We start from the raw sequence: 144,179 nt of genomic DNA on the forward strand, positions 1-144,179 counted from the left end.
AATCTAAGCTCCCATTCCACCTTTCTGGTACAAAGTTTCACATTAGAGGTTACTGGAGCCAGAATTTGGTCCTGAGATAAAACCAGAAAGCAGGAGAATTCTTGGAACCCAGAGCTAGAAGACAGCTCTCTGATCTCTAGTTTGTCCCAGTTCCCCATGTGTTCCTTGTGGCCTAACCAAAGTCCACATGTTCTTAGCTTTTCTGTCATGCCTGCACTTAGGGCATCTCTGCCTGTACCCAGTGCCTCAGTGGTCTCACCTCCCAAACACATGGCCCGGCTACCCTGTGGGAGAGCCTGTTTGCGTGCAGGTGTAACAGGGAGTCAAGGTTGGGACTTGTTACCCTGTGGGAGAGCCTGTTTGTGTGCGGGTGTAACAGGGAGTCAAGGTTGGCACTTGTTAACGGTGGGGAATATAATCAGTGTCTCTTGGTAAGGTGTGGTGTTAATCCCCAGATTAGCGCTGAGGAACTGTCAGGTTTACCCAGATTGCTCTGCAACATCAGTGCAAATGGCACTGTAGTGACTGTCTACAAGACGACCATAGCTACATTGATCTTACTAAGAGGTACTTTAGGGAGACAAGTTCCACAGCACCTGAGAAGCTACGGTCACAGCATGGCGAGGAGTCTGAGTCTGAGCTATCCGGCATTAAAGCAGGGAAACCCAGTGCTGAGTAGGATGGTGTAAGTACAAGCCCAACATGCTGCAACAAACCTGAAGAACCTGAACCCAGCACTCAAACTTGGCCTCCCCCAGTTCCATAGTCCTACTTGCTTTCTGGATCCTTTTCATAAGAATCATAATGTGTAGTTATATTACATTAGTGTTACCTAATCTAATTATAGTTGTCAGTTCTAAACATGAAAATAGCAGGAATAGACATCAGAAATTCAGACATGACTTTCTCTACCCACAAAATAAATGTGGAGATTTCATAAAGAATTAAACTTGAGTTTCTCAAGGATGTTGGATTTTGATTATTATCGAACATTGCTATGTAAAAGACTTACTCAGAAATTAGAATCCACACCCTGGGTTACTTGGCAATAGTAATAGTAGCAAAAGGAGCTAAATACGAATAGCAGCAATGATACCTTACGTCTGTAGCAAAGCAACTAGGCCCCAGCCAGTTTGAGCATCCTCACAGCTCAGGGTAGCAGAGCTGCCGGAGGGAGTCCTGACCCCTTCTGTGATATGCCCATGGCCATACAATCATTAAGGGGCAGAAATTGTACCATAACCCAAGCCATTGTCTAAAAGCCTTTAATCCTTTCTGTTCTCTGTTTAAATGCATTTTTACTCTATTAAATTATATTGTTTTTATTTCCTCATTAACTCAAGGACATTTTAGTAGGACATCTGGAGCTAATATTCTTTCCACAAACTCTTCAAAGTCTGTTTGTTTGAAGGGTTCTTGTCAGCCGTCAACGCTTCGGACTGCCTCTCAGGAAGGCGAAGGGAAGACAGCACAGACTTGGAAGTGACATTTTTTTTAGTCAACGGGGAAGAGAAGTTAGTTTTATTTGTGTGGAATGAACGGCTTACAGTCAGGTTAGACCAATGGAGCGGCCTTTGTCTGTAGTTAAGCAGCAGTTGGTTCCAGAGTCCAGGAAGGAGAAGAAGCCAGTCACTGAGATGTCGAGTTTAAGTCATAGCCCTCATCGGGCACCAACAGAATGGAGCAGATTTAGGAAGTCCGGGTTCTAGCATATTTGCAGGGCCAGGCGGAGAGCTGGAGTCTGAGCATACCAGGGTGGCCGAGGGGATACCGGTCTTCTGATGGGAGGGAAAAGGGGCAATACATGAATCCGAAAGTAGGGCTACAAATAGTCTCTGCTCATAGAGGGTGGGATGACAAGGTGGGGAGCACAGCGGGAAAATGACCCAAGCCAAGGTCTCTGTCTTGAGCCCCTTGTGCTCTCTCAGGGAAGACATGACACCGTTACTGCGTGTTGTGGCCAGGGCTCCATTCTAAGCAATCTAGCTCCTGAGGCCCCAGGCACCGAATGGCCCAAGGCGCTACTGGTAAAGGCATTCACAGAAGCGCCAACAGAGTGCTACCTCGGGGCAGAAGGAGGGAGAGAGGCCAGCAGCTGTCATCCTGCATGGAGGGAATAAGGAAGGCTTGGGTGTTGGGGAAAATTTTGATGGATGGAGAATAGAACGTGAATGTTAGAAAAACCTCCCCTAAAATGGCTCAGGCACAATGGAGACATCTTGGCTTACATGTCCGAAACATCTAGGGGAGAGTTTCTGCTCGGAGCGCAGCTAGACCGGGCTGTCTGGCAGCCCAGTTGGGGAGGAGAAGAAGACATTCCCCCTGCCCTTCTCTGCACTTCTTTGCATCAGTCTACAAATGGTTCACCAACCCCAAATCATCCCAGAATCCCATCCCCCAGGGAGAAACAGGGTTAGACCCATTTAATGGGAAACCGAAGGACTGAACGACAAATTCCGGAGGAACTCCAGTATCAAGGCAAACAAGTAATCATGACTTGCGGTAATATTTGCAGGCAAAACAATAGAGCCAATTGCTTGAGAATTGAGTTTGATGAGTTGAAGTTAAGCTTTGAGAATTTAGATTTGTTAAATAAAAATAAAACTGTACATAGCAGGATTCTACAGTTTCTATTTGCTTATTTCGTACATACTGGTTACCGGATAAAATCACATTAGTCTGCCTTAAAGATTTCTGATGGCCCTAATTGTTTCTCTCCAGTTGCATAGTAGCTTTGTCTCGTTACAGAGAGGAACCCCAGTCTACTGGAATTTTCTCATTCTACAACAGGGAGCCACTTAAATGCACAAGGACTCTCCCAAGTGCCAGAGACACAGTCCTTGACCCCCAACAGGGGCAAACCAAGGAGAACAGAATGACTGGTTGCTATGGAACCACAGTTAAGAGTGACTTCTGAGGCTGAATTCAGAATTTCAGAACATGACTCCCTTCTTACTGTAATAAGAGTATGCCATCTGGCACTGTATGATGAATTCCTTTAAATAATGACCAACTTCTGAGCAAATGGTTTTCTCCCTCATCTAACTGTTAGAACTGGAATTTATTTGTCATCCTGGCTGTTTCAGGATCTCGGCCCCTGCTGTGTTCACAGAGGGTGACAGGGAGGGTGATGGCTCAGGGTGCTGGTTCTGGGCTCGTGAGACCTGGATCTGGTTCCCAGGTCCACCACTCACCAGCTGTATAAACATCACACGTATCTTACCTCTCTTAACTCCGTTGACCCAAATATAAAATGGAAATTCAAACAGTACACAGACTATAGGGTATTGTATAAGAATTATTAAACAATGTAGAGGGGATAAGAATATGCCACCCAAAATATGCCACTTTGGCATAAGAACTATTTTGAGCAGAAGGCAATTGAGAAACAACAGATGCAGAACAAAGTTCTCTACCTTTGCCTTATTTGTCTAAAAGCGGGGCGTACATTTCCCTTTGTGAAGGTGCCCCCCACCCCCACCCCCACCCCATGCTTCCATACTGGGAAGGGCAGAATGGCTCTATCACTAGAGACAACTCTAGGCTCTCACTCACCCACAGAAGGCACTGAGAGAAGTCTGCACTAGACACCTTACCGAAACAGATAACTCTTACCTCCTGTGAGCTTCGCCCAAGGATTTATCTTCCCACAATTTACTGTCCCTCAAATCTTTTTTTTGTCTTTTCATGTCTCTACATTTATCACCCTTTGTTAAAATGGTATATTAGCCTCCAGGAATGACCTCATCTTTGGAGGTTTTACTTTATTTCTATGAGATCTCCAATATTCATTTGAAACAAGCCTCCCAGTAATCTGTCTTTTATCAGTCTATTTTTCAGGGTCTCAGCTACTAAACCTAAGAGGGTAGAGGAAAAAGTTTTTCCCCCAACAAATATCACATACTCAGAAAGTTTTGCTTATGTCATAGCATGGCACGGACTGAATAAATATGGTCCATTCCTACATGCCCAAGAAATATAAAACACTGGAAGTTTTCAAACATTATTCTTGATTCATTTTTTGGCTAATGCTACTTTTTCCTACCGGTGGCCGGTAAGGTAGTTCAGCAGCCAGGAAGCAAATTGTTACTATCTTTTTTATGACATTATTCATATTTAACATTGACTGGAAGCTTAGCATGTGCTGACCCCCGTGTAAGCTAGGCACTGCCATTGCCCCAAGATGCGAAATTACCTCCTTAACAACGGTTGCATGGTCTGCATGGCTACTCATGATGTTATAGCACCTCCCTGGCAATGGAGTTAAAGACAGAGAATAGAAGAGGAGAGAGGAAATGAGGAAAAAAGATCCGTAGAAATGGTCTTTTGCTGAACAATGCCTTGCTTTTGGCTGTTACTAAAATATTTGCTGAATAAATAGTTGACATGAAATAAAGTTAAATGAGCAGCCCCAAAGGCCATTCCTCCTCCTGGCCACAGCTCTTTAGCCACTTCAATATTGTCAGGAAGGGCCCACTGTTCAATCCACCCAGAACCTTGTGAATATCAATTTCCCATTCATTTCCCGTTAAGGAATCTTCTATCAGATAATGACGTGAAATGTGTATCACGTGATGTTGTACATTTTTCTCTCTTCCCACTGTATAGCCCAGATGATAGACCACCTGGCTGAGTAGATTAAATCCTCTTCTGCTTCACTCTTAGTGCAGTTCTGTGGCTTTGTTCTTTGTGCGAGTTGATCAAATATGTCCTTTGTTCTGTGAGCCAGACTGGATGGAGTTTGCGAAGCGGCAGTGAAATCTCTTGGAACAAAACATGACCACTTTTGCAAACATTCTGCCCTCGGGCACACTTACAAGCAAGTAAATTCCATGTTGTTCCTTTCAAATTCTCATTTCCTGGTCCAAATGCTCAGGTTCATTCAGATTAAGGACTTCCATTAGCAGGTAAGTGAAGTCTCCGCTGTCTGACACTGTAATTAAGACAGACAAGGCTGTGACCCTGAACTACACTTTTACATAGATCAGAATTTTGTCTGATTGTCGGAGGAACCTCTATAAATGCTAACAGGGAACCCCAAAGTGTTCCCTAGTTCTCTGGAGAGCAATTTCAAACAAGACAGGCTTTGCTTATGGCTTAGGTCAGAGCCCCCTTAGACCACAATTTGGCAAATCACATCCTATTAGGAAATATTGCAGTTTGAGAGAGCTGAGGTAGAGAGGCCACCACAAAAGGTAGTGCAGTCAATCCTGAATGTCCCTAGAGTGGGGGAAGGATGGTTATGTGGGAAGTATCACCTTAAAAATGGGTAACTATGTGCCTGCCCTGGGCCCTCTCTAGCCTTCCTTTGGGAAAATTCCTTACCCAGTGAGGAGGCTGTAAAAGCAAGGAGCTGTGTCTGCACTGAGGTCAACTGCTTACCCCCAGACCGTCTCTGCCAGTTAATGCCTGTAGCAAATGTTACAGGTCCTGGTTGGGCCTCTTCATCCTGTCTGTTTTCCCAAAGATAGCCATTTTCGTATGCACATACCTGAGCCTGAGAAAGGGCCAAGGAATGGCTATTGAGCAGGCAGGGACTGGGACAGACTGTGGCCCCGGTGACTGAGGTGTCCTTGTGGATGCCCACATAACCCCTGATGTGAAGGTTAGAGCCATCTGTGGGGAGAATAGAGGGGGTAAGACATGGGCTTGGGGTCTCCACTTGTACTTTTGCCCCAGGCTCTGCATGCGGCAGGAACAGACCTACAGGGGGAAAGGAGAGTGAATTAGTTAGATCACCTCAAATGTGCGGGTTGCGTAAATTAATTTTGTTAATACAGCATAACCTACTAGCTCCCTGGTGGTCAGGCTCATACAAACCCACCTTTTGAGCAAGTGGCGCACAAACAGACGGCCAGTTCATTTGCAGTGAGAACCAAGCTGCTGGGCCAAGCGAATGTTTGTGCGAGTTGATCAAATATTTGTTCCCCGAAGGGAATTCTCTATGGAAAGCCAGATTATAGTCAGATGTGTTCTTGGCAAATGAGGAGTCAGAGGAAGGGGAGCGAAGAGCAAGGCCCATGCTTCAGGTTGACATCCTCTGATACTCATCTCCAGGGTTGAGGGTGCACCTGTTAAGTAGACCTAGTGCTCACAAAGGCAGCTTATTAGTCGCTTCTCAGGACACCACTAAACACTCACTGACAATGTTTCAGTCTTTGGGTATTCTGTAGACCACCCCCATTTGGCTCGTTAATTATAATTCTAGCTCCATGTATATTAATTTCAATGATTAGTCAAATATTTTTCCTTTTATATAAGATTTAATGCACTCTAAGCTTTGTTCTTCCTCATTGGAATTCATGTCTTTTAAAGTAAAAAATCTCAGTTGATGCTGTATTGGACTAGATACCAGTAACAAGCATGAAAGAAAGCCTGGGAGTCTCCATTGGCCATGAGAAGACCAACGACCTTATAAATATTTTGAGAGTTATTCCCATCCCCAGTAGGGGCAAGGAACAGGGAAACTTGAACAGAGAAATTTCAGTTCTGCTCAAAATTACTTACCAGCATTGTTTTTCATGTTCTTGGTTTATGATCTGCAGTAATTTGCACTGGTTATAGTAAATGTTTTTCTGTATCCTGGGCTGGAAAGCAAAAGTGCAGCAGGCGTAGTCTTCAAGCATTCAAACATGCATCATCCCTCCCCCGCTAATTATCCCACCCATTATTACCTTTTCTATGTCTCTAGCCACAAAGAAACAGAAGGAGCATTCTGGACTAGCTCTCATTCTCATAGACAAGAAGCAAAGTCTGGCAAGTAACATTCATCATGCGACTTCTCCTCACACATCCCCATCTCAAAGTTTAAAAATGTGTCCTGATGTATGTATTTAATATCTTAAAAGAATCAGAGAGAATTAAATAAAAACACCAAAAAAAATCGGTGTGTGTGTGAGCACATGCATGCACATGTCTTGATTCTCTTTGCGCTTGGAACTTCTGGGGCTGTGTGTGAGTGCCTGCACATCTGCGTGTGGGCATGTGGGCTTTGCTTCCCTTTGAGCTTGGTACTTACGGGCATGTGTGACAGAGGCTCGTTGGTAACTGCAGGCAGATGCTTGTCTTTTTTCAACTAGTGACAAGAAAAGGAGGAGGAGGAGGACACAATCAAAAGGGACATGATGGTTAGACATAGGGTGAATGGTTCCAAGTTTTGTGAGTCAAATAATGTTTCTGAATGAAATCCACATTTAGGCTGTCTAAGTGTGCGCAGCATATTTATAAAGAGAACCAAAACCCCACTGTGACTCCTGACGTCGTGTCGATAGCCACATGTGGTAAAATTTTATAGCACACAACATCTAAAGTTCTCAGACAACTCCTTCTAGACAATTGCATGCTGCAGATGGCCTCTTGCCTTTATTTATATTGTTCTCTCTTCTTGCTGTCACAAAGTCCTACTTATGACTCTTAGGCCATTGTGGGCCCCAGAGTTTACTGCTTCATGGGCAGTAAACTGCATAAACTGCATGAACTCCCTGCATCATTCCCTGGGCAAAAGCCAGAGGGAATCAATCTAGATAAACAAGCTGCCAGAAGAGGTGCTGGTTATGGAGACATCTTTTGACCACAGGATCCAGCAAATTCTGATCATCAGCCTAACAAGTAAGGAGAACAGGTGGCCGATGGAAAATGTCCCAACAGCTGCAGGAAACAGAGCCCAGAGAACAGTAACAAGCATTTACAGAAAACATAATCATACCCCTAGGCTCATCAATAAATGACATTTGCATTCAGAATAGCGAAAACACGGAAGATGAATTGTTACAAAATTTTTATATAAGTGTATTACAGGACAGGATAGATGGCAAGAGAGCTAAAATCCTACATACTTTAATGTCTAATGTTGGTAGATGATAATGATTTAGAAATAGAGACCCAGAATAGAAATAGAGATCAAGAATAAAGAACTAAAAAAGCAGAAACTAGTTGCCTTTGGAGAGTGGAATGTGTGCGCAGGAGAGAACTGTAGCTTCAGTGATAAGCTTACCAGCCCCATTCAACTTCTGAAATCACAGGCCTGTATTGCACTGATAAAGTAACATTTTTAGACATTGGACTTCCTCCAGCTCCATAACGCCATGCACTGGGAGGTCAGTATTCTAACTTCTCATTCCCTGTGCAAAGGCAAAGGCTCACAGCATCTCCCGTCTTGCACACCCCACAACTTGGAGCCCTTTATCCTGTGCAGTCCAAACACTCTGAAACTGGGACACTGAATTCCCCTGGGCTAGCGTGACTACAAAGTTCTGTTTTCAGAATATGTGGGCTTTCTGCACCACAGACTTCACATACAGGAGATGTTATTAAGTATCGTCAAAGGAAGAATTATTGGATAACAATGAAGTAATTTGCAGTAAGAAACCAATGCTTACAAGAAGCTTGGTTTTTTAAGGGAATAGACCCTTTAATTGTAACCAATGGCTGTAAATTTGCATTCTAAATGGAGATGAAAACAAAGCAGTGAAATGTTAAGCAACTCTTGGTTTGTAAAGATGGGTAATAGCCCCTTGGGAGTTCATACAATTCCTCTTTTGAATTCATTTGCACTTCTTGGCTGTTTATTTGCACATATCTGGCTTCACAGACATTCTAAAAGATTTTCATTTCTCTCTGTGCTTACCCCTCACTTCCACGCACCAGATGCCTTACCTGAAACTTGAACACTAGGGAGAGGCTGCTGCAAACAAAAGTACCAAAGCTCAGAGCCAAGGAGTTCCCTGGAGACAAAGGCTTTTAAATCCAGTTGGAACAGGGAACTAACTGCAGAATGTGGCAGAAGGGTCAGATACACCCTGGTGCCCCACCCCCGGCCCAGAGTAACCAGATTCCTTATCATCCTTGTGAGGGAGATGCCAAGAGCACTAACTCCAGCCAGGTAAACTATGCCAAGTCTAACAATCTCTGGGTGGGTTGGAAACGTATGCCCGCAGAGGGCACTACCAAGGCCTGAGCTCTAAGAGTGCCCTGACCTGCGTGCCAGACACTGTCTCAGCCAGTTCCGTAGCACCTGTGGCCCCCCTAGAGGCTCTTTGCCTTTCAGTCCAGGCTCCCAGGTTCCTCCAGTCTAATGGGGAGACAATGGGGAAAGAAGATACCTTTTCATGGTTACTACAGTCAGTGTTACCCATGACACTTTGAAACATCAAAGAACTATTACAGACCCAGAGTGGCAGGGAGTGGGGTGAACATGCACTCACATCAACACAATGGAAATCAGAGGGTCTGTGTTCAGTCATCAGCTCTGCTATGTCTGCACACAACACTCACTAACGGTTTGTTAATGAGTGTTTACATCACTTACGCTTTGCGGGGCCTCTACGGCTCTGTATTAAAAATAAGGAGGTCGGTGTGATTGGTAAAATGTTGCTCACTAATATTTATTGAGCACTTACTACATACTGGACACCGTTGTGAATTAACAAAATCTTTTAGTTGTCACAAAACCCATATTATCTCCTTTTAACATACAAGGAAATCAAAACACAGAGGTGAGGTAACAGGCCCCAAGTTACCCATTTGGTAAGAGGCAGAACCAGGATTCAAAACTCCCAAGGCCATATGTTTACCCAGTTTGCTCTGTCAACTTCTAGCTTGTGCTATTATTTTTTCTCACTTTGCTAATTGTTATTACCCATAAAAAATATATTCAACCTCTTAGTTCAATTCTCTGTATACTGCCTGTCTTACTTCTCATAGATTGGTTCTCCATGTGTCCATCAATACTTGAGCCCCCAAGCACCATTGCAAAGCCTGTATTTATAATTCAAATATGAGAGGCCAGGAATTTTACACCTTCCTGAAAATAAAGTATGAAGCGGGGATGAATAACAAGTAAGTTGGACAGCAGAATCGCCCACCAAATCATGCTACGAGCAACTTAAAGGAGCAGCTCTGACCAGGCACACACTCAGCGGTGTGCTGCTTCGTTGGCTCCCAAATCCAAAGCCCTGACAAGCAGTTTCCCTGAGCGACGTCACGGGCCAAAGGCTGGTGCAGAGCAGCCCCAGTCACACGGGAGGAGATGCACAGGACTTGGATTCTGATGACTGAGTGTGGCCCTCCCGCTGCACAGCCCCAGGCAAGTCTGTTTACTGTGTTGAGCCTGTCTCCACTTCTGTAAAGTGGGGAAGTGTCAAGCACCTCACGGGCTTGTCTTCAGGACTGAATGGGATAACAGAGGGAAGAAAATGCTTGGCAAACCCTAAAGACTTGGCACTCAAAGCGGGTTCCCAGGCAGCAGCATGAACATCACTCAGAAGTTACTGGAAAGGCAAGTTCTCAGGCCCCGCCCCAGACCTACTGAGTTAGAACCTGTGCTTCACCAGGACCCGCAGGTTGGCAGTACACACACACTTCGGTTGGAGAAGCCCTGTCCCAACGCACTGAACAAATGCAGCCGGTTGTGATGTGGGGCTCTGCTTTCTTTTCTCACACTGCCAGTGGCATAGAACGTGGCCAGACTGAAAACTCTGGGCCTTCACAAAGCCTTCCACGTCCTCCTTCCCCGGGTCCTGGTGGCTCACCAGGTGTGGCCGAGCAGGTTGTTCCTGGAGAGTACTCCTCTCTGTTCAGGAAAGGACCACCCGAGACAGGCACTGCCTTCTAAAATCCTTGGCCACTTCTGTGGTAGGAGAATCAATAAAATGCAAACCCACATACACAAAACTGTCTCAGCCTTGGGAAAGATTAGTAAGTGTGAGACGGAAAATACCCACGGAGGTGGAATTGAAGTAGATTTTAACCTCTCCTGCTCGGTGTCCCTGAGAGCAACAGTCGAACAAAGCAACTCAGAGTGGGAGGGCTCCTCGTTAGAAATGCGTCTCTTATGAGATCCCCACCGTATGTGAGACACATGGTAGGTGCCTCACAAATTCCAGTTGAATCCTCTATCAGCTTCCTAACTGTTAAAGGTTTTTTAATACAACTATGAAGCTGGTAGAATACCAGGGATTGGATAGATAGCATGGAAGGGCCACTTCACATTTGACAACGGACAGGGTACAGGACACGCTACCCCAAAACACGGTATCTTGAAAATTTTAAGCTGAAGGAATTTGAGAAAACAGCGAAAGAAGACCTCTTCCCCTGCACTAGCCTTTCTCCCCTGAAACAGGTAACAGAACTCCCCTGTGGAATGTGCCCCACCTGTTCTCGGAGGAAAGGAGTGTCCTCATGTCTGAAGGGGCAACACTGAGGAGAAACCGAACAAGTAGGCCCGGCTGACTCTCCCCAGGTTGCTGCGCTGCCCTTGTCACTTCGACCCGTCCTTCTTCACCACAGCTGCCCATTCTTCATCAAACCGAGCATGAAGGTACTCAGGGTTCACTGTTTGGGGGGGTTTTCACTTCCTTATGAAGGCTCCCCTGTCATATAACATTTATGCTCAATAAATGCCTATGCTTTTCTCCTGTGAATCTGTCCGTTTCATTTTCAGAACCAGCCAGAGGAAACCCTCTTCCTCTCTTCCATCAGCTTCACCCCATTTTACGTGCATAGACACACATATACCACAGCTCCTTCTTCTCATTTTTTCCCATCTTCCACTCCCCTGGTCAATAACTAATAATCTGTCAAAATGTCAATGAAAATGGAATCATTTCCCAAAGTCTGTTTACAAAAAAAAATTCTTTGCATCTCAAAAGTACTTTAAATAGCTGTCTTCCATTTGGTTTATGTAAGAAACAGTCTTTTCCAGAAAATCTATGACTAACGCTTGAATGAAAAACTAAGACACATTGAAGAAGTATTAGAGCACAGACTTAATAGTTGTGCATTGTTCTAAAACTTTCAAGGTCAGAGATCTGTGCTGTGAGAAGTGGGTCAGGGAGAGAAAAATCTACCAGTTGGGGAATGTCTCAGTTGGAGAACATCCCAAATGGATTTATGTGTTCCTCAGGAGTAGTGCTAGTCTCAGTTATTAGCTTGTCTGTTTTCGCTCTTGTCACAAAGAAAAAGGATGCCATGATTTGGAAAGGCCAAACGTACCCTCTCCTTGGGAAGTGAGCCTCCAAGCACCAACTACCTGGTACAAGGCATAGACAGCTGCCTGGGAGGACTTGGTCATCCAGAGCCTCCGAGTCCCAGGAACATGGGGGCTGAAGTATAGCTGTGTGCGCTGGGGTGCAAAAAAGTTCAATATGACTTGATTTTACTCTTCCTCCAAGGCAGAGTTATATAAAGCACTCTGACGGCAGTGGAAAGTCTTCAGAAGGTGCCCACACATTTATACATTTTGTTCTAATACCTCCATTCTCCCTGGATTCAAGCATGCCTTGTCATGCAGTGAGTCCTCAGGATTTTTAAATGAGACAAAGGGACTCATTCTACAGGAAGTCAGTAGATGCTCAAGGACAAAAAGCAGCCTCCTGGGAGATGTTTCTAAGAAAGTCAAGTCCAACATTCAGATCATCCCCTGATGCGAGGGGCATGGGCTCAAACAAGGCCAACGCCCTGGTGGAGGAGGCTGCCTGCCCAGGCTCCGTGGAGGACAAGCGCTGGCATCATCAGACCCAGCACCTCCTCTGGCAGTGGGGCAGATGGAGCCGTCAACGCGGCTTGGCAGAGGCTGCCAACATGCAGATGCTGAGGGCCGGCAACAGCAGTGTCTTCAACAGCTCTTTGGGGCATCTTCCGCAGGTGTGGGTGGGTGGCCACTAAATTCGGCTGCGGTAGTGACCAGAGATAACTCCCTAAGGAGCCACTAAGGAGAAACAAAGAATGGCAACTGTCACATCTCAACTCAGGGCGACTGCTGTGCACAGAGAACACACCCTCAGGAATGCCGAGAGGTAGTGAGGTAGAATCTGAGAGGGGCAGGATGGGTGCGGGGGCAGTGTTGCACAGCTCGGTACATCGGAGACAAAGGAATGTAGTTTTGCCATTGTACTCATGAACGCTTTCGTCCCTCCCACTCCCCACCCCTGAGGCTTGTGTGATACGGGAAGGAAAGGATAGAACAGAAAAGTCTAAATTTGTGGAAGCATGGCTTATATATAAATCTGAGATTCAGCCATCCATGATGAAGGCCCAGTGGGGCACTTTATTTTTTTAATCATTTAAAAAAATTTTAATATTCACCTAAGGACATGCTTATTGATTTTAGAAAGAAGGGAAGTGAGGGAGAGAGAGAGGAAGAGAAACATTGATTGGTTGCCTCTTATACATGCCCTGACTGGGCACCTGGCCCACAGCCTAGGCATGTGCCCTGACCACGAATCAAACCTGTGATCCTTTGGTTCACAGGCCAGTGTTACCACCAATTGAACCACACCAGCTGAGCAGATGGGGCCTTATAACAAGATATCACTATTTGGTTGGCAGCATTTACTACTTAAACTTATATCTAGCTAGCTAGCTAACTAGCTATGTTTATATGTATTTGATATATTTGACATATATTTGATCGGATTTGATTGGATTTTTCATTCTTTTCCCCTCCAGGAACCATGGCACTGCTCACCTCTGGAATAAAGTTATATGTCAATCATACCCTAATTTAAATAAATAAATAATTTTAAAATAAAAATAGAATGGATATTACAAAAAGTAATCGTACTGTAGTACTAACATTTGAGAGAAGAAAAATCAAACATTCAGCCACCCACGCTACCGCCCAAACCTCCACAGCTACTGAGGGGCCACATCCATGCCCGGAGCATGGGGCCCACTAGTCATTCCCCAGCTGCGTTTTCCTTTGAACTTTTCCCAGCAGGATTCTCACTCTTGTTCGTGTCTTCATTAATGCAAGGCAGCACTTTGCTCAAGATCCATAGCTACATGAAATGGTCATGATAATCATTTCTATCTCTCAAAAATACAGGGATCAAGTGAGATAAAAAGGCTCTACTGAAAATGCTTATCACTTCCTCCCTCCCACATTCCCTCCTTAAAGAATCTGCCCACCACTGCCCACCATCTGCATGGGGCAGCCCTACAAACCACACAGCCCTCTCGCCGGGCAGCAGCTGGGTAAGTCGCAGGTGGACAGTGGAGCCAGGCTGCACCAGTCAGATTCTCCTTCGTAGGAATTTGAAAATTAAGAGACTGGGTCATGTTGTCCTGGGGAACCAAGCTGGAAGTTGACGGAGACTTGGGGTCCTAGACTGCATTTTGGGGTAGCCGTGATGCGTGCAAGCAAATGAGGGAACAGACAAGCTGGCCTACAGGAGGAAGAATGAAGCAACCTTGCAGAGAAGAGCAGGTGAGTCACCCAGAAAGGATGTGAGTTGGTGGGCAAAGCCTCCGGTAACTGTCCCGTACCCGTGAATCTCAGCTCCAGTATAGTTCCCACTTGTGGTGTGTAATTCTTCTATATTCTAATATAATAAACCCACCATTCTTTAGTTACTTTAAGTTTTTGTTCCTTGTTGAAAAAAATAGAAGAGAAATCATTGTAAGAATATAAAATGGAAAGCACCATACAAATACAAAATTAGGTTTGTCTTTGTCACTTAGGATGGAGCTGCCTCTAGGGAAGGAGGACCAGGTAAACAGCTCCAGGTGCCACCTTCCGAACCCTGACTAGTGACCAACATTTTCATAAAGAAGGTGTCAGGATCTGGAGTCAGCCAGCTGAGTATCCCGTGTGGAATATGCTCGGAGGTGCTTGTTGAGGGCTGGTATGCATCAGAATTCTTTTGGCTATAAGCCAAATCCAAATTCACTGTAGCTAAAACAAAGTTCAGATGTACTAGCCAACTTAACTGTTAAGTCCATGGATGAGGGCGAGACATATCTGGCTTGGAGAATTGTCCTCTTTCATATCTCTGCTTCCCCTGTGTCAGCTTCGTTCTCAGGCAGGCAGTTGATCCAGCACAATGGTGAGACAGCAGCCGCAGACTTACTCCTACCAGCTTAATCATTCCCCCAGAGAGCGCTTCATTGCTTATAGTTCCAGTCATACACCCAGGGATGGTTCTGATTGGCCTGATGGGATCAGATGTTCCCCTAAACCAATCGCTGTTCTTTGCCCAGGCCAGGGTCACCAGTGAGAGCATATCAGCCTTCCCTGACTCTTAGAGATGGAGAGCTGGGGCAAGATCATTTGCCAAAAGAAAATCAGGTGGTGCTGTTACCAAAAGAATGGGGTAGGCATGTTGGGAGGACTTTTAAGAAGTACTCGTAGCTCTTCCCACCATGAACATGAGAGACTGAAAAATCAGAAGTCAATTTTCCTTAGAAAGGAAAACCTCTTTATTTTAACATGGACAGAGGGACCAAAAAACCTGTGTGTAGGTGCTCCCTACAGCCAGGCCTCTCCCACTGCACAAATACTGCTCGAGCCCCTACTACAGAGAGACAGGTACCTGTTGATGAGTCAGCCACTGCCCTGGCGCTCAGCCTCCCCACCCACAAGCTCATTGCCAGTCTCCTGAGTCATCCCATGCCCCACCCAACGGGATTTGCTTTTCCCACAGTCTCCACGAATCTCTTGGAACAAATGGCCGGCTCTTGGAGCTGCGGGTAAGAAGTGACTTTCCGAAAGAGGAGTGCCTGTCCTGTGAGCAGAGCTGGCAGAGGGGCTGTCTCAGGGCCATGGGGGTGTGGGGATGTGGTGATCATTCACTTTGCATTTCCTGGAGCACTCAGAATTAGATTCTTTCTTGAAAAATGGATTCATATTGCACTTCTACCTTTTTTCCCCACTTACTTATTTAAATATACACACACACAAAGACAAAAAACGCTTATCAACATTGAAGATCCAAATAGCTCAGGTATCTCTGTCTGCTTGACACCTCCCCCTTCCCTCTCTTCCATTGTTTCTCTTTTACCAGGGAGACAGGATTTAGCACTCCTTCCTCCCTGCACTTCCACAGTACAATGTCAAAGCCACAGCTACAGTGCTTTTCACAGGGAGTGGTGGCTGTGTGTCTGCTGGCTAGCCCTCAAAAAGGTCAGGAATGACGCCGGGCTCCCCTGTGAATATTACAGACTCTGGCATATCAATAGACCTCCACCAATGTCTAAGTAAAAGAGAGAGTGAGTGAGTGGAAAACGAACAAACTGTTACAAAGCTTGGGCTGAATATCATCCATATTGGAGGGTTTTCTTAGAGGTACAGGGATCCTCCATGAAGGAACTAAGAGCTTTTTTTCTTAGCATAATATTGGGTAGCTGCTTCTCTACTGCAGATGAGTCCAGAGACTGCTCCTGAGAGCCTAGAATATCCACACTAAAAAACAAACAACAACAACAAAACAAAAAACAATGTTCAGCCCTGGCTGGGTGGCTCAGTTGGTTGAAGCACCATCCTGTGCACCAAAAGGCTGCAGTTTCCATCCCTGGTCAGGGTGCATATGGGAGCCAACATACGTTTCTCTCCGTCTCTTCCTCTTCCACTGTCTCCAAAATCAATAAACATATCCTTGGTGATCATTAAAAATAATAATAATTAACAAACTTAAAATTTAAAAAGAACCTTTTCCAGTAATTGTATAGGATGACAAGCTTGAGGTCTTAAATTCACTTCAGGAGAAAACTACAAACAGCCTAATTACTCTCATAATGCATTCACTGTTTGGATAAATGATGAAACATTCATTAAGTTCTTTATAATTAATCTGCAATTAAGTTAGGTACTTATGCAGCTGTGCTGTATACAGTCTGGCTGTAGGAATGTCAACAATGAAAACAGCTGTCGCTGACTCTCGGGGGCTGGAACCCTCTGCCAGACAACAGGCCATTCATTTTCCGGTTTCCCCTGGGAGTCACTTAGAGGTGCTCTAAATGGGCTTAGAGAAGAGAATAATAATAGCAACATTCCAAATAAAACAACGACAATAAAAAAAACTCACAGTGAAAGAGTGAGAAGAGTTCAAATCTGTTTCAGTAGGTCATCTTGCCATGGTCCCTGGTCAATAAAATGTTCCTATTTACCCACCTTCCATTTAATAAATATTGATCAAGCATCTACTGTGTGCTAGGCAACATGTCTTCCAGGTGAAGATGGTGGGTGGAAATGTAAGCAACTTACCCTGAGCATAATGGGCTTAAACTCGTTAAAAGAAATGAGAAGTACCTACTTATTTATTTGTTCAAAATAATGTCTTCCTGAAGACCATCCTCAAAGATCCTCATATTCATGTAGCGCCATCTACTTTAGAGTTTTCACGTAAATGTCTCTCATAGGCAGGACTGTTGTGGATCTAATTTTGCAACCAGGAAAGGGAAGGGAAGAGTCGCAGATGACACCAATGGCAAGTTAGTGAGCCAGGCCCAAGACCAAGTTTCCTGGCTTCAAGTCTGGTTCTTTTTCCAGTGACTTGCATTTAAACAAGAGGTCAGACTGGTGCAACTAAAAACGGCTTGGGAACTCGACTCTGGCAAAGACATGTTATCAAGTGTTTCTCTAAAATATGACCTCATTTTATATTTGTGCAGGGCTATAAAGAAATGCTAGTATCGAGACTGTGATTTTTGGCACCCTTCCCTTCCTCCAATTATATGTCTTAAGAACTAACCAAGCTTTCCCATTCACAGAAGACAGCCAAGAAAAGATGGAGTTGTATGTAGGCCGAACTCTGTTGGTAAATTGAAGGTCTCCAAAGCTGTGCTTCTACAAGCTTTAAACAACTGCTCATCAAAAAAATGCACTAGATTTGGCCCTGGCTGGTGTAGCTCAGTGGATTGAGTATGGCTGCAAACCAAAGGGTCACCAGTTCAATTCCCAGTCAGGGCACATGCCTGGGTTGCGGGCCAGGTCCCCAGTGGGGTGCATGTGAGAGGAAACCACACATTAATATTTCTCTCTTTCTCCTTCGCTTTCCCTCTCTTTAAAAATAAATAAATAAAATCTTTTAAAAATGCACTAGATTTGAATTCTTGGATGCTTCTTAAAAGCTCGATTGGCTCTTTAGCAATAGACACAAAAAACAATGACACACGTCCTTGAAGAATAAAAGCCAAAACACTTTTAGCTTTGCCAAGTGAAGATTTTGCTGAAGAGTTCCTCAGAATGCGGTTGATATTCAGCATTCTTAAGTGAACTCTTAAGCTCTGGGGCAATATAAACACATGTAACTTAGTGGTGGTGACTGGAAATCCTATTTATCTTGGTCCCTCTCTCCATTCTGTTTTACAACTAAATGGCCTCTCTAATAAATTGTATTGGTTTGAAAGTCCTGGTAACTGTAAGTATCACTTACCAGAGCTGTTAACATGTCAGTGCCTTTTGGGTGGGTCAGTATCTGAGGTGATGATCTCTATTACAACCTGTAAAGAAATGAAAAAAAAATCTGAAGGGTGAAGGATGTAATGCTAGGGGCTGAATTGTCCTTCCCTCAAACTTGCATGTGGAAGCTGAAGTCCCACTGTATTTGGAAATGGGGCCTTTGGGAGGTAATCAGGTTTAGGTGGGGCCACTAGAGAGGGGACCCTCTGATGTGATTAGTGCTCTTATGAGAAGAGACTTGGAAGAACTTGATTCCACGCCCCCCGCCCTCTCTCTCCACCTGCCCTCGCTGCCAGAAGGATAGAGGGAGAAGGCTGTTGTGTGAAACTCAAGGACATAGCCCTCACCAGACACTGAGCCTGTGGACGCCTTGATCTTGGACTTCCAGTCTCCAGAACTGTGAGAAATAAATCTCTATTGGATAAGTCATCAAGCCTTAAATTTTGTGATGGCAGCCGGCATGAAATGAGATACGTAATATACTGGAAAGGGATGAAATTTAGCACCAGAAACCCCGGCTCACCTCTTTTCCTTGCTTAACCTCCCCTCACTCCCAATACCACAAGGTCATTGTGAGAATCCAGGGAGAGGAGGTTTATAAAAGTATTTTGCAAACAGCCAAAAGAATTGCTATTTAGCTTTTTCCTTGAAGATCTTTAGTTTCATGACTCAAATAATGTGGCATTGGGAATCTGCCACTAAAGTGAAGTCCAAAAATTATCTAGAAAAAAAATGGCAAAGAAGTAGGTTAAGAGTACTACAAAATGATTTTGTTTGAAAATGCTGTAGGGTTTAACACACACACACACACACACACACACTAATTGTTTTAAGTGAATTTGTTTTAAAAAATCTGACAGTTTTCACAATTTTGTTTGAATTCTTGTTAGAACCCATGAAAAACTGTTATAATTCTATTTATTTGTATTATGTGGTTATTTTATAGCCTTTATTTATTTCTATTGTATATTCTATAATATTTTAATGATATTTGGGAGCTAATAAAATTGATATACAGAATCTGACAAGTAATTAAGAAAGTAGAGCACTAAAATACTTTGGCCTGAAGTGAAAAATACCTGTTTCTCAGGATTCAACTCATCCTGTATCATTACAAATAGCCCCTGGTGGCAGTATGCAATCCTTTAGCCCAGCTCTTACGAACACTTTTTTCTGATTTTTTAAAATAGTGTTTTATTTTGGAGCAGATTTAGATTTATAAAAAAATTCTACACAGAGTTTCAATAACCCCCACACCTAGTTTCCCATTATCAACATCTTACATTAGTACAGTAGATCCGTCACAATAAATAAGCCAATATTGGTAGCTTACCACTGACTAATGTCTATATTTTATTCACATTTCTTTAGTTTTTACAGATTTTTCTTTCTCAGTTCCAGGATCTCACATCACATTTAGTCATCATGTTTCTGTAAGCTCCTCTTGGCTGTGACTGTTACTCAGACTTTCCTTGCTTTTGATTACCTGACTGTTGTGAGGAGTACTGACCTGCTGTTTGGTAGAATGTCCCTCAGTTGGCATTTGTCCGAATGTTTTCTCATGATTAGACTGGGTTTATGGGATGTTGGGAAGAAGACTTGCCGCAGTCCGGACGCAGCTTATCTAAGGGTCCCTCAGGTGAGAGTAGGCATCGGCGCTGGGTAACAGGCAACTACACAGCTCAAAGGCAGGTGAAGCACTGTTCTGTTTATTGCAAGTATAAGCTGATTTTTATATTTTCATTTCTGGTAGTGATTAACATTTACAGATACATAGCATGATCAGTTAAGCAGAAAAAATCAATACAAAGGTAACCAGGAAAAGTATGAAAGTTCCCATAGTTTCAGTTATGTTAAACAAAAGTTATTTTGACCAGGAAAATCATTAACCAGATAATTTGAAATAGTTCTATGTATACAGTTTGAATGTCTTATTGTTTATTAAAATTCTCAGAAATTGTCATGGGCAACAGGTATGCTTAGACCGAGCAGAGGTTAGGAAATTCATTATAAGCCTTTGTAATGTCTAACTTAGCTATCTATCTTTCTGTCTAAAATGTTTTTTGTATACTGTGGACTCTAACTCCTTGGTAGTTGTTTCTAACTGCTTAGTTTGTAATAGCTAACCAGCTTCTTCTGTTTTTATGCCTGTCTAATTCTAATTGATATATATTCCTATTCAAGGTAAAGGAGGGGCTGTTACTCTAACAACTCTTTGACAATCAGGGGCTATTTTTTAAAGGGGTTTTTGCTATTCTATGAGACAGTTCTGTGGGAATACATATTTTTCCCTGAACTGTTCTTTCTTGGGTGGCTTTCACAGGAACAAATAAGTAAAGTACGATGCCTTAATTCAGCCAGGGTGATATTGCTTAGGACTTGAGCCAACTGTTGTTTTTTCTCTGAGAGTGGTCATTAATTCTAGGAGATTCCAAATTATCAGAAGTGTAAAGGTTAGAATACTAAGAAACAGTAAGAATAAAAGCAACACCATATATCCACTAATGCCACGTCCATCCTGCTGGAAAACGCTTCTGTGAAGCTGTCATCTCCAAGTCATGACTGTGTCAACCGACACGGTTAGAAAACGCTTCTGTGAAGCCTTTGTCCCCAAGCTGTGACTGTGTCAGCCAACCTGGTTAGCACTGGACATGGCAAAGACTCATCTAGACATTTTAATTACTTGAATTTGGGGATATTCTAGTGGAGAGTTAGATACTTCTCTGACACAGGGAAAAACATTTTGGCCTGAAGCAGCATGGTCCACAGTGGACAGCTCGCCATTTGGAAAGTGCTACAAACACAAGAAAATCTTCTAGCAGAGTCTGTTCTTCTCCTCAGAGGCTTAACTAATCCCAGGGTGCCATGGACTGCCACACGTGTCCACTGTCTTCAATCCTTTCTTTCTGAAGACTTTCAACACAACCTTCTGTACTAAGTTTTCTGTGGGGAAAAGACTTCCAGCTTTTTAATGGAATTTAATAGGAAAACAGTATACATTTTACAGAACTCCCTTTATAAGCAACATTACCAAACTACATTAGGTTTCTGAAACCTTCAAACTATCCTGAACATAAGTACATGAGTAAGTACATGGGATTACATGCTGACGAGAACTCCCGTAACTCTGCTGCTGACAAGGATTCCTCTACTGGGAGAAGAGTCGGGTTAATGGAGTCTCTCGACACCAGGCACCTGGGATGTTGTTAAAAAGTGAGTGGCAGCTACAGCATCTAGAGTTCGGTCATTCTGGACAGGTTGGTCCTGCAACTCAGGAGCACCGAGTTTGGATTTCAGTCTAAGAAACTGCAGGAATCCTGAAATACTCCTCCTAAAAATTAAGTACCTTATTTTTTCCCACAAATACTACACTAGTTAGTAAAAGGGAAAACAATTTTCCAAAGACAGAAAAAATATATATATGTTGTATAATACTGTACACATCATATGTTCCGTCTGTATGTTGTTTTTTTTTACGGTTGACAAAAATGCTTTAATGTCTGTGAGTGTTTAGTTATTTAATTCCTTTACAATTCCACTGTAATCTTTATAATTATTCTGTTCTGTGCAGGTATAACAATAATAGCTCACATTTACTTGGAGCCTGTGTTTTACATATTTTATCCTATTTATTCTTACTGCCATAGAGAATAAATGTCCTCTTCTATACAGGAGGAAATTGAGGCTTAGAGAAGTTGAATAACTTGCCTAAGAATGCACAGACAAAGTCAGAATTTGAATTCAAGGCACAAACTTTTTGGCTTCAAAGTCTCAGCTCCTACTAGGGTAAACTACCTTTATGTCAATAATCTATTTCAAAACACCATCTGTGAGAGTAGGGATCACATCTTTTCTTTTCTTAATGGTTGGAGCCTCACAATTACTTTCCATCTACATGGCACTATTGAATAATATTTGAAAGTAAGGGAGAGGATGATATATTATTACTACTGATTACTATTGTCAAGGTAAAAAAAATCAAGTTGTCTCATCCCAATTGACTTGAAGGCCAACAATAAGATAAGGAAGGCTAACCACCCCATCCCTCCAGGGCCACTCTGGGAAGTATCACAGTTGGTCTGGATGCAGGGGAAAAGGGAGGAACTAAGGACAAGAGCTGTTATTGTGGTTTCCACAGGGAGGAATGGGGGAGCAGGAGAAACAGTCTTAGGAAAGGCTAGTTCGAATAATTACAAAAGGCTCTGGTGTATAGCGGCTGTGCTTGGTTGCCTGGTACATGGCCCTGGGGTGATTAGGGAAGGTGGACTGTGATAGCCTGATAAAGAGGTAGTTAGTGTGTGGGCTCTGGATTGGTTGGCTTATATTTGAAAGGCACTGGTGGTCAAGTTGTTTACCACTGTCTCTAGGAATTGGCTGACCCTGGGGCATGTAGGCCCTCCAGGGTCAGCAAGGCCCTTAAGATGTCAAAGCATCAGAATGCAGAAAATAAAAGACATAGTGAACACACTCCAGCTAGAGGATTTTTGTCCATTCTAGCTTGGGAAAGGCAAACAAATCTATCCATAAGCCAGGTAGACATATCCAAAGTTCATTCAGCTCTGAAGAACTGGGAAGGGCCTAAATGTCCCCTGTCACAGAATCCCCCGTGTGCACAGAAAAAAAAAGGAAAAGAAAAAAGTCAATGAGCCCTGGAAAATCAGATGCAACTGTCCTCTCCTAGATTGCTTGGGGAGCCTATAAAGACTTGTCACAAGCTATAGCTCCCCTCTTTGCAAGAGTGCAAATCCCAGTGCATAAAAAGTTTAGTGTCCATCAAACACTACAAAGTAGAATTGCAACTATTTTTCTTAAATCTATTTCATTAGCAAGGTTCCTTGTGTAGTGTGGCCTGTGTGGTGCACACACACACAAACACACACATAGCACTAGTTTGCCTCAATGTGAGCACAGCACCAGACACTACCCACCCCTCCCGCCAGCACACGCTGCATCGCAGGTTCTCAGGTCTATGTTTAGTGGACCTACGGGCCTTTTCGTTTTCTCCAAAGCTCTGAAATCTGTGAAGACAGAGTAAAGTTGGACCTGCCTATTTGGACCTCACAGCTTCCTTAACACCACAAGCAGTATTTTCAAACCCAAGAATGCTGATGCCTCCAGAAAACATCTTCTTCATGGTCATGGCCAAGTCGACCCCACATTATCCCAAGTTTCAGCAAACACTTTATTCTCCCCATCGATGTCTCAAACATGTTGGAGGCCAGAGGCTGATGAGTCCTTTAGCCAGAAATATGGGTGTTTTACAAACAGAAGAAAGAAGTTGGTTATACAAATATAAGGTTCTGTTAGCCATTTTTCCGAGTATTTTTCCTTGGCAAAGTCCCCAACCAGACTTGAACAAATTAGGCACAGTGTGAATAGAAGTAAAAGAGGTAATCTGTAAAAAAAATTCCGGCAAAATAAGGGTCCTTTGAACAGTCACATAAATCCTGTCAGAACAGGAGAAAAAAGAGAATTATTAATGTAAGAATTGACTGTAGTAAAAGTGTATTTATTTATTTCCTTTTCTCACCAAAAAGAAAAGTTAAAAAAAATGAAGCTTCCTGGTGCGGCTGTGCAGAAACGGTATGTGCTATCGAAGAACGGGGCTACAGGAAGGCTCCAAATGTGCTGATCTCCCTCAATAATGAATGAAAGAGAGATCCATTTCACAACCACGTTTCACACCGCACTGCAAACCTGCAGGCTGAGAAAGCATTCCTTTGACTACCATAGGACAGGTATTTGTGACATCGGCTTTTGATAAGGATGGCTAGAATAGTCTGCAGCTTCTGAAAGATGCACAGAAGATGCTGAGCAAAGCCCAGGGGCCAGGGTCAGCCATCAGGGGACACCCTGGCATGTGGCTTGTGGCATCTCTCTCTTCATAGGGGGACAGAGGCTGCACCACAATTCTACACACACTTCTCCTGAAACAGGGGTGTAACGGTGAGGAGCCAGAAAACATTACCTGCATCGTCTCCTGGGAGACTTCTCTGTAGTTCTGCGCTCCTTCAGCTTCCCTTTTCCTATGGAAACATATACTTCCAAGGGTGAATCTGCACTGGAGACTATCAATGGCTCTGTTGTGCTTCAAAAAGACAAAGGAAAGAAAGGGCAAATGGAAAAGTAGCTGCCACCTCCTGCCAGGCTACACTTCAATAAGAGGGAACATAATATCTTGGAAATCCATTCAAGGTTCCCAATACGCATTTTATTACATGAAGCTCACTGAGGCCAGTGTGCTAGCTCACATCTCATTATCACAGGAAGAAACTCGATCTCAGCTGACTCCTGCTGTGGATGGAATGTTCGTGCTCCCCCAAATTCACAGATTGAAATCCTAACCTCCGGTGGGACAGGGTGGAGCCTTCCCTAGTGAAACTCGTGCCCTTGGGAAAGGGACCCCAGAGCACTCTCACCCCTCTGCCAGGTGGAGACACAACGAGACGACCATTTATGAGACAGGAAGCAGCCCCTCACTGGACACCAAATCTGCTGATGCCTTGATGTGGGCCTGCCCAACCTCCAGAGCAGCGAAAAATAGTTCGTTGTTTAAGCCACCCAGTCCATGCTACTTTTGTCATCGCAGCCAAATTACTGATGTACCATGTGACAGTCTCTAAACCCCAACCCCATGATTTAAATCACCTCAATGTCAGAACTCTCTCCATAGATTGTATAATAATTTGGGGCTACATTCCTTCCCTTTCCACCGCAGCTAAATTTGCATCTGTCTGAAGTTTCCAGGACTTCAGATTCTGCAAAATCCTGCTCTGGACAGATTTGGTTTGAAGCAGCAAGGCCAACAAACACAGGGAGGGACCAGGGGGTGAGACCCGTGGGAAGTGGCCAGGCTTTAGAGCCAGCAGACGGAAGGCCCGCCAGAAAGAGTGGTTTTCCCCGGAGGTCGGCCCATTGGTCATCACGGAGAAGACAGATTCATCTGTGTTTGGAAACCATCTTTCTGCGTGAGTGGGACAGACAACCTAAAATCTCATTTGAGCCTCTGCGTTATTATAAAATTACCCATTTTGGAAAAATGGCCACTTTAGTGGCTCAAGATGAATCTTCTGCCACTTCAAGGGATTTACCATTTAAGCTTATTTCCCTCCTCCGAAGCTAGGCGTGAATAAGGAAACGCTGTTTCAGGTTACTCAGGGAGTGCTAGAGAAGAGTGGGACATTTAGCTCATAAGAATGATACATTTAGCCTTTGCTCTGCCTTGAATTATGGTGGGTTCTGAGTCATGAAATATTAGCTGCTGGAAACGAGCCTCTCCAAGGCAAGCCAGGTGGGGGAGGGGTTGGTGAGCGTCATCCGCTCACTGTAGAAGCCAAGCTGATGAGAGAGGCTTCTGAAGCCTGAGCAAAACGAGGGGAGAGATGGAGCGAGGGGAATGATGGAGGAGGAGCAACTCAGCTGGGGAAGCAGGGGAGGGAGGGGAGGACAGCGGAAAGGGAAAGAGAGAGGAAAGGAAAGGGAGAAAGGAGGACATGTGGAGGGAGCAGAAAAGGAGAAACTAAACTCAAGAGACAAAAAATGAAAACCGTTTATCTTCATGGTAGGCGGTAGCCCCTGGCATACTTTTTGAGTGAAGTGGGTCAAAAGTCTTAAAGTCCCACAGTTAATTAAAATTGATAAGAATAGTTTTGTAATAAAAAGGGGCTCTCCCATGTATTGAGAGCCCCTGTGTGTCAGGGACGGGCATATTCTCACCTGCCTCATCTCACTGGGAAGGCAGGGAAAGGGGACTGCGTTGGAAGCCCAGCTCCACCTCCCACAAGCTCTGAGTTTCATGAGGGGTATATTGACCTCTCAAGACCTGTGTTCCCGTCTGAAAAATATAAACTAAAAAAAGCAATACCAACCTTGGAGGGTTATTGTGAGGACTAGATGACCCAGTACTAAAGCATACAGTGTCTAGCTGACAGTCTCCGCTTGGCAAGCGGTAGTCATTAATCTCACTATTATTAACAGTGACCTCCACAGCTGCTCTACTTGTTATGGTATAACATCAAACTCATTTTATAGATGAATAAACGGTAGTTCAGAGAGGATAAGTGGTTTCTCCAAGATTTACAGAACTGGTGAGTGACAGAGACAGATCTGAACCCTGGTCTGCCCAGTGCCGACTCTGACTCCGTTCGCTCACTCCCCTGCGGAGATGAGGTGGTGCGCGCATCAGCACTGCCAGCACGAGCCCCCCCCACACGGTGCAGCGACCCCTCCCAGGGCCCTGCTCTCGCTCTAGTCTCGCCCCAGTTCAAAGGGACACAGCCAGGGGCAGTGTGCAGCTCATGGGCTGGCAACAAACCCAAGGTCACTTCCCTTTGCAGGTGTGAGGACACAGCCTCTGGCCCACTGGAGGGAGGCAGGCTGGAAGGTCCCAGCCTTCATTCTGAATCCCCGAGCCGCTCTGCCTCTCAACCCAATCGCCGCTGGGACACAGGGACCGACAGCTTTCCACTTCCTGACTTCCTGATCAAATTGCAAAATAAATTCAGACTGGCGATTCAAATCTTAATGAAAACGGAATTGTTTTTTACAGCAATGCACTTACCTGATTTCCAGAGAGAATTTGACACTGGTGGGTGCGTGCTTCTTAACAGGAATATCAAAATTGTGATTCCCAGACCTAATTATAAACAAAATAAAACTGCAAATCAATATATGAAGGAAATGTTTCAAAAGGCTTTTTGCTATTTCCTATGTACTATATAGAGTAAAATATTCTATAATAAATTCATAAAACCCAATTTAACATGGTGTATTTTTATGTTTTTCAGAGACCTGTCAAATTGCAATGTGATTTCTTTCAGGTCTTAATATAGGAAATATACCACAAAGGTTTACAGTTTGTCCAAATACACAGATACAGTAATGAAAAGTCAAATCCCAGGCCAAGTGCATAAAACTAAACACAAAGGAAATAACTTCAGTTTCCCTAAGGAGATACAGATTTCCAAAGGCAAATGGGACAAAGGTCTCGAACTAACAGTTCCTCTGGAGAAGAGCCTTGGGAACGGAAAGTGCCTGCGTCTCTACTGCAAACCTTCCCTTTTAGGAAACTTTCACAGGAAATGCTTTGTACTTTCAGAACTTGAACCAACCAAAACTACTATAGTCCTAATTACCCCTAGCTAATGGAGATCATCGTGACACAGAAATGCTCATACAGAGATTCCTTCCTCCACCTCTTTAAAGAGAGAAACTTGGGGAAAAGCAGGAGTTGCTTTAGCTTCATACTGAAATGAACACTCTAGCAAAAAGGCTTATTATATCAAAGTTCTTATGAGCCAGTCAAATTTTAAGTTGTATGCAGAAACAACTTAAAACCAGGTAAATGGGGACAATAGCCAGTCATTTTAGACTCTCCTCAATGGATGCTAACAGTAAGTTGCTAAAAATGAGAACTTGGAGGTAAAGGACAGAGGCCTGCACGGGGTCAGCAGAGCTGCACCCGAGGGGAGGGAGCTTACTTAGCTGAATGGAATTCACCTCCAGGCCGTGCCCCCAACTTCCGGCGCTTCGTGGCAGCCCCACTCGGTAGATGAGAAAGGATATGCAGGAAGAATAAATCTCTCGTCAAAGTTCTGGAATTTAAGCCTGAGTCATCTTACTTTTTTCTTCATTATGTCACTCTACTGCATTAATTAATGTCTGTCTCAGGCTTCTCCAAGTTTACTGAACCTCAGGCTCCTTAATGACTGAGTGGGGATAAATAATACCAGCCTACAGGGATTCTGTGAGAACTCAATGAGATAATAAATATAGAGGTCATAAACACATCAAAAAGCACCATGCCATTTATTTTTAAGACTCGGGACCATCGACTGGAAGCCTAAGTTATATCAGCCTTATCAGAAATAAGGCTCAGAATCCATAGGATATGCGACATGAGTTTCAAAACATGGGGCCTTGTTTTTAACTTAGCAGGTGTTTGTTAATATTTATCAAAGAAAGAAAAATCCCTCCCGTTCTTAATGCCTACCTCTTGCACAGGGTGCTTGCTGAAGCCATTTGCACTCTCTGCTCTAGGCCCATCATTGTTTACCTCTATACAGGGGATACGGCACACACTAGAGATGGAGGCTGCTGATAAGTTTTTCAGTACATGGAATTTTTTTCAGTACATGGATTTCTTCCCTCCTACCTGAAAAAGCTAAGATAAGCTACAGGTTTTTTTCAGCAATTAAAATAATGACATCCCTTGCTATTTAAATATACAAGCGTCAGCTCACTCCTAACATGAAGCCATTGGTAACAATGTCTTTCTTGTCTGTAAAATTAACTAGCAGCTCTGCACCTCAGGTGCGTTCCTTCGGAGAGTCAGCCACAGAGCTTCCCCTAAGCTTTGTGCCTTTGTGAACCCACTGAACCAGGAGATGGGGAACATTGGAACGGTGGTTAATTGACCACTGGTAACACCAACCATGTTTATGATTCTCTCTCCCACCCTATAACAAAGTAACAAGTGTGCTTTCACTTAAGGTGCAGTGAAAACACACACTGATTTTACCATGTAGCTTTAGCTTTCATTCCAGTCTCAAAACCCCAGCTCCCTGAGTAAATTCCAGGAAAAAATAGGATGTAAGGGGGAGGCTTACCCACCTGCACTGGAGCTACCTACTGCAATACCGACGATCTGTTATTTCCTGGATTTCTGTAATCTGAATAGAGCTGATAGTTGTATCAATCCCTGGATTGGGAAGCAATAGAGAAAAGAGTCGACTCTTCTGCAGAGGAAAAGAGTACTGTACTCTAGCACGGAGTCCAAGTTTCAGAATGCAAATAAGAGTTTTCTAGATAAATGAATTTCACTTGCATTCAAATGGGAAAAGAAGGAGGAGAAGGGAGGGGAGAAGGCATTTTTGTTGTTATACTTGAACTTCAAGAAAACTAAAAAAAAAAAAAAATCCGGGTTCCAACAGACAACCCCATAGTATCCAAAAGAATTTTTGGACCCTGAAAGTCCTACTAAATTGAAATTCATTAAAAATGCTCTTGTAAATGAGAAAACAGACTAAAACTACAGCCAGGAGAATGGAAGGAAAGGGCAGAAGTTCACGTAAATGATCGACATCCACGGAGCTCCATGGCTGCTTGTCTGGCAATGGAGCAAACGTTTCTAATGCTCCCCTCATGGTCAGGCTGGCTTCAAGTGTGAAGGCAGAACCCTGGCTGTCCGTCCCTGTCCCTCACTCCCAGAACCACAGCTTGTAGTTGCCCTGCCTGGCCCCCCAACTCAAAGAATAGAGTCTCTTAAACTTTAGCTTATAGTCACTGGCCGGGTTGGGGCTGGTTAGCTCACCTCCTGCAAGAATGGCGTGCATCTGTCTGTTGTGGAGGAAACAGGTCTGTTGCGTTGAAAGCTTACTCAGGACCAGAAGAACCCCCATGGGAGCTCTAGTCTGTCTCTGTCCATGGGTGGTTCCCCCACACTTCTCGCACCCACCTTTTAGCCCATCATACCCCTGCCACGTTGCTTACAGAAGACTCTCACCTTCTTGGAGAGGTTGTCTGCTTTGAGCTAAATTGTGATCCCCCCAATTCTCCGGTGTGAAATCCTGACCCCTAGTACTCAGAATGTGACTGTACGTGTAGGTAGAGCCTTTAAAGACGTGATCAAGTCAAGATGAGGCTGTTAGGCGAGCCTCAACCCAACCTGACTGCTGTTCTCCCAGGAAGAGGAGATTCAGACAAAGAGGGTGCGTGCATGGAGGGGAGCCATTGTAAGAACACAAGGAGAAGAGGCCCTCTGTGAGCCAAGGAGAGAGGCCCCGGAAGAAGCCAGACCTGCTAACACCTTGATCTTGGACCGCGAGCCTACAGAACTGTGAGAAACAATATTCCTGCTGTTTAAATCACCCAGGCACCATATTTAGTTATGATGGTCCCAACAGACCGAGACACCATCCCAGGTTAGAGCAATGACACTCACGGCTCCCTCCTTTCTGATGTCATAGCATTCGTTATTGACTCTCCTAGGTGGTGACCTGTCAGTGGTACGTCTATCTCTATGCACGGGGCACGTTATCTCTTTTCTGGACAACTCCACAATAGGAAATCTCTACTAACAGTTTTGGAATCCTCTGTAGTTCTTGCATAATGTGATCCACACGGGGACAAATCAGGGAAGGACTGAAGAGAGGAGTCAGATCCTGGTGTGGAACAGGATCTGTGGGGAAGGGAGCTGGGGAAGGGATGTGATCCACCACAGCCAAAAAGGCATTTTAAATGTGGTTTTGAAAAGGTTGCCATTCAGACGATTATTATTAAGGCTATGGGAAAAAATATGTATCTCTTTAAAGTGGATTGTGAAAGCAATCATTTAGTGGGTCACTAAACAAACCTACCAGAAGAATTTCAAAAATTTTGCAGCATTTTTTTTAATTCGCAGGCTTTTCCAAGTATTTGTACTCCTTATTGCATTTCTTCATTCAAATTAAACAATACGATTTCATATTTTTCAATATAACTTTGGAGAAAATACAAAGGCATTAACCTCCTTTAACAAGATATATAAGTTAATACAATGTAGGCTGCTTTCTTTTATGGGGAGAAAATAAAGGCACTATCTAAAACAAGTTTCCGTGTGGAATTTCAGGATAAGAAGAAGCCAAAGTGACTGGACATCAGTTGGGGACCATCACTCCTAAGTCTCTCTGTCCTGCTAGTACTTCCCATCCAGGGAGTGGGCTGCTGTGCTTGTCCGCTCACCTAACTGTGCTTCTGGAAGACGGATCTCCTTCGCGGTCGTATCCTCATGTAAGGCAAGGCCAGGCTCAGCTGGGGGTGCTAATGAATATTTGTGGGAGGGTGGAAGGGAGACAAGGGAAGGCCAATCAAACACCCTCTAGAAAAGGGTTTCCTCATGCATACTTCAAGGGGAAGTTCCCAAGAACTGGCCTAGAGGGATGCTGGCAATGGGCGTGGGAAGCTGAGCCCCTTCGCCCTGTTAGCAAAGGGGAGTGAGGCAGAACTCAAATGCAAGGCAAGTTTCCCAGGCATCCTCTCCAACACGGTGCTTTCCATGAAGAAGGAATGATCCTGATACATGAAGATTTTCTAGAAAATTAAATATTTATTTCCCTTTAAATATAAATGTATGTGCTATCTAAAAATGCCTCCAGATTGCTTGGATTCCAGCTATTCCAATAATAATTTTCAAGCACATGTCTCCTGCCCTGAGTTTTCTTGTGACTGCTTCCACAGACGGCTGCGGATTTACAAGGCAAATGAGGCGGAAAGAGAAGGGGAAACCAGAACCTCTCCATCCCTGTTTTCTTCCCCTCTCTTTGGTTCTACTTTCCCCGGGGAATTTGCAGGAAAGGGACTCATTGTACGTTCTATAAATAAAACTCCAGCGCTGCCTCACTTCCACAGCATCCAGTTCTTAGGTTCCTGAAGACTAGAACCCAACCATAGAATTTACTGTCTGACAACAGGTTTTTTCTTTAACAGTAAAAAAAAATGCAAAGTAGAGGAGAGATCATCTTGCAGATTTAGAACGACAAAAATAGCTTTTGAAAAGCAGGATTGGAACTATCAAATTTTAAATCTCCTATAAAACACCTCTGAGGCAAAACCAAAAAACAAAAAAAAACAAAAACCCCACTATTCCATTCTGAAAGGCTGGTTATTAAGAAAGCACGAATGTTCCTGTTGTCACCCACAAGTGGCTCTCACTCTACACGTGCCTTCCAGCAATACTCTATAAACCTAATACACATTCCCTGCGGGTTTCAGTGTAAAGTTGAAGGTATATTTCATAATCGGTGGTCAAGAGCGCTCCATAAGCTAAATTAGCAGCCCTGGGAGGGAGATGGGAGGCGGCCTTGTGGGGGTAGACAGTGCGCACCACACCACTGCAGGACCGCGCTGCTGGCTGAGCCGCAGCACCGCACCTCAGTGCCTCTTCCCTTCCTGGCTGAACCAGATCGGGCCAAGAGACCAGCCAGTAAGCCCAACTGCTCGTTGCCCGAGTCCTTTACCACAGGGAACCATTTTCTTCTGGCCATTTGCTCATCCTAGAATTCCGGTCTCCAAAACAAAATAAACATGAATTCCAGATGCCTTTTTTACTTTGTGAGATTTTTAAAAAACCTTTACCAAATCTTTACAGATCTATAACATTCCCTAGATCCCCACCCCCTGCCACACACACACACACACACACACACACACACAGGTCCTTTACTTCACACCTAAAGCTGCTCTTTATTTAAATCTTAATTGGTTCCATGGAATGGAATCTAGTCCAGCTGGTTCCTCAGAGTAGGTGTTCAAAACACCCACTGTCCCCTTCCAGAGTAGACTTGCCCAAGCCTTGTATGAAATGGGGAGTGGAGGGGTAGCTTTTCTGAAAGACATGTACGCACAATCAACCTAGGCCCAGAGGAAGAACCGTGGCCTGAGTTCAGCACATAATAAAAGTGCTGATTTTTCTTCACTTCTTTTACCAGCAGTTTTATTCCCCAGGGAGAAGGCTCATGACTGTGTTCTGGGAGCTTGGTAAATGGTTACGTAGTGACCTTCATCCCACCGAGAGTTTTTGCAAGCTTTTTTTTTTTAGCCCTTGAATTTGTTATTTTATTTTTATTCCTTAATTTTTAATTGGTCTTCAATGTTCCAGAAACAACTGGTTGAAAACAATGTTTGCCCAACTTTTTCCTCTTTTGGGTTTAGGACCCCCGGTGTGATAGGTTCCCCAGCGGAGGGAAAACACGACCGCAGCAAAAGAGAGTGCCTTTCCTCAGGCCAGCGTTGTCACACATCACACACATCTCAACGGCTAGAGGCAAACTGGGGGGTGGTTGCTGAAAGGGCTTTTGAGAACCACAGAGAGAACACTTTCTGCTTCTCCCGGAGTCGATCCCAGCCACACACACACACTGTGCCTCAGTAAACCGTGGCCAAAAGGGAAGGAGCCCAACGTGGGGGACCCGTTCCAGTTCCAGCTAGGAGAGGAACTAACTGCAGGGCCTCAAGCAAGGTCCTGGGCCTCCGTGCCATTGGCCATAAAAGGAGTAGGCTGGCGTGAGTGACAGGCTCTCCTGGCCCGAGGACTTCAGAATTTCAGGTGATTTCACAAAGTGCATGTGTCTGTGCTCTGGAAAAGCAACACCCCTGCCGTACATTGGCAGTGTGTGCAAATGTCACCGTTGGATTAACAAAAACAACTGATTAACAACTTAACCGAGTTTCCAGTTACCTTCTCCCTCGACACACGTTCTCAGCCAAACCATTGTGAAAATACAATGAATTAATAACACATTCTTGGGGGTCAGTCAGAGTGCCACCACTACAGCTGCTCTCTGATATTCTGTGACTCCCCATCCCCCCAAACTTTCAGGTTTCCTGGAGGTGAAAGCAAATAGAACATTCACATTCTTTCCATTTTTCTCCACTGGAATGAGGGAAGAAGGAACAACTTCTCCAGGGAACCAGGGGGGGGGGGGGGGTAAAGCAGAGATGTTTAAGGAGATACTAATGNGGGGGGGTAAAGCAGAGATTAACGTTCACTTTCAGTGGAGAAGCTGACCGTCGTGGCTCAGAGGACACAGCCAGCCACCGGAGCAGCTCTGCTTTCTTCAGGAGCCTCTTCAGGGTCTCCCAGCTGAAGGACAGGTAAGATGAGCGGACACTGGCTGTCCGGCAAAGAGAGTGACAAGCCTGCCATGGAGAGCTGGTGGCGACAGCAGTGAGTTTGCTCAAAGGTCGAGGGGCTTTGAAAATGACACCTGGATGNCCACTTACCTTCTCCCTCGACACACGTTCTCAGCCAAACCATTGTGAAAATACAATGAATTAATAACACATTCTTGGGGGTCAGTCAGAGTGCCACCGCTACAGCTGATCTCTGATATTCTGTGACTCCCCATCCCCCCAAACTTTCAGGTGTCCCGGAGGTGAAAGCAAATAGAACATTCACATTCTTTCCATTTTTCTCCACTGGAATGAGGGAAGAAGGAACAACTTCTCCAGGGAACCAGGGAGGGGGGGGGGTAAAGCAGAGATTAACATTCACTTTCAGCGGAGAAGCTGACCGTCGTGGCTCAGAGGACACAGCCAGCCACCGGAGCAGCTCTGCTTTCTTCAGGAGCCTCTTCAGGGTCTCCCAGCTGAAGGACAGGTAAGATGAGCGGACACTGGCTGTCCGGCAAAGAGAGTGACAAGCCTGCCATGGAGAGCTGGTGGCGACAGCAGTGAGTTTGCTCAAAGGTCGAGGGGCTTTGAAAATGACACCTGGATGGTCCATGACCTCTTTCTAGAGCGAGTCTGCTATGACTAGTATTTCTCTCCTGGGTAAGACAGTCTCTTCTGAGGGCTGCTCTTGGAACAGGACGCCGAGTGTGTCCCCAAGGGGGACTCCCAAGGTAAGAAAAGGATTCAGCAGCCACAAGGTTTCATGTGCTTTCTCACAAAGGATGGCAGCTTTGGGTGTTTAAAGCTGTGGAGAACACGATGATGGAAACAAACTCCTCCCTTCAGATGGAACCTTTATCCTCACCCTATAGTGATGCATGTTCCCAGTTCAATCGGAAACCGCTTTTGTGAGAAGAACATGGCCTCCTGGAGAAGTGGGGAAAACTAACTCTCTGTGCACCGGCGTCCTCATTAAAAAAACGGGATAATAACTGCCTGTCTTTTAGGCTTGTAAAGATTAAAGGATCTATTTATGTTGACCACTTAAAACAGCGCCTTGCACACAGTAAACATTTCATTACGTGAAGATGATGGTGATTTGTAAAAGTTACTTATTCAAGACTAGGATAAGAAATAATATCAAAAGGAAAAAGAAAGTACATTGTCACCCCAAAACTTCCATCACTGATCACATTCTACATGTCAGCCACTAGGTCTGCTCAAAACCCCTTCAGTTCATCTGCACCCCCGATGCACGTGACGTCCGCATTCCCCCAGCTGCTTTGAAATTAGACACGACCAAGGTCACTTGTTGTTAGCATTGTGTCCTATACTAATACTACTTATTGCTATTATCTGCATCATCATTAGACACTTAATATGTGTGTTTAGATTTCTAAAAATAGTAGTAAATTAGCATACATTTGGATGTATTGTATTTGATCTTACTGAGCTAATTACATGCTTAGCCCTAAGTTTCCATGTTTTCGTTAACATAAAATTCTGTTACTTAGAAAGCATCTCTGGCCTGGCTGGTGTGGTTCGGTGGATTGAGTGCTGGCCTGAGAACCAAAGGGTCCCTGGTTTGAGTCCAAGTCAGGGCACATGCCTGGGTTGCAGGCAACCAATCAATGTATCTCTCGCACATCGATGTTTCTCTCCCTCTCTGTCTCCCTCCCTTCCCCTCTCTCTAAAAACAAATTAATATATATTTTTAAAAAGCATTTTTGCATGTGTGTGTGCATGTGTCTGTGTACGCATGTCTAGGGGGAAGAAGAATTTCCATTCAGAAAATGGAATGCCAATCTTGCGTTTTCCACTGATTTAAAGCTTATCCCACACTCATTACAGTTTCTAAACTGTATTTTGCATTTACCCTGTTGGGTTTGGGCAGAGAGCCCAGATGCTACATCATTTTTTAAGTTCTAAGTGAGCCAGAAAAAAATCCACCCATCCACACGTGATTACTTCAGTTGTGCAACTATTGCTATCTCTGTTGGCAACAGACAAATGAGACCCTTTCACTTCAATCAATCAAAACTTCATCTTTAGGCAGGGAGTTCAATACATTCATGCACAGCTTAACAACAGGAATATGTTCTAGGAAATGTGTCTTTCGGTGATTTCACTGTTATGAGAATATCACAGTGCACTTGCACAAACCCAGAGGGCAGAGCCTACTCCACACCTAGGCTGCACGCACGGCTTATTGCTCCAAGGCTACAAACCAACATGAGATTAAATCCAGCGTAAGAGAAGATGAGGCAATCAAGAGACGTGGTAAATACAAGATGAGTGAGGTTGCTCCCAGCGTAACATGGCACATGGGTTTACAGAAAACTTTTTTTTATACGTAGAAAGAGTACACTCTAAAAATAATGAAAAGAGTATAGTCTAGTAGATGTGTAAACCAGTAACATAGTCATGTATTATCATTATCGAGCATTATGTGCGGTGTGTAGTTTTCTGGGCTATACTTTTACATGACTGGTGGTGCAGCGGGTTTGCCCACACCAGCCTCACCACAAACAAGTAGCAATGAGTTGCCCTGCAACACTATGAGATCACTAGGTGACAGGAATGTTTCAGCTCCATGACAATCTCATGGGACCACCATTTATATGAGGTTGCTAGTTGACTTTATGATTGTAAGTTTATTTCTTCATAAGTTTATTTCTTTGATGCCAACTTTTTAAAGTTCTCACCTCCTTAAACAGAAGAGTAGAATCATTATCTGGAACTATTAAGAGACAATTCAGGTAAACATTGACAGGGGAAAAAAACACTTCAGGTCCAAAACTCTAGTTGTTTCTCTTTGAACATCCTTTACCTGCCCATAACCTCTGATGAGGTTCCATTTCCTTGGACTGTCTTCACACAGGACTTGAGAGGACTCTTCTTGTTCCCCAGACAGGGCAGCAATACATCTGCTGACATGGCAGGATCTCACAGAAAGTGGCTTCTGGAATTTGGAATGAGGATTCTGTGGTTGCCAGAGATGTCATCGTAGGCGCTGCACGGCACAGGGCAGAGGGCAAAGGGGTGACACAGTTAACCTGACACGTGAGTTCTGTTGACAATTCACGTGAAACGCAGGCTGGGTTTGGGGTGAGGAATGCACAGCTCTCACCTGAGGAGGGGGAGACTGTGGGCAGCAGGGCCGACTCCTGAGAGCTTGTGATATTGCTGGGAAAGGGGGATGAAATGATTCATGAAAGAGGCCTTCAAGAGTCCTTCCCACAAAGAAAAGCAAGACTGGAACTCTTACCTCAGGAGGAGACTTGGGGCACATTGGTCTTGATCTTTTAAGCTAAGTATGTAAAGGGAGACTATCACCAACGCACTATTTAAAACATAGTAAGACAGTATTATGTGGCGGATCCGATTCCAGACATATCTCTCACAACCAGCTGGGCAGAGGTGCACGCACACAGGCCACACAGAGGAGGATGGAGGGGCGGCCATGGTCGACAGAAGCACCATGGAAACCAGCCCAGTGATGCTTCTCTGCTCTGGTGAGAAAAGCTCGCATCCTCCTGGAGCTCAGAGGCTCCTGGGGTAGTCCACACAGATGGATTTTTCCACAGAGCAGCCCCCTGGCCCTGGCAAGCTGTTTCAAAAGCTCCTGTCACTAGTGGAAGATCACAAGAGTAAGCATGTAAACGGCTGGAGGCAGCCCGCTGCTCCTGGCAGTAAAAAGTCAGAGTGAAGTTTACATCCCGCTGGTGGAGGGTGTCCACAGGGGGACGTGGGGGGATAAGAGCAGGCTCAGGTTCAGTCAGTTGTGGATGCCAACACCTTTGGCCACTACTGACACCTTCCAGCTGCCTGTCTTTCCAGAGCACAATATGCCAAATTGGACAGAGGAAGGAAAAAAATGCAGTAAAGCATCCATTTCCATGCTACATGGCTTCAACATAATGAGTGTATCTTTCCCCTCTAATGAACAGAACTTGTATATCCAAATGGAAACTTTCCTTAAAGGTTCTGAGCTTCAGGAGGTTATTCCCCATGATGCTCATGCGTCCACACATTTAGCATTCTCCTTTTCGGGGTGGGGGTGGGGTATCTAGAACCCTCTCACGAGCCACACAGGAAAGTCTCCTTGGTGAACTTACAACCCCACTGTGTGCTGGGCCTGACACAGGGGGACCAGACTTGATTTCCTGCTGGTTTGACTTCACACCTGATTCTGTAAACTCATCTCTTCATTATTTTATTCCCCATCGAAGGATTTCCATCATTAAATATGCACAAAGTATGCACCACATGTTTGATTTCCACTCATAAAGCAACAATTCCCGGAGTGTTAGCAGTGGCAGGGTCGTCATGCCGACGTGGGCTGCTTTCTCTGGTTCTGCCCCTTCTGAGGTAGCCCACTGGTCACAAACAGGGTAGTAAACCTAATTCCTCCCATGTATCATCTCAGTGGTCAACAATATTGGAATCCCTAAGATCGAATAAGCGCGTTTCAAAAGCAGCTTCTCGGCGTCAAACTTAGACTCCCAGAACCTTTCCCTGGGTTTTCAGGGGAACACGTGGACCTAGAAAACGCCGTGCATCTGTGGAGGTGTCCGCTCACACTCTCCTGAGCTGAGGATCCCAGAAGAAGAGGAGCTCACTCAGAAGAGTGAGAAAAGCGAAACGGCTTTGAAGGGGAAGTCTGGGCCAGATCCTCGGGGATGCCTCCCACAGTGGGCAGGGGCAAGAGAGAGGTTAAAATGGTAAGCAGAGCCGCAGGCAGAGGCCCACACTGTCTCCTAGAGCGGGAGCCGCTTCCCATGAAGCAGAGCCCCTGGCATGTCCCTGCCTTTCCCTCTGAGGACAAGCACCTCCCCTGAGATGAGCCAGAAGCCAGTCCTTTCCCACAGTAACAAAGCATTTTTCAGAAGATAGATAAGTGTCCCTTTCACCATGTGAAGAGTCATACTGAAAACAAGAAGCCCCGGAGAACAGAGGCAAGATGACCAGGGCCCAGAGGCTGCGTGGCCATCCCGGCAGCAGCAGGAGCCTGAAGGCCAGAGGCCAGAGGCCAGAGAAGGCGGCTGCCTTCCAGGAAGGGCTGACCCCACGTCCTGGCAGAGGAGGGATGGCCATCGAAAGGAACCCAGTGCTTGCCTGGCAAACACTTTTGAACGTACTGTATTTGTTTGCTTTAACTACTAGTCAATTTGGCTGCAATTTCATCATGTTGCACATCTTGGAGTAATCTCATAATCCTTTGGTGTGAAGTCTCTGCTGAAGAATCTAGAAGAATCCCAATAAATACAAGTGTTCAGGGGACAGTAGATTGTACTCGACTGCTTGCTCTCTCTTTTCTCCCACATAGACTAAAGGATTTGAGAAAGTTACTGGCAAAACTAAACACACACACATGAAAGGCACAGTAGGCTGTTAAAAAATATTAGTTAACTGGAAAAAAAAGAACATCCTTCACCACACATTTAAGAGTGGAAACCTGTGCCGCTTTTCTTCCAAGTAGGGTTCTGTAAAAGGCTCCCTCACCTCTAAGCTGCATCAAAGGTCACTTTGCAGTTTAAAGGGAGCCTTGTCTTCAAACGAAATAAAAGGTCAGCCTTCCGTTCACAAGTGAGCAAAGGAAGACGGGAAGAAAAGGAGCTTCACAGAGCATAACGTTGAAGTTTTGGGCACCAAAATGCCATCCCAGCAATGGGAGTGATACCCATGGCAGGGACACCCAGGAAGGACGCCCCTGTTTTCTTCCTGCAGAATAAACCTGTGAAAGGATTCGGTCTCGAGCAGTGATGAAGCAGCAGCGCTGAGAGGGGGGCACCTGAAGCGCCACTCCCAGTGGGGGGCTTGCTGCCCCTTGGCGTGGCTGGCTGCTCCCCTCAGCCTGCATCTCCCTCCTCCTCCCTGTCTCCCTGAAAACAAAGCTCTCTCAAACCCGCCTCAACTCCTTCCTTTTCCTTGACACTTGAGGCTACAGGGATCTCTCTTTTTCCCTATGTCCTGTGGGAGGATGGTCTGTGCCTTTCACTTAGCACTTTTTCTTGAAGTTTTATGAGAGAAGAGTACCTAACACACAAGGTACTATCAGAACCCAAATTTCCACCTTTTTTAGTAAAATACTTTTCAAAATCAAAAGAGTTTTTAAGACATGATAGAATGAATCCCAGTGGAAGAATTTCAGGCATCATGCTGACCATGGAGAAGTTTTGGGTGGCATGAGATAGTGCCAAATTAAATATGTCACATCTGTATCTAATTCTGTCACTTGTTTTTAAGGACGGTTCTGGACCTGTGCCTTATTTATCCATTCAACAAGTACTCATAAAGCACTAATATGTAGAACACCATGGGGGATATGAAAATAAGTGAATCACGGTCTCTAGGAAGTGGCCGAGACAAAGCTCTGGGACTACTGTGCATTAGCATGATGATTTCCACATGGGGAACGGACCAAGCACTGCAGAATAGACGGCCACGCAATAGCTGGGAAATCTGGCCAAATAGATAGCAGGTTTTCTGTCCCTTTAAATCAGGTGCTCCTTAAATATGAGTTTTCCTACTAATGCCATGAGGAGTGTTATGTTTTCTTCCTCCTGGGGGAACATGGTAGAACTATGCTTTTGAACAGAAGCAAATTGAAGGATGGTGGTACTTAAGAAATAGCTTTAAATTGGTCTTTGTTTGAATTTCTTGAATGCTAATAACAGTGAACACATATACAGCCCTTATCATGAGCCATAAATTCTTCTGAATGTTCCACACATACTATTTTTGTTCATTGTCACAGTAATCCTCAACAGTACTATGAGGCAGGTAGTGTTATTCCCATTTTCGAGAACAGGAAGATGAGGCCCAGGAAGGCGAGCCCCCTCACTCAAGATCCCGTAGCTAGTAAGTCACAAAGGCAGGAGATGAACCGAACAACGTTTGGATCCAGAATCTGTGCTCTTAACCACAATGCCATGCTGTCTCCATTTTTCTGCCTGTAAAAGAAGGAAATACCCTACAACTTAGATATTGCTATTATTCAAAAGGTCGTTGTGGCTTACCGAATGACCCCCTTAACCTGGTCATCCAGAAACTGAGCCTAACTATCTTCAGCCTTACTTTCTACTCTCCTCCCTAACCACTGCACCCAGCCCTTTGCTGAAGCCAGTGCCAGCTCCCAGACCTCCGCTCACGCCATTCCGTCTGAAACCTCTGCTATGGCTCCTGTTAGTCCCGCCAACGCATGCTCCTTCTTGAAGGCCCAGTCCCATAATGCTCCTGCCACACTCCGAGCTTCTGTGATATTTATCCCATTCGGGTAAAGTGCTCTTTGCCTTTCCTTCCGGTTTTCCCTGGTTGCCTTGCAATTATTTCATTGAAGAGGCCACGTGTCACTTTTATCTGCCTTTCACAGGCCTAGGACATCGGCTGCAAGAGGCCTCCCCATTGAATGGGTGCTCTTTAATGCCCATGCCCCTTCCTGGCTCTGTGTCCACATCCCTGCCCTCACCCCCCGCCACCCATCCAAGACACTGAGCCTCTTAATGTTTTTAATTTAGACAGTGAGACTTCAAGGAATATTTTCAGGCTGAACTCTCCATTCATGCATTCACTCGACAAGTATTGCTTCAGTACCTACTATGTGCCTGGGACAAAGTGTGAGGAAGGCAGACATGGGGCCTGCTTTCATGGACCATGCATCCTAGTTAATATTCTGAGATAACTGCAAAATAAAGAGATTCTGTGGGTGCAACATGCAAGCTGCAGAGGTTGCACGTGACCAGAGTGCACCTGCTAGAGTCCCTATGGATGTAGACACCAACCCTCCATCCCATTGCAAACCGGTTAGTTCAGAGGGCACCTTCCTGACAGTGTTTTCAATATTTTGTGCTTATTGAGCAGCCGGCTAAGTGCCGAACACTGTGCTAAGGGCTTCGGCTCATTTAATCCTAACAACAATCTCTGTTAGGTATCACACTACTATTATCTCTATTGTCCAGTGCAATTAAGTAACATGCCCAAGAACAATCTTACATAGACAAGAAGCTTGCCAGCAACATAGCATTGTGGTAGTTTTTAGTAGAATATTAAACTCTTTCTGAATCTTTTTACGGTACTTCAGTGTAGTATAACGTGAAGAGTGGAGAGAAAACCAAGGCAGTGGCCCTAACATGAGGACGGGGTCATGACCGTCTTCCTCCAGGAAGGACCTTGGACCCGCTGGAGCGTCAGAGGGAGAAGCTGAGTTGCTAGCCGAACTGCAGCTAGAAAAGAAGGGTTGCAGCTGCCCCCTCACAGGCTCTTCTCTGCAAGGGGAGGGTGTCCTTCGAGTTAATGCATGATTAACCTTCACTTTTTACTGTAAATGCTCTCCTACTAGATGAAAGCCCTCTGTTCATTAATAAAGCCATCACATTTTAATCTTTGCAAGCAAGCGAATACCTACTCTCCATTTGCATATATACGACTAAATATCAAAGGGAAAACAGGGATTTGAGGATTAACTGGAATCCCTTGGGGATCCTCTGAGGCCAAGGATAAGGCACTCTGTGGAGTGAAGGCAGCCACACCGAGCTGGCAGCCCAGGGCCAAATGCATGTGGAGGCCATGGAACTCCACCTGCTGGGGACACTAGAAATCAAAACTGGCACAATAATAATTCTGAAATGAGCATGTCCTGTACTCATTTCTCCAAGCCTTCCTTGGAGATATTAAATAGATATAGAGATTATCTATAATAATATAAGCAGATATTAAAACCAAATACTATCTATTAAAAGGTTAGAATTTAAATACCTGAATGTAGAAGGATGCAAACTATGAAATTCATCAACTAATAAATGAAGAAAAAGATCTTGATCAATTTCTCTAAAAACTTTCTTTGTATGGAAAATATTTTCTCTATTCATTGTCAGTGTAAGTGTATTTACCTTGTTGGATCTTTTGGGAATGGCCCTTCTCAGAAGAGCTCTAACAGCTCTGCTAAATTTGCCTTAAAAAGAAAGAGAGAGAATTAATTACTATTCAAAGCCTCTCCAGGAGTCGGATGACAAAGGCCCAGGCAGTCACTACGCAGCAGTATGACTTTTTTTGTAATACAGTGGTAATTTAAAAAAGGAAAAGTCAAAGCAATTGAGAGTTCCTTTTGTGAGAAAGGACCTTAGTAAGCATAAATGAATGCATTAAACATTACATTTCTTTTTCTCAAAATTATACCCCAGGAAATGTGCATTTACCTCCTTAAGTAGTACAAAAAAAGTTTTTTCCCTGAGGACCAAACATGGTTTTCTAAATTTAGAAATGCCCGCCTCTCCCAGTTAAAGGAGAAGCCACCCTTTTACTAAAATGTAACACTTCTTGTAACAACTGCTCTTAAATAGGTGCCTGATGTTATGTCTCATTTTTAAAGCTGCAACAGAAAAAAAATAAGAAAGTGACCATATAAGGCAATTGTGTTCCAAAACACTCTAAAGGAATAGAGATGTAACTATCAGAAACTAATGGTTGCTGCTTGATCTAGTTGCGGAAAGACTCCACGCCTTTCTCCAAGTGCCTACGGCAGCCCTGGGTATACCTGATTGAGCTGGCTTCCCTGGCTGGGGACTTCCAGCTAGGGAGCCGCTTTTAGCCTGGGCAGCTTTCAGTTCCATATTTCTAACTCCTGTATTCTTTCTTCAAGGTTGTTGGTTAGTTTGCAGAGCCGCTTCACTGCACCTACATTTTCCATAAAGATCCGGTCCTAAAAATAAAAATAATACAGAGTATAAAAATTTATAAAATTGAGACTACCAGAGTACAGTCCATAGCCCATTCAAAGACCGTTGGAACACACCACTGAAAATAGGTATGCACAACCTCAAGTTCATTCAAGATACATCTGGAGAGGTTTGCAACTTAAAGTGGTCTTGCTAAACTGCTGGCTGCATAGTAAAACTGCTTATGTTCAATTCGCAATAAAATGGAAATATGTCCTCTTAACCCAAGAGAGGGAATGGAGCTGAAGGACATTGTCAAGTTTGGAATCTGAAAAATTCTTTTCAGTGACCACAATGTTATAGTTAAAACTCATAAAAACAAAGAGCAGGCTTCTGAATGTGGACTTGCACATGTATCACTAAATCCTCATTAGAAAGGACCCCAGTTCTTCCTGGTAAAATGTGCATCGAAGTGCTCAGGAGAAGAAAGGAGGAATGAGGGCCTGGGCTTGTCTCTGGTTCTGTGTCTCGCGAGATGTGAGACTCAGCTAAAACCTAACCACTTCTCTGAGCTTCAGTTTCTTCATTTGTAAAAGGACACAAAAACTCCTGAGGTGTTCATTTTTGCTTTAACATCCCATGAGCTATCACATGTTTTTCAGTTTAACTCCCTCCCAAACAAAATTTCAAACAACAGTAATACTTAATTCTTTCTGTTCAGAGAAAGTCACTGGCATGTCAGAAAGACAGGAAAGGAGAAACCAACCAAAGGCAGAGTGTATAAGCCTTCCCTTCCCCACCCACACACTCCAGTTGTTGCAGGAACGAGTGTGTCTGTGTCTCAGTCTGGAAAGCTCTCAGCAGCTCACACCCGAACCCCATGACCTCTCCTCCTTTCCCACCCCCGTTTACAAGTTCGGAATGCCACCATACTCTTTGGGGCTCACAGTGACTGGTCCACTACCGTGAAGCAGTGAGCTAGAGGCCAAACGAAACAGACCCTTTTGCAGCTAGGGCATCATACGCAAAGGTGTGTGTGTGTGTGTCTTTAAGATTCCCATAATGCAAACCAAAGCTTTAAGTGTTTCAAAAGCTGCAAAGCAACCACTCAGAAAGGATTCAAAAGCTGAACATAAGGGACTTAAGGCTCATTTCATACAGCTTAAAGACATGCGCACTGCTACAGAACAGACTGGTCAAAGTACGTATATGGTCCATATTTAACACTCTACGACTGCAGTGCAATGGTATATAAATCACTTACCTCTAGGATAAAGGCTAAAGAAAAAATATTAAAAATAACTACAGCTACAATATTTGCTAATGGTACTCACATTTAAAGAGATAAATGATAACATCAAAAACATTAATGGGTAGAGTTTTTGTATACACATGTGACCGAAGTTAAGTTGCTAGCTGCCAAAAATGGGCTGTTATATCTATAAGGCATTCCATGTAAGCCTGATGGTAACATGGTAACCACAAAGCACAAACTTGGAGTAGATACAAGAATGGTAAAGAGAAGAGAAACAAATACACCACTGCAGAAAATCATCAGTTCACAAAGGAAGACAGCAAAAAAAAAGAAAAATACAAAATAGCCAGGAAACAACATGGAGGCATTATTAAATCCTTACCTATTAATAACTGTCTTGAACAAAAATGGATTAAATTCTCTAATCAAAAGGCAGAGAGTGTGTGAATGGATTAAAAAACAAAAGAACAGGACCCAAAACTTTGCTGCCTACCAGAGACTCCTGTCAGCTTCAGGGCACATGCAGACTCCGGGTAAAAGGATGGGAAAAGACTCTAATGGAAACCAAAGGGAGCAGGTGTAGCTAATCTTATACCAGATGACCTGGATTTAAGTCAAAAACCCCAACAAGAGACAAAGACGGTCATTACAGAAAGATACAAGGGTCATCAGTTCGCCCAGAGGCTATTATAGTCGTAAACACACTCGTGCACCCAGATTCAGCCTGAGACGAATGAGCTCCGGGGATGTGGTTGCAGCAAGGCCACAACAGTCAGCAAAGCTTATTAACAGACTTGGTACCGCTGAGAGAGTCATGGGGAAGCAGGATCTTGCCCCCCCACCCCGAAATATGTCTCATTGGCATGAGGATTATTTTAGGCTGATTATTTTTAAGAAACAAAAGACTCAGGAAGAGCTTCTTACCTCCCCTTAAATGCCTAAAATAATTTAGATGGAGGGCCTGTTTCAGGAAGATGAGCTATCACCAGAGGTTACCACGAAGACTATGGTCCAGGTGTGGTCGATGAGGAGGGGTGGGAGGTGGAAAGGGTTGGAGGAGTGAGGAAAGGAGGAGTGAACCCAGCAAGGCCTGCTTGTTCAAAGTCCTCTCCGTGCCTCATTGTCTCCACTTGCCCTGGCAAACGTCTGTTTACCAAAGATTTGTTTTCTCATCTTCATGTAAATTGCTCCCTCCCCTTTGAAGTCCCAGATTCCTACCCCCTTCTCTTTTGCTCTGGATGGCAGATAAGCCTCAACTGCCCGATTGTCTCTGGGCCCTCATATTCTTCTGGCGCAAAATCACGTACAACACGAAGCCTGGGCTTTTCTCCTCTCATCTGCCCCACATCAACGTGATCCTTAAACCAGACAGAGCAATCCATAAGGATAGAGGAGAAACTTTTTCTCCCCAACAGAGCAAATCTTAAACGTTCTCACGACACACACACAGAAGGTAATTATGTGAGGCAACGGATGTGTTAACTAACCTCACTGCAGTCATCACTTTGCAACACGCATGCGTGTCCAGTAATCATGTTGTATGACTTAAACAGCATTATATGTCAGTTACTCTCAATTCCATTGTGAGGGAGGACCCTTTATTTAAGATAAGGTTGGACATGAATTGATAACTGTGGAATCTGAGTGAAGTATATACATAGGTTTCATCACTATTGTCTCTACCTTGTACATTTGAAACTTTTCATTAAAATGTTAAAAATAAATCACAAAACAAAACAAAAAAATCTCCTGACCAAAGCTCTTCTAAAAGTTCCGATTCTGGTACAGAGTTTCTTTTACTTCTCTGTTTGTTTTAATAAAGGTATGGCAGAGATCATGAAATGGTCTATGGTTCTAAATCAAAGTAACTGTCATTGGACTTTATGTTGTAATTGTAACTGCAGCATTTAGTGGCTCAGGTTGCCAGCTGATGTCCACCCAGCAGTCCAAATCAGGCTCCCAACCATCCCCCCAGCTCCTCCCCCACCTGCGCCCTGACAGGCAGTCGGTCCACCAACATGCTGGCAGTTCAGTGGCCTCCGTCTCCTGAATCCACCCACTTCTCTGCATCCTAACTGGCACTCATCATACCTACTATATATATTTTTATTTTTATTGGCAACTGGCTTCTTTAAAAAAAAGTTTCCTTGATACATTATTTGTGATTAGACCCAAACCAAACAGACCATGGAGAAAGATGCTCACGTCCTCTCTAAACTACAGCATGTTCTTTGCAGTGCCTCCCCAACCGGACTTGACCGTGGCCTCACGAGATCGGAGCGATGGCTGCATTGTCCAGACTTGTCATGAATAGCAAAAAGCCATCTCTGATCTCGCCAACTCAAATTTGCCGGCACCATACATCTTCCAGGTGGATCCAATAGGCCAGAAAGAAATTCATGTGCTGGTCTGTTCAAGGAAATGAAGGTGGAGACGGGACTTACTCAGGCCTTGCTAATTACAGTGAAGGCCCTGACTTTAAGGATCCAGTGGAAAAATACCAAAAAATTTCTAGGACGTGTTATGAGGATGACTCTTACTAAAATACTCTGACATCTGTCCTCTATCATCATACCAAAGCCAGTATGGGGGAGGGCAAAAGTCAGCTTACAGCTGTGCATCTGTGAAGCAGAGTTGATTTTTATATTATTATTATTTATTCATCATTGTATTCTTATGTCTGTGACCACTGTAAACCTGTTTTTGCCCACCCCTGCATAAATATGTTCAAAAATTCATCTAGAATTTTCTGAAAATGTCCTTTTCTCCGCAAGTGAATAGTCCTGATGAGTTCATTTTAACCGTGAATGTGCCCCTGAGGGACTTTTTCTAAATACACACCCAGGTCCCCCCAGAGGCTTATTTGTATTCATTAGGAATGACGTGGCCAAAGGTGAGGGCATTTTGAGACGCTTCCCCATCAGATGCCCACTGTTTGTTCAAGACTATTTTATCATTTAACCTAACTTAATGACTCAACTCTGTCTCGCTACGATTGACCATTTTACCTCAGCAGAAATGTAACTTTACAGTTGGGACGCAAAAGCGACTAACCGGCTTGCCGCCAAACTTGCTCATGGGTTTGGGGTGTGGGGGCAAGTGGAAACTGCTTCAGATCAGCAAGAGTCTCCTTCCTGCTGCAGACGGGCTTTGGGGTGCGGGCGCACACACAGCGTGAGTGTACATTCTGAAGGGACACGTCGGGCGGTTTGAAAAGGACACGAGCACGCGGAACAACGGGGAGGCAGTTGTGAAAGCGGAGCTGCTATCTAGCTCAGAGGGGTCCCTCATCTAAGCGCTGTCTTCACAGTCCGTGCTCCACTCCTACGGAACCATTGGCCCTTCACGGAACTCACAGAGGCGCCTCCCTTCCCGCGAACCATCTGTTCTGCCCTCTTCCCACCTTCCTTACGCTTAGTGCCCCGTTTACCTGCAACTTAGACACCCAGCAACGGGCCCCCACATCGTGTCCACAGCCAGTTCTCCAGCACAGAGCAGTAACTCAGCGCATGTTTGATGACCCAATGAAGGAATGAATGAATGTGCTCCTATTCTTACCAGGGCAGTTCATGCTGTGAGGCGGTAGGAGGACATAGCATTGTACTCTAGTAAGATTGAAGAGACTGGCAAAACGTCCAGTTTGTTTTTGTTATCTCAGGTTTCTTTCTCTCAGAAAAATAATGCTATTGTCCAGATCCCCATGTTAGAAAATGCCCATGGAAATGCAGATGAATTAAGCAAGGAACCACTGGAGTTTAACATTCTCAGTGCAATGGGTTAGAGGTTCAACTGTACCCAGCAAATGGACTTCCACTCTTGTTAAGTCCTTTCCCCTTTGGGAGGAGATTGGCTCCGGAAAGAGATGAATGTCCTCCAGTCCCCCTCATGCCCTAGGAACCCTGGGACTGCAGAACACAATTTGCAAGCTCCTGGGTCCCTTGCAGGTCCAACAATAAATGGGCCCACAACACTGAGAAGCAGCCTCTTCTTGGGAACTACAACTTGGCCATTGAGCAAGAGTGACTAAGACTGGTGGCAAAAAAAATTCTTGGAGAAGGTGAAAGAGGCTCTTATTTCTTTTCCAGTGAGCATGACAGACTTGAAAATCTCTCCTTGTGGCATCTGATGTTGCAGGGCCTGACATTTCATAATCAGATCATGGGAATAAAACAGCCTGTAGCTGAGCATTATGAAAACAATTGCCAAGGGAGAAACTGTCTTTAGCCAATGGGTGTGTCTGGCAATTGTTTGGGCTTTGGATAAACTCGGCTTTAGATCTTTGTCCGAGAGTTTATTTTGTGGGTAGTTCTCCAGGCGCTGACAGGGATTAAAAAAAAAAAAAAAAAAAAGAATCCCCAAACCAGAAAAGCAGGCTCCTGAGATAGTGTGGAAGCTCAGCCCTCCAGCTGAATTTCCATCAGATCCTGGAGGAGAGGCTTGCCTCACCTGCATTTCTCTTGCAAAGAGGACATTTCTCTTGGGCTCATTTCCCTGCCTGTTGGGTTGTGACCTCTGCCTTCATGGGAAGAGCACAGCTTTATAAAACTACTTAAAATTATGGTTCATTGTTGTCTTTGTGTGCTTTAGAATCCTTGCTTAATTTTCAGTTATCTCTGTGTAAGTGGAATTTTCTACAGAAGGGTTTGAGTCCTCTGACCCAGGCAAGTTTCCAGTTGAATTAGCACGTATCACAGTTTGTTGCAATTCTTTGAATTCCTGTCTTCCCCCCAGGTGAGGGATGAGCTCTTTGGGGGGCAGTCACTGTGTCTTGTGACTCCCCAGGGCCAACTAAATGCTTGGCATGTGTAGCTTAATGTTCAATTAATGAACAGAATCAATAGCTCTTTATCAGATACCTATGATGCACTAATCACTTTCCTAAGTGCACAGATAAAACAATTAGATAAGGCAGAAAGGTCTTTGAGGTCTATGAGGTCTTTGTCTTCATGGAGTGTATTTTCTAGTGGGGGGAAACTGGTCAAATACAAGTAAATAATACAGTTTTAAGTTGTAATTAGCACTAGGAAGGATGCCAACAAGGCATTAAAATAGAAAATAATTATCACTATCTCAAGCCATTGTTATAGCTTTGGTCTCACTGGTTTTAGTTTTGAGAGCATTGGGAAAGGATAAAGCAGCCTCCAGTGGAAAGTCAGAGCCTCATCCTCAGGAAGGCCGATGACCCAGTGTAAAACTGGGCCCAGCACTTCACAGAAGGAGCAATCTGAATAGCTAACATAAGAAAGCAATGCACAGCTTTGTTCCTAGTCAAAGAGGCAAATTCAAACAATAAGCTCTCACTTTACCCCAATAAGATTGCAAAATTTAGAAAGTGTGGTAACGTCAGGTGTTGGATACGCAGAGAAACAGTAAGCCTCGAGCGTTGCTGTTATGAGTTGGAACTGACTAACCACCTGGCGGTATTTCATGAACTTAAGGCTATGAGTATCCTGTACCCTACTCCTGGTGTATGTTCCAGAGGAAACCTCCTGCAGATTCAAAAGGGGGCCTGCAGAGTTTGTGGTCACCCAAGCTGGGGGATCCACACTTGAGAAGGAAAAGTTAAAGGCACAGGCCAAGGAATTCCAAGCATCAGACTAGGGGCAAGTTGTCCATGATTAAAACACATTCAAAAACAACACTAGCTATAGTGTTGTCCAGAAAGCCTGGACATCCAAGGATATATAGGAAACACATTGGAGTGGCTGCCATTGCTGTGGAGGGAGGGATGGAACAGGACATGAAGGTAAAGAGGGGGAAATGCAATAAAGTAAAAGAGCAGTAAAATAAGGACTGTAGTATGTCAGCTCGAAAGTTCCAACAGTGAAGACAAAGCCCCAGGAGGAAAAAAATGAGAGGAATCTTGAAGACACCACTCTTGCAGAACATTTCTTTACTCTTTAGCTCTCTGCTCAGTTTAAGTAGCTTCACAGCACAGTGGTGGGCTGGCCAGCTGAGGTGAAGTCCAGTAGTCCAGGTGCTTTGCAGGTGAAGTCCAAGTTCAGACAAGCTATACCTGCTTACTGGGAGGAAGGGGCTCTGGGCTAGGTGTCAGGTTTTACAGGTAACAGTAATTGAGCATGGGTCAGAAAGGGACTGAATTATACTTAAGACTTTACTTCTGTAAAAATTACTTGAAAATATTCTCTTCGAACACTTTGGCACAAATTCAGCTATTCTAAGTTCCACTTGGGTAAATCAAGTGTGAAATTCCAGGTCCTGAATCACAGGCCTATGTGATTGTCAAGGCAGCGCCACCCCCTGCTGGCACGATGCTTCAATTGCAGTTTTAGGTGTCTGGAACCAGGACTTCTCTACCCTACATTTTACTGCAAAAATGTTCAAGCATGCAGAAAAGGTTAAAAAGTTGTAAGCCCTCACATACACACCACTTAAACCCCGCAGTTACTGTACTGATCTGTTTTTTTTTTAAATCACATCTCTCCATCCATCCATCCATTCACTGGTCTTTTTTAAATGCATTTAAAAAACGAACAACTTTTTTTAAAGAAGACATGACTATGAAAAGAAATTTTCCAGGAAAGCAATAAATGGCCTATTTCTCTCAAAAAATTTTACCAGAAGACAGGAGAATTCTCTCTCTGCTTTCAGTGTAAGGAGTTCCTAGGAGAGAAGATGATGATCCAAAAGCAGGTGATCCATTGCTAAAACATCCAGGGTGGGTTGTAATAACTGATGAACTTGAAAGAACTCATTGAGCTTGGAGTCGAATCAATCATGTGGGGGAGTCCTCGTCCACAGCATACTCACCGTCACAACCCGGGAGTCCGTTGCCCTCCCTCCCCAGATGGGAAAAGAAGGATTTTCTAAACAAGCTGCTGGGTGGGACATTGAAAAGCCCCACTTAGATTCTGGGCTGGCTTTTTGAACATAAATTAATATCATTTTTTATAACTCAGCATCTCTCTATTTAAACATGAAAAATACATTGATCTATAAAAAACACAAAGCATTTCAGAGAGATCTGAGGTGGTGGCATCTCTGAGCGGCAGACAGAAACATTTATTAATAGTTCACCATTTATTAGGTTCTGCTGTGATGGTTGTCCTAAGAAAGCCTGCCCTAGCAAAAATCATTTATAAGAACAATTGCTTCAGAGGGGGAGGGACAAAGTGATTAAAGTAGAATTGAAACTCACCATAATGAAGTTATGTTTACTGTTGAAATGTAAAGAATAAAATAATGTGTTCTGTATAGCTACAAAAGAGACCTTATAGTCCCCTAAACTTGCTGAGCCAAGTGTTGGACAGTTTTATCTGATGCTGAAATTCCTGCTCTTAACCACTATGTACCATAAGACTATCAGTGATTTTTCAGTCATCAAAATCAACACTGTTTTGTTAACGCTCACTTTCCTCCCATCCCGTCTGTCTCCTCCCCGTTTCCTCGCTGATCTGCTCTGCTCCCTTGACTTTTCAATACTGTGCTTGCCCCATACCCTCCTCCGGCTTCTTCCCAACCCTCTCAAGCTTCACGGGCCCTCTCCTTCCTCCACAGCCCTCACTGCAAGCGCTCAGTGTCCTCTTGGCTTCTCATTCCAAGTGAACTCAGAAAACCTGCCAAGCCAGGCAGGTAACAGGGAACAGAGATGTGAGGGCTAAGGAAGCCCCCTGGGGGAGCCACTCCTTGGCACCTCGCCACCAGATCCGACATTTCCAGGGAATCGGAAATCTGAAATTTGTTTGAGGACCTCCTGATTTCGGAAGGTAGGCAATGGATTTGAAAGTTTTTAAAGTACCCTGGGTCAGGGGGTGGGGGCGGCAGGATGTGTCTTCAGGCCAGACTTGGTCGCAGGCTCCCAATCTATGACCTGCGTCCATAACCTTTCTCTTCTTTATGGTTTTTTTCCCGGTTTTGGAGTGGAGAAATATTGCCTATTTTATTATGAATGGTGCCATCCAGGAGAATGGGGAGCTAATACTGGAAAGCCTGAATTCCCTGATGGTAGGTCACAGGTTATATAGGGCAAAACCACAAGACATCGTGGGTTAGATGTTCGGGGCCATGCTGGACGCTGAGTGGGAGCTCAGAGGCTGAATAAGGGTGATGAATCATTTCTTCAGGTCTTGAAGACAGCTCTGCAGCCACCAAAGGATTGCTCCACGTAGGGGTCAGGAACACACAGAGAGCTGGCCGAGTCAAAAATCATTTCCTTACTCCAAATGTGACACCTACCAAGGGCAAGCAGTGCCAGCCAAGGTCCCCATCTTAGGTAGTCGAGGCAAAACGGCCCTGACAACTTCTCAGGACTCATGAAGCAGAGCAGGGCGCCAGGCTGGGGCACATCTGCTGCGGACACTGGCTCCGGGCTACGGCTCGCCCTCCGTGTGCCCAAAGCTTCAAAGGAAAGGCTGGTGCTCAGGAGATCAGAGTATGGAGCAAAGAAAGGTTTCTTGACCGAGAAGGCCTAAGTTAGGAAGACGGGGGTACGTTATGCCATTTGCCAACCTTTCCCTGCTTAATATCGTTATCCATGTCTGTGGCTTCCTGGACCCCACCTGCTCTCAAGTTCCACACTCCCTGTCATCACCTCTGGGCACTTTCATCTCACTGGTCAGCTGACATCTCACACTCAAAAGTGAACTCCTGTTTTCCCCTAGAGAACCACTTCCCCTTCAGACTTCTTTATTTTACTAGAACCGCTTTTCTTCCTTTCATTGACAGTCAAAAACTCAGGTGCTGATATAAACACATTCTTACTGGAGACCCAGGAGGTGTCAGAATCTGTACTGAACAACACAGGACCAACGAAGCACCTTCTCTGACCTCCAGGAGCTCCTAGTCGGCTGGAGGAGAGAAGCTGCGTATTCAGAGGCCTAAGACATTGTACAGACATCCAGGCATCACAGGATTCGTTCATTCACTTGACCAATACTTATTGAATTTGTATGACATTCTAAGCCCTGGAGTTAAAGCCTGAAGTCATCAAGTACTGAACACACAGCTTTGAAAAGCAAAGGAAATTTTTGGTCTCATACAACTAATTGGGGCTATTGGCAAAGATCAAGCAGGTAAATAAACAGGACAATTTCAGTTAGGGACAAAAGTTAGCAGTGTGCCCTCTGCACAGAGGTGCATCCCAGGGGGTGGATGGGGTCTGCGCCAGCCAGAGGGAGCATCTTTGTCTGTTACTAAAAGCACCCCCTACACCCTTGCAATGGCCCTGAAGCTTACAAAGTGAAGCCCGATGTGGAGACTGTTTAGCTAAGGTGGTCAGGGAAGGCCTTGGTGCTGAGATACAGCCGATGGGCTTTTCAGACAGAGAACACATACCAAACCAGCTCAGAGGCAGAAACAAGCTGTCCAGTGTGAGAAACAGGAAAAAAGGCTGGCAGGCTAGTGGGGAGCAAATGAGCCGTGTCTGTGTGTGCAAACATTACAAATACATCGTATTCTGAAGGGTCTCAGCTTGTCCCAGGTGGAGGGGTGGGTGTGTGAGTGTTAGGAAATGAGCTAGAAAGACCAGATTCCATCCAGGTTGTGCAGGCTGACAACAGTCTAGCCAAAGAACAGCCAAAAGTGAGAGAGAGAGATTGTATGATCAGGGATCTGTTCTGTTTTGTTTTAAACAAAAATAATTCTATTGGTGGCTGGCAGGCCAGTTAGGTCATTATAAGAGGGATAAAATGGAAAGAATAAAGAGGATAAAGAGGGGAGATGATAAACAAGAGATATTGCCAGAGTCAGAACTACAGTTCTCAACATCTAATTGGATACGGTGGATGAGGAAGGCTCGAGAGGCCTCCTGTGGCAGAGGCACCCCCTCCCTCAGTCGTACCTACAGCCCCCGGGGCCAGCAGGGTCTCATGTCACTTGTCTCTCTGTCTCCCCACTTCCTTTCCATCCGCGAACCCCTAGTGCCCAGGCACCCCTCTCCCTCCTCTGCCCTGTCGTGATCGTTCGTTTGTGCACCCACAGCGCCTCTCGTGTCGTCACGTGGAGCCCTGTTCCTCCTGTACCTGTCTTACCTGTGAGGTGCCTGCCCACAGGAACCAAGCCTTATTCATCTCTGCACGACTCAAATGACAATTCCCACCACATTACAGTCGAAGAAAAATGGAATCAGTGAGCAAAAAGGAGCTACATACTGAGTTACGGTAGAGTGGTTTAAACATACAATCTTAAAAATACATACAGATCATTCAATGAATAATTACTCAGAAGATGAACCTCATCATTATATAGTCTCAGTTGTGAATTTGTTTAAGGCAGTTCTTGCATTTATTGAGTATATTTTTCTTATACCAAGTGCACCTAATAATAATGCTCAAGAAATGGAACCACCTGCTCCCATATAATCACAGAAACAAATAAGTAAACCTGCCAGGTAAAGAGATGGGCAAACAAGCCAGAAAGTCCCCAGTGTCCTCATGCAGGGTTAGATGACGGCACCTACTGCCCTGTGGCCCCCTGACCCCAGTGTCAGCCCTGAGCCCCTCTACTCCACCTTCTATCACTGCTTCCCTCACTGCTCGGCTCTTACGAGAAGCAGTGCAGGACTCCAGATAAGAGACGTTTATCTGGCAAGGTCACCTCTCCTCTGAAGTAGAGAAAGGCCCCTGACCAGTGTGGTTCAGTTGGTTGAACCATCATCCCATAGCCAAAGGGTTGCAGGTTTGGTCCCCGGTCTCAGTGCATAAAGAAAAGTTGTTTGTGCCGACATTGACTGACATGACTAATCTCCAACCTTGCTTGGTTGCATGGACAGAGTTTAAAGGTCCAGCCATTCCTTTACCTATTGTGGTATAAAGCGGCAAAGTACTCAGGGAAGTGATGTACCAATCATGCAGCACAGAGTTCAACATTTTTAGGTGCATTTCTAGTTTGCATTTTAGCTTCAGTGAAAATTTCTTTATAAAAAATGGGACATTAGATGGAAGTGAAGTGGCATAGAGTGGAGAGACTGTATCTTGTCTGATCTCCAGCAGCTGCTACAACATGACACCCAGGAAGTACAGTGACGCTCCTAACACCCTGCATCCCTGGACGTGGCAATTAAAACCACCACGCTGCCCACGGGAATGGGTGGGAGCCAGAAAAGCAAGAGCCTCTCTGTACCTCTTGCTTATTTTACAATTAACAAAGAACATGGGACAACAGGAGCCACATTCCCTGTGTCCTTCATGAGAAAGAATACAGGTGATATTATGTGAATGTAAAGGAGGGGGATTCCACAATGTTGAGGCTTAAACCACAATTGAAGGCCATCCTCAGAAGACAGCCTGAGGAGGAAGAGAGTATGGAGATGGTGTCACCGATTCTATAGATGAGTGTGACCTTGGTGACGTGTCCGTAGATCATATCACTCTAAGGTCCTGTTACCAAGAGAATCGCAACTTTTCCACTCTGGACTCCTGTTGGTCTTACTTATTTATACACCGGCTGCTGCCTTGGCAGGATTTGCTCCCCAGGTGAGAAATGGACCTGGCTGCCTGGAACAAAAATGCCACACCCTACTTTCCCGAGGTTCTGCACTTGCCTTCCTGGGAATGAGCTTGGGTTGTAGCCCCTCCTGGGGGAGGTGGGGTGTGGCCCTTGGAAATCCTGTTTCCAGTAATCCAAACTGCCTTGCCTCAACTCATCTGGGCACGGAAAGATACTGGGCCAGGGAGAGAACTACTTATTTTGCTAAACAACGAGACTCATAAGGCCCTGGGCAGAGGTCACCGACACGAAAACACAGGAGTCTGTTTCCTGAGCATTCTAGGGGAGGGCCACAGCTTGAGTGAGTAACCCCGTGAGCCCCTACCTCAGTGGCCTTGTGACACACTCCCAAGGCTGTATCCTGAGATGGACAGCTGTGCCTACCCTCTATTCTCTCACCCCAGGAAGCTTATGAAAATGTAAGAGACTGAGTGTGACTTTGTTATGTGAATACCTCTGAATGTAGTTTATATTTAAGTAAATATAAAATATTTAAGTAAATTATTTTAAAACTTCAGTACTTTATTACCAAAAATAAATTTCTCAAGTGAAGAAATAGCCAGGTTTGAGAGAGAGAGGACAAAAAATTTCTTTTATCAAAGATGTGGTCCAAGCCCTGGCTGGTGTAACTCAGTGGACTGAGCACGGGCCTGCGAACCAGACGATCGCGGTTTGATTCCCAGTCAGGTCACATGCCTGGGTTGCAGGCCAGTTCCCGGCAGGGGCCAATGCCCCCCAGGGGATGCACGAGAAGCAACCATACATCGATGTTTCTCTTCCTCTCTCCTTCCCTTTCCCTCTAAAGATAAATAAATAAATATTTATTTAAAAAAAAAAAAAGATGTGGTCCTGGGAAGCAGAAGAAAGTAACGCGTCCTCTGCCACGCGGCCTTGCAGCCCAGGCCAGGCAGGCTGTCCACATCCCGTTGTCTAAGTGTTTGTGGTCAAAGAACTTGCAGCCAGAAGGGCCTAACATGGAAACGCAGCAGGATCAGTAAAATTGGCGTCACTGGGAGGCTGGTCAGAAATGCAGGGCTTAGGTCTCACCCCATTTTGCTGAACCAGAATCTGCATTTTAATAAGATCTCCCACTGACTCTTACATACTTTGAAACTGAATTGATGAATTACAAATCCGTCTTGCTCAAACATCTCTCTGATTACTAGAAAACCCCCAAGTCAATCAGCCTTCCCTCCCAGCGTCAAATACAAGAACGCAATGTAAAGCAAGTCGGAAGCAGAGTGAAACTGCGAAGCTCACAAAGATGTGGGATTTCGCAGAATTAACAGGTGTGATCTTGGAAAACTATTCAAATCACACAGAAGGTGTCAGGCAGGGAGGAGATGGCAGCCCGAGGCCCCTGGACAAGTGAAGAGGAACTCATCCACGAGGATGGTGACATTCCTTCGAAAGAGAATGATACAAAATCAAAGAATGAAGACAGGCCCTTGGGAAAAAATGATAAGGCTCATGAATATCTTTGTCAAAACACCTACTTTATGACTGTGCCGTGAGAGTCAAACATACAATTTTGTTGAAAAACTGCTCCAAAAAATCAACACTTTGGTTGTAGGGTAACTGGAGGCAGTCTGGCTTCCCCACCCAGGTGTCTGGGTAACGAAGCGAAGCAGTGTTCCCATACCCCTGGAGGGGCCTGATAAGTAGTGTTCTCAGAGCCTTGAGACTGGATCGGATAAACGGTTCCCATAATGTGAAGTGGGCTCGCATGTGCAGAATCATGCGATGTTATATAATTTTTTGGCTTGAGCTGGCTTTGTTTAGCTGTAGTACTTAAGCGGATAGGGGCTTCTCGCTAGATTGGCACGCAGCTTGCCACGCACGGCCTGCCCACCCACGAATGAAAGCATGCCAAGCATCCCCGGCTCCGTGCATTTTCTCCTGTCTCCAAATCTGGAGTGGACCTGCCAGGCCTTGACAGGTTGCAGCATCTCAGTCTTCCATCATTCTGAGGAGGAACACATTGTTTTAATGATCATGGACATCAGGGGTGGCAAACTCATTTTCACTGGGGGCCATTTTCAGCCTCACGGTTGCCTTCAAAGGGCCAAATGTAATTTTAGGACTGTATAAGTGTAACTACTCCTTAACCAGGGGGAAGGAGCTCGGCACTGCTGCTGGGTAGAAACAAGGTGGCAGACCAGATAAAACACGGTGGAGGGCCGGGTTCAGCCCATGGACCTTGTGTTTGCCACCCGGGATGTAAATGATAATATGTGAGATAAGTTACTTTCATACATTTTAATTCCATGTTTTAAGACGAAGTCTAATCAAAGCTTATGGTCGCTATTTCTCATAATGATCAGTCATTGTTCTCGTAAGGGTGCTCCTGCAGCGGAGACTTTCCCAGGGGTGGCCTCCAACCACCAGACCCGCTGCACTCCAATTCTTACCCTGCATATTCCTGTTTCTTTTCCCCTATGGGACTGCTTTATGGCGCCTGTGACCAGTGTGGGGTCATCGACACCAACTTCCTCCCAGGTCGGCGAAGAATCCCTACTGTCCCATTTCCTGGTTGGGTGTCCCAGCACACTGTGATGTCACAGAAGGGGGTTCACACAGGGTTATAGCTCTACAGGCAGGCATGTATTTCGAGGTCACCTTGTTGACCATGAGGAAGTTCTGCAGCCTCTCTCCGTTTTTCCAGGTGACATCACCCACCTCTCTCACAGCTCTGGGACCTCTCACACGTCCTGGGCAATCATTCCTAGACAAAAAAAAAAACAAAAACAAAACATCCCCACAGGTTGGGTCAGGAAAAGACCTTTCTGTGGAAAATCGTCCCAGGCCGACATCACAAAGGAACATGACAGCCACAGGCCACACGGCAAGTCCTTGCAAAGCGATGCTTATCCCTTCTCAGCCTTTGCTTTGATCTACATTCATTTGAAGCAGAGAAGGAATTTTGAGCCCTGAACCACTCACTACAGGATTAAAGTGGGAGCGCCGTTTACTTTTCCTTGAGACTCTGGGCCAAAGGTTGGAAGGGGAGAGTAAATGCCTTAGCATTCCTGTGCGTAGAAGCAAGGGTGGGACATTAGCTTGGGTTTTGTTTTCTTTTCCCGCAGGGGGACTTTGCCCCCTAATCGGGTCCCCTTTCTTTAGGATTCCCAGATTGGCGTACAAACACCGGTTTGGCCCTAATCTGGCCTAGGCCTGCCATTGTCCCTCTTCGTCCCTGGACCACCCAAAGGCACACCTCAAACAGTGTGAGCTGCCATCCGGCCCTGGGCCCTACCCCATGAGCAACAGGACTCCAGTGAAAAGAATCAATACATTCCCCAAACTCCACCCGTACCTCGGGATGCAGGAAGGGATGGGGTGTTGAGTAAAACGGCAGGCATTTCTTTAAGCTTTCCTGCTCTAGTGAGTTTCACAGAGGACTAGTGAGACCAACAGAATGTTGTCCAATGCCACAGCGCACGACCTCCAGGTAAAGAATTCAGAATTAAGTTTTAATGGGTGACAATACAAAATTAAATGGGGAACGTGTGTGTGTGTACCTGTTTGATGGGCAGGATTTATGCCCATTGGCGATGTATCTGAGGTTTGTCGTCATATTCGACGATCCTCATTTGGGCTATTCTCCTCAGCGGTTCATTTGTGTCAGCCTAATTGAATTAAAGAAGAGCAGATTTCACCCGTTTAGATATTTGCTATTCAAACCCATGCCCACAGTGGCCCTGAGAGATTAGACACGTTGAAAATGGGATTGTCTTTTCCTGTTGCCCAAACTATTTTAAGGGAAACATGTCTTTTTCTCCTTAGAGAAGCCAAAGTTTCAACTTTCGTGTTAATGCCATCTACCCACTGAGCCCGTTTCTATGTCTAAATTCCCAAACTAAAGCTCCCTCAGGTGCTGGTCTTGCCTTCTTTCCTTCCTCTGAGAGGCGAACCCTCCTTCTGAGAACTGAGGTTGCTTACCTTGGAGAGAAACAATTGCTGAAGGATTGAGAAGTGTCATTTCCAAGTGAACACACAGCCTAAAGACCAAAAAAAATGCAGGTCAACCTTGTATTTAGACATTGAAAATGCAATGTTTAGTACAAGTAACAGGCTTTGAGGTATAGGCGTACCCTATAACGCTGAATTGCTTTTGATCATTTTGCTAGAGCAAGTTTCATCCCGCGGCAGACTGCAAGTCCAGGTTGCCCACCGGCTGGGCCCTCAAGACCCAGACTTTCCTGCTGTAGGGGTGGCCTCTCCCGGGCGGCCCTGCCAGGGCCGGTGCTCCCTGAGCTCACTGCTCCGCCAGGTCGTTCAAGACCTTCCCAACTGTCACCGCAAATTCCTCAGAAAAAGTTCACTGGGTCCCAGCAAAATGATACCAATCAAAACCAATGCAATAAATTTTTCCTAAAGCCAAATGTGTTTCATTCAAAGTCTTCCCTTTTGAGGGGGTTTTTAAAAACCAGTTTATGGTATAACAAGACTGATTTTGTTTAAATGACCATATTCAAGTAAAAAGTTGGCAGCCCTGTGTGAGTCCCCTAAATTTTCTTCTAGAACATAACTGGGTTATGAAACCAGGGGCCTGGACACTCCTCCATGGCTGAGAACTGAGAACAGAAAATGCCTTGCTGCTGCTGCTGCTGATGCTGATGCTGATGCTGCTGCTGCTGCTGATGCTGCTGCCACTTTAAGAAAATCCCTGTGTGACCCTCAACATTTCTGGGCCCACTCTGTCAGGCGAGCAGGAAAGCTCCTTTGGCATCATTACAGGCTCTTGCCCTTCCCTAGTTTGGCTGATTGTGAAAGGCTGTGGCTTAGAATTTAACTGACTAAAGGGACAAGCTTTACTTCAGGTATTTTCCAGGCAGTATCGTTTGGGGCTCACTGTCATTTAATATCTGCTCTTATCAAAAGCTCGGTTCGATGCATGAATTCATTGTTTTGTATGACTAACATTTAACAGTCACCGTCAACATACCTCACACTACACCAAATGCTGGGAGTTCAGAAATTATTGTCTTTTAAGTCCTGGCTGGTGTAGCTCAGTGGATTGAGTGCGGGCCTGTGAACCAGACGATCGCGGTTCGATTCCCAGTCAGGGCACATACCTGGGTTGCAGGCCAGTTCCTGGCAGGGGCTAGTTCCCAGCAGGGGATGCACGAGAAGCAACCATACATCGATGTTTCTCTTCCTCTCTCCTTCCCTTCCCTTCTAAAGATAAATAAATAAATATTTTTAAAAAAGAAATTATTGTCTTTTCACCTGAAACTGATACAAAATAATATTGAATGTAAGCCGTAAGTGAAAAATAAAATTTAAAAAATGGTGGCTGTTTAAAGGCCTGTGGTCTACACAGGAAGGCAGACTCATCACGTACGAACTATATGACAACGTGCTATGCAGGGTGATGATTGAGTTAGGAAGAGAAAATCAGGGCTGCTCCAAGCAAGTATCTAAAGTATTCTCGGGAGTGAAAAGGAGGAGGGCTTCCTTGAGGTGGTGGAGCCCCACCAAGATCTTGGCATACTTCCGTTCTCAAACATGCTCTGCTCCTTGCACTTCAGGGCCTTTGCTCCTAGCACTTTCTCTGCCTCAAAAGCAATCCCTTCCCCCTGCCCCTTCCCCTCCCAAAATTTTGACATCCCTTCACCAGAGAAGCAGGTCTTAACTTCCAAGACTAGGCAGGGGAGGTTTATGTGCCCATGTGTTCTGCTTCTGTGCTCATGGTGCCTGTTCCTTTCCTTCACAGCACTAATCATGCCATCACCAGACAGCTGGCTGCATCACCTTGTTTTCCGTCTTCCTGAGAGGTTATACTCCTGGGGGGGCGGGGTGGGGGTGACATTCAAAGCCGTGGTTTTCTGTTCCTCACCAAATCACCAGTTTCTAGGACAGTTCCTCCCAAGTAATGGGAGCTCAACTACTATGTGTTCAATAAGTTAATAACATTAAGATAGGAGTTATTCGTGGAAAGATCTGGGGAGGGCAGGGAAGGGAGAGACTAAACAGGGATGCTGGGCAGGAAGAACACCATGACCCAAGTCCCAAGGCGGCAAATCCCCTGAACGACACCTGCAGAACTTGACATTACTAGACTATAAAGACAAGGTCAGAGCAGGGAGAGCCATGCTGGGAAAGAACGATCACCATCTCGTGTGACTGTGGGCTCCTTCATTCGTTCAACAAATATATTAGTCAGTAGTTACTATGTGCCAGATGCTATTCCAGGCACTGGAGATAAATGAGTATTTGTCATCTGGGGTTCAAATTTTAATAAAAGTTCTATTCCTTAGGGTAAGGCCTATGTCTTGTTTATTTCAGAAACTGCACAGTGCCTAGCAAAGTGCCTGATATAATAGGCACCCAGAACTTCGTGGCAGAAAAGAAAGAATAAAAGCATGGAGGTGGTGAAATGGCAGAACAATCCCTGACACTAACAGAACTGAAGACAGGGTGGATCAGGAGCCAGCCTGGACTGGCCTCGTGCTGGCCAGGCCCTACCCAGTTCCCCTCTCTGGCACCCGTGGGAGTCGGAGTTGCCTTGCCTAATTTTCATTATCCCCATAGCTCTTGCATGAGCCCCCAGTGGAGTCCAAAGATGAGGCAGTGTCAGTTTCTTTGCTGCAGATGAAAAGCAGAGAAGGATGGGCCCTCATTCAGGCTGTCCAGGCCACATAGAGGGAAAATGACCCCTGGTGTCTAAGTTGGATCCTTGAATGCATTTTTCCCAAAGACATATTGCTAAACATAGCAATTAGGTTCTCTGGTAATATTACCATTGTATTTCAGACAGATTTTTGCCCAAAGAAAATTTTGAGGGTTGGCTTGGGGATCTGAAGACCTATAATAATGTTTCTGTAAGAAAAACGCTCTCCTGGCATCTGGCTTGTAGGCTTTCCAAAGCTAAATATAAACCTCCTGTGTTGCATGTTTCCTAGGTGTGCACTTGGCCTAGAGAAAACCCCTGGGGCAAGGGCTGCACCGAGGTGGAACCCTCCTCCAGGAACTGTACACAGACCTGCACTTAATGCCACGCCTTGCTCATCATGTGTGTTGAGCAAGAAGCTAGAAACTAAAATTATAGTGTCTGATTTGATCTTGCCCACAGCAGTTTGGGAAAGTTTTGACCGTAAATGCAAATGGCCTTTGCTGTCATGCTGCTTCATGCCCAAGGCTTCCGTAGCATTGACCCAAGAACTGCACCACAGGCCCTGGCCAGGCAGTTTGGTTAGAGCGTCATCCAACACCAAGGCTACAGGTTCGATTTCCAGTCAGGGCACATACAGGAATCAACCTATGAATGCCTCTCTCTCTCTCTCCCTCTAAAATCAATAAATAAACATTTTAAGAAAGAATTGTACCACAGAGAAGACATTCCAGTCTGTGCAGTCCAGTTAGTTTGGGGAAAGAGCCTTCATTACACGTCATCCGGCCCTGGCCCACAGCCAGCAAGGTCAGCCGCTGGTTCGCCCAGAGCTGAAGAACTTCTGCATCTGGCCTGTGGCCCTGAGGGCAGACTGCATATTTGACTTTCTCCAGCTCCTCACACTCCTGTCTTTGACTAGCTCACTGCTGGTGTGGTTGAGAGAAAAAAATATTTGAGCGTTTCACCCTAATTGATTTTTTCCAGCTTTTATTTTTTGGGTCTTTTGCTGCCTGTTTCCAGACTTCACTACCTTCAACTTTCAACTTCCTCTTTTTTATTGGACATCGGCATGGATGCCCTTCGTGCCCCTTTTGTTTCCAGCGTATCCTTTCTGCCCTAATTCTGTTCAGATTCCATGGCAAGAGCTGCATTCCCCCCTCCAGTCTGCAGCCACACCAGTGAGCTCAGGGACACTGGCTGGATGACGCAAGCTGCTCTTCTTAGGCTGACCTCCTTTGCCCAGCGTTTCGCTTCCACAGGTTTCCATCATACCTGCTTTATCTTCCTGGTGTCCTGGATATGCATCCAGATGAGCACCAGCGATCTCCACCGGGCCTTTCTACTCAGAGGGCTCGTGTGCTCATCATCTGCAAAGCAACCCGTGTTGCCTTGAGGGAGGGGACACGGAGCCAAGGCAAGGCGGCAACCCGTATTCATTTTCCCTGTCACCAGCATTCAGTGACAAGCTTGGCCACTATGTTTTGCAACAACTCAGGCAGGAGCCAGCTCTGGCCACCGTGAAACCTTAAAGAATGAAGGATGCAGCTGTCGCTGAAACTTTCGGAGGGGCTGGTATGCCTGGTGTGGGATCTATGGGGCCCAGATGTGGTTCTTGAAGTGGAGGATATAGCAACATGTCCCACGGTTCCAGCCTTGGTTGTGACCACCACATCACCATTTTTTCACCTCAAGGCAGGCTCTACCAAGTAGAATACGCCTTTAAGTCTGTTAACCAGAGTGGCCTTACATCAGCTGTCAGAGGGGAAGAGTGTGCAGTAGTTGTCACACCGGATTCTAGCACAGTGACTCACTTATTCAAGGTGACTGAAAACACTGGCTGTGTGGTGACAGGAATGACAGCTGACAGCAGATCCCAGGTACAGAGGGCCCACTATGAGGCAGCTAATTGGAAATACAAGCATGGCTATGAGATTCTTGTGGACATGCTGTGTAAAAGAATTGCTGGTATTTCTGGGGTCCACACACAGGATGCTGAAATGAGGCCTCTCGGTGGTTGTATGATCTTAATTGGTACAGATGAAGAACAAGGCCCTCGGGTGTACAAGTGAGATCCTGCAGGTTTCTAGTGCAGGTTTCAAGCCACCGCCGCAGGAGTAAAACAAACGAGTCAACCAGCTTTCTTGAAAAAAAGGGAAGAAATTTGATTGGACATTGGAACAGACAGTGGAAACTGCAATTACACGCCCGTCTACTATCCTGTCAATTGATTTCAAATCCTCAGAAATAGAAGTTGGAGCAGTTACAGTTGAAAATCCTAAATTCAGGATTCTTATGGAAGGAAAGGTTGATGCTCAACGTGTTGCACTAGCAGAGAGAGACTGAGCACTGCAGTTGGTTCACCAAACCCGCGACGCCACCTGCCTGTGTGTTCGGCGACAAAGACCGACATTACGGAGGCCCCTGGGCTGGAAAAGGAACCTCTCCCGCTCCTGCCACTGAAGCCGTTAGGATTCTATAAAAATTAAAACAGTGCTTTTGGAAAAACAAAGAAACAAAAACAAAACAAACAAAAAAGAACGAAGGGTGTATGCCTCCAGTGCTGTGCATGCGATCAGATCAGCCAGGGCCGCTCCGCAGCGCTTTTGGAAGAAGGGCTCTTTGTATAAGTCGGGAAATCAGAGAGGTGAGGAGGAAGTCCGCGCACCTGTCGGCACCCTGCTCAACACCACCGTCCTCTCTCTTATCTGTAATAAGTGGCCAGCAGGACAAAATTTCTAGAAACATATATTTTATAAATGTGGATGGAGCTATTAAGAATGAATATATTAATATGAAATCATTTAATAAATGAATGCCATATACCTTATTTCGCTCTATACAATGTGCTCCATGGATAATGTGCACCCACGTTTTTGGTCCAAACTTTCAGAAAAAAATCTTTTCAATTTTTTAATTCCATCTTTTATTTATTCTATTTTGAAATAAAACTGATTATCATATTCCAGGATATTATTTTGCATATGGACATCATTATTGCTTTCTAGGGTTATACTTTTAATGCATAAGCATAAATCAAAGAATTAAAAATATGTATATAGATATGGAATTAGTACTACCCATACATAATACACATACTTATTTTCCCCTCAAAAATGTGGGCAAAAGTGAATATTACACATGGCAAAATATGGTCATTTGTGTCTTTTACAAGTAAATGATAACAATATCTATTTGCTTAGCCCTATACAGCTAAAAATTGCTTCACACAGTCAGAAAAACCCCGTGGGTAAAATGAATGTCAGCATTCCCTGTTCACAGAAGAATAAACAGAGCATAGAACGTCTCTGGGCCAGATTTCCTGGGTCAGCGGTTGCCAAAGACTAAAACTCCAGCCTTCCACCAGAGCCTGGGCTTCTCCCTGTCCCATTGTCTGCCGTGAGCGGGAGGGGGACCCAGGAATATCACATTTGGAGCCTGGATTGGAATGGCATTTCACTTCATGGAGACCACTTCCTAGAAGGGATTTCAGAAGCTCTGGAGAAGTTTGCTATTTTAAGACTATATATATATTCGTCAAACCAAGGAGCACCATTTGAAGATGTTAGGCAAGTAAAGTTCTGCGGATAGCCTGGTGGTAGCAGGAGGGGTCGTCTTGCACTTACATTTAGATAAGACCTGGTCGGGATTTGTGTGGCCAATCGCAAGGATAAGCTGAAGTCGGTGTGGTTGAAACACGGACAGTTTCTCTGTGTCTAAAATGCAAAGGCATGGTACCTAGGACTGGGATCTGAAAACACATGTGGGAACTTTCCAGCCCTAAGAGTTCCCATCCGGCTAGCAGGTCACAGCCCCTCTAACATGACCCACAGCTTCACAATCGGCAGAAACTCTACAATTACAGCCACTCTCTGGAATCCTCTCAGGATTCAGGAGGAGGACATTCCTTGGCTGGTTTAGAAAAACCGGTGCAGATTTGCACAGTGAAAGGAATGCGGTCTGGAAGAATGGCCAGTGATTTACAGATTGTCTCCTATTAACTAAAAAAGAATACGGCCAGGAGGCTTAAAAAGGCCTTTCTGCCACAGGCTCAGGAATGCTCCCAGGAGAGACAGTGAGAGTGAGAAGGTGGGAGTGTGGCAGAAGCAGTGAGGGGAAAACAGAATTAAATGGTGGAAGAGATGGACCCAGGAGTAACCTAGCATCTTAACCTAGTCCCTTAGGTCTTCATAGCCGTTGTGACTTTCCCAGACAATTCGGTACTTATCTCAATAGGTGAAAAACACAAAGGACTCAGTGGGGTCAGGCAGAGAGGCACCATTTCCCCCTCATAGACGAAGACACTGAGTTCCGGCGAGGCCAAGCGTTTTGTCCAGGCTCACGCTGCTCAGGGGAGGCCCAAGTGCACAAGCAGCCTCCTGACTTCTACGCCTGATTTCTGATGTCCACAAGGCAGCTGCTTCTCCACCGTGGGCGGTGGGATTCACTGAGGGGGCGCCAAACAGGAGGAGCTTCTCCGACTGCTCTTCTGAGGAAAATGATGAGTGGGGCCAACCATGGCTGGCAGGGCCAGGGCCTGGACTCTGGGAGGAAGCAGCTGGAGGGGTCCAGGGGGAGTGTTCGCAAGAACTGGGCTGAGACAGTGTTTGGAAGATGAACAGGGAAATGGAAACTTGGAGATGAAAAGGAAAAGGCAACCTTCAGCAGTGGACCGTGCATGGGGGGAGGGACAGTGGCCTATGGAAAATCCCCCAGAGAACAGCTGCTGGCGAAGCCCGCGCTGTGCTGTCATCACCCAGTGCTCCTGTCAGGTGAGTCGTTTGCTCAGGTAGGAGACATTTCCCAGCCCAGCAGAGGTGCCTAAGGGTTCCAACACTCAGTCACTGAGCAGCCTCACTCCACAGGCAACATGTAGACATGCCCCCGGCGAGGTGTGCCAGGGGCCAAGAGTGCCCAGCGCACCTGACTCAGGTGTCAGAGGAGGAGTCCAAGCCTGCCCTGTGCTCACCTCCTGGATATTCTGCTTTGCCCGGCTGTCAGAGGGATGCATAATTGTCCCCATCACTTTCATGTTGCCACAGACAACCAGGGCTTCGTCTGGGGCATCTGTGTTTATTCCCACTCGACCATGACAGACAACAGATTCTGGAACTTGTCCTCACTGCCATAATGCATCACTGTCATTTTCAAATTGCCCAGGGTTAGAGGCCTGGAAAAAATACATAAACATGTTAGAATTAAAGTTACAGTAGCAGGAATAGATGATCACTTTAGTCCTTACAGCAAAGGAAAACGATGCATCTAAGTCTTTCACCTGAGAATCCACCATGGGAGGGACTCTCTGACACACCCACATGCACAGGAGCTGGGTTCGACACATTCGGGAGCATCCAGTCCCTATTGCGCGCATCTGGAACTGGCGATGCATCAGTTGTATGGGGAGAAAGAGAAACAAACTCACAATGACTGTCTTTTCAGGGACAATAATGATTTTAAAACCAAAACACTACATCAGAAAATACTAGTTTATTAAAGCTCAGATAAATAAAAATACCTTCCATTTAGCCAGCCTTTTTATAGTTTTAAAACACTTTCATATTTATGATTTCGTGTACAACTGACTAGCAAATGACAATGCAAATACATTTGATAGATCTCAACTCTTCCCTAAGCACAGATAGTATTGAAGAATAACAACAGCTGCATTTTGTGTGCAAATCCACACCTCAATTCTATGAGATATGTACCATCGCCCTTGTTTTATTTATACCGGGACTCTGAAAGGATAAACAAATTGCTCAAGGCCACAAAGCTAGTAAGTTCTGGAGCTAGAATTACACTTCTTTTGATTATTAAATGATACTAAGTTTACCTTTTTGTCCTGTTGCTTAGAAGTAGGCCTGGTCCAATGTGGCCTTCAGAGAAAAGCCAAGTGAAACTTTAGACCAGACAAAGTTCTGGAGGTTTTACTCTAAAATAAAATTCCTGTTGAAATATTTTCCACTGTCCTGCCTTCCCTGTTCCCTGTAGCTGCTGGATACATTTCCAAACATCTTTTTCAAACCCATCAAGATCTTCCCAACAAAATTAATTTGTTTTTAAAATTATGACCTACCCTTCTAAATCTGATTTTTGTGTGTTTGAGACAGGTGGTCAGGAATTCAGACAGAACAGTAGGGACCCTGATCATCTAAAAAGTCAGCACAAACACAAAGTCTTCAGTTGTTGCCTTTCTGATGGGACACAGGAGACATCACACACTCGGCACCTGAATATGCGCAGATTAGCTCTGAAGTGTATGCAAGGAGACCAGGACGGCTGTTCCCCCGAGAACAGGGACTGGGGGACACAGAGACTGGGGTGGAAGGGACATTTACTCTTCACTGTATACTCTCGGTATGGTTTGAATGGCTTTACCATACACATGTGTTTGCAACTTAAAAATAATAATTAAAAGAAATCGCAAGGTGTACTTCTTAGTCTGGGTTCAGTTAAAGAATTTTGGGGTGTCTTCAATGTCCAACCCCTGGGCTTCCTGGAAGACTCAACCACCGACACTTGATAGACAAAGGCATGGAGGAATATGAAGTAACAACGAGGAACATTATTTTGTGTGAGTTCACTTGAACAAAGAGCTTTTCTGCAAAATCTCTAGAGACCCCGTGGCTGTGAATGGCAAATTGGCTTTGACTCAAACCCTTTTATAGCAAGCAATCAACTAAATCCAAAGGTATGCCATATAAAATGTTGATGTATTTTGCTGTACTCAGAACATAATGAGCCAGCCACTTCAAGGAAACAAAATAGGACAGTGATGAATTTTTTTTCTTAATGAGCTTTGGGATAATTATCATCATGTTGGTAACTGTTACTGGAACAGCAGATGTAAGTAGACTTAATTTTTTGGAACTATTACAACAATCTCACTTGGCTTTCATTGCATGAAAATTTGAATCCCTAAAATACGTTTTGGTAAAGGCCAGGGACTTACATGTTTTAAATATATAGCCCCAAGGAGGGTCCTTATCCCTAAAGGAAATGTTACTATAAAATCTGTGAACTTGTTTTCCTTCTCTGGTACCCAGACTGTTAATGTGTTGAGGCAAACTGTAATGGAATCACAGAAAAACTTTCTGGAATTATGAAGTTGGACTCACATTCAGCCCAACAGTAGATGATTAATATCAAATATCAAAATAAATTTAAGTTTCTAAATTGCTGTTATTATTTACTCCACAGCATTTTGTATTTGGGAAAGACCTGAACATTTTAGTTTATGTTATGATGCAAACTGGCTGTGTGACCTTGGGGCAGTCAACCCCTCTGTACCAGTTTTCTCCTCTGAAGAACAAAGATAATAATGTCTTCTTTACCTATTTCACAGGGATGTGGGAATTCATTGAAACCATGTACACATAAGCACTGCAAACTGAAGATAGTCTCAAATTCATTCTCAATATACTCTGCTGTGCATAGCAACCACTGTCCAACCTATAATTGATTAATCTGCGGTCCTCAGCCACACACCTGCGGAGGTGCATAATTGTGGTGGGGGTTGGGGAAGGGAGGGGAAAAAAATCCCGTGCACTAAGAATAGAATGAAAATGGTGCCCCCTGCAGGTGCTCAGAATAGGAAACAGCAATTAATAGTGATTTGAAGCTTGCTCTAAGTTTGGAAGGGAAAGCTTGAATTTCTCTGTTTTACCTTTGTTTAGGCTTCTAAAGCAATGATACCCTAAGAGCATAATCTGAGAGCTTGAGCTAAAGAAGGCAACTTATAAGAAATCATTTTTTATTTCTGTGGGAAATAGGTCTCAAAATGGTCTCTACTCATCTACTCAAAATGTGGTCTGCAGGCCAGCAGCATATTCCTGGGTATCTCCAACCTACTGAATCTAAAACTGTGGGGCTAGAACCCAGGTGTCTGGCCCATCTTTGAAAGACAGACAGAAGGGCTTCTGGTCAAGAGGTAGGCATGGGTAGACATGCTTCACCTCCTCAAACGACCACAAGAATGACTACAACCACACCTCAAGACAAATAACACCCAGAACTGTCAGAAAATTGAACTGTATGGAAGTCTGACAACCAAGGATTTAAAAAAGCCACATTCATCCAGATGGGGAGAAGACGCTGAGTCAGGGTGGAGCAGAGAGGCAATGGCTGTGGCAGAAAAGGCAGTCCCACATTCCCATGTGGTGGATAAAAATTAGGAGGGATACTTTGGGAGTGAGCAATCCCAGCCCCAGGCCAGACCACACAGCCCAGGGTTCCAGTTTTGGGAGATAAATCCCCAAAACTTCTGGCTTTAAAAACCAGTGGGAGTTGGGGTGGTGGAAGAAACCGCTAGTTTTGCAAAAGACTCTGCTTAAAGGGCCTATATGGACTTAAAACATACGCAAACCCGCCCATGCTGGGATTCACCACCAGGGCAACAGCTGGAAGAGCATCAGCCACATATGGGAAGTGGGGGAAGTGACTGGAAATGTGGTGAGTGCCGGGTAAACCTCCAGAAGCCAGGCAGCAGCATTACCCCCTCTCCAAACCCTCCCCCAAGCCAAACCACAAAGTGGTGAAGCAGGTTGCTCAGCCCTGGCCAATACCTATGGCTCCGCCCCATACGACTTAACAGGTGCACTAAGAGAGTCAAAGCAGCTCTGCCCAACACACAGAAACAAATACAGGAGGCTGTGAAATTGAGAAGATGAGGAGATATGGCCGAAATGAAAGAACAGAACCAAACCCCAGAAAAAGAACTAAACAAAATGGAGGTAGCCAACCTATCAGATGCAGAATTCAAAACACTGGCGATCAGGATGCTCAGAGAACTCATAGAGTATGGTAAAAGCGTAACGGAAGAAATGAAGACTACATTAAGTAAAATAAAGAAAAATCCACAGGAAACCAACAGTGAAGAGAAGGAAGTTGGGGTTCAGATCAATGATTTGGAACATAAGGAAGAAATAAGCATTAAACCAGAACAGAAAGAGGAAACAAGAATTCAAAAAAACAAGGATCATATAAAAAGTCTCTGGGACATCTCCAAATGTGCCAATATCTGAATAATAGGGCTGTCAGAAGGAGAGGAGGAAGAGCAAGAAGCTGAAAACTTATTTGAAAAAATAATAAAAGAAAACTTCCCTAATTTTGACAAAGGAAATAGACATACAAGTCCAAGAAGCACAGAGAGTCCCAAACAAGCTGGACCCAAAGAGGATCAGACCAAGTCAAATAATAATAAAATGCCAAAGGTTAAAGATAAAGAGAGAATCTTAAAAGCAGCAAGAGAAAAACAGAGAGTTACTGACAAAGGAGTTCCCATAAGACTGTCAGCTGATTTCTCAAAAGAAACTTTGCTGGCAAGAAGAGACTGGCAATAAGTATTCAAGGTGATAAAAAGCAAAGACCTACAACCTAGATTACTCTATCCAGCAAAGCTATCATTTAGAAAGGAAGGGCAGATAAAGTGCTTCCCAGACTAGGTAAAGCTAAAGGAGTTCATCACCACCAAGCCATTGTTACATGAAATGTTAAAGGGAATTATTTAAGAAAAAAAGAAGGTCAAAACTATGAATAATAAGATGACAACAAATTCACAACTATCAACAACTGAATCTAAAACCAAAACAAAACAAACAAGCAAAAAATAAATAAGCACACAACCAGAACAAGAAAAGAATCATAGATATGGAGATTATTTGGAGGGTTATCAGCTGAGAAGGAGGAGAATGAGAGAAAAGGTACAGGTAATAAGAAGGCTAACAGGTAGGTACATAATAGACTGGGGGAGGTTAAGAATAGGATAGGAAATGGAAAAGCCAAAGAACTTGCATGCATGACCCATGAACATGAAACTAAGGGGAGGAGGAATGCTGGAGGGAAGGGGGTGTGTACTGGGCAGAGACAGGGGCAAAGGGGGAAAAATTGGGACAACTGTAATAGCATAATCAATAAAATATACTTTAAAAAAAGACAGACGGAAGCAATCACTCCTCCAGCTTGCAGCACAGCAGTGAACCAGGTTTAATGATGTGTTTTAGAAGAACAGTGGAGCTGCAGGAAAGCCTAGTCATTAACAAGCAGAATCTGAAGGAACTCCTCTGGGGAATACTCTCAAAACACGCATCTGGGAAATAAATCTGTTCTTCGGAGCAAAGCTTAATTTCCATTAAATTGGTCAATTTACACCATGGGGCCATAATATATTTCTAAAGCTGTTTTGATCGACAGCCCAGGAGAACAATTGCTGGCCCCTGCTCACGATTTTCTCTCCAAGGGGAATGCTGACAAGCCTGGTTTCCTGAGCCCTCCTGGAGGCCTGACCCCCATCTCTCCCAGCCTTCATGCCATCACCTTACCTGCATCTCCCCTATTGGGAGGAACAATTCTTAGGCCTCAAAATGAATCTGAATTTGCTAAATGCAATTTGTAGTTCAGTTAGTGTACAGCTTTGTACATCCTTGATTGCCCAAGTTTTTTTTTCCCTTCATTCTGGAGCTCAGACTAACAGACCCAGAGGCCTAAGAGGGCACCTCTGCATTTTTGTGGAACGTAGGCTGATCTGCTTCCTGCCCGATGTGTGATACATATACCTGCATGGAGCCTTCTAGAACCTCAGTGGCAGAAAATGTGTTCTGCGGACATTTCTAAAACTCATTGATTCAAACAGTACAGCCATTTCTGACATTGTTTTTTTTCTTAGTTGGTTTGAACATTAAACAAATAGATTCAAAAGTCTGCATTCGTTTTTCACTTCTGCATTTTGAGTTAGAATGAAGTAAAGTCAATAAGATATTTCTAGTGTTGGGGGAAGGTTTTGTGTTATCTACCACAATAATAGTTCTCATTTTTGTTAGGATAACCCTTACGTTACCCAGCACACTTGTAGAATAGAGCATTATCTTTAAAGAAAAATTATGGCCAGGAGAAAGCCTAAAATCCGGAGTACAATCATTTCTTTCCTGTTTTTTTAAATGCAATCACTTTCAAAAAATAAAAATTCAGCGAATGACATGACACCCATTTATACTGAGTAAATATTTCCTTTTTTTAGTATTCAGACTGAATATAAATGGTAGAAATATTTCAACCCCTCAAAGTCATCATTATGAGTTAAACTATTGCACTGTTTTGGATGCGGGGGCGATTAACAGAGTTCGGGCCACAGCACGTCAGACAGAGGGGTCCGCCGCGGACGGCTGCTGTGTGACGCTGCGCAGCAGCGGGAAGATCGCTCTGCTGGAGCTGCCAGCAGGAAAGGGAGGAACCCCACCACCAGGTAAATTATTCAGTGCGAGGGTGACTAGCAGACAGTCTGATGCAAGCATGAGCTGTACAGGACTTTGGTACCTCTGTTTATGCCTCCCTGTGAGAAACCAGAAACAATAAATACCTTCTAGACTTTATTTCAAATCAGATTTGTTATTGCATCAAAGCAATCCCAGATTACATCAGGTGAGGTGTCGCAGACCACCCTGAACTCTGCTGAGCGAGAAGCTCTGTCCTCAGCTCAGAACCAGGGGAGACAACCTCACCACCATGGGTTAGGTCAGCCTCACAAAACGCAACCTGGGGTGTGCACTCTGGCAGGCACGGAGCCTGGTTCTCACCCAGGACACATCAAGGTTCCACCACATTTCCATCATTACTTCACCTCCATTAAAACTTTGAGTCCCAGTTTAAGGATTTCCACTAAGAGGTGGCTGATTATTTTTAATTGACTAAAAGAATTACACAGACCCCTTTGTTTCAGGACAGCTCAAGGCAAGCCAGAAGGACTCACTTCCCCCAGTGGGCAGATCTTATCCCCAGGCCTAAGGTTAACAGCCACCTGTGTTGTCATACACAGAATGAATACTTACTGAAGTCCTCACAACCTCCCTGTGTCACTTCAAAGAGCCATGACAACCACCCCCTCCCAGGGCTACCCAGCCTGCGCTTACGGGTCCCCTCACAACCCAGGGCATTCTCAGCATGGCCAGCCTGGCCAGCCTGGCCTCATACAGCTGCAGCTGCAGCTGCCAACAGCTTTCTGTTCTCGTGGCTGCCAAGATTCTGTCTACAGCTGTGACCAATCAGTCATTCGGCAAAATGTGATGAACCATGACCATGTGCTAGGCAGAGGTCCAGATGCCCCTGGGGTCACCCACTACTTTAGGGCATGGAAGGCCTTCTTGATACTTTCTCTGTCCTGCAGGCTTTGGGGTCCAAGAGAACTGGGTTGTACCCGGGCTCCATCACTTACAAGCTGCATGATCACAGATAATTCTCTTACCCTCTTGCACCTCCCTTCCTCTGGGTGTAAAGAATGTAATACAAATGTAAAGCCATATAAAATGATGCCATATATAGAGAATATATGATGCCATATAGAGAATTTATTTCAGTGCCTAAAACACAGTGTGAAAACTAGGGTTTGCCAACTGCAGCACTGTGAGCTTTCAGGAGGATGGTCCTGTGTTGTGGGGGTTGTCTGTACTCTATAAGGGGTGGAGCAGGGTCCCCCCCTGGCCTTTTACACATTAGGTGGCAGCACCCCCACCTGTGACACTCAAAAGTGTTTGCAGACATTACCCAATGACCCCTGGGGAACAGAAGTTTTCCTAGTTGAGAACCACTGTGTAAAAACTAGAATAATGGTATCTGCTGTTACCATCCTCAAGAAAAGCATATGGAATCCAGAAAAGGCAAGGCGATGAGCTCACCTTTACAATGATCTGTGAGGAGATGTGGGCAGACGACAGATAGAACTGGCCTTGGTGAGCAGCACGCAGTCCGACCACCAACCTGCAGTATCTAATTCAGAAATACAAGACCAATGGCAACACATCAGGGAACAGAGACATAGCCTGTGTGATCAAATGCCACCCGCAGTTTATCAATGGTGAATTTACCCAGATGAGTTTACTCATTTAAAGATTGCATGTTTAAAGATTGGACTCCTCTGCTTTAAGTTGAGGGGCCCCTCAATGCTGTGTTGAGGGCCCATGAACACAGCCAGTACAGATGGGCTGAGCCCGGGGCCCCTCCTGTGGAAAGAGAGAGCATTTGATTTACTCGCTGTCAGTCTGGGTCCTCCTTCTGCCCGGTCCGAGGTATCTGAGCTGCGTGGCCTTCAGTGGATGGTCATCCCTCTGGGGATCCTGGGCTCAGCCCATCTGTACTGGCTGTGTTCCTGGGCCCTCAACACAGCGTCGCTCACAAACACATGCATAGTAGGAAGCCACCTTACAGTCCCCTGGTCCAGAGTCGCCCAAGCCCCACGTCGTAGGTCTCAGAGGAAGAGGACTCAGTAGGGTTCATTCAGCCACTCTGGACCCTGGACCCTTCCCACCCTAAACTGCTCTTGGCCACGTACCCTGTACCTTGCACACCCCCAAGTCATGACTTTAGTCAAAGGCCTAGCCCCTCACCTCCAACTGCTCCCAATGGCAATTTTCATCAGTTATTTCGATTGCTTCTTCATATGTACCACTGTTGAGACATTTTTAAGACCTGACCACTTCTTGAAAGTCAAAATAAAAACTACCCCTATCAGAGCAGCTTTTGCATTAATAACTGCATGATGAAATGTTATCAACTTCCTCTGTAACACTCTACAGATTCCCAAATCCCTAGAGAATGAGTTCTCCTCTGTATCCAAAGTAAATCAGTAATAGTAAGAATTGTTGTTGTTGTTATTACTGGCTACCATCTCCCCAATGCTCAGTGTGTCAGGAATTGGGCTAGCAGTTTATCTACATCATTTCATTTAGATCCCCAAACGACCCTATTAGAGTAGAATATGGTTATTGTCCCCATTGCACAGAAAAGGAAAATAATCTCAGAGAGGTTAAGTTGCATGCTCAAGGTCACCCAGCTAGTAAACAGCAGTATCACCAATTCACACTCAATTCTGTCCAACTCCAAGATCAGTGGTTTCAAACATGTTATACATCAGCGTCGCCTCAAGGGCTTGTGAAAATACAGACTGCCAGGCCTCACCGCCAAGGTGTTTGATTCAGTAGGTCTTTGGTGAGGCCTGAGAACTTGCTTTTCTAATAACCGTTCGGGTTATACTCTCTCTGATAGTCCTGGAACCACACTATGAGAACCGCAGATCTAAATTATTAATGCAAATTTACTTTCTTTTTTAATCCAAAAAGGCTATATAGCAGAGCTGCAGGGTCCAGGGCATCCTATTAGTGAGCAGCGCACAGGTTGGAGAACTGCAGTCAGCCCTCCCTCAGCCCTTGGATGGCAATGAGACGTAAACGCAGGGTGACTCCAGAGAATCATGGAGGCAACCAAGGCGAGCGGGTTCGGGCCGGGCAGGAGAGCAGGCATGGCAGGGATGAGGATGGAAGAAGAAAGATGTCTAAGGGTAAGGGAGGTATGCCAATAAGCTGAATCAGAGAAGGAAGGGAAGTGGCCGAGGGAGGCCCGGTTTGCAGGCTAGTAGGGCCTACAGGAGCAGAGAGGCCTCTGGAGGGCACTCCCTGGTCATATAAAGCACCGGCCACCCCAGCTAGACACAGTGACGCTGGTATCTCTGGTCAGGATTTGGTTTCTCCTTCTTTCTCATGGTATTTGCTGTGGTTTCACTGAAGTGTTGTCAGCCCAATGTGACTTTGGTGATGTAGTTGCCCAGAGCAAGTCAATTTTAAAACAGCAGAAATACCAAGAGACTGTAAAAGAACATAGAGTCTTTGAGCATATGTGGCCCATCTGAGATTCTCAAGCATGTTCAGTCCCCAGTTCCTGTGACACTGTGGAGGACAGTTTATTCCAGTCACTGATTTTTTAATAAACTATCCATAGCGAGGCCAGGAATGGGGGCCAGGAAAGTCCACAGAATAACCCTCCAGTGGAAGTGCTCATCCCGCAGGAGGTCAGGCCCAGAGCTTCTCACTCATAGGGCTGTGTGTTCCTACATACGGACTCTCTTACCTCCACAATGAGGAGAAAAGACATATTTTATTTGTACTTCTGCTTCTACAGCATTCACCTCCTCGCTGAAGCAATCTCTCTAGGTTCCTCGTGAATTCCCTCACATCTTCATGTATTTGCCCTCTCCTGGCCTGGCTGCGGGAGGCTGCTTGTTCCTAAGGACGGCCATACACAGCCTTCCCCAGACAAGGCAGAGCCGGATGCACCAGGAAGGCTTAGGGCTGTGTTAGTACCTGAGGTTCCTGCTTGAGCATCAGGCTGAGCGCCTGCCTGGTCCCAGCCATGGGGCCATCTTCCTCCCAGCCCCAATGAGACTGACTCAGGGTCAAAACACTGATGTCTCAACGGTATCCCAGCCAAATCAGTTGTTGAAAAGCAAGTCCCACTCCGCAGGGACTCTACAGAGGACTCTCTCTTTGGACCACCATACTGCTTTGGACAATCCCAATTGTGTGCGCTTTCTATTTGGGAGCCCATTAAGTGATCTTTCAGCATAGCTTTAGAAGAAAAAAAATAAACTGTAGGCACAGGATGGATCCAAAGCCTCAAATTTAATTCTATCAGCATTGTGCCAATTAAATGAAAAATTAAAAGGTCTAACCATAATCTATCCCAAAGATCCAAGGTTGTTAGCAAGTAGTAAATAATTATAAAAATAAAAATGAATTAAAAATAAAACTCTTTATAAGGAATTTTTGCAATTATTTTGATGCATTTTACCTACTTTATTTTTGTGGACAGCATATGTTCATAAATTAACATATTATTATTTAGTTTCTACAGTAAGATTCATTTCAAATAAGCAGAATAAATTGGGCAATAGGTTTTCTTCCCAAAACACTCACAAAGGAATTCAGAAAAGAAGTTCTTACTTCACAGGATTGAAAATCTTTTTGCTTCTATCTGCCTGGGATTACTCAACAGCAATTACTTGATGGGTGGCTTCCATCTGTGTAAAACAACATAAAGAAAAAAATTAATAAACTAATTTATTAATAAAATGTTCACTAGTAAATAATGTTCAAGTACATTAAAGGTCTTCCAAGGTATTAATCTAGGCACTGGCTGGAGGGGCAAGTCACTGAAAAGACATATAAGGCAACGGCTCGGACCTTAAAGCAGTATGCTATTGGTGAGAAAAGAAACAAATACCTGAAAAACTACACAGTGAAAACACAAGACCACAGAGTATTCCAGGGAAACAGTGAGTCCAGAATGGGCCAGTAGAAACATCAGTTGTGAAACACAGGAACCGCATAGCTCAAAGAAGGCACGCATTCACGTGTTCATGCATTCATTCATACATAGATACTTGTTGAGCACCTGCTATATGCACCAGGCATTGCTCAAGGCGTTAGAGATGAGAAGTTGACCAAATCAACAGAAATCTGTGCCCTTGCACAGCTTATGCTCTAGTAAGAAAAAGCAATGGTAATAAAAGAAGTATAGGAAATGGCACTCACTCAGTACTTCCTACAAACCCTCCTTGTCATTAGTGGACATCAGCAATGACCGGGTGAGACCTGCCCCGTCATCTGTGGCTGTGGTGTTCATTCACCTGGTGACAATGTTTCTGAAAAGCCACTGAGCAACCCACATCAAGAGATTAATAACGTTCATTCTTTCGATGTGTAAATTCCTCTGCTGGAATTTATCTTCATGCAAAAGTGGGTGTATACAGATGTTTACTGCAGTTTTATTAACAAGAAACACTGGAAATAAAACAAACAATAATACAGAAATTTTTAGAGTACCTCCATACAATAGAAATCTGTGTCATCTTTGTAAACAATAGTTTGATAGAGTCTTTACTATCATACTGTGTTATTTTTCCACTATATTAACAATAGGAGATCAATTTTAATAACAGAAAAATAAGGAAAAATAAGCTACCAAATAGTGGATCCTAAATGTGAATGAAATTTACCTTTTTCATATTTTTCTGTTATGTTTCAACATTTTTACAATAGAATTATTACTTCCAAAATCAGGAAAATGTGGGTATTTGTTTTTGTTTATTTGTATTTGCTTTCACTGTGCTCCGTTTGGTTTGGTTTGGTCTGGTCTGGTTTGGTTTGGTTTGGTCTGGTCTGGTTTGGTTTGGTTTGGTCTGGTCTGGTTTGGTTCAGTCTGGTTTGGTCTGGTTTGATCTGGTTCGGTCTGGTTTGGTTCAGTCTGGTTTGGTTCAGTCTGGTTTGGTCTGGTTTGATCTGGTTCGGTCTGGTTTGGTTCGGTCTGGTTTGGTTTGGTTTGGTTTGGTCTGGTCTGGTTTGGTTTGGTTCGGTCTGGTCTGGTTTGGTTCAGTCTGGTTTGGTCTGGTTTGGTCTGGTTCGGTCTGGTTTGGTTTGGTTTGGTCTGGTCTGGTCTGGTTTGGTGTGAAAGCTCCGTTTGGAGGAAGAGCAGCTGATGGGCCCAGCAGTCCAGCACCATTTGGAGAAGCTAAACTCAGATTAATGATCAGAATAAAATACGCAGACAATAGCTATTCCCCCTAAGGTGCAGGATCTGAGGTGATAATTTACTAGGTACTCATTGGCCAATCAAAAGTTGTCCTACCCAGCTCTATCATTTATTATCTTGGATGAATTATGTAACATTCTAAGCCTCAGTCTCCCCTCTCTGTTAAACTGGAAAAGAGGGGACATTGACTGGATAAATGGTTTGTTAACTTTTTTTAAAGTCAGGGGCCTCTTTGAGAATTTGGTGAAAACTTTGAATCTACTCCATATGAAAATGAACCAGCATCAAAAAGTGTAAAACAAATAAGACCATATTTAGTAAAAGAAGTACAAGATTTACTCACTGAAAACTACAAAACTGCAGTTTGATGTGGTATTTTGCCAGTTTGAGCCCAGGTTTAAGAAATTAGCAGCTTCTGTCCTGACTGGTGTGACTCAGTTGGTTGGGGTCACTCTGCAAAAGGCAAAGTCACTGGTTTGATTCGGTCAGGGCCCCAGTCAGGGCCCACACAAGAGGCAACTGATTGATGTTTCTCTCTTACAATGGTGTTTCTCTCCTTCTCTTTTTCCCTTCCTTCCCCTGTATCTGAAAATAAATAAGTAAAATCTTTTTAAAAAGAAAAGAAATTAGCAGCTTCTGCTCCCTCTGTCCTGGACCAGTCGTTCTTAGAGCCCAACCTCCATGCTGTGTGGAAGCGCAAGCTGCCCTACGGTGAGATAGTACGGGGAGGAGCCACAGCCCCCCAGCCCCTCTGAGCTCCGAGCTGATGGCAGCATGCACCAGACAGGCATGTAAATGAGCCTTCTTGCAAGTTGGATTCAGCAAATTGGAGCTGCCCCAGCTGATGACTCCTGAGCAGAGATGAACTATCAGAGCAAAGCCCTAACCAAGTAGCAGATTTGTGACCCAAATAAATGATTGTTAGCATTTTACGTTACTGAGTTTGGGGTAGTTTGTTACTCAGCAATGGACCACTGGAACACTTAAGAAATGTTGGCTGAATTAAATGGAACTAAATAAATAAAAGACTTACCTTAACCCCCAAACCTTTCAAGTAAAACATTTCTATTGGCTGTAGGCCCATTTGGGTTTTGACAAATTTTGCACTTCCCCAAACTTGGATATAAATGGTTATCTGGAAACGGTTCTTCTTTTGGCAAACAAAAGCTTCATCTGCCAGTGAGAAACCAAATCCTTTGTCTGTGACACCTTGGAAGCCGAAATCGGGTCTACGGAAGGAGGAATCAAGAAACCAGCTTCACAAATATTTTCTACACATTTTCTGTCTTGAATCATATTAATTGTATAAACATTCGAGAAAATACAGTGCAGAAAGTTCTTTTTGCTATATGTAATCAATTGGTTTTGTGCATTTTTGCTGAGAAAATGAATATGATATTTCAAAACACAGCCGGCCCCCTCGCAGCTTTTTCTTGTCTCACCAGGAAGGCGCACAATTCTCGCCAAACGCAGGCATTGTTTCCTCAGCCCGCCTGTTCCCGTTGTACTTTCCACACTCCTCAAGTAACTCAGCTCCACTGGACAGCAGGAAGACACAGGCCAAAAGTCGGGGAGTCACTGCACTTCTCAGACTTGTGAAATATTTATCTTCTTGCTTCTTTAAAAAAAAGAAGTCTCTCAATACCTGGCTTATTTCACTCAGCATAATGCTTTCCAGTTCCATCCATGTTGTTGCAAAGGGTAGGAGCTCCTTCTTTCTTTCTGCTGCATAGAATTCCATTGTGTATATGTACCATAGTTTTTTTGATCCATTCATTTCCTTTAACAGGAAGCTAAACAACAAAACAAACAAGCAAGCAAAATATAACCAAAGACACTGAAATAGAGAACAGGCTGACAGTGACCAGAAGGGAGGGAATTTCAGGGGAAATAAGGGAGAGATTTCGAGGAACATATATAAAGGATACATGGACAACAACTGAGAAGGGTGGAAATGGGAAGGAGGGGGGAACACGGGGGGTGGGATGGGATGGGAGTAACAGAGTACTGTACTTGAAAAATTACTAAATAAATTTTAAAAATAAAAATAAAATATAAAACCACAAAAAAATTTTAAAAGTCTCTGCATTTTATCAGCAATACCATACACAAATAGTTACTCACACGAATGAGTATCCCTCCTACTGCTGGTCATATGAATAAAGTAGGCAGGTCAGTAATACCAGGGATAGCCTTGCCCTGATCAGCCAGAGTCAGCCATAGTACTGACTGAGAATTTGTCTTCTCCAGATGGCAGTCAGTCCCTTCTCACTCGCCTGAGCAGCACGGCCAGCCTCCTGGGCTGCTGGTTTCTGCAGAAGGGGATGCAGCGGTGTCGGAGTGGCTGAAAGATCAGCCTCTTGCTTTACCTGTTCTAATCAAATCATTTTCAATAGGTTACATGTTTAATTAAATGCTGAATTAATTAAACATTTTTATATGTGTAAATACTTTTAAACATTAATGAAAATAAAACGTGCTAAATGTGAGACATTTTCAAGGAGACAAGAGAAGATAAAAGTTGAAAACTCCTTTGGTGAGTTTTTTCCCAACATGTAGGTATGGAGCCTGACTTTTAGTTTATTGAGGTTTCTAAATGTGGGTTTTCCCCCCTCGAAAGAAGCTCCTTCCCAGGAGCACAGGTGGAAGAGGGCCACAGGGCCTGCTCCGCTAGCTCCTCGCTCCTGCTACCGTGTGGATTTCGCATCTTGGGATCTCAGCTTGGAAGCCGGCCATCATAATGAACAACATGGAGTTTCTAAATTGTCCTCCAGTTCCAGAGACAGGAAATATCAATGGGTCTCTTGGGGAAGCCGTGTTTGCGTTCTTTGCAAGAGAAGCACCTTCACAGTGAATCAAGTCACTGGGTCATTGATTACCCTCAAGTGGCTGATCAGTCAAATGCCCCACACTCGCAGTGCTTGCCGGCAGCAACGAGAACATCCACTGAATGAAGAATTTGATAAAGACCACGTGTCTTGTGCCATCTGGGAACTTTATATTGACTCAGGTTTCTAGAGCTGATCTGCTAATTTGCTCCTCTAATGGCTAGACGGATTGAACTGTATAGATTTTACTATAGAGGGTAATAAGAACTGTCTTGCTTGAGAAAAAAAGGAAATATCTTTTTGCGATCTTCCATGTTTCACTGTCAAGAACTCTGAAGAAAGCAGGTAAGGTTGACGGCTCAGATGTGAGCGTTAGCCTGAAATTTAAAAGCAGCTGTGACAGAAACTGAGTCAACCAACAACAATTGTGCTGAAGACTAATCTGAACCTTGAACTCCAATCTCTGGTTAAAGAAATCTGTTTACCTAAAAATAGCAATTCTGTTTTTGATATCAAAAGTCAATTAAACTGGCTTTTTAAAAAACTCTCTGTAGCACAGGTTTGAAATATCACTCAGGGAAAAAAGAGATCTGATAAGTTTTCAGTCCCCTAATGTGAATTAGGTAGTCGAGGAAAACAATATTTTTGCAACAGTTTATTATTTTTTTCTTGTAGCCATTTTCAGGGACCTTAATGACTTCATTGTCTTTAAGGCTCATAACGTGGCTTTACTATTGCCAGCTCTCTCTCAATTTCTGCAGAAATACATTCAGGTGAGCAGACTAACTGACTGGCTTTTTTTTTTTTTGGTAACAATTTAGACATAAAAATCTAAGAAGACACAAATGACTTTCTTTCTTAGTAATGAAATCAAGAGGACCTGAGTTCTAATCCAGATGAATATTGCCTCCATTCATGCTTAAGAAAAGTGCATCATGGCTTCAAAATGCACCTTCCTCTGCACCTTTGAGTTGATGTGATTTGTGTTCTCCTTTTTTCTAGAGCAGCCCAGCATCGATGGGCTGGTCCATAAACTTCAGGAAATAAGCTATTCAAGTGAGAAGAGAGATAACAGGTACCTCAAAAGCTTGATTAACTCAGATGCACAGAGACCAGGAAGCATGAATGGGGTCAAGTAAAATACTGTGCATGTGGGTGACAGTTTCGTACCTCGGTCCTTATGTTTGAGGCAGAGTGTGGGACCCTCCCCTAAAGATCATGTGAAGGCTAAGACTCAAAACCAAGACCTATGGGCTCTTCCTCTCTTTTTCTAAGTGCACACAGTGGCATAGTATCTCAATGATACTATTAGCAATTCGCTTTTTTCTGCCTCCTGTTAAACACACCAACTCCCAAGTCTGTTTACGCACTGAGACTTTGTTTTAAGGAAAAGATTTCCTTCCAGTTCATCTTACATAAAAGTCCTAGACATAGGTTTGCTCTTAAAGAAGTTACATTTGAATTTGGAGAATACCATTAAGACCTTCAAGGCTGTAGGCCGATTTGGTACTGTACTTATTACTTGAAAATTTTATTCTCTAACCACTAACATTTCTTAGTGTTTCAGGAAGGTACTTATAATCAACAAAAATCCTAGAAGAGTTAGACGGGTAAATTATATGCTAATGAAGAAAAGTCTTAAAGAATGTCCACATTGGCCTCTTGAAATTATAATGTCATAAGAATAGAATGAAACTTTTACACTTTAAGGATATTTTGTATGGTTTGAACCAGTCTCTGAACACAAAGGCACCACTGGCTGTGATTACTGCAAGGCACAAAGTGAACTTGACAATGCTGACTGGCAGCATGAAGGCTGAGGGAGAAAGGTGTCACCAGCTAAAAATTCACGTGACCCCCAAAATGTACTTTCCAGATTTTTAAATTAACTGTAGGGTTAAATATTGGTAATTGGAGAAATCTCCGTTTTTCCAGATTTTAGCTTTAACTGAGCATGTGATCTGAGAAAGACTCCCTCCCCTTCCATTGTTGAGTGGGTAAATTATAACAAGTCAGAATTACAAGTCTAGATTCCTGACAGCCAGACACCCATGCCCAGCCATTCATCAAGTAGAATGCAAAACATGAGGAGGAAGCCATGCTTCTCATTGGCCCATCCCATTTGATCAGGGGTGGCCACAAAGCCCCACATCTTGGGTTCAGTCTTAAGAGTTAGCACTACCTTTTCCCCCTCACTCTCCAGCCCACTACAGGGCTTCCTAAGGCCACTCATAGGTTTTCATACTGACCATTTAATAAACAAGCTATGCCAAGGAATACTTTGGTATGGCTGCCACTTCAGAGCAGGAGAGCACTGGTCAGCAGGCATCACGTTCTGTGACTCACTGTCATGGTCTTGCATTTCGCTGCTGTGACTCCCGCTCGTCACTGCAAAGAAATAGGTGTGTCAGGTCTTTCCCCCAAGGCTGCTTTTCCTAGGTTCAGAGACAGCTGTGTGGAGTTAATGAATAGGCCATGTAGAAAGCAGAGAGACTGTGTTGGAAGCGACAAGCGTTGGGAGGCAGGAGGCATGTGGCCTTGTTTCCTCATCTGTAGAAAGAGCAGCTTGGGGTTAGTGATCTCCAAGGAAACGTTGCCCTCAATATCCACCTTCCCTACTTCATAGCATCTCCTCACTTCCATTCTGTGTGGATCCAGTGACAACCATGTTCAACGTGAGGAGGGTAGGGGACCCGACCAGGCTTAGTCAATCCAAGTACCGCATTCGCTATTCACATCAATAGTTTGCATCAGGTACACACCTGGCCTAATCCAATCCAAGCAGAGTGGATCTCAGCATTACTGGGAATAAGGGTTCAAAGATGCTGAGTTTTTTCTATGAGTTTCAACCTGCGAGATACAGCCCCAAGACTGTGGGACATCAGGGAAAGCCTGTCTGGGAAGAAGGCAACGCAGCAGGAAGCACCTGAGAATGAAGGGCGCCCAGGCCCAACAGCGTGATTCGGGTTCCGGGATCCAGTCCTAAACTCCAGCATCACGAAAGCCAATAAGCCCTCTGGCTTTGTTTTTGTTTCTTTTTTATGTTATGTTATGTTATTTTTTGCTTAAGGCAGTTTAAGGATATGGTTTTTGCCTTTCGTTTCCTTGTTTCCATTCACTGCAATCAACACACTCCTGTTGGTTACAGGTCCCTTGTGGCACCAATGTTCTTTGGTCCAACTGGCTTTTTGAACTTAGACGAGTTATTTATTCACTTAGTGTCTTATCTCCCTCAACTGCAAACCAGAAATTAAAACAGGTGTCCTGCCCAACTTGCAAGCTTGCACAGGCAGGGAGAATGACAGGGACAGCACTTTCAGAAGCTGATACCAAGACACAGTGACAGAAACCATCCGTCAGCCCGTAGTGTTAACTATGTGCAATGGCTACTTTTGTGCATCAGAAAGGGTTGAGCAACAGCAGTTTCACATGTGCAAGCTACCATTTTTGCATGGTCCTTGCACGCTGTCTTAATTTGAGTATGCCTCCAAACTGTACAATTCAACAGCAGAAAGTTTTTATGTAAATTTGACTGGAGTGTTCGTTGTTTCCCTTTTCCTTCAACTCCCCCAGCAGCACTCATGCCTGACGGGAGGAGTGAAGGGGGAGTGGCAGCTGTTCACGCGCTCAGGTGCAGGTGGTAAGAACGTGCAAAAAGACGTTAGCTCCTACAGAGCACGCCCTTAGGCCACAGCTGGGGAAAGGCAGGGGGTGTGGCTGGCTTTGCTTTCACTCCCCTAACCTTCTCTGTACTTTTATTGAGGGCTTCCTAAAATAAATAACAGAGCTGCTTCAGTTTGCTTTTGATCCTAAAGGCCACATAAAATGTGTTTCCTTTGGTCACATCTATTTTCATGTGATACCCCAACACATCTATTTTTGCTTGTTTGTTTTTAGAAATGTAAATTTGGAAACAATTTCTCAAAATCCTGAGAAACTTGTTTCCACCTATAAGTAAGAAGGTTGGCAATGCAAGGAACTCTGTGTCCTCAGTTCTCCAAATGATACCTGGCCTTAAGTGTTTTCAAAATGATAAATCTTTCTATTTTTCTCCTGCTTATACCAAATCCAGAGAAAGCAAGAAACTAGTTCTTCCATCTTTCTTTCCTTTCTCCTCCATTGAAGAGAGGATGAAGGAAGTTCAGGAGCTTCAAGTTTGGAAGTGAGTCGCTGTCCCAACTTTACACCTAATGGCTATACAACCTTAGGGAAATGGTCTGAGGACTCTGGGCTTCAGTCTCTCCACCTGCAAAGTGGGTGTAACCACAGGACGCCTCCCAGGATTGTTAAAGGGATTCAATGAGTAATGTCTGAGGGTGCTTAGCATAGTGTCCATCACCAAAGTGTTTAAACAATGGTGCCATTATTACACTTCTTGTTTCAGCTCAGGTGACTCCGTTATTCCCAAGAAGCCCTGGCACATACTTTGTCCTTGGCCTCTTCGGTAACACTGTCTGATGTGAGGGAATTGCAGTTACTCAAGCACGGTGGCAAGGGCCGGTGGCCATGGGGGTGGGGGGCAGCCGAAGGCCAGCTCTGCTCCTCCAGGTGCAGGTTGGGAGGGTGGGCAGTGGGCAGGGGGCACTGTCCTCAGGGGTGATGGCATTTCCCACCCTTTCTCATCATAGCAGCAACAGTGTCGAGGCAGCCACTCCGACAGGACTAACACAATTGTGGCCTCTCTGGGAGCGGCCAGAGAGCCCAGGGATGGGAATCTGGGACCACAGGCTCACTCCAAAATTTCTGGCACAAGCCGGAGCCTGTTCAGGGGCTCATTAATACTAATAATAATATCTATTATACCTGTGTGTTTTCTGCACTACAGGCACTGTCCCAGACATTTGACATAGTTTATCAACTCATTAACTTATCTTCAAGGTTAGGATTTCTTTTTTAACAGACCTTCTTCCTTGACATGTCACATCCACTGTGTGAATACACCACAACTTGTCCTGTCCTTGACGGTCATGCGGGCTACTTTCAGAAGGTGTGTGGTTAGTATGAGTAATGCTGCCATGAGTGTTCTGGGCCTGTGTTTTAGGGGCATGTGTGCAACTTTCTGTCAGGTCTATTCCCCGGGTGGAATCCTGGGTCTGAGGCTATTCTTTAGCAGATGCAGCCAAACAGATGTAGAAAGTGGGTAACCCGCTCAACAAGTGTGGGAATGGGTTCAAAGACCCGACATAATTTGCTTAGTGTCACAGCTATTCAGTGGAAAGGATGAGATTCAAACTTTTTCTTCCCTTCAGGCCACACAGAGGATTTCTTGGGAAAATGTAACAGAAGAGAGAAGCGTGAATGTGAAGGCAGCCGACAGTCAAGTCCCAACATTTTGGAAAAAACTCATAGCTTGGGTTTGAATGTCTTTCAAAATATTTTCTTATGCATTCCTTTTTTAAAAATCTCGGAAATGACTGAAGTAGAACTTACGGTTCTGATTTGATAATCAAGAAAAATGAAGCTTTGAAAGTTCCCAGTTGCTGGAGAGATGAGTCAGATTCTTCCGATCCTCCAGTGTGAATTCAGCTTCTGAACTCCTCACCAGAGGCCAAAGGTCACAACTCTGGAGCTAACAAACCCTTTTATAGTTAAGAAGCAAGCCATATGAGGCCGTGAACCCTTTTATATCTGCGGTTCAGATTAGGTGGGACCAGGGACCCCCTCAGATTTGGGATCCAGACCACATGAGGTTGAAACCAGCTAAGAGGAGCCACCAGGTGCTTTCTCTCAGAGCAAGATTTTACGTGTGGTCACAGCAACCCAGTAATTCTACATCGTGATTGTGAGCCCTCTAACTGGAGATCTTGGGACACTTGCTCAAAGTGAACTGCTTGGAACAAGGTCAACCAATGTGCCTTAAATGATTTAGAACATCACCTCCCACCTCGGCCAGGTGACTCAGTTAGTTGGGCATCAGCCCATAAACCAAAAGGTCACAAGTTTGATTCCTGGTCAGGGCACATGCCTGGGTTGCTGATTCAGTCCTGATCGCGGTGCCTACAGGAGGAAACTGAGCAATGTTTCTCTTTCTCTCTCTCTCTCTACCCCCCTCGTCCTCTCTCCCCCTTTCTAAAACCAATAAGCATGTCCTCAGGCAAGGATAAAAAAAGAACGAACATCAACTCCCATCAACAATCCTGCCTATGAGACCAGCCTAACCTCTTCCTTCCTCTACCCATGTGCCCGGGACCTTTGTAAAATCCCTGGGCCTCTGCAACATCAAATCTGAGCTCTCTACTAGAAAACTGCCGTAAAAAACATGACACTTGGATTAACTGAGTTTTGCCTCTTTTTCCCCCCCATTATTTTTTGCCCATCTGATCATTATTATTCTAGAACCATCGTCTGGAGCCCAATATCTTTGGTCAGCTTTTAATGACCTTTGAATAGGTATTCAGTAAGGGATTCGGGGTCTCCCATCTGTTGGGTCATTTCAGCTAGTCTTCCATGGCTGTTCTCTGGCAATGGTGCAAAATCAGCGCCCTTTCCAGGCACAGGCAGCAGAAAAGCAGCGCAGGGTGGAGCTTAGCTCTGAAGTGACCAGGATGATGTGAACAGCACTCTGGGTAGATGAGGAAACTCTTGGAAGGTTTGGGTGGCTTGCCCAGTACCCTCAGTGAGCTGGTGCATCTGTGGGAGAGCGAACAGATGGTTCTCTCGTCTGGCTAGGAATTGACTCATCCTTTCGTGTTTGAGAACCATGTTGAAGCTGCAGGATCCATGCAAGGATCCCTGAAGAACTCAGAGTCACCTTTCATAGGAAGGTGAGTGCTATATTATCTGGAAAGGGGCCTTTTATTTTGCATTTTGTGTTTCTAGGGTTGATTGAATAATTAAAATCAAGCAACTGTTGGGTATAGTAGATCTACACAAAAGCAAAGAAGACGGCTTTGTTTATGGAAGGGCATGATGTCCAGCACAGCCCTGCCACAGCACTGCCAGGAGATGGCGGAGTGGAGGACTTAGCTGAGAGGGTGAAGCCATCGTCCACTGCAGGACCCCCAGAACCCATGCTGGAGCTGAGGCCAGGCGCCCTGAAAGGATCAGCTCCCACGTAGCTGTGAAAGGCAAAGGCAGCAACATAAGCCAGCGAGAAAGCCACACGCATCTCCTTCCAGGGCAGGATAAATCTCTGGAGTTTGGGGATAACAGCTGGAGAGGGAGGACTTTCCCTCCAGGAAGGAAATCTGGGACTTTCTTGCCAACCTGGTGCATGGGAAGAAGAGATGGGACTTGCTACCCTCAATTTGGGGCACTAGTCACATGGCCTACATTTGATTATCTACAGTGACTAATAGAAGTGGCGTGTAATATTATCCTTTCCCCAAGTATGTGCCATAGCATGTACTCTGAAAATTCTGAAGTTCAAGGCTCCAGACTCAAAAGCCTCAACTTTTCTCAACTTGAGATCAGGTCTCTAAGCTCAAAACATAACGTGTCACAAGACAAAGAATGAGGCAGCCCAACCATTTGGATATCAGTTGGTTCTGCTAAAAAACTTTTTAAATGATGTTACAAAATTTCAGAGATCGAAATTAATGGGACCCTGCTAATTTGAAGTGAGTGCGAGGGAAGCTCGACCCTCTTCCTCCCTGCTCCACTGGAAACAGACTGTAGAAATCCTCTGTGGTCTTGCTTCTCAGAGCTCCTCCGTGCAGCACCCACCCCCTGAGAGCTTTCGAGGAAGACAGGCTCTCGGGCCCCGCCCCGGGCTTACGGAGTCGGACTCTGCACTTTCCCACGTCCCCACGTCCCCCGTGGGCACACTGCAGTGCAGGGAGGTAGCGCCAGACAAAGCGATGAGCACACCAGCAAGCTCCTGAAGCTCCTGCAGCCGTACAGCTCCCCTGGTCTGGAGTCGGGGTCCTCTGAGACACATCGCCCTTGAAATGGAGAGGGCTGGGGTTCTCTCCCAGCAGAGAGAGGATGGCATCTCTTACCCAGGAGCCCCTATAGGACCCCATCTAAGACTGCATGGAACATTATGTCAAGAAAGAAGAAATAAACTCCCAGAGCCTATCACTGCCCTTCTATGAGAGATGTGGGGGTGACTTCCCTCACAAGTCCCCCCAATTGCCACAGATGAGAGTAAATATGACTGAGACATGATGTGATCTGCTTAGGGAGAAGTGGCCAGTTTCTCAGGGGAAAAAGGCCATGAGCAGTAGCCAGTTTCTCCGAGGAGAAAAAGGCCTCCAGCCTCCTCCTCCAGGGGCTTTTATTGGGTTCTAATACACAGGAATACAGGGAGGCAAGGATCAAACAGTAGATAACAATTCAAAGATATCTGAGGGCTTACTATGAGTCAGTCTGTCAGGAACAGAGTTTTAGGGTTTCCTGCTTGAACCCTTAACCTATGAATGAAAGCACTCTTAGCAGAGCAGATTTCACAGGTTTATCAGAAAATCTTTGTGATGCTAGATATTCCCCCAGGAAACGATCTAGCAAGGCAAGGAGCTGCACCTCTCTCCATCAGGTATTCAGGCTTAAGGGGATTAGAGCCAGGAAGCACTTCCCCCAGAGAACATGGGGACTGGGGCTATGTCAAAGAGTCCATTGCTCTTTGTTGCAGCCCCTGAGTCCTTCCATGAAGGCCTCCCAAGTGATCAAATCTGGCTTAGGTTGCCCCCTGCTGTGAGGGGTCTTACCTGTCATTGAGTTCCGACCAAGCTTTGGGGGCAGGGAGAGGAAACTGAGGCGGCCTTTGCTACCAGAGACAAGCTTTGTCTCCTTCGGCTGGAATTCCAGAGGTCATCCCTCACCCTTAGCCACAAGGGGTCAAGATACAATTCCTAGAACCAGGCAGAGCGGTCTACAACAGAGAGAGAAAATAATTTTGTACGGCTGCTCCAAGGCTGTTTTTTTTAAGGCCCTAGTTGAATGGTCAGCAATAGGCCCTGAGTTGGCTCACTTGGGCCTAAGTCCTGGGCCCACGTTGGACAGTCCCCGGGTTCTCCAGAGCCTGTGAACACATTCTCTTCTTGGTTGGTGGCTGCAAGGCTATAAAATCAAGAAGCCAAAAAGAAGATTAGGGTCCTTCTTTGCTCTCCATGTTACAGTAAATAAAACTCAATGTCTTGCGTCTCTGCTGTCCGCCTTCCAAAGTCTAATTCTAAAGCGTCACGGTTCCTTGGGGCCTGCAAGTGTGCAAATCTAGGTGCACGCCTGCAGTGGACAAAGCAAGCCCCTACTCCATGACTCCTAACCGTCTCAGATCTCATTTTCCTCCACCCAGTGGACCTTGGATTCACCTGCTTAAAAAATAAATGGCCAAAGGCAAAAAACTCTTTGAGACCAAGAAGATAGAGACTCAAAACACAGGTATACGTATTACACCTAAAAAAATTTTTGCATGGAATTTTACCACAGTTTTTGATGGCCTTTACTCTTTTTGCCATCTTCTAAGTTCAAAAGGAGGAATAAACGGCATGGGGTGGGGGCGTGGGAGGGGGCAAAAGAGAAGAAAGGAGTATTAGTGAACGTTTAATTGACATATCTTTCTGTGAGATCATTCACAAATTTCCTTGAGTACTCTAGCTGAGGCTACACGTGGAAAGAGGGCTTTCTCCATCACCTAGAATCTCCCTACATATTTCTGACACTTTATCTGTTCACTGAATGAGAAGCACCTCGGGTTTAGCAGGTTTTTAATTAAAGCAGGTCTGAAGCCAAGAGCCCTGGGCCTGGCCCTGATACGTGTCTCAACACTGCCATCTCCTGGAGAGGGCGCCACTGTTCACTTTCCATTGGCCCTGCCCGGCACTGGCTGCTCAGGTCTTCAAAAAAAAAAAAACGAGAGAGAGAGAGAGAGAGAGAGAGAGAGAGAGAGAGAGAGAGAGAGAGAGAGAGAGAGAGAAAAGACTAAATCGTTTTGCTCTTTACCCAGTGCTGAGGCACAGAGGCTGCTGATGGTAAGAACAACCTGTTCCCATATGAGAGGGCAGGGACTGGTCCAGGGTGGTCGCGGGATGACCGGCGTCTGGGCAACAGTTGTGAGAGCCGCTGGTGAACAAGGCTGGCGTTGCTCAAGTAAAGATACTGCCGGCGGGGGCGGGGCCGGTGGGTGCGGCAGCCGAGTGGTGGACAAGAGCCAGTGTCCTCAGAGTCCGGCAGCAGGCACCTGGGGTAACACACAGGTGAGAAGGGCCTCTCTTCCCCCAACCAGAGTTGATGAAGGCGCGCGTTGTTGCGTGGGAGGTGGAAGGCCCTCACCTTTGACCCGTGGAGGAGAGCAGGAGTCTGATGTAGAGTAGGGTGGGGTACTCGGGAGCTGGTGCGTCCTGAGGATTAGAGGCAGGCGTTGCTTTTTTGTTGAAACCTACTTTATCATATTTTTTGTCACAAATGGGAGGTGGCCCCCAGTGTAGAGCACCCCCAGGGATGGTTCTAGGTGCTTCAGGGGCCAAAGCCCACCAGGAACCTGTGTTAAATGAATGGGCTTTGAGTCAGACAGACCTGGGTTTGAGTCCCAGCTCTTCCACTTCCTAGCTGTGTGTCCATAAACAAGTAATTAGTCTTTCCAGGCTTTGGTTTCTTCACTTACAAAATGGGAATAATCTCAATGCTCCCCTCATAACATCATTGTGAGAATTAAATGAGATACTGTGTACAAACCCCAGACATAGTGCCCCAAATGTAGAGTGCTCAGTAAACTTTAGTTAACATTATTGTTGCTTTTTAACCTTCTCGGATTACTTACACCAGAGCGATGGTCGTACATACTGTTTGGGCTAAGACCTTGTAAAACAGTGCTACCAAAGCAGCGGTTTTCCATCTCTGCTCCGGAAGATCCCAGAGTTCTTGGGAGGGGCTCTGGGGTTTTATACAGGAAATATGTTCATGCTTGGGAGGGAAATCATAACATTTTTTTCTGTTTTGTGTCATGAGGGGAAAGTAAACTCTGATTTTGAAAAAAATGCACACTACCACTAACGAAGTGTGAAAACTGCTCCACAAAACCTGCAAGTCCCTTACGGCTCTGGGACTCTGTGATGCTCAGCAAGCACCACCCGCCCCCACCTGGTTCTCTTGTGGGAGAGTCAGCTGTCCTGTTTTCTTGGCTGATTAAGATTTCAACCTTGTACAATAAAGAGAAAAGTCTGCTTTTGTTATTAACCAGGAAAATTGTGTTTTCTCAAATTTATCCTTTCTAATTTATTCACTTCTTATTAATAAGGGGAGAGAGAACATACATTTACAGTTCTTCAACCCCCCCCCCACCCAAGTGAAAGAAAAGGAATACAGAAGCATAAACACAAAAGGACACAGAGTGCGTGAGCAGAGACCACACCAGACCACATTTCAATGATGCTGGTGCAGACAGAAGTAGTGTGGGTGCGGACCGAATTAGCAGAATGGAAAAAGCAAAAACAAGACTTCCTGGGGTTGGAGGAGGGGATGTAGGAGCCAACAGGAAGTTATCCGATTTGAGTTCAGCCCCAGAAAAGCCCAAGACATTAGAATTAATAGGAGTATCTGAATTCAAGTGTAAGGTGGGGCTGAAAATAAAAGGACTGATTAAAAGTTAGATGAAGGAACAGCTGGACCCTTAGATCAGCTTCCCCAGCCCACACAGCTGGCCACCACCTCCATGACCCCAACAGAAGCTGAGAAAGCTTACTTTCTAAAGAAATTACTACAAGGAGACTGTGGAGCTACTGGGCTAAAAATTGAAAAATTAATTAAAAGTCTAAACGCCGAACTGTGAGACTTTTCTTCAACTTGACTGTAGGCTTCCAAGCAGATTTCCCACAGTAAGAAATTGGAAGGTTGTTCCCCAGAAAAAATTGGATGTCATCAGGAGGGGAAAAATGATATTTTGCAGGAGGCCAAGAAAATGGCCTCCTGCCTGATCACCCTGCAATGAAGTTCATCCTTCGAGAAGAAGGGCTTGCCTCCCGAATATCTTAAGAGCAAGCAGTGAAGGAACAGACATTTTCACAAAACCTTGAATATTAAAGACAGAGAACAACTAGATAAATAAGAAATGCAGAATTGTTACCGAACAAGGGTCCGAGGGCTGGGGGTGGGGGGCAATACTTGGCCCGCCCAGGATGCCAAAAACTGCTTCAGAAAACAGAGGCCCCTCCCAAGGAGGGTATACTAATATCTATTGGACTCTTCTGTCCCCCGCCAATTGGAAAGGCATCTCTCAATGCCAGAGATTTGTGAAAAGGAAACAAAATGTTTATTTAATGCTATTCAGGCCTAGTGCCTTCATTAAAATATCAAGGTCTTTAAGGATATACACCTACACACACCCACACACAGCACTCCCTTATCCCACTGTCCCAACTCGAGGTACCGTAAATCAGGAAAAGAGCACACATCTGTTTTTTCAGGTTGCTGGCACTGTGAGCTGTGTCGCCTGTCCAGGCAGGATCTCCAACCAATCCAAAATCATGCAGCACCTTCCACTGGCAAGAGTTCTTTGTACTAAGTTCCAGTCAAAGTCTCTCCTGCTTTCCAGGCTACTCGGCCAAAAGAAGCACCCCAAAGCCACATGGGCCTCTTCTACCAAAGCCGCACTCCACCAAAAGCGCGCGTCTTTCTTCTTCACCTGGCCGCAGGGATCTCCATTCTGGCAAAGCTGCGTGGTCTTCTCTTTCACCTGGCCAAGAGGGGGTCTGCTCTCTGCTGAAACCATGTGGCTCTCCCTCCTAATGACTACAGGGGTCTACATCTTTCCAAAACAGCGTGGCTCTCCCCCTCACCTGGCCAAGAGGGGGTCCTCACTCTGCTAAAGCCACATGGCTCTCGCACAGGCACTCTCTCTGAGCATCAGCCCCCGTTACATCCTGGGTAGCAGCCACCCACTTCTCCCTGGCCCAAAACTTGGCCACAGCTATTTAACATATCTATGAAACCAGTTAAAGATTATAGATATGTTAAATGACCATTCCAGAGGTTAGCTGCAAAACTGTTGCTATACAAAACAGCTCTCAATGGCCCTGCTCCATTTGTCCCTTCCCCCAACTGACACCTGGGTGGGGTGAGGACATCTTAATAATATTTCCTCCAATATTCCTATACACTTTGAGTTCTGGACACCATTCCAAATCTTTTCTGGGCCCCGCCTTGGCTGCACCCTGTATCAGAATCACAAAGCCCTTCTGCTTCTGATATGACTGGTAAGCTCTTACAACCTGATCCTTTCCCAGGTAAAAACTATGAACTCTGAAAAAAAAATTTAGCCTACCCCAAAACAACAGAAGGAAACAAAAGCAAAAAGATTCAGAAGGGGCACTGCAGCGAGGACAAAGGCAGTGGCATACGGGAGTCACCTGTTCACAGCTCTTAGCCTTGGGCCCATTCAAGTCAGAGCTCACAAAAGAGCTAAAATGCCAATAAAAACCTATGGTCTTTCTGGCCTAATGGACCCAAGAACAGAGTTTGGGGCCAACACAGCTGCTGAAAGTAAAAGGGTGAAAGGAGAAGCTTGGGAAAGAGATTTAGAGAGAAGAAACCCAGAGTCTACAGGGAAATTCTGCCCAAGTGTCCAGCTGACTCTGGAGCCGTCCATGTGCGGGGCTTAACAGGCCAACCAAAGTAAATAGGACTGAACGGAAATTTGAGCTCCTGCCTGAGAGACAGAGTTTACAGATTGAGTCTAAGCAAACTAATTGCCTGGTAAAACAAAAATATATATACTCTTCAGAGAAATATAAAAGAATCTAGACATTCACAGTGTCCAGGATACAGTAAAGAAATTCCTGAGGTACTCAGTAGGAAGAAACATCTTTTGATTACCAATTCTAAGTTGATGAATAAACTGAGAAAACAATTCCTAAAAGAATGTTATCATAAATATGCAATTCGTTGTTAAAACAACAACCAAAAGAGAATTACTCAGTAAAGAAATGGGGAAATGTACTCCAGCCTCAAGGAAAGACCCATCGATGGCCACTGATTCAGAGACGATCCAAATTCCAGGTTAGCAAGCAATCAGGTGTTATAACTTACCTTAATGGAGTAGAAGGAAAGGTGTTTGTAAAAAATTTTACAAACACAAAATCTCAGGAAGCATATCAAAACTATAAAAAAGAAGTAAATGGAAATTCTAGAGTGAAGACAGTTTTAAATATGAAAGTTTAAAAAAATTAATTATTAGGTGGCATAACAGAAAAACTTGAAGATACATCAATAAATATCATCCAATCTAGAAAACAGATAAAAAATTATATTAAAAAATAGGGAGACAAAAAGACTCCGGAACTTGTGAACAGGGTAGAGTAGAAAAATAAAGATATAATGTCCAAAAACTTTCCAAGTTTGGTAAAACACATACATTTATAAGTTTGAGAAGCTCAGCAAATCTTGAGAAACATAAGTATATAGAAAAACATATCTAGGTTATCAGTCAAATAGCCGTAAACCAAAAATAAAGAGAAATTCTCAAAAGTAGCCAGAGAAAAACAACATATTACATTTAGGGTAACAGTGATTTAAATGATCAGTGACTTCTCATCAAAATGTCCACAGGCAATAAGCTACTCCAACAATACCTTTAAAGTGCTAGAGAAAATAAAAACTGACAATCTAGAACTTTATATCCTGCAGGAGACCATTGTGCATGGCGTGGGCCCAGCTCCCACTCAGAGATGCACAGGACTCACACCCAGGGACAGGATCTCCAGTGGGGGATCAGGCCTGCTATGTACCCAGGCCGCTATGAGTCTTACTTTTTGCTAAAAACTCCCTCACCTGGATTTGTGGCAAACATTTACTGCAAAGTAACATCCTAAAAACCATGCTAAACCTTCCTAGGACCAGTGTAACCAGTTCAACCACTCTTGCCTTTTCATGTGCAAATATCCCTCTTCTGTGATGTGATAAGCAGCATCAGCTCCTTTGTTTTCTTTAAAAGGTAACCCTAAAGCAAACCTGTGCATAGTAAATTGGGACTATCCTGTACTTTACCGAGAAACCCAGTAAGGGCCGGTCCTGGCAAGGGCCACAGCTTTTGCTCCCCCTGGGAGAAAAGCCATGCTCACCCTTTTCCTCCACCAGACTCGGTAATCTGTGTGAATGTCTCATTTCATCCATAATGACACAGACACTGTGGGCCAGTGTCCGCATCAATATCCAATGAAAATATTCTTCAAGAATGAAAGAAGATTAAAGACATTTTGGGTTAAAAAAATCTTAAGTGAATCCATGAACAGATATGCACAATAGGAAATGATAAAAACATTATTCAGGCTAGAGAAAAATAATAGATGAAGACTTCCAGTCAAGATGGAGGCATAGGTAGACACACTTCACCTCCTCCCTCTACCACAGAAAAAATTACAACTAGGCCTCAAAACAAATAACACCCAGAATTGCCAGAAAAGTGAGCTGTATGGAAGTCTGACAAAAAAGAATTTAAAGAAGCCACATTTATCCAGACAAGTACGCGGGTCAGAGATGCAGAGATGGGGCAAAGAGGCAAGGACATGTGGTGTGGTTCAAGAGGCAGTGACAGAGGTGGTATGCCATCCCACATTCATGTTTCCTGGATAAAAATCGGGAGGGATACCTTAGGAACAAGGAGGACCTTGGGAGCGAGTGATCCCAGCCCCAGGCCAGACCACACAGACCAGGATTCCAGCAGCAGGAAGACAAAGTTCCAGAACTTCTGGCTGCAAAAAAACCAATGGGGGTGGGGTAGCAGAAGAAACCGCTGTTTTTTAGGAGTCTGTTTAAAGGGCCCACATGAACTTTAAATGTATGAAAACCCACACACTCTGGGATTCACCACCAGGGCAACAGCTGGAAGGGTGCCAGTGGTACACAGGAAGAGGATAAAGTGACCGGAAATGGGGTGAGTGCTGGACAAGCCTCCAAAAACCAGGTAGTGGCATTGTACCCTCTTTGAGCCCTCCTCACACACAGAGCCACAAAGTGAAGCAAGTTGTCCTGCCCTGGCAAATACCTAAAGCTCCACCCCATACAACTCAACAGGTGCACTAAGACAGGGCGTCAAAGCAGCCCTACCTGATACACAGCAACAAACACAGGGAGGCTGCCAAATTGAGGAGGCAAAGAAATACAGCCAAAATGAACAAAGAGAACAAACCCCCAGAAAAAGAACTAAACACAATGGAGATAGCCAACCTATCAGATGCAAAATTCAAAATACTGGTGATCAGGATGCTCAGAGAACTCATTGGTACAGAACAACATAAAAAAAAATGAAGTTTACACTAAGTAAAATAAAGAAAAATCCATAGGGAACCAACAGTGAAGGGAAAGAAGCCAGGATTCAAATCAATGATTTGGAACATAAGGGAGAAATACACATTAAACCAGAACAGAAAGAAGAATTCAGAAAAACAAGGGTGGTACACGAAGCCTCTGGAACATCTCCAAAACATAGGTCTGTCAGAAGGAGAAGAAATTGAAAACTTATTTGAAAAAATAATAGAAGAAAACTTCCCTAATTTGACAAAGGAAATAGACATACAAGTTCAGGAAGCACAGACAGTCCCAAACAAGTAGGACCCAAAGAGGGCACACCGAGACACATCATAATTAAAATGCCAAAGTTTAAAGATAAACAGAAAATCTTAGAAGTAGCAAGAGATAAGTAGTTAGTTACCTACAGAGGAGTCCCCACAAGACTCTCAGCTGATTTCTCAAGAGAAACTGCTGGCAAGAAGGGAGTGGCAAGAAGTATTCCAAGTAATGAAAAGCAAGAACCTACAACCTAGATTACTCTACCCAGCAAAGCTATCATTTAGAATGGAAGGGCAGATAAAGTGCTTCCCAGACAAGGTAAAACTGAAGGAGTTCATCATCACCAAGCCATTATTATGTGAAATGTTAAAGGGACTTATTTAAGAAAAATAAGATCAAAACTATGAACATTAGCATGGCAACAAACTCACAACTATCAACAACTAAATCTAAAAAAACAAACTAGGCAAACCACCAGGACAGTAATAGAATCATAGATATGGAGATCATTTGGAGGGCTATCAGCTGGGAGGGGAAGTGGGGGAATGGGGGAAAAGGTGCAGGTATTAAGAAGCATAATTGGTAAGTACAAAATAGACAGGGAGCTATTAAGACTAGTATAGGAAATGAAGAAACCAAAGAACTTATATGCATGACCCATGAACATGAACTAAGGGGAGGACTGCTGGAGTGAAGACGGGTACTAGCCAGGGCAGGGGCAAAAGGGGAAAAATTGGGACAACCGGAATACATAATCAATAAGGTATATATTTTTTAAAAAAGTACAGATTGATAATTACGAAATAGTCACAGGATGTAAAATGCAGTCAATAATATTGTAATAAATATGTGGAGTGTTCAATGGGTGCTAGATTTATTGGTGTGATCATTTTGTAAGTTGAATAAATGTCTAGTCATTGGGTTGTACACCTGAAACTAAGGTAATATTGTATATCAACTTTTTTATTTTTATTTAAAAATAAAAATACTTTAAGAAAAGTGTTTTAAAAAAGAAAAATGATAGATGAAAACTTGAAATTTTGGGAAGAAGTGTAGAAAATCAAAAATGGCATACTCATATATCTGAATGCAAATTCTTTTTTCTCTTAATTTCTTTAAAGTACATAAGACTATAGCAAGCAAAAATTATGACATTATCTTATAGAGCTTATAATGAGTGTGGTTATAATACTTAGGACAATGGCATAGAGACGGGAACGGGGGATACTTGGAATTACACGATTGAATATTCCACATTTTAGGTAGATAATATTAGGTTCTTAAAAGGTACAACTCAAGAACAACAACATAAAAACATAATTTAGATAGAAAGTGGTAGAAATACCTAAAAGGGTTAAAATTATTTGCCTCCAGGAGAGCAAAATTCAGTCAGGCAGAGGATGGCTGGTTTTCATCATAAGCCATTTATGTGGCACCATTCGATGTCGTAAATTCTGCACGTGTATCACACTTTTAAACCTACAAATTAAATTGGGTGATTGACTATGTGATCTTACAGTGTCACATTCGAGATTCTAGGCAGTTAAGTTACCGTTACATTATCAGCACCACTGAATTCAATAATGTGAATAAAAACTAAAAACCACAAGTGAATTATCAATTTAGTCAAGAAACACAGCATGGCATATTAGAAGCAGGAATGCGCACTTCATCTCTCTGTGGAGAACCGAAGGTCTCTGGGCTGAGTGGCAGCAATATGTGTTGGTGGTTTTAAAATGAAAAAAATTTTTAAATGCATTCCTTAAAACTTAGTCTCCCTTCCAAAACTCATCACAGCTACTTCTTTATTTCATTGCATCCCAGGCTTGAGGCATTTTAATATACTGAGAGAAATTTTGCAGTTCTTTTCAGAGAATTTGAGGGAAGAATGAATGATAGCTACTTTCAAAACTAAGCAAGTTATTTAAAAATAACTGAGCAAATTGTTAAAACAAGGGCAACAATTAGCTTCAAGAAAAACACTTATTTGGGACTGTTTCTGAGCTGCTAACTCTTCCCTAGTCACAGGCACCCCGTCAGGAATCCCAGGAATGCACCCGAGACTGTTTTTGGACTCCCTGCTCCAAAAGTGCCTGTTGAGCCAAAGGGATTTTCATGAAGTGGGCCTAGGAAGCAGCAAACACCACAGTCACGGCTTGAGGGGCCAGCTCTGTCTCTAGCTTCTGTAGGAGATAGTTGTAAATGTCGAAAGAATTCTTAGCTGCTGATTTAAAAAAAAAAAAAACAGAATGATTTGCCTCCTAAACCCTTTTGTCTCAGAAGCACAACTTGTTCTGTGTTTGGAGGTTGCATGCTGCGCATATCAAAAGAGAGCGCGCACCTCCAGGGGGCTGAGGTTACTACGTGTGTGACGTCTGCATGCTGCCCCCGAATTGCAACCAGGCTAGAGCAAGCACTGACTGAGTGCCTAGCATGGGCCTGTGGCTGACTCCACTGGGCGCGATGCAGGACACAGAGTGTTAAGACACGAGCCCCGTGTGACCACCCAGCTGGGACGACTCGCAGTCCAGACAGTCGGATCCCCAGTTTTCTCCCGTGACCCCCTGACCCCCCGCGACTGTCTTCTCTGAAGTTCTACCACACAGTGAGCCCAACTCAACACAAGGCCTGGGACAGAGTTAAGAGCCTGGTACATAATAAATATGAATTAGGGTTTTTTTACTTTACATATAGTCATATATATATATATATATGTTAATATACATACAAATTCATAGACCAAGAAGGGGCTTTCCTGACCTCCGCATCTAAAGTGGTAGCTTTCCCCATCCCTCACTCCCTGCCCCCTTCCCTCCTCCTTATTTTCCTTACCCTACTGGACGTCGATAAGATGTATGTCTCACACTGTGTGTCTCACACTGCATGTCCTTGCCGTTCTCCTCCTGCCGGGGAGGCCAGAGAACCAAGGAGTGTGGGCGGGGAAGGAATGGGAACGGCTCATGCCAGGAGGAGGAACAAGGAAACGAACTGTCTGTAGAGAACTGTAAAACAATCCTTAATCCCACAACAGTCCGCCTGCCTTTCTCTTTAGTAACTGCGTACCACCAACTCAGAGAAAAATCCGCGGATGCCCCGCGGGGCAGACAGCCTCCCATCACACCGCCCTCGGAGGTGAGGTGCTTCATTCACTGCTGCACCCCATTCATTACCCAGCTACGAAAGTGGTTATTGAAAATGTTTTCTCCAGTGCCTTATGTGTATGATTTCCCCTCCCACACGAGCGTGTCTTACGGTGTGGCGATTACCAGATGGGAAGGTGGGGAGGTAGAGGAGGGTAGGGGGAGATAAATGGTGATGGGAGGAGAGCTGACTTGGGTGGTGAACACAGTACAATATACAGATGATGTGTTGCAGAATTGTACACCTGAAACCTATATAATGTTATTAATCAACATCACCCAAATAAATTTAATTTTTAAAAAAGAGCATGCCTTAATATTGTGTAGGTGTGCCCTGCATAGTATCCAGTTTTGAGCAGGTGGTAGGCACTCAATAAATATTTGATTGAGCTTAGTTAGGGTTTGCACTCACCGCTGGGAACTTGGGGCGGGAAAGAGCCCTGGCAGAAGTGCCCTCAGTGGATGAGGTAGCACAAGACAATCATTTCGTGATGGCAGTGAGAGACGAGAAACACACGGTGCCTCTCCTCCCCTCTAATCCTATGTTAGCAAATGGCAAGTACCCCTGCCCCCCAGTCACCACCCCTCCTCTGCTGCTGTAGAAATAGACAACCCTTCCAGAGAAGCCGCTCTGGGCCAGGCCCTGAGCTAGCTCTCTGCATGTGCCGACTCAGCTCATCTCTACCGCCACCGGATGGAAGGGACTGTTGTTGCTCCTCTGCCGTAGGCAGTGAGGCTGGCGCTCCGAGGCCATTCATCCGGCCACCAGTCAAGCTGGAGTCTGCCGCCAGAGCTCATGCCCTAAAGAACGCAGTGTTTTCCAATTGAAAACTACGGGCTACTTCATTCACCAAGGGTACCTTTAGAATCAAGAAATCACCCGTAATGTCTTAGCCCAAGATTCTACTTTGTCTATCTTATGCTGAATCAGTGTGAACCCAGATGGCAAACCAGTCTACGAACTCAAACAGCCTTTAACAAGCTTTTCTCTTAGAACTATGCGTATTACCTCACTGCCTTGTGCAACATCACAATTAAGAGTTTATCAGCCCCACTCAACTGTCAGCAGAACTAAACATACAGCTGGTCAGTGCCTCCTAACTTGTTTTGACATCCAACCCCAATAAGCCAAGTCCTAAGGAAGCCTCTGGATGTCAGACGCTTCAGCTCAACCATTAGAATGAAATTAAATGAAACCTAGAGTTGATTCCTTGTGGACCTAATGTATCCCTATGGTCCCTTCCTATGAAGTCACTGTGAATAGTTGTCCTCTCACACGTTTTTGAAGGAAACAAATTTTGTTTTGAAAAGCACTAATCTAGTTCCCAGAGTCTTCCTTCCTCTACACGCTCTCTCTCTCCATTTCCTTTTTCACTGCATCCTCCAGAGTTTTAAAAAATTTTATTTCAGTCTTTAATTTTTTTAAATTTTATTGATTAGGGGATAGAGAGAGAGAGAGAAACATCACTTACTTTGTTGTTCCACTTATATCTGCACTCATTGGTTGCTTCTTTGTATGTGCCCTGACCAGGGATAGAACCTGCAACCTTGGTGTATCAGGACAGCATTCCAACGAACAGAGCTACTCAGCCAGGGATGCACCCACCAGAGGTTTATGCTATTCCCTAAATGTCCAGCCTCCCTCCATCCAAGTAGCTCTCCAAACCTGGGTATTTCCCACTGTATCCAACTACTACAGCTCACCTTGTCTCTAGGAGGTAACTGCCTGGCTAACCTACAGGATCAGAGAGGACTTCAGTCTGCTCCTCCTGAGCAGGCAGCTGCCCTGGACTCTGCCACACAGGAAATAAAGGGTTAGGGTCAAAAGCCTTCACATGCCAACAGGACTGTCCCAGCCCACCAGAGTCACAAAGAAACATGGGAAAGGCCTAAGAAGCATATCCCAATGCCCAGCCATGGGCACAGGCCTCCCAAAAGACTGTCCTGGCCAAGTAAGTTGAAGAACACTACCTTTACCTTCCCTCGCTGCACGTTAGCACATCGAAGGTTCTGAAAGTACCGCAGTAAAGAAGATCAATTAATTTAAAGCCAGTGAGTCATAAGCTTATTTATTGATCATGGAACTTCTATGTTTTCCCCACAGCATTTCCCAGGACAAGTTTTCCACAGAGCATTTAGGGGAATCCATTTTAAAGAGCCAATATTTCCATTGTCTAATATGTTTGAGATTTGGGGATCTGCTTATGAGATCCACACTGGCTGCTGGTACATTTACAGCCTCACAGTCTCCTACGTCACTTAGATAGAGTTGTCACAGGCATTTTTTTTTTTAAAGAACAATCCATAGGCACTGTAATAAAGAAGAAGCAGTCAGGATCTGTAGGAAACTCAGGTGTGAGTCCTCACTCTGCCATTTACTCTGTGAGCCTAGGCAAGAAAACCTCCATCCAAGGGCTGTTGGGAAGAATTCAACTAACCTGTGAAAAGAGCCTGGTGTTTAGAAATGCTCCACATTTGCAGTATTTGAATAGGTTGTACAGCTGCAAAGATTGTTAAACCAGCTCGACAACCCGGTGGCCATACACTGGACCTGTCTCCACGTGTCTGCTCTCAAATTTTTATTACAGCCCCATTTAACTGCATGCACCCCGAGCAGTTTCTTTCAAACAATGACCAGTTTTCTGTCCATAGGACTTTTTAAAAGTACATTTTATTGATTATTATACTACAGTGGTCCCATTTTCCCCCTTTGCCCCACTCCACCTCACACCCCACTTCCCTCCAGCAATCCCCTCCTTCGTTCATGTCCATGGGTCGTGAGCATCAGTTCTTTGTCTTCTTCATGTCCTTTACTATTCTTAACATTGTCCAGTCTACTTTGTTCCTACCAGTTTTGCTTCTTTTTTAACATATATTTTATTGATTATGCTATTACCGTTGTCCCAATTTTTTTCTCCCCTTTATTCCCCTCCTCCCTGCACCACCCCCCTCACCGTCCAGCATCCCCCCCCCAAAACTTTATGTCCATGGCTCATACATATAAGTTCTTTGGCTTCTCTATTTCCTATACTATTGTTAACCTCCCCCGGACTATTTTATGCCTACCTATTCTGTTTCTTATTCCCTGTACCTTTTCCCTGAATTGTCCCTTTTTCCCCCACTGATAACCCTCCATGGGATCTCCATTTCTGTGATTCTGTTCCTGTTCTAGTTGTTTGCTTAGGTTTTGTGTTTGTTTTTGTTTTTAGATTTAGTTATTGATAGTTGTGGGTTTGTTGTCATTTTACTGTTTATAGTTTTTGATCTTCTATTTCTTAGATAGGTCCCTTTAACATTTCATATAATAAGGGCTTGGTGCTGGTGAACTCCTTTAATTTTCCCTTATCTGGAAAGCACTTTATCTGCCCTTCCATTCCAAATTATAGCTTTGCTGGATAGAGTAATCTTGGATGTAGGTCCTTGCTTTTCATAACTTGGAATACTTCTTTTCAGCCCCTTCTTGCCTGTAAGGTTTCTCTTGAGAAATCAGCTGATAGTCTTANTTTTAAAAGTACATTTTATTGATTATTATACTACAGTTGTCCCATTTTCCCCCTTTGCCCCACTCCACCTCACACCCCACTTCCCTCCAGCAATCCCCTCCTTAGTTCATGTCCATGGGTCGTGAGCATCAGTTCTTTGTCTTCTTCATGTCCTTTACTATTCTTAACATTGTCCAGTCTACTTTGTTCCTACCAGTTTTGCTTCTTTTTTAACATATATTTTATTGATTATGCTATTACTGTTGTCCCAATTTTTTTCTCCCCTTTATTCCCCTCCCCCCTGCATCCCCCCCCCCCCAAAACTTTATGTCCATGGCTCATACATATAATTTCTTTGGCTTCTCTATTTCCTATACTATTTTTAACCTCCCCCTGACTATTTTATGCCTACCTATTCTGTTTCTTATTCCCTGTACCTTTTCCCTGAATTGTCCCTTTTTTCCCCACTGATAACCCTCCATGTGATCTCCATTTCTGTGATTCTGTTCCTGTTCTAGTTGTTTGCTTAGGTTTTGTTTTTGTTTTTGTTTTTAGATTTAGTTATTGATAGTTGTGGGTTTGTTGTCATTTTACTGTTTATAGTTTTTGATCTTCTATTTCTTAGATAGGTCCCTTTAACATTTCATATAATAAGGGCTTGGTGATGGTGAACTCCTTTAATTTTCCCTTATCTGGAAAGCACTTTATCTGCCCTTCCATTCCAAATTATAGCTTTGCTGGATAGAGTAATCTTGGATGTAGGTCCTTGCTTTTCATAACTTGGAATACTTCTTTTCAGCCCCTTCTTGCCTGTAAGGTTTCTCTTGAGAAATCAGCTGATAGTCTTATGTGAACTTCTTTTCTCTTGCTGCTTTTAAGATTCTCTCCTTGTCTTTAATCTTGCATAACTTAATTATGATGTGTCTTGGTGTGCTTCCCCTTGGGTCTGTAGGAGACCGTTCTGCGTGGCATGGGCCCAGCTCCCACTCAGAGATGCACAGGACTCACACGCACGGATTGGTTCTCCCATGGGGAATCAGACCTGCAATGTGCCTAGGCTGCTTTGAGTCTTGTTTTTTGCTGGGAACTCCCTCACTCGGATTTGTGACAAACATTTACTGCAAAATAACTTCCTAAAATCCATGCTAAACCTTCCTAGGGCCAGTATAACTGGTCCAACCACTTTGCCCTTTTCATTTGCAAACATCCCTCTTCTGTGATGTGATCAGCAGCATTGGCTCCTTTGTTGTCTATAAAAGGTAACCACCTAAAGTGAACCTGTGCATAGTAAGTGAGGACCATCATGTAATGTGCTGAGAAACCCAGTAAAGGCTCCTCATGGTGGAGGCCCCGGGCTTCTGCTCTCCTTGAGAGAAAAGCTATGCTTGCCCTCTTCCTCCATTGGACTCGGTAGTCCATGTGAAAGTCTCATTTCATTCATAATGATGCGGACACTGTGGGCTGGTGTCCTCATCAGGGTTCAATTTCTTTGGGGCTCTTTGGGTTTCCTGGATTTCCTGGAAGTCTATTTCCTTCACCAGATTGGGGAAGTCTTACCAGTTATACTTCTTAATTCATGCATTTTCCTGCATTCTCACCCTTCCCCCTCCCAGCTGATAGCCCTCCAAATGATCTCCATATCTATGATTCTGTTCCTATTCTAAGTGTTTATTTAGTTTGTTTTATTGGGGTGTTTTTTTAGATTCAGTTGTTGATAGTTGTGAATTTGTTGTCATGTTAAAGTTCATAGTTTTTTATCTTATTTTCTTAAATAAGTCCCTTAAACTTTTCATGTAATAATGGCTTGGTGATGATGAACTCCTTTAGTCTTACCTTGTCTGGGAAGCACTTTATCTGCCCTTCCATTCCAAATGATAGCTTTGCTGGGTAGATAATCTAGGTTGTAGGTCCTTGCTTTTCATCACTTTGAATACTTCTTTCCAGTCCCTTCTGGCCTGCAAAATTTCTTTTGGGAAATTAACAGACAGCCTTATAGGAATTCCATTGTAGGCAACTATGTGCTTTTCTCTTGCAGCTTTTAAGCTTCTCTCTTTATGTTTAAGTTTGGCATGAAATAGACACACAAGTCCAGGAAGCACAGAGAGTCCCAAACAAGTTAAATCCAAAGAGGAGCACACCAAGACACATAGGACTTTCATTTAATAGACGTGAATTCTGAAAATCTTTGTAAACTATGCATGGCTCAGATCCATCTTGAGTCACACCTTTTGGCAGATTACTTTAGACATATTTAATATATTTCCCTAAGGTTCACAATCCTCCAAAATATCACTTAAAATATCAATTAACCTAAAAGCTGTCTGTAGAAGGAAGGGCATGTATTCTAGAGCTGGACACGTTTCAATCCCAGCTCTGCCACTCATTCCCCTTGGAGAGTTACTTAACCTCTTTGAACCTCAGCTGCTCATCTGTAAAATATGGACGACAGCATGCCTGTTTGGCAGAGTTTGTTGAAAGACTGAAGTGGGTAAAATCAAAATGTCATTAAATAAGCAAATATGTAAAGTGCATAGAACACTGGCCAACACTTGCTAAGTGCTCAACAATGTTAACTCCCCCCTTTACTTCACACGTGCCACCCACCCACAAAGGTAGAGAGTGAATCTGATTGGACAAACCAGTGTCGGTAGCCTATGGGGAGATATCTCTGGTCCTACAGGAAGGACTAAGTCTTCATGATTCTTATCATGGGGACTAAGATCACATGGCAGGTTTCAGAATTCCCAGGTAAAAAAAAACAACCAGCACTTCAAATCAGACTTTTGTTCATCGCCCCCCCCCCCCGCCCCAAACAGCTAAAGTTCTTTCTGCTAGTTATAAAAGTGGTTCAGATAATTAAACAGAGCCCTGGTGGAATCAGCTGTACCTTCTCTTAAGGAGAAGTCATGGAGAAGAGAAAGACAAGAAAACTTCTGGCAGGTTGTTTCCAGGACAGCAGTGGTAGGGTTATTTCCACAGCCACCCTCCCCACAGGAATTCACACCTGCTTCTGGGACAGACTGAGAAGAGCGTGAGGGCAGGCACAGGGCAACCAGTGCCTGGGTTCAGTCCAGGCAGTGCCTGGGTCAAAACAGCAGGCTGAATGTGGGCCCCAACATTTGGCAACTTACCAGTTGTGTGTGTGTGTGTGTGTGTGTGTGTGTGTGTGTGTGTGTGTGACTAGCTTGCATAATGAGTTTCCTTTCTTCCCATGGTCATTTGGTAAAAATGGGTTTTGGTTTTGTGTGTGTGTGTGTGTGTGTGTTGGTAAAGATCAACCGATCCAGGTACCAGAAATATCCACAAACAAGTTTCCTCATTACTATTGAAATTCAGGTCTGGTTTTACTTTCTCTTTCATGGAGGAGGAAAAGCAGGGCATTTACAAGGGGCTTAATAACAGAATGGAAATGACACAGTAGGTCAATAAACTTGAAGACAGATCAATAGAAATTATCCAATATAAACAGCAGGGAGAAAGAAGACTTAAAAACTCCTGTGAGATCCAGGGACCTGTGCACAGTATCAAAAGTCTACATTTGTATCACTGGAGTCCTAGGAAGAGGGGGAAAAAAGACGTTGCTACAGAAAAATCACTGCGAGAAATAATAGCTGAAAACTTCCAAGATGTTGTGAAAAACATAGATTTACAGATTCAAAAAGGAGAGCAAATCCCAGTCAATATAATCTCTGAGAAAACCATGTTTATACCCAGTCATATCATAATTAAAAAAACTGCTAGAAACGAAAGATAAAGAAAAAATTTTGCAGCTGGAGAAAAATGAAATATCACATACCAGGGAATAATAATTCAAATTATTAAAACAGTTTCTCGTCAGAAACTATGGTGGTCAGAAAACAGTAGGCCAAAATTAAGTGCTGGGGGGAAAAAAGAGCTTACAACTGAAATATCTAAATCCACAATCATTCTTAATGGGCTTATCATTCCTTTCATAGTGATAAATAAAAGTAAACAAAAATCAGCAAGGACATAGAAGACCTGGACTATAATATCAACCAATTTGATTTAATTAGCATTTATGAAACACTCTACCCAATAGCCGAATACACATTTTTTTCAAGTGCACATGGAACATTCATCAAGATGGATCATATCCTGGGTCAGAAGGTAAACCATAAGAAATTTAAAAGAATTAGAATCATACAAAGCCCGTTCTTTGTCCATAATGGAACTAAACTAGAAGTCAGCAACAGAAAAAATATAGAGAAAATTCCCAAATATTTGGAAACTAAGTCATAAAATTCCAGCAACCCAAGAGCCAAAGAGACTCTTAAGGAAAACTAGAAAATCTCAGAGCTCAAAGAAAATTAGAATACACCATATCACAAACAAGGGAGGCAGCAAACACTGTACATACACACATGGAACTATATAGCACTTTACATTTAAGTTCGGAAAAAAAGAATGGTCTTAAATCAAGAATTTAAATCAAGCTTCCACCTTAAGAAACTAGAAAGAGAAGAGAAAATTAAACCCAGAGCAAACAGCAGAAAATAAGGATAAAACTAAAAATCTGTGAAATTGAAAACAAGCAAAATGATGAAAATCAATGAAGCCAAAAGCTGCTTCTTTGAAAAGATCAGTAAAATTGATACTATCTAAAGGGATTGATCAAAAAAAGAGAAAAGAAACAAATTGCCTATACGAGAAACAAAAGAGGGAATGTGACTGCAGACTCCTCGGAGTCTACAAAAGACTAATAAGAAATACCGTGAACAACTCCATGCCCATTAATTTGAAATGGACTGGTTCCTGGGATGGGGGTTGAGATGGGAAAGTGGGAACAAGCAACCAACCAACCAAACCCAGTTAAAGAGAAAGTGATAACATGAACGTATTGAACAAATTTAACTGTAGTTAAGATTTTCCAACAAAGCCAATTACAGGCACAGATTGTTTCACTGATTAATTCTATTAGATATTTAAGTAAGAAATAAATCAAATGCTACACAGTCTCACCCAGAGAATTTAAAAGGCAGGAACACATCACAACTAATTTTAAATGCCTATGTTTACACTGATCCTAAAGCAAGAAAAATGGCATATAAGAAAAAAACTGCACCACTATGGAAAGCCATATGGAATTTTCTCAGAAAACTAAAAAGGTAACTGCCTTTTGACCCAGCAATTCCACCACTGGGATTTTACCCTAAGAACCCTGAAACACCAATCCAAAAGAACCTATGCACCCCAATGTTCATAGCAGTGTTATTTACAATAGCCAAGTGCTGGAAACAGCCCAAGTGCCCATCAGTAAATGAATGGATCAAAAAACTGTGGTACATATACACAGTGGAATTCTATGCAGCAGAGAGAAAGAAGGAGGTCCTACCCTTTGCAACAGCATGGATGGAACTGGAGAGCATTATGCTGAGTGAAATAAGCCAAGCGGTAAAAAACAAATGCCATTTGATTTGCAAAAAAGAACCAGAGACATGGAAATAAAGAACAAACTGACAGTAACCAGAGGGGAGGCAGGAGGGTATAATGGGGCAAAGAAGGGGAAGGGTCATCAAGGAACATGTATGAAGGCCCCGTGGACAAAGACAATAGTTGGGGGAGGGGATTGAATGTGGGAGGTGGGGGTGGGTAGGGCAAGGGGAGAACAATGAGGGGAAATGGGGACAACTGTAATTGAACAACAATAAAAAAAGAAAAAAACTGCAAACTAATGTTCTGATGAACATAGATATAAAATCTTTGACATAATTTTAGCAAATTGAATCCAGCAATACATAAAAAGATAACACATCACACCTAACTGAGGTTTGTCCTAGGAATACAAGTCTGGTTCAATATCCAAAAATTAAGCAAAGGAATCCGCCATATGAACAGATAGGAGAAAACCTATATGGTTATACAATATACAGAAATAACATGTGACAAAACTCAACATCCACTCACGATGACAATTCTCAGCAAACTAGGATTACAAGAGAATTCCTTAAGCTAAAACAGGGCATAACAAAAAACTTAGAGCTAACCTCATAGTTAATGATTAAAAAAAATGAATGATAATGCAGTTTGGAAAGAAAGATATACAAATGTTCCACCTTACAGATGACATGAGTGTCAACATGGAAAATGTCTGAAAAACCTACAAAAAAGACCTTAAGGTTAATAAGTGGCTTCAGTAAGACCATAGGACCCAAGCCCACTATCTAGAAGTCAGTATTATTTCTATATATTGGTCAAGAATAATTGGAACCTAAAATTTTGGGGGGGAGGGAATATTAAATAGTTCAAAGAAAAATGTAAAATATGTAGTATAAATCTAAACAAAAATATGTGTAGGATCTGTATGCTGCAAACCATAAAAGACTAATGAAAGTAATCAAAGAAGGCCTAAATAAGTGGAGAGATATATCATGTTTGTGGATTGGCAAACTCGGTTTTGCTAAGACACCAGTTTCCCCCAGACGGACACTGAACATCATGATAAGAATGCAGTAATCAGGACGGTGTGACACTGGCAAAATGACAGGCACGTAGATCAGTGGAACAGTAGAGAGTCTAGGTACAGATCCAAAAATATGATCAACTGATTTTTTTTTACAACAGCGTAAAGGCAATTCAGTAGAGAAAGGGTATTCAACAAGTGATTCTGGAATAACTGGACATTCACAGGTGAGGAAATAAATCTCAGTTTGAATCTCAAACCTTACACAAAATTAGTTCAAAATGGGTCATAGACCTAAATATACAACTTTAGTAAGAAAAATAGTAGAAAATCTTTGAAAATTTAAATTAGGCAATACCTATATTTCTTAGATATAAAGTACAAACTATATAAGGAGAGTATGATAAACTGGGCACCACCAAAATTTAAAACTTTCAATTTAGGAAAAACACCATGAAGAGAGTGAGAACATAAGCTACCAGCTGGGACAAAATAGTCACAAACCACATGGCCAACAAAGTTCTTATATGCAGAACATTTAAAGAGTTCTCTTAACTCAGAGAGAACTGAGAGAACACTTGCTTTACATTGCCCACTCGCCACCCCCTCCCCCCACGCCTATCCCCAGGTAGAAAGAAATAGGAGACAGTCCACAGGATCTGCCCCATGCGGCCTGTCCAAACTCCTTAATGAACAAGGAGAGATGATCCTGCAGTAGTCAGCTCTTTCCAGGATTCCAGCGTCACACCTGTGACTTCTAGACCCAAAGGACATTATTCAACAAGATAAATCCTCAGTGTCAGAGAAAACTGTTTCCAGGAGGCCTTTACACACACACGGCCACTCTCTAATAGCTGTTAAAGTAAAGATCACACTTTTAAAAATAATCACTTTGCTCTAAATGTCTTAAACAGTGGTTTATAACACCCAAGCCTGTCGGGGAGGCTCTGTTTCAAACCTTGACAGCTCCCTTTCCTATGTGTATCTTCGCACCTGGGAAGGGCTGCCACAGTCTTGCTCCCAAAGGGAGAGGCTGCCTGGCCTCCTGGGAGGACAGAGAACTGCCCCTTTATGGCTCTCAGAAAGCAAAGCCCTTCTTCACCCTAGTTCTCTGCCTCCCCTTCCAGGCACAGTGATAGCTGCAGGATGGTCACCTGCCCGGCTGCCCTGGTAACGTGGACACTAGCCTGCAGGGTCCGCGGTGTAGTGGATGAGATGAGACAAAGTCACATGGACTACCGCATCCTGTGGAGAAAAAGGGACAGCGCGGCCACTCTCTCAAGAGGAGATCTCACCAATTCTTGCCTTGAGAACCCTTTGTTGGCTTTCTAAGAGCGTATGTCAAAGAAGGCTTTCATTTATTATACTCAGGTTTGCTTTAGGTAACCACTTTTTACAGATAGCAACAGAAGGGATGTTACTGATCACTTCTTACAGATTAACAAGGAAAAAATGTTGCAAATGCAAGGGAACAGTAAGAGTAACAGGACTGGTTACACATCAAACCTTGGGAGAATTAGCGCAGACTTCAGGAAGTTACTTTAAAGATAAGCAGTAAACATTTGCTGCGTCAACTCAGGGTGAGGGAGTTTCAGCAAGAGCAAGTCACAAAGCAGCCCAGATATAATGCAGGCCTGGTCCCACATGGGAGGACCGATCCTGTGTGCTGCCACACGCCTATGGGCTTTCCAATAGGGCCGGGCTACATTTGCCATTCCACGTGGATCAGTTCCCTACACCCTGGCCTTGGACAGATGAGAACAGCACACAGTTATGAGAATCAACCCATCAGGGAGAGCCCCCAACTAATCCAAGCTGCATGCAGAGGACCTGCTAATGGACATGCATATGCCTTTGGAGAAACGGTGCTTCTCCGAAGGTACAAGTAGGCTGAGCATAGCCTTTTGTGCTCAGCTGCCTCCCCCCACACCCCCCTGCACATCCACACCCAGCAGCCCCATGTGAAGACCTTGTTGTTTCCATCTGATGGGTCTCCTTCCCACACACTGTCCCCACCCCAATGCCCCCCACCCTGCTCCTTCTTCATCTACTCTCACACCCTTCGTCCCACAGCAGGGCCACACACAGTACACCGACCACAGGCAAACTGACAACATTTGTCTCTTGTGACAGCCCTAGATTTTTTAAATATCCTACAAAGCAATTGTGACGATCACCCTCAGGGTTGCCTTTGGATTTAAACATCTAGATCACTTGCCTCTGACATGCCAGGGTGCGTGAGAAAGTGGAGAAATGTCAATGGACGGTCCAAAGAAGAGGAAGGAGGGGAGACTCTAATGTTGTCGTTTAGAGCCACAGCCAGGTCAGCGTTAGACGACTAAAAGAGACCTTTCCCCAGAGACGTTGCCGATCATTAACCGACTAATTGTTTTACCCATTTACTCAACATTTACTTAGCGTCCACTGTGTGTACAGGAATAAAATCAGGGAGGAGCTCACAGTTGGAGAGAGGGACGAGAAAATGAGCTAGCAGCACAGGGCATCTGGTGTTAGCATGGATGTAGACATGGGCACACTTCCCAGCTCAGTAAATACTAGCTGTTGTCATTACCATCAGTTGCTGTGCTCAAGCAGTTCCTAAATCAATGAGAAACAGTGACACACACACACACACACACAAAAAAAAACCCCATAGCAATATGATATGAAAACAGAGTTGTACACAGGACATTATGGAACACCTAAATGATTCAGCAGGAGCAAAAGCACGCCAAGAAAATCTTCCAGGAACAAGGCCCACAAGGCTGGAACATCGGCAGGACCCAATCCTCGAGCCTTGGAAGTCATGAGCCTGATGCAGGTGTGGTGCAGGTGGGTCAGAAAAGTGGCCGAATGTGCAGTGGTGAGCAAGAGCCTGCTTGTACGAGCCTGTGCACCTCTCTTCCCAGCTCCACATTTAGTGTCTTCATGCCAGTAGCTCAACACTATCCTCCACATACTAGGAGGATTTACACCATGGAAATTGGCAAACACTACAAAGTGGGGAATTATTTCCCCCAATCGTTGGTTGTTAAACATGGACCAGCACATCACTGCATGTGTAGTGTGTGTTTGAGAGGAGAGCCCCATTGGACTTTGGGATTGATTAAAAGGGATCTAGGCTGTTCTTTGTCCCTGTTTTGGTGACTAGGTCACGCTGGTGCCTTGAGATAGGAAATGTGAGAGAGTTGGATGAGGAGCCTGGGAAGGAGCTGGAGACGTTCACCTGCTCAAGCTCGTGTCACATCAAACTTGTTTTTGTGCTCACGGAGACGGGAGTGAGCAGCAGGGCACTGCCCTCAAGAAAAATGCCACCTAATGACCTGGAACCCCGGGGGTCTCCCAGCCTTCCTTGTGCAGGTTGTCCTACACTGATCCAGGAAGATACAATCAGTTCTTTCAAGCAGAGTTAACATGATTCATTGTTGGAATTAATGACTAAATTAAAAGACTGTCTCTAGACTTTAAAGTGATATGAATCATGTGCCCCATAATCAAAAGATAACACGAAAAATAACCTTTCATCAACTTGAGTAAATAAATAGTTCAAGAACATTGTGTAACAGAATGGCAACACCCACGTGGGTTTTCTGGGACTGTCACAGATGCAGAATTCTAGACAGGACTGCCGAAAACCTGACTGCTGGGCTCCACGAACATCAGAAGACCCTGGGGAGCCTGCATGTGCCCACCCAGGACCGGGTGGGTGGACTTCATCTCCTGTCCGGCTGCCTGACTGGCAGATTAGGACACTCTCCATGGAAACGTGTATCTTGGCTTCAGCTAGACACTCAGCAACATTGTTCATTCATTCTTTCAACATTCCATAAGTAGCCAGTGAAGTGTGTGTGCTAGGCAAAGGGTAGACAGCAGTGAGCAACACTCAATCTTACCCTGAAGGCGAGGGAGGGGCACAGGAAGGAAACTGGCAGTTCCAACATGATAAGTCAAGAGGGTTTCCAGTCCTATTTGGGGGATAGGAAGTCCAGAGGGGGGCGGTGTTTGCAGCTAAGATAGAGAAAGGTGAAGAAAATTACACTAGAATTAGGTAAACTTACACCTGGGAGAACAACCATACCCCAAAATGTTAACCTGGAGAAAGTCCTAAAATTCAGGATAAAATGACTCTGCTCTGATCCTTCTCAATAATACTATTTGTGATTTGGAAAAGTATAGAGAAAGTAAACTGGCTAAGTATGCAGATGGCCTGAAGGAGGGGGGCAAGGCGCAATACAGTGTGAAAGAGTCACGTCTCATCTGGGCTGACTAGGTTGATGGTGGACTGACAAGATGAAATTTGATAGGTTAAGCATTCAGCTTTACATAGGCTTTTTAAAATTATGTAAGTATGAGAGAAACTTGGCTTATCTGTGAACAGGTGATAAACACATAGGTCTTTCAGTTGCACCATCACGGGGAAGTACTGGGAAGAAAAGAAACTAATGTAGAGTTATAATGATAAAAACCATTGAGTAAAGAGCTAGGGTGTTGAGGCCCCTGTTCCCCTACCCACAGATCCAACCTTGACGGCATGGGCCTCATACCTTAAGAGGAAAGAGGACAAATAGTCGGGTGCCCCAAGGAGAGCCAGCAGAGTGCGAAAGGATTGGTCAAGCTGCCTGAGTGATGGCCATTGGAGAGTAATCATAGTAATAATGATACTCGGTGAATTTGTTGAGCACTTTTTATATACAGCTACTGCACTAAAAATTTTACAGTCACTTTCTCACTCCTCACAATAATTTTATTCTCTCAGCTAAGAACTGAGGGGATAATATCCCCATTTTTTAGAAGAGTAAACAGTCTTAGCAAACTTAAGTAACTGCTCAAGTTTCAGTAACACAGTTGTAACTGTGGGGACTCACGTGTTTTCTACTGTAACACATGCTAATGAACAACCCCACTTTCTGCAAAATTATGCAAAATAATGAAGGGAAGAAGGTTTGGGCAAGCCACTTAAAAACTAATGAAACAATTAACATTCCTCATAAAAAATGTAAAAGACACATCAAATTACTATTATATTGTTAAGTACTTCAGGAAGTATAAGAATGTACTTTATGAAGAGGATGTTAGAAGGAGTTGCAAAGAAGAGTTACAGCTGCTGAATTATAAGGGAAAGAGAGGAGGAAATTGAGATTATAACTGGTCTAAATCAATCACATCAGAGCCACCCTCCTGGGCTCAAGGGCTCTCTCCTCCTCTCTCTCAGCACATTCAGTCCATTTTCTCCTCAGTAACATGCACTAATGTTAATAAATACAGGGGGAAATAAAACACTAGGAGAGAACACGCAAATGCTTATTAACCATAGAAGATAAATTTGGGAAACAGAAGCAGACAAAAAAATTTAAATGGTATAAGAACACATCAAGACCTCTTACTGATTTTATGTCCAAGATTTTAAAGAATTATTGTTCTGGTTTGGTCTATTAAAAAGTCTAGAACTTCCGGCCAAGATGGAAGCGTAGGTAGACACGCTGTGTTTCTTGGAACAACCAAAATAAGGACAACAACAATTCAGAAACAAAGTAACAACCAAAACTGAAAGGAAATTGAACTCTATGGAAGTCCGACAACCAAGGAGTTAAATTGACACATTCATCCAGACCAGGAGGTGGGGCGGAGTTGGGTGGCTGAGCGGAGAGGTCGCAGCACAGGAAGCAGTGACACCGGGCGCGCAAGGCACTCTGGGTGTGCAAGGCGGCACCAGGCAGACCCTGGGCACCCAGGCGGCGGCTGGCAGACCCCGGGTGTGGGGTGGCAATGGGCAGACCCAGCAAGGCAGCGATTGAGAGACGAGGCACCACGTGCAATGCGGCTGGGTGACCAGGCAGCGGTCCCACATTTGAGCGCAGATAACTGGGGAGCAAGATAGATCACACAACCCAGGGTCCTAGCTCCAGGAAATAAAGCCTCAAAACACCAATTGAAAACACTTGTGGGGTTGTGGTGCAAGGAGAGGCTCCAACCCTCACAGGAAAGTTTGTTGGAGAGACCCACGGGGTCCTAGAATTCACACAAGCCCACCCACATGAGAATCAGCAGCAGAAAGGGCCAGTTTGCTTGGGGGAAGTGGCAGAAGGGATTGAGGTGCCACAGAGAGCAGAGCAAAGCACCATCTTTTTCCCTCTCTGACCCCACTCCCACATATAGCGTCACAACCCAGCAACTTGGGTTGCCCCACCCTGGTGAACACCTAAGGCTCTGCTCCTCATACGTAATAGGTGCAAACGGACCAAAACATTATGGCTCAAGCAGGAAAACAGCTCAAAGCCTCAGACCCAATACCTCTAAGCGACCAAGAGATAGCCAACCTATCAGATGCACAGTTCAAAGCACTGGTGATCAGGATGCTCACAGAACTGGTTCATTTTAGTCACAAATTAGATGAACAATGAAGGCTAAACTAAGTGAAATGACGGAAAATGCACAGGGAACCACTAGTGATGGGAAGGAAACTGGGACTCAGATCAGTGGAGTGACCCAGAAGGAAGAAACAAGAATTCAAAAAAAAAATGAGGAGAGGCTTAGGAACCTCCAGGACATCCTTAAATGTTCCAAAATCTGAATTATAGGGGTACCAGAAGGGGAAGAGGAAGAGCAACAAGTGGAAAACTTATTTGAACAAATAATAAAAGAGAACTTCCCAAATCTAGCAAAGGAAATAGACTTCCAGGAAGTCCAGGAAGCTCAGAGAGTCCCAAAGAAGTTGGACCCAAAGAGGAATACACCAAGGCACATCATAATTACATTAGCCAAGATAAAAATGAAAGAGACTCCTAGAAGCAGCAAGAGATAAGGAGACAGTCACCTACAAAGGACTTCCCATCAGACTGTCAGCTGATTTCTCAAAAGAGACCTTGCAGGCAAGAAGGGTCTGGAAAGAAGTATTCCAAGTCATGAAATCCAAGGACCTACATCCAAAGATTGCTGTATCCAGCAAAGCTTTCATTTAGAATGGAAGGACAGATAAAGTGCTTCTCAGATAAGGTCAAGTTCAAGGAGTTCATCATCACCAAGCCCTTATTTTATGAAATGTTAAAGGGACTTATCTATGAAAAAGAAGATAAAAATATGAACAGTAAAATAATAGCAAACTCACAATTACTAACAACCACACCTAAAATAAAAACCAACTAAGGAAACAACTAGAACAGGAACAGAATCACAGAAATGGAGATCACATGGAGGTTTAGCAACAGGGGAATGGAGGAGGAGAGAGGGGGAAGAGGTACAGAAAATAAGTAGCATAGACAGTAGGTAGAAAATACACAGGGGGAGGGCAAGGATTCTTGGGAAATGTAAAAGCTGAAAAACTTAAGACACATGGACATGAACTACAGTGGAGGAATGTGGGAGGGAGAAGGTGTGCAGGGTGGAGGGAAATGAAGGGGGGAAATGGGACAACTGTAATAACATAGTCAATAATATATATTAAAAAAAGAAAGTCTAATTTTGCCAAAGGTCAAATAGGAGAAGGAAGAGGAAGACCATCCTAATGCTGGAGCGCATCCCCACCCCCAGGTTTTACAGAGAGTTGGGCTCACCTGGAATGTTCAGTGTTGGATATTAAAACAAGCCCCCCCCCGGCCAGCTCCGGGGCAGACCCTGCATGGCACAAATTCAGAAAAGGTGTAACAAGGAAGTGCCCACCCTGTGGCTTTCAGGGGTGCCTGTCCAGCCTCAGCAGTGCCTTCATGTGCAGTGAAGCTAGGCATGTAGGGAGGAGACAGCCCCACAGAGCACCAGCTGAGGGCTGAGTCTTCAGCCAGGTGTAGAACACTCTTGTCCCCTTAGATGTGAGAAATAAAGGAGGAAAATCCAGAAGACTTGGAATCCTGGGAAGAGACTGGGCTCAGAGTTCTGTATTTGTTAATACGACAGATTTCTTTGAGTGCCTACTAGGTGCCGGTTCCAAGCTGCTGAGGCTACAAGAAAGAATGAAACATAGTTCTTGCCTTCCAGTTGTCCAGGAGACAGACACAGAAAAAAAGCCATCCATGCCTTGAAAAGTGAGTTGCCAAGTGCTATGGAGTACACAGGAATGAGGAGAAAATGACGCCACAGCGCAGACACGGAGGGTGAAGGGCAGGAAAGCATTCCAGAAGGCGGGAGCCCCATGTATCACAGGCACAGGAAAAGCATGAGGATTTGGGAAATTGCAAGGCAGGGAGACCTGAATTAAATTCCTGTTCTCTCTGGGCCTGTTTCCTCATCCTGAAAAAAAGAAATGGGTTTTACCACTGTAGAGTGCTGCTTGCAGACTAAATATGATAGCATATAGAATTCCACTACAGGCAGATTTTCTCCTTGACCAAACTGTTCTTCGATTCCCCTGAACCTTTCAACGAGGCCTATTTCATGTTTCTCTTGGCATTTTTAAAAATTTGGCAAGAATTTTTCCCTCACTTTTTTATTTTTATTATTGACACTGCTACAGAGGTCCCCATTTCTCCCCACACTGGCTACCTCTACCCAGCCCCCATCCCACCCTCCCTCTGGCTGTCACTATACTGTTGTCTGTGTCCATGGGTTATGTATGCATATACGTTCTTTGGCTAACCCCTCCCCCTTCTTTCCTTCCATCCCCCTTTCCACTGACAGCTGTCAGCCTGTTCCATGTATCCATGCTTCTGTTTCTATTTTGTTCATCAGTTTATTTTATTCATTAGATTCCACACATAAGTTCCATCATACGGTATTTGTCTTTTTCTGCCTGAATTATTTCTCTTAGCATAATATTCTCCAGGTCTACCCGTGCTGTCACAAAAGGTAAAAGTCTCTTATTTTTTACAGCCATGTAGTATTTCACTGAATAAATGTATCAAAGCTTTTTTTTTAAAATCAAGGTCAACTTTTTATTTTCTCATAACAAGTGACACAAAGGGTTTGTGATTAAGTCACAAAGATAAAGGTAAGCGCACATTGATGACTTTCAGTAGTTTGTCATTAGTTTTTCCTCCCTCGCAGTACATATTTAGAGTTTTAGAACAATTTATATTGTTTTAAACTCCATCTTATTCAAGGCTTTCCTCCCTCTTTTGGGATATTTCCTGTTTTTTTTTTTTATTGTTGCTCTGTTACAGTTGTCCCAATTTTCCCCCATTGCTCTCCCCTGTCCCACCCCCCACCCCCACTCCCTCAGTCAGTCCCCACCCTGTTGTCCATGTCCATGGGTCCTTTATACATGTTCCTTGACTAGACCCTTCCTCTTCTGTCCTCCCTTATCCCCTGCACCTTTCCCCTCTGGTAGTTGTCAATCTGTTCCTTGTTTCCATGACTCTGGTTCTATTTTGCTCTTTTGTTCATTAGGTTCCACTTATAGGTGAGATCATATGGTATTTGTCTTTCAAGGCCTAGCTTTTTTCACTTAGCATAACGCTCTCCAGTTCCATTCATGCTGTTGCAAAGGGTAGGAGCTCCTTCCTTCTTTCTGCTGTGTAGTATTCCATGTATAATAGTACTACTAAATCAATTTAACCAGATATTCCATGTGTAATAGTACTACTAAATCAGTTTAACCAGCGTTCTCTTTCCTCCATCTCTGATCACCCTCAATATCTAGATCAGATTCCATCTGCCACCATCCTGCAGGTGACGTCTGATCACCCTAGCTAGCCTTCTGCAACTCTCTTGTTATTTCAGTTCCTCCAGATCCCCCCTTACGCTGCTCCTTGGCTAAAAATGCCCCTTGCCTATGTTTTAGTCGAAGTTGAGCCCAATCTCTCTCCCCCACTGCAGATTCCATCCCAGTGGTCATTATACCCGTCCCAATGGTGTCGTATTTGAAGAGCGCCCTCCTTACCGTGCTTTAACAGTGGCATTGACTGTTTTTCTCTAACACTACATGCTTGGCTCATAATAAATGTTCATTCTCCTTTTAAAAGTTTATTTTATTGATTTTAGAGAGAGAAAGGAAGGGGGAGAGAAAGAGACATCCATTTGTTGTCCCACTTATTTATGCAATCATTGGTTGATTCTTATATGTGCCCTGACTGGGGATTGAAACCACAGCCTTGGTATGTGGGACAACATTCTAATCAACTGAGCTATCGGGCCAGGTCTGCTCAGTGCCTTTTATTTCTTCGCTGCTCCTCACCACCACTCCCCAAACACAGGACTCAGAACAATAAACCAATTGCTAAACTCGGGCAGATAAGTCTCATCAAAGCAGAGGGTTAGGTGAAGGCTGAAAACACAGGAACTTGCTGGCTCTGTTCTGGAGAGGAGAGGGCAGGGTCAGCAGCCAGTTTGTGGGAGAGTACGTGCTGACTAGAGTCAAGTGAGGGAGAGGAGGATAAAAGGGAGGAGTTTTTTCCAAAGACTGACCGTGTTTACATCAGCATTTTTTGGCACCTAGCCCTGGAAGATGGACATCAATAAGCCAACACACGTCTTTGCCCATGTTTTTCTTTTTTTTCAATATCTTATTTATTTATCTTTAGAGGTGGGGGGGAGGAGAGAAGGAGAGACATATCAATGTATGGTTGCCTCTTGTGAGTCCCCTGCTGGGACCTGGCCTACAACCCAGGCATGTGCCCTGACTGGGAATCGAACCGTGATCGTGTGGTTCTCAGGCCCGTGCTCAATCCACTGAGCTACATCAGCCAGGGCGCCCACATTTTTCTTTGGGAAGACAAAGTGGGCTGCAGGTGGACTTGGAGTGACAGGACAAAGATTTGGCCACCAGCCCTGACACTTAGCAATATGATTCTTAGACATATCTGCCAACTTCCTTAGGGCTCCACCTCCTTCATCCATAAAATGCCTTCCTTTTAGGGTCCCATGTGGGACCAACAAGCTGATGGAAGACTTTGTAAAATATCAAACTTTGTAAACAAGCATAGTACAAATGGAAGACCAAGGAGGTACCTTTGAAGATGGGTTAGGAATAAACTCACAAAATAATAAAATGTCAAAATTTGTGGCTGTAGCCCAGGTGATGTGGCTCAGTTGGTTGGGGTGTCATCCAGCAAACTGATGGCTGTCACTGGTTCCATCTCCAGTCAGGGCACATGCCTGGGTTGCAGGTTTGGTCCCCAGTCGGGGCATGTATGGAAGGCAGCCAATCAGTATTTCCTTCTCATGTAGATGTTTCTCTCCCTCTCTTTTCTCCTTCCTGTCCCCTCTCTCTTAAATCAAAAATAAAGATAAATAAATAAATATTTTTAAACGTTGGTGGCTGTGTATGCATTTTTGTTTTTCTCCAGCATTTCCATAAACAGCAGCAAGGGGAGGGAGGACCAGGTCCTGATGGTGGGTTTACAGCCCTGTGGTCCTCACCACCAGGGAGGCTCAGTTCACAGTTTCACACAGAAGTCTGCTTCTCTGAGGGAAAGGGGAGGGGAGAAAATTTTTGTCTTTGTTTTACCTTCATGAAGATAAAAAGAGAATATTATAGTTCTCCCAATGCTTTAGCACACTTCTTGAGATGTGTGAATAATAGATTTAAAAGTGCCTCTGATCAATTGGAATTAGCCTAGTCATGCTAATAGCTAGCTCTTACTCTTTTTTATATTTATGCACAAAAATTGTCCCAAAGGACGAGTACTCTCAGCAGGCAAGCCTTAACTAGCTGTTACCATGTAGAATTTATAAGAAAAAAAATGTTTGGCCCTGACCAGTTAGCTCAATTGGTTAGAGCATTATCCCCATATGCCAAGGTTGCAGGTTCAATCCCCAGTCAGGACACATACAAAAATCAACCAGTGAGTGTATAAATAAGTGGAACAACAAATCAGTGTTTCTCTCTCTCTCTGAAATCAACAAATAAAAAATAATAATTTAGGTGCCCTTTCTGCCTCTTCCTGCATATAAAACATCTTACATGAATTAGTAAGTGTGTTTCAAAGCAGTAAGCTTCTCTAACTCAACAAGGGAAGGGAAAAAAAAGTCACTGTCTTCACTCTGCGTCTGCAGAATCCCGCTGCACGTGCAGAAGATGAGTAGGATTCACATGAGGACAAGGGAAGTAGATTTCCCACCAAGAGACTCTGAGACCTCAGAAAGGCGCCTCATGACCTTTTCCAGAAATCTGCCGCCTGAAACTACTGTTTTGGTTTCTGTCTTGATAGCTTGGTTTTACCCTTTCTGAATCCAACATAAATAGAACCATTAGTAGATATTCTTTATGATACACAGAGATCTGATCAGATCACTGGGGAGGAGTGGGGAGGGGCTGGAAGAGGAGGTTACCCCAGGCAATGGTAAATCATCCAGAATGGGATGGGCTGAGAAGCTGAACATCTCTTCAGAGTACATGGAATTATGGGCCAGAAGATTAAAAATTAAAGGAGGACGAAGACTCCTGGCTCTCTCTGGCTCGCTTCCTCAAGGGTGCCTGGATGATCATGTGGCAGGTTCAAGGTTGCATATCGGGACGTACTGCAGCTGCCTGCATGTCCTAATGGACGATATTTGGGATGGGAATGGGAATGAGCTCCGGGCACAGCCTAGGATCCAGCTGGCCTGGGAGAGGATGGCAGGGTTGTTCTTCTCCGGTTGTTCTAGAGGGGACGAGCTCTGAGGCAGGAGCCTGCCATTCTTCAAAAATTGTGTAGCTTGTGCATCTTATGTTGCTTTGGTTTATAAACTAACCCTATAGAAATAAGATAATTAAAAACTAATAGGGGGAATGATAGGGGAACTCAGGAGTTAAAGATTTTAGCCTTCATTGATAGGTTGAAGTGACTAGTTCAGGTAGAAAGCTGTTATTCCGAAATTGTGAAGCTTTTGCATAAAATCAGCAAAACTTTGCCTCTGGAATTTTGCCCAGAGGGAAGTGGTGGGCAGCAGAACCCCACTTGTTCAGTAACATTTAGTATATTTTAGTACACTCTTTGTAAAATTATAAACATAAAAATTAAAAAATTCATGGTGTTATGTTATCAACCAGCCATTTATTTCTTAGTGTTAAGTATTGCACTGCATGAGTAAACAATTTGTTTATTCATTCTCCTGTTAATGAAAATTGGGGTTGTTTCTAGTTTTGGGCTATCTTGAGTAAAGCTGATTAAACATTTACAAAAGATAATCTGCTTTTGCACTGTTTTAATGCACATGGATAGAGAAATAGCCATGCAAATAAGATGCTGCTTCCATATATGTTTCAAGAACTTTTAAAAAATACAGTTATATTGGGGTACTTTATATGATGTCAAATAGTAATACATTATTTCAATTATTTTTTTTCATCTTTGCTTACTGATTATCCATGGACAAAAACACCAGAAGTAATTCAAAGCTTTAATATCTGTGGAGGAAAAAGGGGGGGATTCTATGGAAAGTAATTTCACTGGGTGATCTGATCATAAAGTCCTAACTGGGCAGGTCATGGTGGGTGGTCATGTCCCAGGCCTATAAGGTCCTTATTAAAAGGCCTATCTTTGCCTTAAACAAGCCCTGTCCATTTTTTTCTGTGCATTTAAGCTATCACACCTTTGAAATAAGCCATAACTACCCACAGGACAGCATATAATCTTGTTAACTACCCTGCAATTCAGTCTCACCTTCCATGTAATCTTCCTTATATTCCCTCCTTAATTTCAAATGCATGACAGAAGCTGCCAAACTGTTATTCTCCAGAGCATTTGAGATCTTGCTCCCTGGCATATGTCATCAGTTTGGCTCAAATAAATTCATAAAAATTCTCCACAGATTTGTACGTTGTTATGTCAACATACCTTTTGGAGGGGAGAATTTAGTTTAGTCATGTGGCACTAAGCCAGCTTCCCCAAATGCTTCTGGTGCATGGCTGAATGACCTGTCGTCATTTTTCACATGTGTTTTACATCACCCCAGAGTTTCCCAGAAGGCCATCGACAGATCAAAGGACTCATTCTCCTACAGAGAGAGCACCGCAGGACATGAAATGAAACAAGTTCTCTCCTTAAACTGAATTCGTAGTCTGCCAGCTTCAGACCTTCTTACCATGAAATTAGCACAAAATGCTTCAGGCCACTCAAGGACAGCACAATAATAACAGCATACCCCTTTCAGCTTTGTTTCCATCCCCAAACAAGGAATGCCTCTAAGCCTTGGAAACATGATATTAAGTTTCCCTGTTCTGGGTTTTCTGAAAAATGTGGATTTCAGGACCGACATGGAAAAGCTGAACCTTTTGCAATAAAAGGAAATACTCAGTACTTTGTCCTTTGTTGCTTGGCAACTAAAGGCTATAAATGGATTTTCTGATTATAAAGGCTCTGGAATTAATGTGAACATGTAAAAGTTGTAATAACTCCCTGGAGACAGGAGTGATTCTTTGAGAAAGAAATGCATGGAGATTATATATATGGCTTGTAGCTATTCTTGTTTCAGAATAAAGCAATTGGTTTCCTTCACATTTGCAAATGTAATAAAAAACATCAATAACTGTCCTTTACTTCATCATTTCTGCATCTTATCATTAATCTGAGCAACTCTAAGAGGTAGGTATTATTACCCCCATTTTACAGATGGAGAAAATGGAAACTTTTGTAACTGGCTCAGTGTCACAAAATGAAAAAGCAGAGAAATCAGGGTTCGAGCCCAGACCTGCCTGAACCAAGGCCTATGATGTGAAACACGCACCGCAGACATTCCTAGGAGGCATATTTCTCAGCTCCTAACATTTGAGGATATTGATCACTCTAATCCTATGGAAGGGACACTATTTCCAACTACCAAGTCATGACATTTTCCTTAAAACACTATACACGACAATTGTTTCTTATTCTCCTAATCAAATATCTGGCCATATGTCTGGTCTTCTTGTTCTGAGTTTGATGACCAAAAAGGACAGGACTGAGAGTTATTTTCTACTATACTTCCAAGCAAATGCAGCTGCCTAAATTCCCTCTACAAAGGTTTTTTTTTTTTTTTTTGCACCAAGCAGTGCTACAGGCCAGTGTTGGTGTTCTCCTATTTTTTGTGATCTTATTAGTAGCCTTACCTTTTGAGGGTCTGTAGCTTCCTGTTCTGTGAACATAAACCACTGTCGTTTCACCACTGACACCTCATTGTATGGCACCAGAGCTGGACTTTGCCAAAAAAAAATGCCAGATGGTACCAGCTGCTAGCACTCCAGAATAATTTCATCTATGTAATGGAATGACATGCAAATTGTCACACACACACACACAAAGTCCTGCTTATTTTCACAGGAGCCAGAAGTTCCACAGTTAACTCTATAGATGTTCCCTTGTAACCTGTTTCATAGACACCGTGCACAGTGGCTAGGAGTACAGGCCTTCAGAGAAAGAGACCTTTGTCCGATGCCAAGCTCTGCAGCACAACAGCTGTGTTACCTCGGGCAAGATATACACCTTCTCTGAAATTACGTTTCCCCACCTCTAAAACGATGATATTATCCTCCTGTTCATTTTGTTGCGCACATTAAGAATTAATACAGCTAGCCCTGGCTGATGCGGCTCAGTGGATTGAGCACTGGCCTGCGAAACAAAGGGTCGTGGGTTTGATTTCCAGTCAGAGCACATTCTTGGGTTTCGGTCCAGGTCCCCCGTAGGAGGTGTGCGAGAGAAAACCACACGTTAATGTTTCTCTTCTGCTCTTTGTCCTTCTCCTCTCTCAAAAAGTAAATAAATAAAATTTAAAAAATTAAATTAAAAAAGAATACAGCTAAAGGTCTTAGTATAAAGGCTAATGTAAAGCAAAGTGTTCATTAAATGATAGAGGTTTTCTTACTGATCACAGGCCACTTCAGAGAGCTCCCTTAAAAGAATAAACATTTTTCTAAATTAAATACTGACAGTGCTACTTCATTGGTCAATAACTGTGCGTCAGGCACTATGCAAAGTACTTCACATACATCGTACTTAATTCCCACGCCTCTCTTGTTAAGTATACCTCCCTCGTTTGAAAGATGAGGAAGCCATCTCAGAGAGGAAAGTCCTTTACCAAAGCAGCATCTTAAGTCCTCAGGAGCGGTGGGATTTGAACCCAGGGTAATCTGCGCTCTAACAACTGCTGAGAGTTAATATTTTTTACTACACTTTGGAGCAAAACCCGGCTGCCTACATTCCCTCTACAGAGTTTTGTTTTGTGCCAGCAGTGCAGACTGGAGTCAGGAGCTCAGGATTAGGGTGAGCGATTTGTAACGGGCCCAATTTCCAGAGCTGACGTGGGAGGCCCAGGACACACGGCCTCAGCTGAGAAAGACGCTGCAATCAGACAACCTCATTGATCATTTCTACCACCTTGACTGGTGTCCCGGTGCCTGGACCTCTGCTTTCGCTCAGAAGTAGAGCTTCCTTGTTTGACTCCTAACATTTCCTAGTAACTCCCAGTAACGGATTCTGATTCTAAGCTCATGAGCTGGTATAAGTTACAGCCTGAAGCCCTCAGCTATGGACTTGGGTTTTGCATTCTCTCCGTCCTCACTTACCATCTCTGCCGCGTTTCCCCTGAGCACCCACCGCCTCCATTCCTTTCCTGCTGATAAAAAGGTGTTTGTTCGGTTGTTTAGGGTAAACAGAATTATGACACCTAGGGGAAGATCACTACTATGAGTCACAGATCCAAGTACAACCTACATAAAAAACCTTGATGAGGAGCCAACGGGCTCCTGAATTGATTCTGATATTAAAATATCTGCAAGGGAATGCCCCGTCAAGAAGGCAGGACACTGCGGAAAGCAGCTGTCCAAACCATACTTGTCCCAGGAGTAACGTGGACTGTATAGCATGAGCTGTGCGTTCCTAGGGGAGGCTTCCTTCTATTTATCTTTACAAACTTTATGCACTTGTCCATACCATTTAAATTGATTAGATTTCAAAGTCTTGACCCAGAATCCTCTAGAATGTTCCAGAAATTAGTGGCTATTTTCACATATATCACTTATTTTACCAAGTTGCTATGATTACTAAACTATTTCTTTTGTTAAATAGATTTACTATTCACTGTCAGTCTACCTCATTAAATGCTAGTTTTTACAAGAAAAATTATATATATATATATATATATATATGAGAAGTAGCATACACTTTTGTATAGTGCAATTAAGTCCCTGCTTTTTGGTCAAGAATCTCATTCATTAACATGTATTCAACGAACTCTTTTTTTAAAGTAACTCTACATTCAAGCCCCTAAGCCTGCGCAGGGGTTGGGAGAAAGTCAGGCCCTCACCTGGGGGTAATCACTGTTTACATCGATGCGAAGGGAGCATATCAAAGGTATGGNATATAAATATATATATATATATATATATATATATATATGAGAAGTAGCATAAACTTTTGTATAGTGCAATTAAGTCCCTGCTTTTTGGTCAAGAATCTCATTCATTAACATGTATTCAACGAACTTTTTTTTTTAAGTAACTCTACATTCAAGCCCCTAAGCCTGCGCAGGGGTTGGGAGAAAGTCAGGCCCTCACCTGGGGGTAATCACTGTTTACATCGATGCGAAGGGAGCATATCAAAGGTATGGATGAAGTGTTCAAAAACTGTGAGGAATTGCACCCTACCTTTGCCCAGGGAAGTGTGCTAGATGAAGTAGAAAGTGCATTCTGGACCAAAGGCACAGTCAAGACCCAGTGTTAAGAAAGGGAAGGGCGTATTCAAGGACCCACAAAAATCTCAGTGTTACTGGGGTACAGATAACAATAATAACAATACTAATAATGATAATAATAATACTGATGATAATAACAGACACATAGTAACTGAAGTACTGTTCTGAACCTTATGGGTGTTGAGTCATTTAACCTTCACCTTAACCCTATTAGATAGGTATCACTTAATCTCTCTGTACCTAAATTCTGTATGTTTAAAACCCAATAACACTGTTTGTAAAACCAATTTTATAGATACAGAGTTTAGGTACAGAGAGATTATGTAACTTGTCCCAGATCACACAGCTGGCAAGGGGCAGAGCCAAGATTAGAACTCTGGCCCTGGAACATGCTGTTAACCAATTACAACAAACTGCCCCTAACAGATGTGAGCCTGGGGGAGTCCTGGAGATGAGGATGCCTGTCATGTTACATTGGGACCACTATGCTAAGCTCAGACTATGGAGATGCAACAGAAATGTTTAAACAATGAAATCCTTATGAACCAATAGTGGAATGGAAGGTGGTCAGCACAAGAAGAGAAGTTAGGGGGCTCTTACAAGAGATGACCTACCAAATAAAGGAAAGGTTGCAGCTGAAAGGCATTTCTGAGGTTGAAGCAACACACTTCAGTAATGATCAGCTATAAGAGTACAGGAGGTGTTGTCAAGGGTGACACTCCCATTTCTAGTTCCAGAGGTTTGCTGGAGAGAGAAAGGAAACCAGGAGGAAGTGAACATTGAAATGTACCAGTCAGAGGATGATGAGTTCCACTCTAAATGTATTGGTTTAGGGAAACTGCCCATACATATGTATTAAATCACTGTAAATACAGGTCTGGAACTTGGCAATAGAGTTGGAATATACTTATCCATGGGAATAAATGAGACCGTTCAGGATAACTTTGGTGCTCAAATAAAAGAGTTTCTGAAATAGGACTCCTGGGTGGACAAGGACAGTGAACTAGTGAATGAGGCTGAGAGGTCACAGAGAGGCTGGATGAGACTGGGAGGGGAAGATGCCGTGGAATCAGATAAGGGAGTGTTTTCCTGAGTGAGCACTGGGCGGTGGTGGCAAAGTCTAGAGAAAATGCCAGAAGGATGAGGGGCTGAAGATTTTTAATGTGATCGAGCAACTGGGGAAATTTTCAGAAGAGCAAGTCGAGGCAGAAGCCAGATTACATTGAACCAGCACTCACTAATATTGATACCAACACCTAGGCATCATCCTTGGTTCCTCCGCTTTCCTCACTCCGTATGCCATCCGTCTGCAAGTCCTGCCCGTTCTGCTTAAAACTCTCCACTGGTTCCCTATCACACTGAGAATAAAAAAAACAAACTCTTGTCATCTCCCACCACCCTCCGCATCATTACCCAACACTGTTCTCTGCCCCCTGCCACTGCCTTCTAACTCCACGCCGCCCCTGCCTGACCACTCCGAGCTCAGAAACAACATCACACTGTTGTTCCCTTTCTTGGAATGTTCTTCTCTTTTATTACATTTTCTTGATTATACTACTACAGTTGTCCCAATTTTCCCCTTTGCCCCTCCACACAGCAACCCCCACTCCCTCAGGCAATCCCCCCCACCTCTGTTCATGTCCATGGGTCATGCATATATGTTCTTTGGCTACTCCATTTCCTCTACTGTACTTTACATCCCCATGGCTATTCTGTAACTGCCTATTCATACTTCTTAATCCCCTCACCTCTTCATCCATTCTTCCACCCCCACTCTTTTCTCTTTATCTTTACCTTTTGGCATTTTAATTATAATGTGTCTTGGAGTGGGCCTCTACGAGTCCATCTCGTTAGGGATTCTGTGCTTTTCCTAGACTTGCCTGTATTTCCTTCGCCAAATAAGGGAAGTCTTCTTTCATTATTTTTCCAACTAGATTTCCAATTTTTTGCTCTTTCTCTTATTGTTCTGGCACCCCTATGGAGTGAATGTTGGATTGCTTAAAATTGTCCATGTGGTGCTTACTCTATCCTAATTTTTTAATTCTTTCTTCTTCTTGTTGCTCTAATTAGTTTTTGTTTGCTTTCTTATGTTCCAAATTATTGATTAGAATCTCAGCTTCATCTACTTCACTGTTGTTTCCCTGTAAATAGTTATATGTTTCAATTAAGGTACCCTTTGTTTCTGACGATCCATTTTATGCTGTTGAGGTCCTCACTAAGTTCCTTAAGCATCTCTATAACCAGTGTTTTGAACTCTGCATCTGATAGATTGCTTATCTCCATTTCTTAGCTCTTTGTCTGGAGTTTCCATCTGTTCTTTCATTTGGGCCATGTTTCTTTGTTTCCTTTTGGCAGCCTCCCTGTTTGTTTTTACGTATTAGATAGAGCTGCTGTGACTCTGTTTTAATAGCATGGCTATTAAATGTAGTAGGTGTCCCGTAGGGTCCAGTGGCACAGCCTCACAGATCACGCAAACTGGGTACTTAAAGTGCGCCCTTCGTGCAGGCTGCGTACACCCTTCTTTTTGTGGTTGAGCTGTGGTTGCTCTAGGCAGGTCTACAGGAGGGATTTACCCAGGCCAGTCAATTGCGATGTTGGCTGGGACCACTGATCTTGCAACCTCTACCCTCTGTGGAGGATCAGCTGTGCAGGGGCAGGGTGGTGATGCTCTGACATAGTCTACAGCTGTCTAAAAAGTGAGCAGGATATGGGGATTCCTGGGTGGTTCAGGTCAGCCCCCATCTATGTTTGGCCTTGGGCCACCCAGCCTGAGCTATAAAGCCATCTGAAATGGCTGCTACTTATGCTGGGATTGGAGATTCCCAGGCAAATCCAAGCTGTGTAACTGGGCTGGCTGCTGCTAGTACCAGGCTTGGGCCATTGAGCAAGAGGTTTGGGGGCTGGGGACTCACAGAAGCCAGCTGTTGCTTGTGTGAGAGGATTTAGGAAGTTGTGCAGCACAAGCTGAAACCAGCCATTTGTATGGAAAATCCACTGTTAACAACTTGCGTGGGCATGTAAGTTGGATGGGGCAGGGTCTCTGGGGATCTTCAAGGCGGATCAAACAGTGTTAGCCAGGTTGGTGGCATCTCAGATATGGCACCAGTTTGCCAGCTCTGTGGCCCCGTGTTGGGGGAGGATTTCGATAAGGGACAGTGGCCTCTGCTCACCTTGATGCCAAATACTTCGGTTTCTCCCAATTTGCCACTGGTGCCTTTCAAGCTGCTACCCAGGTGCTGGAGCTCAGAGGTAGGGAGCCTGAGTAGGTGAATCCTTGTGTGGGTTCTTTAAGAGGAACTGCTTGGGGATCCAGCAATTTTCACTACCGACTCAATCCCCACTGGTTTTTGCGGCCAAAAGTTGTGGGGACTTATCTTCCTAGCACTGGAACTCTGGTCTGGGGCGCCTGGTATGGGGCTGGGACTGCTTGTTCCAGAGATACCCCCTCGAATTTTTATCTACCACATGTGTGTGTAGGACCACCCCATCCCATGTCTCCGCCCCTCCTACCTGTCTGGATGGATGTGGTTTCTTTAATTCCGTGGTTGTCAGACTTTCATTTAACTCGACTTCTGACAGTTCTGAGTGATGATTGTTCTATATTTAAACTGTAATTTTGATGTGGTTGTTCAAGGAGGCTAACTGGGCCTACTCATGCTGCCACCCTGACTGGAAGTCCCTGGAATGCTCTTCTGATGGACGATGGATGATGACTGATGAATAACCTGCTCCCAGTCACTATTCAGGCCTCAGGTTGAATGTCACCCTCTCAGAATCCTTCCCTGATAGCCCTAGCTTAAGTCACCCACTCTTCACCCCTTCATGAGTCTCTGCACCTGCATGGTTCTCTGGTTTTTTATTCATAATTAATGACTATCTGAAATCATCTTTTTTGTTTGCTTGTCTCTCTCTTTTTAAAAGATTTTATTTATTTTCTTTTAAAGAGGGGGATAGAATGGAGAAAGAAAGGGAGAGAAACATCAATGTGTGAGAGATACCTTGATCAGTTGCCTCTCACATGCTGCCAACTGGGGACCTGGCCGGCACCTAAGGCATGTGCCCGGACTGGGAATTGAACCAATGACCTTTTGTTTTGCAGGCCTGTGCTCAATCCACTGAGCCACACCAGCCAGGCCATATTTGCTTATCTCTTTATTGTCTTCCTTTAGCTAGAAGAAGAGCCGCTGTGGGGCAAGCACTCTCCTTGGTCATTACTGACTGAATCTTTAGCTATTAGGGCAGCATCTGGGTCACTTCAACTGGCTGATGGAATAAGTAAAGGTAAGAAATAAATGACAACCTTTTAGCCACTTACTACATGGAGAACTCCTAAGCAATTTACTCAACCCCTGTTGGCCTCATATTTCTATTGGGAAGATAAAAATCCTTCATAGGGCTGCTTTGATGGTAAAAGGAGAAAATGATAACAAAGAGGCAATGAAAATGATACACGCTAACATTCACTGAGCTCTCTCTCAGACATAGCACTTTACAGCCACATTATGAGATCATACAATTACCTCGTAACCACATTATGAGATCTCTTATTTTATAAATAAGAAAACTAAGACCTACAAAGGTTTACTTATCCATTATCCCAGAGGTAATAAAAGAGCCAGGATTCACACCCAGGATGACTATCATTCTATACCCAGCACACAGTAAATACTCAATAAATAACAACTATTATTAATTAGGTTATAGGTCAAGGGTTAGCAAACATTTTCTGTAAAGAACCAGATGAATTTTGATGGCTATATTGTCACAGTCGTCACCACTCAGCTCTGCCATCACAGCATCAAAGCAGCCACAGATACTCTGTAAATGAATGTGTGTATTTTAATAAAACTTTATTTACAAAATCAGACTGTGGGCCGGATTTTGCTGTGGCTTGCAGACCCTTGTTGTCGATGGATACGTAATAATATGAAAAAAATATTCACTTTATATTCCATGAAAAAGTTCATTATTAAAGTATAGTATAATCTCACTTTTGTTTAAAAAAAACAGACAAAATTGACACCAAACTGAACAGCTGTTAGCACTGAATGGTGAGATTACAATGAAAATGATTTTTTTAAAGTTATCTCTTGTTTTTTTATCTTCATTTTCCAAAACTGTCCATATATTGGAAGTTTACCTTCCAAGACCTTGTGGAGTCTTCCAGAAACCTAGTTCTAACTCCAAAATTGAAAAGATGACAACCTCAGCAACCCCAAAGAAGGTGGTGGCACCTCCTCTTGGGAGGGTCTGCTTAGGTGATGCTGTGCCCGGATTCCCTAGAGATGGTGATAACCCTGGCAGGTCTCCAGTGCAGGGTGTTTGCAGGAGACAGGAACTGGCTCTGACCTAGTTGTAGCACACGGTACATTCTAGTTAAGTCCCTTCACCTCTGGGTCCCAGCATGAAGGAAGGAAAGAGATTGCTTCTCGGTGGCACCAAGACCGCGCCTCTTTGTAGGGGATGCTTCAGGCCACGGCAACATGGTTTCTAACCACCTGCCGACATCAAATAGAAATGTTGAGATAATTCCAAACTGCTTGCATGGTGTGGCAGCTCTTTCTTGCCCTTGGCATGTTCTTGCTCTCGTCTCCCAGAAAACTCCATGCTTTCTTCACACAGGAGCGGAAGCAGCCTTACTGATAAACACGGAATTCCTGCCTCTGTGAGACCATGTCAGAGATGCTAGGCTGCAACATGATGTCTAAAATTCCACCATCAGATAGCATTTGGATGATGTATGAAGATATGAATAATAGAATAAAAATTGACATTATCAAACCACAATGCCGGAGAGTTGCCTAGATAATGCTGTCAGTGTGTTGTGCTTGTCTTTTTTGATTTTTTAAAAAAGATTTTATTTGCTTTAGAGAAAGGGGATGGAAGGGAGAAAGAGAGGGAGAGATACATCAGTCAGTTGCCTCTCACACGGCCCCAACTGGGAACCTGGCCTGCAACCCAGGCAGGTGCCCTGACAGGGAATTGAACTGGTGACCTTTTGGTTTTCACACTGGTGCTCAATCCACTGGGCCACACCACCCAGGGCTCATGTTTGTCTGTTTAAGTCTTCTGTCTAAAATGTTTTCTGACTTTGTCTTGGCCAATTTGGGGCCACACTAAATGTTAAATAAACTATTACTTAATAAAAAAATAAAAACAAAATTCCATCATTAGAGATCAACTGAACCTGCCCTTAGAAAAGGTAACCTTTCTTCACTCAATTGATCAAAACAGCTGTGTCCTATGAGAGGAGTCCTGTGCATGGCATATAAGACTCTATAGAAATGGAAGGTGGGAGATCATTCGCTACTTGTACCTTCTGTGCAAGTTCAGGTTTTCCTGGGACAGAAGGTGCTGATTGTCTGAGAGGGTGAGAAAGTGCTGGTCCCAATGGGAAGGAAAGACAAAGAATTTAGAGACTCCTGAAGCCAAAGATCTCCTTCACCCACAGGACAGTCTCGCCCATGGCGTCCTGCTACCGCTTCACTGTTTAGAGCCTCCTGTTCTTCTCACAGGGATTCAGAAACATCAACCAGTCAGAGCTGGCTCCCCTCCTGGAGAAATACTATACAGAGCCCACTGGCTCACTGAAGACATTTACTATTTTATCTCTGGTAATAATGAAATCTGAGGCTTTCCACAAACTGGCAAGACTTCGTCTCAAATGCCTTTTTGTTCTCTTCACTGGACCTTTCTGCTACTGGGCAAGTTTTTCTTCTTTCTATATCTGAACTTGGTGGGTTCTCTGAAGCTAGAGTTCAAGTTTACTATTTGTTGCACAGAATGGTCTTTTGCACAGTTCTTTTATTCATTTATCCTGTAAATATTATTGAGTGGCTACTATGCACAGACACCCCACAGGCACTTTTCCAAGCTGCGCCTCTCTTCTGCTCCACAGTCCTGCCTGCCTGCCCTCGAAGCCTTTGTAGAGCCATCCCATCTGGGTCGGGCACTTCGTCCAGTGCCTGCTTTTCTGTGCTGAGCCTTCTGCAATACCATTTTTCTAAACACTCACCCCTCTATGCTATGCCTGTACAGCTTGTGGGCAATGGGTGTTTTTGCCTACCCTGTATCCCAACTTTTAATAACAGCTACCTAGAAATTTACATTTTAAGCAGAGAGACGGGGGCAGAAAATGTGTGAAGCTTGTTTGATAACAGCTTCCTGAATGGACTTCCCTCCTCTTTAGATCTCAGGAGCTGCTAGTCAGTTCCTGCCTGTCCACAGCTTCTGGTCCTTGGAGCTACTCACCCTGACCCCAACTTCAGTGAGTGGGCCGGAGTTTCAGTCGGCCAGTCTCCCTCTTGTTTTTCTCCCTGTGGTCTGCTCTTAGCATGCGCTTTTTCCCAGTCCGCTCAGTCAGGGCGGGAATCTCCTCTTCTGTCTTTATGATCATCCAACAAGCATTTGAGGACTTACTTCAGGACATTTCTAAGAAAGTGAGCTAAATAGCTTATCACCAATACAGAAAGATTGAATATAATGAATAACAAAATGCTCTTCTCAAGTCAGTTTTTAAACTATTCTAAAAGCTTGGGAATAAGAGATGAGTCCTCGGGTATCAAAGTAGTCTAAAAGAAATGCCCACAAAGAAGCAAATTAAGAACATAAGGTTATATTTAAAACTTTAAAGTAAAAATTAAGATCTCAGTGGTTTTGACACTTAAAGCCACTCAAGTCAAGATAGTATTGCCAATCCAGATAGTTTTTATATAAAAGTGTTCATAAGGAAAAAAATACATTATGTTGGGTTTGATTTCTTAGAACAAAAAGCCTGAGGAAATGAAGAAAAACAACTTTCAAGTAGGTAACAAATTGCCAAAACTTTTCTTGATTTTCAGACCTTGATTCTTTAAACAAGCTTGCATTGAATTCGAAACTGACATAGCACCCTGCCTGGTTCGATTCCCAGTCAGAGCACATGTCTGGGTTGTGGGCCAGGTCCCCAGTAGGAGGCGCATGAGAGGCATCCACATATTGATGTATTTCTCTCTCTTTCTCCTTCCCTTCCCCTCTCTCTAAGAAAAAATAAAATCTTTTTGTTTAAAGATTTTATTTATTTATCTTTAGAGGGGGAGGGAAAGAGAGAGGGAGAGAAATATCAATGTATGGTTGCCTCTCGTGAGTCCCCTGCTGGGAACTGGGAACTGGCCTGCAACCCAGGCATGTGCCCTGACTGGGAATCAAACTGCAATTGTGTGGTTCGCAGGCCCACGCTCAATCCATTGAGCTACACCAGCCAGGGCGAAAAAATAAAATCTTAAAAAAAGAAACTGATATATCAATAGGAACATAACACACACACTGGTCCCCCTCCCTCTTCAGAATGTTATATCTAGTTTTGTTGTCCTCATTATAAGGAATATTTAAGAAAGAAAATCATTATAAGCAAAAAAAAAAACTTCAATGAGATGATTTTGGGATTTGGCACGTAGTAGATGATTAATATTTGCTGAATAGTAAGTAATAAAAAATTGACAACTAGTTGTGTGATTTTCAGGTTGGGGGGAATCATGTTAGTTAGTGTTTCCATTTTTATTACCAAAGTTTACAGTTTTTCCCATCTATTCACTCAAAGATAATATAAGAAAAACACTGACTATCTTATTCTCTTTCCATGAAGAAATGACTGCCCACACTCATGAAAAACGCTCCATGGAGTAACAGAGTTTGATTTAGGCTAAGAAAGATACTATTATAATAATCAGGTATTATAACAACTTATGGGAACTATATCCTCAGAAACTTCTGAAAATAGTACAAACAAGGACAATATAAGACCCTAGGTGTAATAGCACTTCCACAAAAAAGAAGGTAGACCAGATGAACTTTCCAAGTCTCCTCCAGATCTGGAAAGAAATCAGGTAGACTTTTTGCATTTATACAATCCACTGGTGGTCTCCCTAAAATAAAACAGACATAACTGTAGCTTAGAACTTGCTGTCTCCCACTGGGACGAAAGCTGCACAGGATGTCAAATCAGGCAGTAACAACCCAGCAACATGAGTGTGCCTTCTGTGTGGCAAGCACAGCCCAGGTGGACACGCCGGCTTGCACGTGTCAGAGACAGAATACTTGATGGGATGGATGGCAGGGCTGAGAAAGCGCAGTCCTCTCTTGGTCTTGCATTTCTTCTGGCCCCTCTGGCAGAATCCAAGCCATGACCAAGAAATACTGTATTATGCTGATTCCTTCTGTGAGTGGCCTAGCATCTCGCTATTTCCTCGGTGTGACTACCCTTCTGTATGCATCACTGCTTGGCCTTCAGGCAATTCTGTTCGATGATTAAACACCCAGCCCCTGTCAGACACTTCACTAGTCACTAGAAATTCTGAAAGCACTTTTTCCATATGCCGCTGACTGCCTGCTGCATCCTGTGAATGAGAGGTCTGCCCTCAGTTCTTCTCACATTCTCCCCGCCCCCGCACCCCCCGGGGAAAGACCTGGAATAATTCGGAAAGGTGTAAACACTGTGACCACGTCCCCCTTCTTAGGAAGGTCTGAGCACCGCTAACTGGTAAGAAACTAAAGCCACTTTGAGGTGCAGTCCCCCAAGGGCACACAGAGAAGGTGCCACCAGATGGCAAATCCTCGCTGACACTTTCAAGAGACCCACCGTTAGGGTACCAACCCAACTAAATCTGAGAAGCTTCACCACCATTTTAGGGTGGTAGAAGGAACATAGTCTGTCTAACCACGTCCTACAGCACGCCTCTCCCTTGCGGAAAAAGATATTTAACTTCAAAAACAAACCCTTATGCCGTTACACATTGTTAAATTGCTCTGAAAAACAAAGATGGGAACGAGGGATCTTTTAGGAGGTTTTATATGTAATTATACTATGAGAAAAACTGTCTTAAGGAAATGTTTACACTTTTCTATGTTATAGTCAATAAGTTTCAACATAAGACAAATCTGTAATTTTTGAACAAATTGGAAGCAATAAGATACAGCACAGAACAGAGACAAATACTAATAACAGATATGCTGACCCTTGGTGTTGATTTTTTTTAAAACTAAAGTATAAGACAGAAATACTGTGTTTTTTAAAAATCGCTACCTATCTATACCATTTGACTTTTTTTTTCTGCCAGAAACACAGCAAATAAATCTCCACTTCAATTTTAGGACAGTAAATACAATTTTAGTAGCACTTCTTCCGAAACCAAGTTTGAGTGCGTTGTGGACGCTGACGCAGGAGGAGGAGCGTTGCCCTTTCTCAGGAGCAGGAGCTTCGTGTTGGAAACTGGCCTCTTCCGTCCAAAAACCCGCCGCAAGTCCCGGTTTCGCCCTCCACGTCCTCGGTGCAGCCGCCCCAGGGAGAGGCCCTCCCCGAACCGGGCTGCCGGAGGTCGGGGAGTCTGGGCTGGCCCCGCGGCTCGGAGGCGTGGAGTAGTCGCGAGAAATCTTCGTTTTCTTTTTGTTGGACTGAGGTAGATCTTCGGTCATCAAATCGTGCCCAGAAAAATGGTGACGTTCTCAAACTGATGATTAAAACCAGAAGGACAGGCGGCCACACCGAAACCAAAAATCATGACGCGGGTAGTAGCAAATCCATCATCTTACTGTGGGGAATGTTTCTACTCCGCTTTTTGTCTTTGTTTTAAGGACCTTTGTCCTTAGTGACCCATGTGATTACATACACGGGTAATAAATACAGCCTTATCTCCTGTTTGTCTTTCTACCCGGATGCATTGATGTCTTGCCCTCTATCAACTAGATAGATTTATTTAGTTACAACCAAGCAAAGGTACATGCCTGGGTTTTTTCCCACCTAGAGAAAGGGCCCGATTAATAAAATGACTTTGGTAGATACCTAGAATAGCAGATAATTTAAACAGGCCTGTGATGATGAAAAATTAGGATTTATTAAGTATTTTCAGATTTACTCAGAGTGAAAACTTATGGTCCTTGATATACACCTCATTGATGTCCTTCAGAGCTTATTTTCCCTGAAAAGTAGAAACCACCCAGTAAAAGAAGTCCTTCTAACGAGCTATAAAACGGCACTTTTGATGTAATTATTCTCACAACCGAGTTTACATTTCACTATCAACTATTTTCACTCCCGAATATAAAGCCAAATAAATGTTTTGTTTTCACTGCGTAGCTATTGATGTATTTAGTGACGGCCTGAAAATACAATTAGGAAATTAAACCAGTTCTTTCGGCCCCTTTCTTTCTTCTCTTTCTCCATTTTATTTTGAAAAAGTTTTTAACCTACAGAAAATGGAAAGAATAGTACCATGAAATACCCATAGACTCTTCATCTAGATTAATTAAGTACTAATATTTCCCCACTTTTGCTTTTCTTTTTTGATAAATAGCATTTGAAAATAAGGTGCTGGCATCCTGACACTTCACTCAGAAATAATTCTGTCTCCTCATGAGTAAGGACATCATCCCGCATAGTCATTATTATCATTATTATACCCAAGAAATGCAACATTAATTTAATACTAATAGCTTATATATAATTTCTACCTCTGTCCCAAAAATATCTTTTATGATTTTTTGTTTTCTGATCAAGGATCCAATGGATGTTCAAGTATTCTCCCTGGTTATGTATTTTTTAAAATATAGAACACTCACTCTCCTTGTCATTTTGGTTGATTGGTTGGCTTTTTGTATCATTAACTCTTTTTTACAGTCCAAGCCCATTGTCTTATAGAATACCCACATTCTGAATTTGTCTGATTATTTCGTTATTGTTAGAATTAGTATAGGTAAGATAGTATACTTCCTAATAAATATGTTTTAAAATGTCACACATATAAAATGCTCCTTGAAAATGAGCAAACTGATTTTATTTGTGGGGGAGAGGGGTCCAGAGGGGAAGAGCCTTAAAATTCTCCTTGAGGGTCCCATTGAACCCCAGGTCTTCAAGGACAAGTCATCAAGTTGTTTGAAGAAAAGAATTTTCTACTTGTTTAATTCAGCTTGAACTAACCTCTCCGCTGGGTGCAGGAAATAGAACGATGGGCAAGTAACAGTCCCTACCCACCACAGGCTCAAATCCAGGGCAAGAGAAAAACACGAGTAACTATAGCTCAAGGCAGATTCTGATAAGAGCTGGGGAGAACATCCCAAGAGAACCGAAGGAAAGATCAATTTAATCTGCAAGGATCTGAAAAGGTGTCACAGAGAGCAGGAATTTGAGGAGACAAACAATGGACAGGTCTTTAAAAACCTGAGCAACCGCTTGGAGGTGAGAGAGCACGGGCACGGAGACGGCTGTTATGGTGTGTGCTTCGTGCAGTGAAAGAAAAGATGGAAAACAGACTGAAGAAGGATTTCGGTGGGTATTGAATGTTAGGCTAACTCGGAATTTGATGCCATGTGTGCTCTTTCTAAGTGTATCTACTGATGATGTCTATTTGGGTAGTTGTGGTGCAGGATATAATTAAATCTAACTCAGAAAGATAACTGTGTTCGAATGTGCTTATTCGGGCAGTAACTAAGGCTAGACCAGTTAAGAAGCTACTGCAAGAATCCAGGCAGAAAGTAACAAAGCCTGAAGATGATATAAAACCAAGAATTGGCTACCAATTGGCTACAGGGAGCCAGGAAGACGTCAAATGTGGCTTTTTAAAAACTTTATAAGCCTTTAGCTGCAATATGAGTTAATATGCCTAAAACACGTAGCCAGTGGCTAACTCCAGACTCTGAGAGAGGTTCCCAGCCAGGCTTTCTGGAGGCCGATGGCGTTAAGGCATCAAGCTACATCTTCTGCCTACAGTTCACCCAGACAATTCACATCCTCAGCAGCAGGGTCACGAGTGACAGGAAACATCACAGGACAAGAAATTAGATCCCAGTAAGTGAGCAAAGAAACAAAGGTTAGAATTGGGGTCCCAAACTCCAATAGTTACAGGGGCCAGCAGGTTGAGTAATATGGGTCAAAATAAGAGAAACCAACTATACAAGCATGATGGTAATGGACAACTGACCCTTAGTCTTGGTGTCAGGGAGACTAGTCAGGGGTGGAGGTTGCAGAGCAAACCAGAGAGCACAGCCCCGGGAGGGTGGGGCCACCCAACAGAGGTGGTCACTCACCTTCCTTCCCCCTTGCGGGCTCAGTGTTGTCAAAATGGCCAATTGCAAGAGAGGAGCTGGAAATACAGGTTTTAATTTTAACTGTAATTTTGAAATGTTGCAACCCATTTGCTGAAAGGCAAAACAAACAGAGGAATAATCCAAACCTTGTCAAACACAAAGAACGCACGAGTGAAAACACAACTCAGCCTGTGGGCTTTCACCGGACAGCATCTGGGTCAGAGGTTAGATTATAAAAACCATCTGGGTTTGAGGACAGTAAAGAGAATTTACAGGACAGTGGTTGGAAGGCAGGAAAAATGAACCTGCCTGAAAGAACCCAGAACACACAGCTGATAGCACAGCCCAGCTGATAGCATTTGGGGTTTCAGTGACGATTCTCCCCCCTCAGAGAATGACAAATACTGCCTGTTTTTCCTACATGATGGTCTTGACATCTCTAACAGTTTCTCATTTTATTGGGCATCCCCATTTCACACAGATTGGGTGGCGATCCATCTTCTTGAAGAGTTGAATATCTAATGTATATTCTTGAATATCTGATGTCGCTGTGTTTTGTATTTGTTTTGGAACTGATGTCCCCTGGGGAACTCTGCAGACAGACAGATAAAGGCTGAGCATTCGTGGTTAAACCTGGAATGTGGTAAAAGCTGGGGATGCGATGGGGGAAACCTCATCTCTCCTGAGACTGTCCCTGAGACATGGCTCGGGAATTCTAGCATTCAAACCACAGTCTGTATGTGAACTTGCACTCTCCTGAGACTGGCATTTATTCTTTTCTATATTTTAGCAAGCATGTGCCTCTTCTGTGTTATTGTTAATTATTTCTTCAGTTTTAAAAAGATTCAGACATTATTTTCAAAGCTTTTATTATTTCTCCTTTAACAACTACCATCATGAAAACTTGAGATTTCCTGCTAAGTTTGGATTTTTTTTCCCCCTAAGCACAATGGAAAGCCACTAGAGGATTTGAAGCAAGGAAGTAACAATGTCTGGTTTATGTTTTAAAAAGATCGCCTTGGCTGCTGCACCAGTGATTGCAGAAGGGCTGGAGGGGAAGCAAGGACAAGCAAGAGGTTATTGCAGGAGTCCCGGTGAATGACATACAGGCCTGGACCGAGAGGTAGAAGTGGTCATGGAGGGGAGTGGACGGG

At 44.0% G+C, this 144,179-nt stretch overlaps 1 protein-coding gene, 1 non-coding gene and 1 pseudogene across 2 annotated transcripts; 1 reads left to right on the plus strand and 2 right to left on the minus strand.

Moving 5' to 3' along the window:
* Positions 1-23,538: 23,538 nt before the first annotated feature.
* Positions 23,539-103,350, minus strand: MYRFL (myelin regulatory factor like). The gene is given in 33 exon segments (XM_037049917.1): positions 23,539-23,626; positions 23,742-23,815; positions 24,147-24,244; positions 24,247-24,266; positions 26,739-26,813; positions 28,790-28,877; positions 29,490-29,515; positions 33,723-33,797; positions 34,228-34,333; positions 36,657-36,839; positions 36,957-37,012; positions 37,095-37,169; positions 39,479-39,521; positions 39,524-39,563; positions 42,718-42,779; positions 43,363-43,411; positions 43,413-43,526; positions 58,802-58,881; positions 58,884-58,907; positions 59,704-59,742; positions 59,745-59,811; positions 67,765-67,965; positions 75,461-75,542; positions 77,279-77,386; positions 78,548-78,633; positions 81,178-81,373; positions 82,371-82,456; positions 85,218-85,360; positions 91,884-91,922; positions 91,925-91,972; positions 92,862-93,092; positions 93,185-93,252; positions 103,238-103,350. Coding segments are annotated over 33 exon segments (2,883 nt in total).
* LOC118989633 (proteasome subunit alpha type-6-like) lies at positions 64,433-65,141 on the plus strand (annotated as a pseudogene).
* On the minus strand, positions 83,640-83,769 carry LOC118989695 (small nucleolar RNA SNORA33). Its single transcript, XR_005067068.1, has one exon. It is a non-coding gene; the product is annotated as a small nucleolar RNA SNORA33 (small nucleolar RNA).
* Positions 103,351-144,179: the final 40,829 nt, after the last annotated feature.

The sequence above is a fragment of the Sturnira hondurensis genome, unplaced genomic scaffold (assembly GCF_014824575.4).
Source record: "Sturnira hondurensis isolate 20B ecotype Veracruz unplaced genomic scaffold, ASM1482457v3 Scaffold0006496, whole genome shotgun sequence".
Classification (NCBI taxonomy): domain Eukaryota; kingdom Metazoa; phylum Chordata; class Mammalia; order Chiroptera; family Phyllostomidae; genus Sturnira; species Sturnira hondurensis.